Source organism: Lytechinus variegatus, chromosome 2 (assembly GCF_018143015.1).
Source record: "Lytechinus variegatus isolate NC3 chromosome 2, Lvar_3.0, whole genome shotgun sequence".
In the NCBI taxonomy this organism is placed as follows: Eukaryota; Metazoa; Echinodermata; class Echinoidea; order Temnopleuroida; family Toxopneustidae; genus Lytechinus; species Lytechinus variegatus.
The window spans coordinates 26394625-26510735 of NC_054741.1; the positions used below are offsets into that span (position 1 = coordinate 26394625).

Sequence of the window (116111 nt, forward strand, 5' to 3'; positions counted from 1 at the left end):
TGCGGGGATCATAAAACAAAATTAAAATGTTTTATAAAGCCTTTTTTGCCCCAACACTTCGTGTTTAGAGTCCGATTTGCGCGAGATGGGGTCGTACTAAACCAAATAAGGTAAAGCCGACGACAGAAAGACCCGTAAAAATAAAACATTCCTGTACTTGTTTAGGGGTTCATTTCAGGGAATATTTGCCAAGAGTATCGTTTTGTTTCCAATACTTGTTATTGTTAAGGGTAGGGTTTCACACGCCAATACTTGTTAAGGGGTGCATTTTCAGAATATGGAAATTACGTGTTTAGGGTGCTTTTCGAGACCCCGTGGTCGCGCATGGTATCCACTCGTGAATGGAAGTGCCCCCCCCCCTTCCCCGGGGAACAACTCAATCTATTACGACAATCATCATTTATCATCACGAGCATGTTCTCACTGATTTGATTTCTCGTGATAGATTATCGTAAATGATTGAGGTATGATAACATAGCCCAGTCTCCAACTGAAATGTTTGCGGATGCATCGGATTATATTCCTCACCCTCGGCCAGTGATCGGCAGTGATCGACACCAAACAAATGCTCATGCCTTTAAAATTTGGGTATATTGTGAAACCGGGGGGGGGGGGGGGGGGCACTTCCATTCACGAGTGGATACCATGCGCGACCATGGGGTCTCGAAAAGCACCCCTAAACACGTAATTTCCGTATTCTGAAAATGCACCCCTTAACAAGTATTGGCGTGGGAAACAAAACGATACTCTTGGCAAATATTCCCTGAAATGAACCCCTAAACAAGTACAGGAATGCCGCCTTACGGGTCCTTCGGTCGGCTTTACCTTATTTGGTTTAGTACGACCCCACCTTCTACACCTCGCACAAATCGGACTCTAAACACGTAGTGTTGGGGCAAAAAGGACATCCTTTATAAAACATTTTAATTTTGTTTTATCATCCCCGCAAATTCGACCCTAAACACGTAATTTTCCTAGCGAAATAGATACCCTTTTTCATTATTTTTGTGTTTTTGACACCCTTATCACGTTACGTACGTAACGTGCCCTATCGTGAAAAAGACATCCTTTTTACGTGTTTTTTTTATGGTCGCGCATGGTATCCACTCGTCAATGTAAGTGGCCCCCGGGATTGTGAATCACCAGTCATGTTATTAATGAATAGGAGTGTTTAAAGGGGACACAAATTTATCAGAGGAGGAGCTGGGGGGGGGGGGGCGTTGCATGGGGAAAGGCGATTTTACGGGTTTCAGCGGCTCCTACCGGTTGAGGCAATCAAGCACCAATCAAGATAAGACGAAATATTGTTAAATAATCTTAGAGATCGTTAAAATAGTTGCAGCCTACTCATTTAGCCAATTTCATTTCCATTTTTTTTTTCAAATACAGTGTAAATATTTTGATTCAGATTTTTTTCTACAGATTTTGAAGCCTTATTTCTCATATCAATTTAATATTTACCAAATTATACAATCACAAATAATTTATATTCATAGGCGGATCAACGGGGCGCCCCCCCCCCATATTGACGGTGCACAAAAAACAAAAACAAAAGGTATTTCAAAATTACTACAACTAATAATAATAATAACATAACATAGTAGTATAGGATATTTATATTGCGCACATATCCACCTTGTTAGGTGCTCAAGCTAGGCGCTCCTATATTACCAGGCTAAGATATAGGCGTTCATAGCGCACGCAGCTTTTTAAGGAATTTTTCCTACCGGTACCCATCTCACCTGGGTTGAGTGCAGCACATTGTGAATCAGTTTCTTGCTGAAGGAAATTACGCCATGGCTGGGAGTCGAACCCACGACCCTCTATTTCAAAGTCCGAAGACTCTCCACTGGGCCACAACACTCCATTTAGAGATGAGAAAAGGAGATAAGAGGGGAAATAAAAGTGGAATTTTAGTGAATGAAACACGGCGAAGAAAAAAACAGAAAGTGTAAAAACTTTCAGCACATAAAACTTAATAATTTGCTCACGCGATATTTACCTCAAGAGGTTTTCAAGTCAATATCAAAAATGATTCTGCTTGCGATTAGAATTTTTTATGATTTTGTTTGGAGATTACAAAAAAGTGTAAACACCTGATGTGTAAAAAAAAACAACTTCAGCTCGTGCTCCGCACTTATTTTGGTAAAGCAGACTTCCAACCTTTTGGGTGTAATCTTAATTGCACCCTATTGGTGGAAAAAAGGTGCAAAATTGCATTTACAATATAACGAATGATTGTTAGCAACCTAAAAGGTGCCACAATTTGAAGTGAAGAAGATCTGACGTTAAAAAAAGTTTAAATTCGCACCTTTTATTGGATCATCACAGCACCCTCTTGCATATATATAGGCGGATCCAGGGGGCAAGGGGTGCCCCCACTGGAAGAGAAAAAAAGGGGGAAGAATGGGGATAAAAAGAGAAAAAAAGAAGAGGAAAACAAGGTGAGGAAGACGAGTGAATGCAATAAGGTCCCGCGGAACGGTTTTCATATAGGGGGGGGGGGAGGGAACTGACCATGCAAAAAAATCACAATAATTTTAACGTTTCTTGTACAAGGTTTTTGGGGAAAGTGGAGGGACTGAAGCCTCCCAGCTCCCCCCCCCCCCGCTTCCGCGGCCCCTGAAGCTGACAGGAAAACTTGGGGGGGGGGGGGGGACTTATGTGCACTTTCGCTCGCGCTTAATTCACACTCGCACTACCTGTTCGATGAGATACATGACTATTTACAGGCTGATATGAAATATCAAGTATTGAATCCAATATACAAAGCATTATTTCAGCTCGGACATCGAACTTTCATTATTTTGTTCTATTTACAAATTGATTTTAAAGAAGTGCTCTGTAATGTCCGTTTAATCATGAACCTACTAAACAGTGGCGTAGCTACGGGGGGGGGGGGGGGCTGGGGGACACGTGCCCCCCCTCAGGTGCCCCCCTGAAAAAAATATTGGCAGAGCAAAAATAAAATGGAGAAAGAAGAAAAGAAAAAAGGAAAAGAAGAAGAAAGACAGAAGAAACAAAAAGAAGAGGAAAATAAGAGGAGGAAGACGAGTGAATGAAATAATGTGAGGGGAAGACTTGCAAAAAAAAAATTCAAGTTACTAACTTACTATCTAATTTTTTTGCTAGCGCTTCGCGCCAGAATTGCCTGTTCAATGAGACTCATATCTAATTGCTCAATAGGCTGATATGGAACAAGTTTTGAAATCAATACACAAAATATATTTAGCTCGAACATCGAGCTTTCATTAGTTAGTTTTTTTTTTCATTTACTAATATTTAAGTGCTCTGTAAAATGTCCGTTTAATGGTCTACATATCAGCATTTTAGGCTCACGCTGCGTGGTCACATTGTTTGATTTGCCAAGTTCCTATATATATATATATGTTACGTGTATACCTTAAATAAATGTTCCATTAAACAAATGTATTCAGAATGCCCAGATTTTATAGGACTAAATCTAAAACATGCACGATAGTCTGCATGCTCTTTATTTAAAGTGTACTTAAATCATCCAGTTTCACATCAGAATATCATTAATTGTCTGCTCACGCTTCACGATCGCATTATTAATGATACCCTATTAAATTACTACATTCTATTTATGATTTACAAAATATGAATAGAGTGTCCATGCAGCTTTTAGGTCTAAAATCTCAATTTTCTTCCTCTCCCGCTTCGCGCTCCCATGATATACCTATCCCATTTATTAATACAAAAAGTGCTTAGAATGACAATATTTTAGGTCGGAATGTAAAAAAAAATCGCTCGCGCTATAGCGTTCGCATTATTGAAATATACGACCGTCTTCATGGGTAACTGTAAGCTGTCCCTAACAGGTCCCTTTTCGATAATGCTAGAACAGTTAAAAATTTCTGCTCTCGCTTGGCGTTCGCAGTAACCATCTAGTTACATAGGAATCTTGTTCAGGATCACACATAACATTGCCCAGATTATTAAATTTTCAGGACAAAATACATGAAAGTAAAAAAAAAAGTGATAAAACTAAGAAGTGATCTGATCGTGGAAAATATAGGTGAAGATAATTTCAGGTCCCGTCCCCTATTGACGAAAGTCGGATCCGCCCCTGTGACACATACACAATTACACACACACCGCAAAAAATGGTGCCCCCTGAAAAAGCAGGGACCCCCGGTGCCCCCAGGCCAAATCTATACGCCACTACTACTAATTGCTCGCCCTGCGCGCTCACGTTATATGATTTGTCAAGTATAGGCCTACTCATTCTCTTCATCAGGTTTAATTGTGTGATTGTAGCGCTGCGCGCTCGCATTTTTATTTGTGAGATATACCTCCATAAAATCCCCTTGTCATGACAGTTTATAAAAAAAATGTCGGCATTAATTGTAAAATAAGTTAACCTATGCAACCCAGAAGGCTTAAAGCAAATTTTCAACAATTTTTCGCGCTCTCATTATAGGCTTATTAGATTAATAATAAAAAAGATAACATTTTCATGAATTCCTAATAATATAGGAAGGGTCCCGTTTTCAGATCTGAATATCGACAATTTGTTTTCGCTTATCGAAAGGTAATCAAGATGGTTCACTTATGACAAAATGCCTTGTAGTATCTGGTCAAAATAATAATAATAAAAAATCAAATAACGGGGGAAGGGCGGCCCCTGCCCCCTCCCCTCTAGACTACATGAAACAGGAAAATCAGCTCGCTCACAGTGCGTTCAAATTTTGGTTGTTTATTGAGATATACGGCTTGTTCTTTATTCAAAGTCATGTTTAAACTGTCCAGATTGTCAGGTCGCGGAATATTTCAGGTCGCACTGTCAGTGGCGAACCGTGACCCGGATGAGACAAAGCATTGGGGGGGGGGGGGCACAACATTGTTCACAGACAATGCAGTGCCCCCCAATGCTTTGTCTCCTCCGGGTCACGGTCCGCTACTGGGTCGCATCATTCACATCAGAAGGTACCCATAATTTATATGATTATAAAAATTGAATATATCTGTTCCCCGTTAAGGACTATAAATCTCTACTATTTCTGCTCGCACTACATGCTCGCAATATATGTTTCACTAGTTGAGACATTATCTTGTTCTTTATTGTCGCTTAAACTGTCCATTTTTTCATTTCATAGAGTCTGCTATAGCTTCAACTCTCATTTTGTTTTATTTTATTAGATTAAGATGATATAATATTTTAAGTCAGTGGTGGATCCATGATTTTAGGAAAATTTGACAAGCAAAAAAAAAAGGTCTGTATCTGTAGTCACGACATTCCAATTTTTTTTCTAATTAAAAATATTTCCTGTGAATCTCAAAGGGGGGGGGGCACACTTGTGTATATACGGCATATTTACATAAAATATTTTTACTACATGCTCTCAAAAAGGTGGGGGTACGGAGCGGATGTGCCCCCCTGGATCTGCTTTCAGGGATTTCCCATTCCCAAACATTATTTAGATATGCGCATTTAAAAAGATACTTCATTTTTCCACATACCTCATGTTGCTTCAGGGGGAAGGTAATTAACTATGACTGTCAGTTGAAAAACAAAATCCACTTCATTTAAATTATATTGAAATATCTCTGTTATAATTATTGATAACAATGTCCAAGATGATATACTGCATACAGAGATATCTCTGCTTGGGACCCGGGCTTGGGAGCAGAAGTAATGACCACAGCACTGCATTTTAATCATTTGTTATTTAGCACATCATATTTTACCATTTATCATACGCTGAACAGTGTTATCATGTGATCCATGCATCTTCAATCAAACAAGCACGCTGATTGGGTAATTTTCCTCAGGTTCCATGTACTGTAACCAATTAAATTATAGTTGACAGTATTGATGTTTCGGGTCTACTGCTTTTCCCTCGTTATTCGCGTAGATTCTACGCTGTAAAGTTTAAAAGATTGTCATACACTTAATTCAATATATGTATTAGAATAAGCTTGTATTGCTTGCGCTTTTCGAATCTTCAATAGTGCGAAATTGCGTTATAACATGAGTTATTCCTTCAGAGAAAGAGCCAGCGCTAGCTGTGATTTTTGGAGGTGTGTCAAAATGGGCGTGGCTTATGCAAATCAGAAAGATGAAAATGCCGAGGATCTTCACGGCTCGACCTCTTTCGCAGTCTGCCGTCGGTGAGCAAGGACGTCCACGTGCTAATCCTCTTCAAAACTGTACTGCTACATAAATCATCATGTCTAACTCTAAGGCTAAGCCTCCATACAAAGTTGGTACGTATACGAGCATTTTTAACAACTCAATGACAATATGATTCGCAGTGCTGACATAAAACATCAGAAAAGTATGAAACAAGACTGGCTTTTTATTATTTTAAATCTCCCAGGCAATCTTTTGCTCGACGACGTCTATATTTGTGGTATAGCGCCATCTTGTGTTTCCATCTATATGTTTCTATATGTTATTCTACCCAACTTTGACAAAAGGAACAGTGACACAACACATCAATTGTTACTGTTATGTGTTCCAGTTTTCATTTCTTTTCATATCACGATGGAAATGAGTAATTTTGATATTCACATTATTGTATTTTGGATATGTACCATATGTAAATTATCGCTGACTGTCATTGTCAAACCTAGTCACTCAATTTTTAGAGGTCTACACCCCTATAATATATCCTGGTCTTGTACGTTTCCTAATTTTTAAATTTCTGTTAAATTTTGTTCCCCCAAATTGGTAGGCCTAGGATGTACTATCAATATTGGAGCATTTTTTTGTGAGACACTAATTTTTTTTCTAAAAAAAAAAACAATTATAAGTGGAAGTTCACCCCAAGAAAAGATTTATTGTAAAAATTACAAAGAAATATTTATGAAGATATGAGGAAAATCCATCAAAGTTTAAGAAACTATTAGAATTTTTTTCCTGACGTCATCAGCAGCTTCCCATTATGTACTGTGGCATACCTAGGATTTTCCAAGGGGGGGGGGGCAAAACTGTCCGCCCAAAACTTTGACAAGCAAAAAAAGTCTTCAATCACAAATAAAGGATTTCGTACCAGAAAAAGAAAATTGACAAGAAGAAAAAACGAACCAAAAAAAAGGTCTTGAAAGCTTGTCAGGGGGGAAATAAAGGTCTGTTGGGGGGGTCTTTCAAGCTCGTCAAGGGGGGGAGGTCTTTCAAGCTCATCGGGGGGCAGGGATACGTCCTTTGCATGGGTTGTGGCTTGTCAGGGGGGCAGACTGCCCACCCCCCACCCCGTAGGTATGCTAGTGGTTATGTGATATAAAATGCATAATTTTCTGAGAAAATGTCATTTTTTTAATGTACTGTATGATATGTTGGGGGAATCGAATCTGCTCTTATGAACTTACGAAATCAAATAATTCAAATTCTAATAACTTTTAAAAAATTCTTTGATGGATTTTCCTCAAACTTTCACCAATATTTTTCATTGTTTTTTCTGTTATTACAAAAAAACTTTTTAGGGAGAATTTCCCCTTTAAGGAAGAAAATCATCATTTGGCACAAAGGCATACATTAATAAATTGTAGGAACTGATTGTGCCAAAGTTTTCTAGGTCTTAATATCCTCTAGATCAAGAAAAAAAATTAGGCCAAAATTGATAAATCCATTTCATGGTTATTATTCCATTGAACAGTTGATGAGTGATAATTTAGCTGACATTGATATTGCAAGGAGTCTTTGAATGTATACTTTATACATTTATATAGACTATAAGTTGCAATTTATGATATTTGTCTACTTTATATTCCTGTATTGATTTATTAGAATTAATGAGAAGGTATTGAAGAATGTGTACTGTTTTTCCAGGAATTTTTTTGTTCTTTTTAGTAACATTGTATTTCATTGGTGCTTATGAAAAAGTCATCAAAATGAGTCAATATAGAAATAGAGACTAATGTAATGCAATTTGTTTGTAAATGAACTTTTAATAATTAATAAAAAACAGTCTAAAGATGGGTATTTTTGTTTGACAAAAGCAGCAAATCAGATTTAGAAACATTGCCATGATATTATCATGACAATGTTCCTGTTACGTGCAACCCTCCCCTTACACAGCTCAGAATTATTTTGTTGGAAAAAAATGGAAGTTAAATGATCCCATATTGACTGCATTTCTTTTGTACAGCTGACATCAACCTGGCCGAGTTTGGCCGCAAGGAGATGGAGCTTGCAGAGAATGAGATGCCTGGTTTGATGGAGATGAGGAAGAAGCATGGACCCAGTAAGCCACTTAAAGGGGCTCGTATTGCTGGATGTCTTCACATGACCATTCAGACGGCTGTTCTTATTGAAACTCTCACAGAGCTCGGAGCCGAGGTAAATAATTATTTGAAATATATTTGTGTTCTCCTGAAAATGAAGCTTGTTATTTATCCTTGGGAATAAGGAATCATCTCTTAGCTATCCCTCTGAATAGAGTATGATGTCTGCTTGCATAGTTAATGTGTCTTGGAATGGCTGTAGAGGCCAATCCTCGATTTACATTTTCTCAAGCAGGTGGTACAGATGAATTCATCTGTCAGGTCATTAGTGTTAACCTGTTGACGGAGTTTTCTAGCTGCCCGCATATCATCACGTTGTTTCTTTCGGTGTGTTTCAAACCTTTTTGAACCATGACGTACAGCTGATCTCCATTTCAGTCTATCCTTAGCACAGTCTTCCCATGATTCAGGGTTAATCTGGCACTGCTTCAGGCTTCGTTTGAGATTGTCCTTGAACCGTTTTCTTTGACCTCCTAGAGAGCGTTTACCATTCTGAAGCTCTGCAAACATTATCTGCTTGGGTAATCTGTTATTTTCCATGCGGAGAACATGACCGGCCCAGCGAAGTCTACTTTGGATAATGAGAGCTTCAATACTTGTGCATTCACTTTCTTCCAGCACACTGTTATTGGTTCGCTTGTCAGTCCATTTGATGTTTTGTATCCGGCGAAGACATCTCTGATGGTAAGTTTCAAGGCGTTTCAGATGCCGACTGTAGGTTACCCAGGTTTCAGATCCATACAACAACGTAGGTAGGATCACAGCTTTGTAAACCTTCACCTTTGTTCTTGTGAACAGATTCTTATTGTCAAAGACTCTAGTCCTTAGACGCCCAAACGCTGAGCTAGATGCACTCAACCGCTGCTGTATTTCATCATCAATATCTACTTTTGATGAGAGACAACTGCCAAGGTATGTGAATCTCTCAACATTGGTCAGTGGCTGTCCATCAACTTTGATGCAAGGTGGGCATTGTTGTTCATGTGTGATTCCAGGCTTTGGTTGGTACAGGATCTGAGTTTTCCTGGTGTTCAGTTTAAGCCCAAATACAGAGTAGGCATAACTGAAAGCATCCATTGCTGCTTGAAGGTCTTCCTCAGAGGAGGCAACTATAGCATTGTCATCTGCATACTGGAGTTCATTCACTGTGACATCTGTGGTCCGAGATATGGCTTTCAGTCGGCGAAGGTTAAATAGTTGACCATCTATGCGATATCTCAAGTTTATTCCTGGTGGTTGTCGTTGGTTAACGAGCTGCAGCACTGAAGAGACAAAGAGTGAGAAGAGGCTTGGAGCTATAACGCATCCCTGCTTTACTCCTGTCTGTACTGCAAAACTCTCTGATGCTTCACCAGCAACTAACACCGAGGCATTCATGTCTTCGTAGAGTGACCTAATGATTTTGACAAATTTTTCAGGACATCCGACATGAGTAAGTATTTTCCACAGTGTCTGACGATCTACCGAATCAAAAGCCTTGGTGAGATCTATGAAGGCCATGTACAGATCTTGATGATGTTCTCTACATTTCTCCTGTATCTGCCGGATTGAGAATATCATATCAATGGTTCCTCGTCCAGGCCTAAAACCACACTGCGATTCAGGTAGGACTTCCTCGGCGACAATTGATAGACGTTGTGACAGGATTCTAGCTAGTATTTTCCCTGCAACTGAGAGAAGAGAGATTCCACGGTAATTGTCACATGAAGATTTATCTCCCTTCTTGAAGATTGTCACTATTAGAGCATCTCTCAGTTCTGATGGGACGGTTTCCTGCTCCCAGATCAATTTATAGAGATTATGTAGTTTTCTGAGTAGTTCAGATCCAGCTGATTTATAGACTTCAGCTGGGATGCCATCCAGTCCAGCTGCCTTACCATTTTTCATAGCTTTGACAGCACTGGTCACTTCATCAATGGTTGGTGCATCTGACAAATTATCTAGAGTCGTTGACTGGGGAAAATTGTCGATTATTGTTGTTTCCACTGAAGAAGGTTGATTGAGGAGGTCAGAAAAGTGTTCTTTCCATCGTTCTCTAATCTTATCCTTGTCCTTGAGGAGCGATCCATCCTTCCCTAATACAGGTCTTACTCCGTTGACAGTTGGACCGTACACCTTCCTAGTGGCAGTGAAGAAGTCTCTGCTCTTGTTTTCATCAGCGAGTTTTTGAAGTTCTTCAGCTTTCTTCAGCCACCACTGATTTTTTAGTTCTCTCACTCTACATTGGATCAAGGATCTTAGAGAATGATATGCTGCTCTCTTATTGGCATTACGTATGTCATTTTGCCAGGTAGTGAAGGCCGATCGTTTGTCTGATATGAGTTTAGTAATTTCCTTATCATTCTCATCAAACCAATCTTCATGATACCTTTCTGGCTTTCCTAAAGTTTCCTTGCAAGACTTTACAATTGCATCTTTTAGGTCATTCCAGTATTTCTCCACATCATCATTGATACTAGGGTTCCTCTCTTGAATGGATTTCTCCATGCTCACTTTGAAGGCTTCTTGCACACTGGATTGTTCAAGTGACCTTAGATTATATCCTGCTCTGTTTTTCTTCTTTGTCTTCCGATGCTTGGGTTGTAAAGAGATTGCTATTACAGATCTTATCAGTCTGTGATCGGTCCAGCAAGCATCAGATGCAGTTATTGCTCTTGTGATGTTCACATCTTTCTTGTCATCCTGTCTGACGATAATGTAGTCAATCATATGCCAATGGCCTGATCGAGGGTGACGCCAAGAAGTTTTTTGTCTATTCTTCTGCCGAAAGAGTGTATTTGTGATGGTTAGTCTGTGCTCAGCACATTTGGTAAGTAGTCGATGGCCATTGTCATTGACATTACCAATACCTTCTTTACCAATCACACCGTTCCAAATTGTGCTATCCTTTCCCACTCTGGCATTGAAGTCACCAAGTAGCAGGAGTTTGTGACTGCGTGGGATCTGAGTGAGAAGAGTATCAAGGCTTGAGTAGAAAGACTCCTTTTCTTCGGCTTCAGCCATCAGCGTAGGAGCATAAGCAGATATTAGGGTGGCTTTCCTGCCTTTGCTGAGATTCATTTGAAGAGTCATTAGTCTTTCATTTATGCCTAGTGGCACTTGATCCATGGTTCTCATGATCTCATTCTTGATAGCAAACCCAACACCATGGATTCTGGGTTCTCCCATACTCTTTCCTTTCCAAAAGAAAGTGTATCCACCTGCTGTCTCTGTTAATTGTCCATCTCCGGCTAATCTTGTCGGAATTCCTTGGGAATAAGGAATCATAAGAGGTTGAAGAAACATATTACACAGGAATGCATACTAATTAAGTGTGTATTAAACATGCATAATATCTGATTGCTTGGGACTTCTGAGGCATAGGCCTATACAAAAATTCTTTGGGCCGGCAGAAGTTTTCAAAGCAGTGTGTATATTAATAACAGGTTTCTCGTATTCAGTCATCAACAAAACATCACTTGCAACAGGCTAGCAAAATGCTGAAACATTTTCTTTTGGGCAAGCGAAAGTTTTCAAAGCAGTGTGTATTTTAAAAACGGGTATCTGATATTCAATCTTTTACAAAAGATCACGTGCAACAGGCTAGCAAAATGCTGAAACCTTTTTCTTATTTTTTTTTCTAGTTCCAAATGTGTATCAACATTGAATAGAATTAAAACAAAAATGTTCTCTAAGGTTAGGGTGTTTTTTTTAATAATAACTTATTTTTACAGATAGTGCTTCATACAGGGCCTGGTTCAAGAAGATACTTCATACTATTTGTGTTTTATAAACACCAGCAAAAAATGCTGACCTGGCAGTTTTCATCCTTACCAAAGACCTTTGTGCAATGCCCTTCAAGCAAACATTGCATCCACGACTCACCTATAAATACTAGAATGTTTGTTTTAAAGATCACTGCAACCCTAGATTAAAGTTGGAAGGAAGGGACTTTGTACATCACTCGATGCTTGTTTGGATTTGGTCTTCTGTAAACAGCATTACAGAGCATTTTTAAGAGATCGATCAGATTGATTTAGAAAGACAAGAAAATACTTGCCTTTTAAACCTTGGTGTACATGATAAAATCCCATTTAATCAAAAATGTAAATTTTCTTTTGCTAATATAATAGTAGTTACCATGGTAACTGCTCAGCATGCATTAAACAAATAAGTCAACTTTGTTAAAAAAATAAAACAAAAGGGTTGTTGTAAAAGGGGAAGTGCACCCTGCTTTCTTCAGGCCCTGAAGAAAATTTTGATCTAACAACACTAGAAAAAAATGATATGAAATATTGGTGAACGTTTGAAGAAAATCTCTTAAAGATTAAGAAATTTATTAGAATTGTAAGTAGTTAGTATTGTGATGTCATATATGAGCGGAGCTTGCCCCATATAAAATGCATATAAATTTATTTCCTTTTTGGATTTGGTGTGAAATAAGTAGGTTTACTGAAGTTAGAATGAAATTGAAAACCCATTCTAATTTTTAGAAAAAAAAAATTATTGATTTTTTACCACATGATGTATACATTGGAAGTTGCTTGCCGCATATGAGGTGACAGATTAAAAAAGAATTCATTCTAATAACTTATTGATTATTTAATTATCCTCAAACCTTCAATAATTATATAATATTGACTGGCCTTGAGGGGAACATCAAATATATTGCCAGCAAAAGAATCATATTGGCCCGAGTCTTTAGACGAGGGCAATATGGGTCTTTTAAGGGCAATATATTTGATGTTCCCCGAAAGAAGAGCCAGTCAATATTTTTATTATCATCCAAATCAGATATCTAGAGCAAAAATAGTGATATTGGTGATATTTCTTTTTAAAATAGTTATATTGTGTCTTGTTAATATCAGGGTCTAGGCTCTGCACTTTACCATTATGACGTACTTGCAAGCGCTTGGATCCAGTGATGTCTTTATTATGACGTATATTGTTGGCGTGCAGTTCCTTATGAAGCGTATCTCTTTATACGCATCCTCAAATGCTTGGATGTGAGACTAGGGAAAATACAAAGACCTGTATATTTTGCGTCGTCTCTACATGCAAAGTAAATATGCGAATTGAGACCGAGGAAAATACAAATAATATACCTATCCCTTCCCGATATTTATGAAACTAGGGCAATACGGTTTTGTAAATGACCAGCTCAGATGTCTGATACGGGTGATAATTATATAATATTGACTGGCCTTGAGGGGAACATCAAATATATTGCCAGCAAATGAATCATATTGGCCCGAGTCTTTAGACGAGGGCAATATGGGTCATTTAAGGGCAATATATTTGATGTTCCCCGAAAGAAGAGCCAGTCAATATTTTTATTATCATCCAAATCAGATATCTAGAGCAAAAATCATGATAATGGGGATATTTCTTTTAAAAATAGAGTTCTATTGTGTCATGTTAATATCGGTCTAGGCTCTGCACTTTACCATTATGACGTACTTGCAAGCGCTCGGATTCAGCGTTGTCTTTATTATGACGTATATTGTTGGTGGGCGGATCCTTATGAAGCGTATCTCTTTATACGCATCCACAAATTCCCGGATGTGAGACCAGGGAAAATACAAAGGTATATTTTGCTTCGTCTCTGCATGCGAAGTAAATACGCGCACTGAGACCGAGGAAAATACAAACAATATACCTACCCTTCCCGATATTCAGAAAATGTAGGGCAATACGGTTTTGTAAATGACCAGCTCAGATGTCTGATACGGGTGATAATATGTTTTATTACTTTTCTGCTATTTTTACAATAAACTTTTCTTCAGGGTAAACTACCCCTTTCATTGCTTCAGCTCACATGAAGATCTACTGGTAAAGAGGAATAATTTGAACTTCCAGAAGTTGAATATTCCTGCTCTATATTCCATTCCGCCACCAGCCTCATGAAATCTGGTGCCAATAGTTCCCATATTCTGTGAATATGCAGGTTGCAATTAATAATATTCATTTCATTGCCACTAATAGTTTCTTTCCTCCACCCCCTTCCATAATGGATAGGTCACATGGTCCAGCTGCAACATATTCTCCACCCAGGATCATGCAGCCGCCGCCATTGCCAAGACGGGGGTGCCAGTGTATGCCTGGAAGGGTGAGACCGATGAGGAATACATCTGGTGCGTTGAGCAGACCATTGTCTTCCCCGACGGTCAACCACTTAATTTGATTCTTGATGATGGCGGTGATCTGACCAACCTTGTACACACCAAATACCCACAATTCCTTCCAGGTAATTCTATATACTTCTGATTAGACTAATGCTGCTATTAGCCATCTGTTTCTTATCTAGATTATTTTGCTTTCTTTGCTTATCTTTAAGTGCATAGACTAGATTACTAGTCTAGAGAAAACAATCTGTATAATATTCAATTACCCAACAAGGAATCTGCCTAAGTTTAATCGTTCATAGAACATAGAAATTTGTTAGACTTTGTGGCAAAATTTGACCTAGAAGGTGTAAATAGCAGGCGGATATGCTATTCTGAAATAAATGCTTCAACTTGGATGATTATTCGTCCTAAAGAACATTGACACTGAACACAGTCTTATCTAATGTTCTTTGACAAGAGCAAGTCGTTGCTTTTTTTCATCTTATTTTTTGCTCAATTTTGAACAGTATTTTGTCCTTGCCATGCACCTCAGTACATTTCTTGCCTAGCAATAGATATTTTAAATACTTTGTCTTAGCTTTATTCATTTCTTTACATAATCTTTCATTCATTGTTTCTAAGGCACTAACAAACATAAAAAACCCCACAGGATTATTGAAAATAACAAATTATGAAGGTCCTTATTTGCAGTAAGTTAACCATTCCGTGGAAGAGGAAAGAAATAATTGTGTTAAAGCATACTGGTCCTTTTGACAAACCATCTGTCTGATTGAAAAACAAGTGCAACAGCCCAATAAATCATAGAATGGAGGCTTTATGTTCAAATTATATTTAGACATATTACATTAATTTATGTTAAGTTGTTGAGTGTCATATGGAATTTCAAGTTTATTTCCTGTTCAATTCCTAATTTGAATTATTTAGTCACAGACTTACATCCAAATGAGGCGTAGACTACTAAGTAAATAGACATCTGTTTATTATCTTTTATTTCCATGTCATAAACCATGTATATAATTGCAGGTATCAAGGGGCTGTCTGAGGAGACTACCACTGGAGTCCATAATCTATACAAGATGATGGAGAAGGGAGAGCTCAAGATCCCAGCAATCAATGTCAATGATTCTGTAACTAAGGTGAGATGATCAACATCAATAAGAAAATTCTCTTTAAGAGTCTTATTTATTACATTTGTGCTTACTGAAAAATCTAAAAGAAATTGAACAAGAATTTTGAAAGCAAATAGCAAAAAAAGTTCATTTGTAATTATGAATGGGAAATTATTTGGAGCAAACTGCATCTTGTACTAGCCATGTCTCAAAACCCACTTTTTGAAGTGTCATGGGTTTGCCCCTGCAGACTAGCCAACATTTCCCATCATGCACTGCAAGTATTACATCATGTTTTTCATCCTCGGCTTATGCCTTTGCCAATTAGCCTAAGTGCCAATTTCTCATTCTCTTTTGTGAGCTTGTTATTAATGAAATGCTTTATATAGTATTAGCCTCGCAGGGGCACTTTGAAATGTTTTATGAAATCTGTGAATCGGATACAAATAACACCACAATGATAAACATGCATACATCTGATTTATTACAGAGCAAATTTGACAACCTTTACGGCTGCCGTGAGTCACTCGTCGATGGCATAAAGCGGGCGACGGACGTCATGTTGGCTGGAAAGACCTGTGTCGTTGCCGGTTACGGTGATGTGGGCAAGGGAAGCGCACAGTCTTTGAGAGCTTTCGGTGCCCGTGTGATCATCACAGAGGTCGATCCAATCAATGCTCTCCAGGCATCCATGGAAGGTGAGATTCAGTTTGAAGCTTTTATTTTAAGATTGAAGTTTTAAGTTTTTCTAAGCACAAAACACTTAAAAGAAATAAGGATATGTAAATTTTGTTCAGGAGGGGTCTTGAACTTCTATGATTAAACATCAATTCTAGCTTTGGTGAGACCTCAAACAAATTAATACATTTTCTTAGGACTCTTGACTAGTAATTAGCAAGACCAAGGTCAAACAGTAATACTGTGGCATTTACCCCTTCCCCTGATTAAGGTAAATAATAACCTATAATAGGGCAAAAATAGGCCAGGTTTAAAAATTTATTCTAAATGTGTTTTCAAATGAAAGAAAGTTGCTTCAGCATTCTTTGCCCACTTTGAATACGATGAAAAGAAAATCCTTAGCATTTTTTGGTTGAAAGTCAAATTTTTTTTTTTAAAGGACAAGTTGACCCCAGCAAAAAGTTGATGTGAAAAAAAGGAAAAAAAATCCAACAAGCAAAACAATGAAAATTTCATCAAAATCAGATGTAAAATAAGAAAGTTATGACATTTTAAAGTTTCGCTTCATTTCACAAAACAGTTATATGCACATCCTGGTCGGTATGCAAATTGGTAGACTGACGACGTTACCCACTCACTATTTCTTTTGTATTTTATTAAATGAAACAAGTGAAACAAATTTTTATTTCTCCCTGAACATTTGGAATTACCATTATTTTAAAAGTTTATGGTTAAGTTAAGTTGGTCCTTTTTGTCAAATATTGTATTATTCAAACAATAGAAAACATAAGAAATAGTGAGTGATGGACATCATCAACTCTCTCATTTGCATATCGCTGAGTTGTGCATTTAAAATGAAATTTGCAGCGTTATGCTTGTTTGATTTTTCTCTATCGATTCAAATAAACAATTTTCTAGGGTGGACTTGACCTTAAATGAAAATTTGAGATTAAACAGTCCATGGAATTCAAAAATCAACTACCAGTAACCAAATGCAATGCAGGTCACACTCGCAGTCTGAGTTTTCTTCTCATTCAGCCTGGGTGTGTTCACATCTGCGAGATAAAACTCCGCATAGAACAGGAAAGCAAGCAAGAGATACTGCATCATCCATTGCACTTGTCTCAGAGTCACCCTGTTCACATTGCTGGTTATAACCTTAATCTTGCTATTGATAAAAAAAAAAAACAATGTAATTTTCAATCTGTGTAGGGACAGTGATTTTCCGTTTAGAAAAATGGCCTTTTTCCATTTCTGGAAATCTGCTATTCCATTTCAAACATGTTCTGAAATGGTAATTCTGTTTCCTCATAGAAAGTTCACACAACTAAAACATGAATTCAATTTTGCAAATGTATGGCCAAACAGATTTTTCATTTTGATTCATGGGTAAACGGAAATCACTCCCTACTTTTACCAGTGGGCAATTCCATACGTGTCGTACGGGACGTTTTGACCATAATTTCTAGTTTCCTAGCTAAATGCTTGAGCAATAGTATATTCTTTTTTTGTCAATGATAAAGTTATAGTGGGTAGTCAAGTGAAAAACTAATAACCAACACAAAAAATAATAATTATGGGTAAATTATAGGCGAAAATGTAGTGTGTCTTATGGGACACGGAAATGTCCTGTACGACACGCAACATTTTAAGCTCTAATTCACCTATGGACAACTTATTTTTGTTGGTTTTCGGTTTTTTGCATGTCTACCCAGTAGTACTCTAATATTAGCACAAAGTAAATTGAAGTTCTTCGTTCGTTTGGACAGCAAGTTGAAAAATGTTGTGAAAATGGCTGATTTTTCTAGCATGGAATCTCCCCAGTGAATAGAGAGGTGTCATTGTGTTAACAAACCATCATCTCATGTTGCTAGGTAAGAAGAAAACAAGGGAATATAAGAATACTGAGTGAAAAGTAGTGTTGTACTTGTAATATCTGATAATAGCTCAGCCGAGACAGAGAGGCATGTCAATTCCTAGATCAGAACAGAGATAGGACTATTCAAGATGAGACCAAGACCCAATTTAATAGGCATTTCATTGTTTGAAATTCTTTACCAATCCAAAATTAACCATTACCTCTTTTTTTTTTTGGTCAGGTTATGAAGTGACGACCATGGACGAGGCATGCTCAAAGGCTCACATCTTTGTTACCGCCAGTGGCTGCAGTGGAATCATCGAGGAGCGTCACTTCCTGCAGATGAAGAACGACTCTATCGTCTGCAACATCGGTCATTTTGACTGTGAGATCGATCTTGATTGGCTCAACAAGAATGCCAAAAAGGACACCATCAAACCACAGGTTTGTTGCTTTATCTTTAATAGGCACAGCCCTAATACATTAAGCTAATTATCAATGGTAAGAAAAAGGCTATTCTAAACAAACTAGTGGAAATATAGCATTGGATTGGCTCAGAGCAGATTTGCCATTTTAATTCCAGCATTTGAAGTGATAAAAATTTTTGTGAAACTGGACAGAGTGGTTAAAAGTTATTAGGCTTGGGGAGGGGTATGTGGTACAGGTGGATAATACGTGGAAATGTGCTTTGAATTGCAAATCAAAACAAAATTCATTTTGCGCTTGATCGTTAGAGGCATAGGAAAGCAGTGTTTTGGCTTTAATACGAGTGGCTCATCAAATATCCAATCAGGGAACTGGCGATTCTAAGCTTACATGCGAGCATAAACAATAAATTTCTATGACGACCAGTTTGTGCACAGTGTATGATGCAATGAAAAAAAAAATTTTGAAAGGGTTCAAAATTCTGGTGTTTGGTGAGGACCCACTAAAGATGAATTCATTAAACTGTTCTCTTGAAAAAGAAAAGATGTGCCTCAGACATTCATATTGTATATATGAAACTCAAAAGTTGGAATCTACTTCATCAACTTCTGATAGCTTTGACTCGTTGACAAAGCTGTTCATGATCATCATGGCCAAACAGAGGATATCGTGTGTCAGGATTTCATGAAACATGAATTGGTCAATTTTTTTTATGAATTTTTGTGAATTTGTTCTTTTCCCATCCAAGGTTGACCGTTACACCATGCCCAGTGGGAAGCACATCATTGTCTTGGCCGAGGGTCGTCTTGTCAACCTTGGCTGCGCCATGGGTCATCCCAGCTTCGTCATGTCCAACTCTTTCACTAACCAGGTCTTGGCCCAGCTTGAGCTCTGGACAAATTCAGAGAAGTACAAGGTTGGAGTTGTTATGCTGCCCAAGACGGTAAGTTCATTCTTTCGGTTCCATGACATTTCCTCTGGCGACAGTTGCTCCAATAGAAAATCTGCATCTTGTGCCAAACATAAAATATAACCTTCAACGTTGTTGTAGTATCAGATTGACATATACACACAGGGGCTACTATTGTTGCCTCAAAATTTGACATATATGAAGTACTTTCACACACTTTATCTTGTTATACTTTGAGGGTGTATGTTATCATCTCTATTGTCTTTATCTTGTTATACTTTGAGGGTGTATGTTATCATCTCTATTGTCTTTGTCTTTTCCCTTGCAGCTTGATGAGGAGGTTGCCCGTCTTCATCTGGACCACCTTGATGTCAAACTGACCCATCTCACCGACGATCAATCCTCATACCTGGGACTGAAGAAAACTGGACCATTCAAACCCGATCATTACCGATACTAGACCCAGCGTGCATTCACATGCTCCATTTCTTTCATCCGAGGCGCGCGGTGGGTTGCATTTACATTGCACAAAATCCTGCGTTCGGAGAGGGGTTCCTCAGCGGGATGAATGGGAAGATGATTAGATCATGATATCTGCAATTATTCAATCAATCTTCGTCCTCCTTATTAGAATTTTAGTTAATGTCTGTGGCACTGTTGCCGAAATTGAATTTTCTATCGTAGTTGTGATTACAGTATTCATATGAACACGATGTGAGTTTGTCTAACAACTCTCTCTAGTGTGAATTTAAGATAACTTCTGATATCAAAGATGTCATTAGAAAAACATAACTTTTTTGGTTTCTTCATCATCAGATTTGTATTCCTGGAGGAGGTTCTTCTCTCTGTAATTCTTCATCAAAAGGAAAAGGTTCTCTCTGTAATTGTATTTAATACCAGATATCAAGTTATATGACACACAGTTGCATAGATTTATTTTCTGTTTATTTCATTGATGATCTCCATGAAAGTTGCTTCATTTATATGAAATAATAGCATTATACTATCTTTGCTTACATTCCAGAGATGTACCATATGAAATACCATACTTTTATAGGGAAAATTATGTAAGCAATAAAATAAGTACCAAGGTCTATTTGAATAATTACACAAAATTCAATTAAACAGGATTATAACCATAAAAAGTTGACTAACCAGAATTACCTTCTATTCAACTGTTGAATAGGTTTTATATAGTTCTTTTAATATTACTTTCTTTTCATAGATATTTCATCTCTATGAGACTGTTTAATAAAAGACGGTTGACAGCTGATTTATGTGGTATTCACATATGTATGTTTATTATTGACCAGAAATGATGTACTATTTTCTTAGCAGTTCCGCGATGAATCCAATTTATGTGGAATTGGTGGTATCAAGATTTTGAAAATGATTAAAACGTGGAAATAATTTATTATCTGACTTGAGTGTGTCAATTCCTTTCTTTTGAAACCATGGTTTGCTTTAGTGAATACAAAGAAATGTTTGATTTAAGCATGGAGGTACTAGACAGGTGCCAGCCATCTGTTTCAAGGAGTTTTTTAAAAAACATTTTAAAATTCCTACTCCTTGTATACAGATGCTCGCGATCGTGCAGGCGCCATTAGGGGGTTAACAATAAAAAAACAAAACAAAGGGGCTCTTCAATTTTTGTCTCTATTTCATAAAAACTCATAAAAAGAACTGGACCAAAATAAAGATTTATATTCCGTTTTGGCCTTAAATGCACCAAAACAGGAAAATATTAACCAAAAAGAAAAAAAAAAAAACAGTGACTTTGGCTGTCGCACAGCTCCCACTTCTCTGGTTTATCTGAACTTAATACATAAATGTATGGCCATTGAGTCCCTGTATAGATCAAGTTAGAACTTCGGTCTCTGTAATTGGTGGGTGGAGCAACCAATAAAACAGACCAAAATTTTCGGTCTAGGAGGTACTTGAACCATCATCATTTGGGAACGATAGAAGGAACCACATTATGTGGCTTAGCCTGAGAACTTCATGCTGAGCCATGAAAATTAATACATACATACCAAACAGTATGGTCTTAATAATTATTGTACATTCTAACCCATAAACCCTATTTCAGAATAAAACAATGCTCAAATCAGGGCTCAAAATGATAATGCAATATGAATATAAGTAAGGAGAAAGGCAAGCACAACATGCAGATTGTGTGCATGGGTGTGTGTGAAAGAGAGATGGAGGGGGGGGGGATTGGGAACAAGGTTGAATCCCCCGACCTGTTCAGATGTCAGATGATCAGACAGCGTTTCATGAAAGGACTTGGACATTTTATTCGGCGAGTCGTGTTTATCTGACAGTTGCCATAGGAAAAGCACCTCTCGGCCAATCAAAATCAAGGAAAGATGTCCGATCTGACAACTTGTCAAACATGTTGATGAAATGCTCCCCAGGGCCTCTGTCATAAAGCTTGTTATATGAAAAGTCTAAAGCTACTGAAATCATTTATTTTGATTTTCTAGTAGTGAACTTGTATACAGAAATTGTCCATTTGTTATCAAAACAGGTTTTTATAAAACGGAACCCTTTTTCTCAATAATTACTTCAGTCTAATTTAGAGTTATGCTACAGTGAATCAGTGTACTCAAAGTAAAATTAAATATATATAAAATCTGAGACAGGTCTGCTGAACCCACCCCCCCCCCCCCACACCTTTCTGGCAGTCACGGTTCCAAGCTGGTGATAGGCCTAATTCTGGTTAAAGCTATGCTTTTTAATCTGTATCATGCATAAAATGATAGTGTAAAACATTAATTTAGTACTTCAAGACATTGGTTAACATCTTTAAAAAAAATCCTGAACTTTAATATGTGTTGTATTTCATATTAGGCCTATGAATAAAAAAAAAATTAAAAGTTGTGCAGTTTAATTCAAGATATCTGTGACAGAAAAATCATTTGATTAATGTCTTGGGGAGATTCATATAACACATGTCAGCATATGGAGCAAAATTAAGATTCACTTTTGCATTTTTTCAGGTTTTAAGATTTTGAACCGATTTCGTAGACCATGTGAAAATGGGATGGACTTGCTTGCAGCTCAAAGTTTTTAAAGTAAATGAAAATCTGTATGTTTCTGGCAAAATCATTATTATTTGCGACAGTTTATAACACATCAAGAAAATGATTTCATATTTTACCGCTTTCTTTTTTATTTTCTTTGCTTTTCTTCTCTTCTCTTTCCCCCCTCAATTTTAAACATTTTATGGGGAGGCAAGTCCCTCATCTGTACGCTGGATATTTTCAGAGTTAGTGATTTGTATCCAGGCAAATTGGAAAGTTTTCAATGTTGATTATGATAACGAATATTTAAATGAACAAATTATTTTAAAAATGTTAAGATAATTTAATCACGGTCTAGAGCTGTGGTATTACCGGGTTTAATTATCGAGAAATCTTATCGTAGAGGGCTTCCTCAAACAGCGGCTGCGCCAGCTGCCGCGCCAAATGTAATCTACGGTACTGTCCAGCTCGCCGGGTTTGTGCTTCGCCTGGGCGCCGGCACTGCTGGCCAGGACCAATGGCAGCAGAGTCCCGATATAGAGCTTCTGAGTTCTGTACTCGACACTCCCGTACTTTCAGCCGGCGACTCGACGACATGCAAGATGCTGCGCTGACCCCTTTATCGACGAGGATTTGACTGAATTGATTGAGATTATTGTTTGGGACAGCTCTCTGGATCGACACTCTCACCTGGGGTCAGGAAATTCGATTAAACCATGGCTGGAGCACTATCACCTGAAAAACTGACCGAACTGAAGCAGATTATTCATAACCAGCTCAATCAGGTAGGTAACCCAGCCCCAGCCTAGGGAACTCTCGCCCGCTATACGCGGGCGGGAGCCCAGGATCGTATACCCAGTTGTTGTATGTCCGGACAGGTTGTGTGTCCAGACGATCAATTTTAGACAGTCATTTGGTCAAAAAATACAAGCAAAGTTTCATCAATTTTTAGTGCAAAATGTTAACAAATATATAGAGAACAATATAGAAGATGATTGCAACTATTGAATTCATATTTTTATTGTAATCCAAAGACAAAAAAAGAACTTAAGAAGGCTTTAAAAATATAAAGTGTCCGGACACCCGACCCCCCATCCTACGTGCAATTTGGCATACTCACCTGACAAGCGTGAAGTATGGTCAAAATAATTCTCCGAATAATCAAGCACTTACCAGGATTATATGGATGATGGTCTAACGAGTGGCAGTTTTTCTGACGTCTGGGCACAGTCACAGACTGGAACCTCAAAAAAAGAAAAGTTCTCTCCTACCCCCGTCTCGATCGGCCATTTTTGTTATGAGTTCCCTGGGTTATCAGGTAGGATGGGGGTCGGGTGTTTGGTTACAGTTTGGACACTATTTTTTAAGCCTTTTTTTTCCTTGGATTACACTAAAAATATGAATTTAATATTTGTAATTGTATTCTAATTTGTTCTCTATAATATTTCCTAACATTTTGTACTAAGAATTGATGAAACTTTGATTGTATTTTTTTCCAAATGACTTTCTTATATTATATTATAATTTGATATAATATTGATTGTCCGAACACACAACCTGTCCGGACACACAACTCAATTGGCCATACTGAGGTAGATCTAGATGAATAACTTGAATGTTAAACCTATTTCAGGATTCAAAATGTCATGGCTCATGCATTGAATTTTTCTACACCTCCACTAAATTGCTAAAAGTGGAAAAAAAGAATGTTTATCAAATAATCAAGTAATCAAAAAGAGATTTAGGAATGAAAAGTTGGGCCCTTAACCTTAACGTTGTCCAAGTAAATCATGGGGACGAACTTCAGACACACGCACCTCATCACTTATCTCTTAATATCGGCAATCTTTCTATGGAAGTCATGGTTGGAAGGTTTTGAAAAGTAAGCGACACAGTACTAATAGATTAAAAGCTTCTGTCTATATTTTCTATTTGGTTGTTCGATAACCCAGGGAGCTCCTGCCAGCTTCGCAGGCCGGAGCCCAGGACTCGTCAGTGTAACATAGTCAAACATACAATAGATATACGATGGGGGGTCGGATGTCCGGACAGTTTATCTTTTTGAAGCCTTCTTCTTTGTCTTTGGATTACACTAAAAATATGGATTCAATTCTTGTAATCATCTTCTATTTTGTTCTTTATAATATTTCTTAACATTTTCTACTAAAAATTGATGAAACTTTGCTTGTAATTTTTTCCAAACGACTTTCTAAAATTGATCGTCCTGACACACAACCTGTCCGGACACACAACAACTGGGTATACTCTCCAAAATGGGGTAGAATGGTGTCGCAATAGCACTCCAAATAAAAGGGGGAAAATAAATTATGCACTTACCTCGACTATATGGATGAAGGTCTATTGTGACTCACTAATCATGTCATCGAGGCACAAACTGGACCCACTTAAGAGGAAAAGTTCTGTCTCGTTCGTTCTTCTGTCAAAATTAAAAACAAAATGGCAGTGTGATAACAATACGAATGCAACATAGACCAACTTTTCCCTTTTTTGAGGGTCCAGTTTGTGCCTCGATGTCAGTGTCAGGATTAATTTGTCATGAAAACCTTCATCCATATAATCGAGGTAAGTGCATGTAATTTATTTTTTCCCCTTTTATTAGGAGTGGGCTATAAATGGGTGATTTTTTGTTTTACTGTGGGAACAGTTTTTTGTGTTCCTTTTACTTTATCTCAACATGAAATGACAATATTTTTTGTTTCGGGTCCGAGAAAAAAGTGCTGGGCCAAGAAAATCCAATATGGCCGCCAAAACCCCCAAAATCACAGTTTTGTCCACAACTTTTTTATTTGGTGGTCAATTTCTCTAGTTATGGTGTCTATTCATATGTTTTGGGGGGCAGACAATTTTTTTTTCCTATGATTAGTACTTTTAAACCATTATTTGTAGAGTTAAAAGGTAATTTTGTAGCCTCTTTTCAGCCATGAAGTAGGTTTGATCATCCTGGGGTTCTGGGATATTAGATGGTAAGAGGTCAACAATAGCAAGCAGCTTCATAAAGCTATATTGCTTTCATTCCTCTACTTCGGGTTTTACGGATATTTGTGAAATATATCTTATCAAATAAAAGAAAATGTAATTTATCCATAGGGGCTATACGGTATACAATGCACTGTACATACTACAGTAAAGCTTTGGTCTAAGCCTAGGGATGCCACAGTCAGGCAGTAAAGTTAACTTCAAATGTCAGATGTAAACTTTTGTTTCCTTTTCTGTTAAACTGGGCCCGATGCGATTTCAAAATGGGTTTGTATCTAGAATCCAATTCAATCAATGACAACCCTGGCTAAGATACATGTAACAAGTAGGGGAGATCGGGGTTGGTTGGAACGCTGGGTAAGTTGAAACATTGTAATTTTCTTTAACGCCTTTAAATAAATTTATGCAATACTGCCCTCAATTAATTGTTATTCTCAAAAGCCATCCACCGTATAATTATTACATACAAGCCTGGTGAAGTTAGAAAGAAATTTAGTTTTTTTCACCTTCTGAGTAGGGCTGGGACTAAAACCCGGGTACCCGGGTCCCGCCCGGAAGCGTCGGGTACCCGGGTAGAAAAAACAATACCCGATACCCGAAAATTGCTCACCAGTATAACGTACATTTGATTTGTATTGCGTAGTGTAAGACATGATTGTAAACTCATCACAAAAGTACACAAGTCTCATTTTGAATCTCACCAATTACCCTCGAAATATCCTTAAATATACTAGTTTTTAAAGTGGTGATGATGTGACTGAGATCGTTCAATCGTCGCCACGTTTCTTTTGCAGCGCAATGACGTCATCCAGCCACTGCGACGCAAGCCAATTTATGAATGAAAATATAGTAAGCATGCGCATTGCAAGCCTCAGCCCCACGCAGTATTCCGTCAAAACAAGTCTGCAATACTCTGTCACCTCGTACCAAAATCAACCTAGAATTCCACTTTCCGTTATTTCATATGAATTATGAAAGGTATTCTCAGAGGATCTGTTTTCTCACCGATACCACGCAAGTAAGGAAATTTTATTACTTCTTGCTTTTCCGTCAAAATCTTACGAGGTAGCGTCAATGTTGCATCGTGCTTGTGAGTTTGTAGAATCTATCGCTACGTGAACAAAGTCAATTGATTTCCGGGTTTCGGAGCATACGAGGCGCCAGCCAATCACGTTCTTGATACCATTTTCAGTTCATCATAAACCGAAAATGGTAACACGATCGTGATTGGCTGGCGCATTTGACGCTCCGAAACCCGGAAATCAATTGACTTTGTTCACGTAGCGATAGATTCTACAAACTCACGAACACGATGTACATGTAATATCGACGCTACTTCGTAAGATTTTGACGGAAAAGCAAGGAGTAATAAAAATTTGCTTACCAGTGCGGTATCGGTGGGGAAACAGATCCTCTGAGAATACCTTTTATAATTCATTTAAAATATAGAAAAGTGGATTTCTTGGTCGATTTTGGTACGAGGTGACAGAGTATTGCAGACTCGTTTTGACGGAATACTGCGTGGGGCTGAGGCTTGCAATGCGCATGCTTACTATATTTTCATTCATAAATTGGCTTGCATCGCATTGGCTTGATGATGACGTCACCTATGGGGTTTTTCCACCAGTCATATTTCGAGCGACATGATTTTCGGGTACCCGGGTACCCGCCCGAAAATTACCACGGGTACCCGAAAAGAAAAAAACCCGAAAGTCCCAGGCCTACTTCTGAGTAATTTTTTTTCTCTTTCAGAAATTTTTTATTATCTTAGAAGTTTATAGATCAAGTTTGCCTGTTGGGGGGTATAATGGACACTTGTACCAAGCTACAAGGACACGCTATAATGGACACTTGTACCAAACTACAAAATATTGTTATATGCCATTACATGGTGAAGTCCCTTTTTTGTGTTGTAAGCTTATGTCAAGTGAGCCTCTGGGGTTAGTAAGAACAAAATTGAAGGGGCTAGTTAGAACATGTTCCAACTACCCTAAGGTATTTTATGAATAAAAAACATTAGAATATGAGAAAAAAAATGTATACAGTATTTCACACTCTTCTAAACATGTATAGTATACCGTGCTTGTTTTGTTTCTCAGAATAGGTCTGAGTGTGCATTTTAGGCCTATTGTAGGCCCCTAATGCAGTATTAACCCTTATCAAACTGGTTATATTTCGTCGCTACTACTTTTAAGTCTTGCGCATCTTTTGAGACCAAATTTGCCATGCCTGGGTACGCAGTTTCGTAAGTCTTTGAATAAAAACTGTTTTGAATGGCATTTAAAAAAAATTTTGTTGAAAAAACGACAGGCAAGTATGATATTCTCCCTTTTTATTTTTTTAAATCAAATTTTATTTTTTTTACGTGAAATCCTTTGCCCAAGAACATTCTCAGCCATTTTGTACTGCTTTTTTAAGTCAAATGATAAAATTATCATGCAGACCCACTTTGAAAAATCACTTTCGATTTCTTTACCATGCAACAGCTTGTAACCCCGCCTCGGAATTCGGTGGTGACGTAGTGACCCTCGGCTATTTCAGATTTTATTTTCAGAGGGGGATATCATGCCTGCACAGGGAATCGTAGTCAATAAAAATCAAGAATTAATGTGAGACCTGAATGTATATAGTCTTCTGCATCAGACGTAGTGCTGACGTTCTGCATAGCAGCATCGTACAGACTCGTAAAGGCAAAGACAGAAGCTGCAGTCTCAACCTAACTTATTTCCCCAAAATCCGTAATCGTTTTCCTTCAATTGTCCTTTGATATCTATAGATGGATGTCCAGACGCGCATCCGAGACATTCTATCCGAATCCCTACAAGATGATGGAGAAGGGACTGGGTTTGGAGAGACAGAGCTCCTGGATGCGGTCCGCCAACGAGGCTTGGTCGAGGAGATCATGGCAAGTCTGGAAATCGGTGGAGAAGGAAGGAGCAGTATTGGGGCAAAGGTCGTGGGTCAGCCTTCTAGGGGTCAAGTCAAGAAGCCAGCTACTCACTTTCTTGATAAGGAGGGCCCATTGACTTCAGTTCCCCTGAAGAAAGGTTTGTATGCTTCAGTTGTGTCTGAAAATTTGAAGAATGTCTGTAGACACAGACTTATTTTCAAGTTTGGTTCATTATCTTAAAGGGGAATGAAACCTTTGGAACAAGATAGCTTGTGTGAAAACAGAAAAATCAAAGAAACAGATCAATGAAAGTTTGAGAAAAATCGGACAAATAATGAGAAAGTTATGAGCATTTGAATATTGCAATTACTAATGCTCTGGAGATCCTCGAATTGGCAATGCAACAAAGACGTGTGATGTCACTTGTGAACAACTCTCCCCATTACTTTAGTATATATTTTACTTAAATTGCCTTTTTTATCACATCTATCAGTAGATCATGTGTTCTTTCTACAGGAGGGCATTTAATACTGATTTTTAAAGAATACATTATGGATAAAGAGATTGTATCACAATAAGGAAAAGCAAAAGAGACATTTTGAGGGTATTTTATAGTCCATCAAAGGGAAAGTTGTTCACATGTGACATCACACATCCTTGTCGCGTTGCCAAAGGAAGGATCTCCATAGTATTAGTGATTGCAATATTCAAATGCTCACTACTTTCTCATTATTTGTCCGATTTTACTCAAACTTTCTTTGTTCTTATTCTTTGAATTTTCTGTTTCGACACAAGCCTACTTATTCCAAAGGTTTCATTCCCCTTTAAAAAGATGATGAAGAAGAGTTTGTTTTTGAGTGCTTGTAAACTTGAATGAGTTTGAATCGAATAAAATGGCCAATTATGTATTGAAATACAAATAAGTATGTGTCACTTGATTCTGATGTAATAGTGTGGAGAAATTATATTACATAGTCCCACGTGTGATTGTCTGCTGTTGATTTTTCTGTGTGCTCAATGTGCAATACTGTAGAGATATATGATCATTCATGTAGAATGGGGGGTTGGGCGTCTGGACACTTAGGCCCGAATTCACAAAGGTGGTTTTGAAAACCCGCTGTTGAGTCCATGGTTTATGCAGATTTCCTGTATAAATCACGCTTATTTTACTGCGTATAATAAAAAATGTCCAGTGCTGATGCGTGCTTTTGTCTCAGTGCGCCAAATTGACGCCTGTTGCCGTGGTTATCCACGATATTTTATTCATTAGTCCACTGTTTTTATTCATGAGTCCACTCTTCACACAGTGGACTCATGAATAAAATTGCGCATCTTACCATGGTAACAGGCGTCAATTTGGCGCTCTGACAAAAGCGCACATCAGCATTGGACATGTTTTATACACGCGCCCGATACGCGCTAAATTAAGCGTAATTTATACAGGGAATCTGCATAAACCATGGATTCAACCGTGGGTTTTCAAAACCACTTTTGTGAATTCGGGCCATAATGATTATTGAGACCTCCCTTTTTTTATTTTGATTTAACAAAAACTATGAATTGAAAAATGTTATTGTTTTTTAATACATATTATAATGCCTAATAATTTGTACTAAAATTATAGAAAATTTGTATGCAAATTTTTTTTAAATGGCTGTTTAAAATTGACTGTCCGGATACACGACCTGTCTGGACACGCAACTGGGCATATATTCTTCACATTTGCTTGTATAATGGTAACTATCTCACCAGGCGAACATCTATGATCCACTGGTGTAAATCCGTGACGTCACACTATGCAAGTGGGGAATTATATATCATCCCCCTGAAAAATAATTTCACTGCTTGGATTCACATTGGCTCATATGGTAAAGTAACTATCCCACTAGGCCAAGACTTATGATCTGACTTTTCTAGAATCGAGGAAAAAAAAATTATGGATTTGGTGATATATACCCTGCTATTGGCTGAGCCGATGTAGATGCAGCTATATAACAGATTTCTATTCATTTTTAAAAAGTTTGGTGTCAGCAGATTGTAATCTGCTCCCATGAAATCTTATGGCAGACTTTTAATACTCTAAAGTTTGGTAAAAGACTATTCATACTTGATTGCTTTGAAACAAGACCGAGCATACTGAAAGCGAGGTAACTGTTTCAGGCATGTCCAAATTAGATTACTTGGTCACATAGAATGGATGTGTTCAATTACTCAATAATTTTGTATATATGCCTTCATTTCCTACAGCCAACATAGACCCGACTCGACGCCAATTGTACCTCCAGATCCATGGTGGCAAGGCATTCCTGGAGCACTTGCAGGAACCAGAGGCCTTGCCCGGTCAAACCACGTCAAACTTCTCAATCCACATTCACTTCAGGGGTCAGAGGTTCAAATCAAGACCGGTCCCTTGTGCCTGCGAACCAGACTTTCAGGAGGGTTTCGTACTCGAGGTGCACAGGTGGAGTGGAGGTAAGAAAGAGACTCTGATAATCTTCCTCTGGTTGAATTTTCCTGTCATATCTTCAACTCATGACATGTTGCTATTCTGAATGTTTCTTCACCTATATTGTGAAGAAACTTGGTTTGTAGTGTTTACTTCTTTCCTACGTCATTCTCCACTGCTTCAAATGATACTGTTTAGACAATCCTACTGGATGTAGATGTACCTGCAGTACATGTCTGATAATACACAAATTATGTAAAGCTGTGAGATGGGTATAGTGCTGATACAGCTCACCTGTCGTCACTTACAATGTCCGACAATCATGAGGCTTTTGCCATTAACATTTGCGTAACGTTGTGCATTGTGACAAGCTTGCATCACAAATTCAAACCTGGGAATTATTTGTTTTATAAAAATGTGTCGGCAGAAGTAATTTGTAGTGGAAAATTTGTTCAAAACCACTCAGAATCTCCTTGAACCACACAAATGCCCCTCTAAATTCTAATCCAGGTATAATTGATATGAATGTTTCAGCCCAAGGAGTAATACAGTTCAAATGCAATAATCATCTTCACAGGAGATGCTGCAAGAATGGCCGATGCTGGAACCCTCCTTTCACTTGCTGAACCCATCCACATGGTACTCGTCAAGACGGATCCTTCGGGAGAGACGTCTCTCTTGTCATCACACTTTCTTGAGTGGAGAACTGTTCTTAGCACCCCTACTGGCAGTCAGAACATTCCTGTCGAACTTTTAGGTGTAGGTAAGTTGACAGGGGTGATCCGGCATCTTGCTTTCATGATTACTTAAGAACTACAGGCTGGTATTAGTTTCAGGTGAGTTTTGGAGGTCGACATAATAAGGAAATATTTCATGGGAGCAGCTTGTTTCTGGATCATTGGGATTAATGTTCATGAAATTTTCAAGCCAATACTATATGGTTCAGGTCCAGGTTCACCTGATGGCATTCAACAGCAGCCCTCAACACTGACTGCCAGAAATATGCCGCATTCCCAATGCCAATTGAACACCAGCCTCATTTTCAAGTACGGTGTTGGTGTCAGTTCTGCCATCACCAGATTTTAACACTACTTGTCGTTTACATAACCTGTTGTATGTTCTCCATTTTTATCCAGGTTCTGAGTCTAAGGTTCCAGTGGGTATTCTCGAAGTCAAGTTAGAATTGCTGCCTAAAATGGACCAACTCCTGACTGACGAAGTTGTTGCTACTCAGGTAAGATATAAACCATTGCCTAAGGATCAGGATGAGGCTTTGGGTGTATAAGACCTTGGGCCAAGTAACACAAAGGTCAGTGATTAATCTCTAATTTGAAAGAGCAATTTTCATTGGTTCCCAGTCAGTCTATTGAGCAAAATGCACATGCAAAGATGATCTTGATAGGCCATTTCATTTAGCGATTAATTGCTAACCTTTGTGTTACGGGTTCCTGGGAATTGTTTCGTAAAGCTGTTTGTAAGTTTATATATGTCTTTACAACTGGTTTTTACAACTCCTTTTTGTGCTAAATCATATGCCCAAAATTTTCAATCTGATCATAGCACAAGGGGAGTGCATTTCCTGGAAGCTAGTCAAATTTTGAGAAATATGGAGTTGTCCATTCAGATCCTTGTGAACCATGCAACTTTTAATCTAAATAATGATCAATTTCATTTTTTGCTTAGATATTATTAGATTCTGAAATAGCACCTAAGAAAGGGTCACCAGCCACGCGTAAAGGGGAAGTTCACCCTTGTATGAAGTTGGTTTTAATAATAAGCAAAAAAAAGAAAACAATGTTGGGGAAGATTCACTGGCCGTATTCTGAAGTCAGGTTTAACTTAGATCATGGTCTAACTCTGCTAAAATTATGAGAAGACAAAAGTGTCAAAATTTTGATTAAGTTGTATGTTTCTTATGTTTACTGTGCTCTTTCCTGATTCATCGATGGTGAAGAAAATCATCTATTTATACTTCCTAGACAATTATGAATGATTTGAGAGCCAAATGAGCTGAAATATAATATCTGCACTGTTAGTGATATATGTAACAATTGGCTATCCATGCTTAAACCACAACTTTAAACCTGAGTTTAAGTTAAACCCAACTTCAGAATATGGGCCACTGTGTTTATTGTGTTATAGATGTTTATGTTGGGGTTTTGTGATGTCATATGCAAGCAGCTCCCCATTGGTAATGTGAGAAACAAAATCCATAGATAATTGAGAATGTTTTTTCTTACCAATAAATCATATCATCAGACACATTATTTTGTATGTGTATGCTTCTTCAGTATAAGCAATTTATATTTCATTATTGTGAGCTTGTATTGTAAGTATGCATTTTAGATCAAATTAACCACTGCTTGTGAGGATCTATCAAGCTAATCATATCAAGTCATGTAAATAAAAGAATCTCAAATTTCAGATATCGTTGGAGAGAAACCGAATCGCTGAGCGAGAGCGACTGTTCTTGGTATATGCCAAGCAGTGGTGGAGAGAGTTCTTACAAATCAGACCTACTCATCAGAACAGACTAGTCAAAATATTTGCTCAGGTTAGTATCAATTTTTATTTGTTCTATTTTACCAAAGAACAGGATCTTGAATCACCATTGCATAAAGCAAATGATGCACGTCAGCCTTCGTTCATGACAGCTCTATCTGCTCTAGTTGAGGCTCTGTTTAATCCATGGCACTTGCCCCAAGATTTTGTGCAGTAGTTTGAAAAGAGCTCGAGTTTGTATAGATGGTATAATGAACTCAATTGTTAGCATTATTTGTATGATCGTTATAATAATTTTGTTGTGAGTTGATGATGGGGATCATGGTGGTGAAGGCTGCTGTGCAAACACTTCACTTGAATTAGGTGGTCTGACTATGAAGCCTACTGTGACTTTTATACTGAAGGCCCCCTCTCTCTCTCACGGTAATTTGCCAATTCGTCTACTGCCTACTCGTCCACTCACCACATGGTTTAATTTCATTTAGTCTAATGCCATTCCGACCATCAACATTTCGTCTAACAACCATTTGGTCCAATCATCACTTCATCTAATCACCATTTCGTCTGTGACCATTTCATCTCAACCATTCCATTTTCATTCATGCAACAGTTAACACTTTGTCCAATTAGACCAAATTGTATATGGACTAAATGGCTATTGGACCAACTGGTTATTAGAAGAAATGGTGAGTGGACGACTTGGCAATTAGATCTTGTGGATAGTGGACGAACTGATGGTAGACCAAATGATAGAAGACGAGTTGACAGTTGGACAAATTGGCATTAGTAGAATCTGAAATAAACCCCTCTCACAAGTTTTACATGTGCTAGTCTTGTCTTGTGTGAGGACCCACTTGTTCATCAAAATTTCACTCAGGGTCTGTGCCTGCAGACTAGGTGAAGACAATAATGATAATATTGGTTTTGGAGGGTTTACATCCTCATGCAGAGCAATCCAGTATTTGATCAAGCCTAATCCTTTTACTTTATTTCTTTTCTGTAATCAGGATGAGAATGGTGTGAACAGACCGGTGTGTGCCTTCGTGAAGCCAATGCGTGGGGGACGTCTCCTCGACTCAGCCCGTCATGCAGCCCGCTTTGTCAGTATCATAGGCTATGAGAGAGTATCTGCTGTAGGGGGTGGCCAATCTAGAGAGATGTGGAGTAGTGTCCATGCCTTCCTCTCCAAAAACAAAGGGGTATGTTTTACATGATGGTTGTTTTTTTTAGTACACTGTCCAGTATACTATCAATTCTTACATCATCACCTTCATTTTAAAAGGAAATGCCAGTTATAGTAATAATCTCAAAATGTGTTCAAACATGATAATAATGATAATAATAGTCAGTTCTTGTATAGCCCATAACACATGAATAACATCTCTATGCGCTTTCAAAGCACTTGGATATTATTACCCTGGCTGTAGCTTAAGCAGCTTTTACACCCTCAGCATTTCAAGGAATACATTCCTGCCAGGTACCCATTCACCTCACCTGGGTTGAGTGCAGCACAATGTGGACTAATTTCTTTCTGAAGGAAACTATGCCATGGCTGGGATTTGAACCCATGACCCTCTGTTTCAAAGTCCAGAGACTTATCCACTGGGCCACAATGCTCCACTAACACATGATCCTGCAAAATGATCATCCAAGTATTGGTATATAAATAAACAGTATGTGCCAAATGGCTCTGGAAGAAAGTGTGTAATTGCTGAGAAATGTGCAAATAAAAGACACAATTCCATCAAATGTCAGGTATTTTCCTCAAGCAATATTAGTATACTGTACCACATATGATTTTCTGTGTTAGTGTTCATAAGTGTAGTCACTTTTCAGTTAAGATTTCATGATTTCACAACAATAAATTTACGTTTATGCACAAGCTATAGATCTTTGATAAAATAAGGTGACAATTAAAGTTGATTTTAAAGACTTTCTCATGAAATAATTTTTGCTGCAACTGCATTATTTTGTTGCAGGTGTGAAAGCTGCCCAACTGTAACTGAAAGTCATATTGTCTATAGTCACTCAGTGTAGTAAGGAAAATCATGAAAAAGATTGTTGTATAGCTGTTATTCTTTTAGCCGTTGCAGGAATTAACCAGCTTCATAAAATGGTGTTTTGGACGGAATGATTAAAAGCAGTCTTATTCAGAAGCTAGTTAATGTCATTATACATGTATGTACAGTGATTATTTAGTGTTTTTCTGGATGATTTAATTTCTTCCTGTGTAATGTTTGCAGATAATTCATATCATATCATAACATAAAAAAAAAATAGTTTGTTATAGTTACATTATATGAAGTTTGATTATTTTAGTGATTTATATGTAACTGTAATATTTTTCATCAAATTTACAGATGTTTCAAATAGTAATGTTATTTTCCTATTCTTTACTCAGAGAAACAAAATGACATATATATTTTCACTTCATTAATTTTTATTTTATGTGTCAATTTTTTTTTTGTTTTATTTAGGACTGTGAGGATCATGCTGTTTTACTGTGTAACTTCCTTCTGGGATTTGGTCTCAATGCCTTCGTTTGCGTAGGCACAAAGGGCAAAGGTCAGGCACATTCTTGGGTCATGACCTTGGGGTCAGATGGCCTGGTCACTTTTTGGGAAAGCTTGACCTGTCAGAGGTAATATACTCTTGCTTCTTTATGGTGACATTATTAGAAATTTGCATATGTTTATTTTATTCATAGGATTGAGATTTGAAAAGGAGAGGAATTGCTCCGCATCAGAACGATTTCATGTCAGATGCAACATTCATGAAGATGAAATGAAATCGACATTAGTTCAGGGTATTATTATAACATTCCTTAATCAAATACCAGCTGATTCTAAAGTCCATTGAAGCCTTGGTATTTTCAGTCTATGCAACTGAATTTTGCCCCCTTTTTATGCCCTATCTGTCATTGTATTCATCTAAAACAGCTCCATTTAATTGTAAATCTGTGGCATAGTGAGTAGGATGTATTCTATGTAGAATTTATTTCTTGAATGCATTAATTTCTTAGCTAGGTAATTTGATAATATTTGCTAAAGTGCTTACAAAGACATATCTGATGTATCTTTAAGTGCCTTGTAAATAGTAGATCATTATTATTAAGGACACTCCTTCATAGGTCTATCTTAATTAAGTACAGATCTACAGTGTATTTAGTACTTCATAATGTAAAAGTGGAAATATTCGCGGTGTGGAAATTTTCGCGCATTTCGCGGCAAGATCGGCGAGCGCGAATTTATGAGCATCTATTTTAATGCAAGTTTTGAACCGCATTTCAATTGCGTGTATCGTTTTGGCAAAGAGATTGCATGATTTGATCTAAGGAGGGCGGCATTTACGCAAGCAAGCTTGAGCTGCAATATCATGTGCATCGCGAGAATTTGTTTTAAAAACAATGCGATCATTTTTTTAACAGTCGCAGATTGGTATTTAAATTATGATTTTGGTTGAAATATAAATTGCTTTTGCTGTTTGATTGGTGAGTATTTAGATCTGTTTAGTTTTTGAGAAGACGTTGGGTCGATCGCCCTTGTTTGTTGATTGATCCCATACACTTCGAATAGCCGTAGTCCCCCCGATCCTTACCCGGTGCTCGGCCGTCTATCCCAGGCCAGCAGCCTAGCAGCGCCTCCGTTTTGGTTTTGCCTTTCCCGATGTCCGCCCCGCAAAGAAAAGTTGCGCTAAATGTCACAAAGCTCATGATTAGATCAAAACAATGCTGAATTATGCGGCCCTAGAGCTAAAATTATGATCAGAAAATACAATATCGTTGCTGAAATTTTAATTAAAACCATTCACAGTTGGCAAGAAGGAAGTGACTGAGTGTGCAGCACAAATTTAAAAACCCGCGAATATGTTTGAAGCCGCCCGAGCGCGAAAAATTAATCCCACGAAAATAACAGCGTTTACAGTAGATAGTAGATCATTATTAACAATGTTACATCATTAATCTATGTAAATTATCATTGTGCAAGGTTGACTCACTACATGTATTGATGGACAATACCAATTCATGTTAGGACATCATTTATTTCTGTCAAGGTATATTCATCAACGAGTGAATCCTAATGATCCCCCATCAGTAGAACAACCTAGACCACAGTACCCTTACAGGACAGTGGGCTGCATCTTCAATCACAAGAACTTCTTTGCCAATTGCCAGGTAGGTAGAATATATGTGACCAACCACCCCCAAACCACCAATAAGTCGCCAGGGAAGGTTCTTGCTCTTCAAAAAGCCAAAATTAAAAACATAGCTGGTCTGAAGGAGTATTTCTTCATCTTCATATTGTAAAAAAATTTCGAGTTGTAAAGTTGAATAGAAGACAAGATACAAGAGTTTCCTTGACACAAGTCTTTGTGGACTGCTTGGAAGTTTCATTGAAATGGCACAGTATGCACCTCTCATGCTTTAGTGAACACAAACTTCAGATGTTGTTTTTTCCTTATTTTCTGAAGCTCTTGCTATGTTTTCCATGCATTCAATCAAGTATTTTAGTGAGTTATTGTTGATCAAGTTTGATGAACCATACATCATTTTAAAGCTTAGGATGTGCTTGTTCAAACTCAATAAAACTCTCCAAATTCATTTTGGGTGGCTTGTTTGTTTTGAGGTGGCTTGTCACATATTATACAAATAGTCCATGATGCCTGAGGATCTGGCTAAAACTATTCACAACGAAGGAACATAAATAGAATGGTATAATCCATCTTCCTGAGTGTTATATTGGTGTTCTTGAGCTTGGTTTATAAACAACTAGTCAAATTAAAAAATATACCGACACTGCTTTACCTTCTGGTTGCAAGCGTTAAAACCATTTCCAAGTCATCTATTACAGTGTAATAACAACACATTTCTTGCATATCACATTATGTCATAAGGTCCCTATGCGCTTCCAAAGATTCTTGGATGTGGCTTTAGTCTGTAGTTTTAGAGCGCAGTTGCATTTCAAGGAATAAATTCCTGCCAGGTACCCATTCATCTCACCTGGGTTGAGTGCAGCACAATGTGAATGAATTTTTTGCTGAAGGAAATTACGCCATGGCTGGGATTCAAACCCACGACCCTCTGTTTCATAGTCAGAAGACTAATTAATCCACTGGGCCACAACGCTCCAGTGTATCATCTGTGCAAATCTTGACTTTGGCATTATTTTGCTATCTTGTGAAGTATGAAAATAATTCAATTCAATTCAATTGAGAGAAGACTGTATTCTGCAGTGCTTTGTACAGTACAGTGGTATAATAATGGGTTATGTCGGTTAAGTTGTGGATTATAATTGACATTGTGCTTTGATTTTTACATCTTGTTGCAGCCATCTGATAATGTTGACCTATGTTGTTTTGATCTGCAAGATTCATCACTCTGGAAAGCTATGAGTGCTGATGCTCTAGCATCTGTCTGTGGGTCATCAAGCAATGTAAGAAATTCCACTTTTATGTTATAATTACCTCTGTCCAAGAATCTTCTTCACTTTAATCGAACAATCACTGTATTCCTTTCGTAGTCTTTATGCGTTGACCTGTGATACCCTTTTGTGTTGACAGTGACACATACATTGATCTTCAAATGAAGATGTGTGAGAGACATCAGGCCTGTGAAATCTCCGCTATTTAGCGGAAATCCGCTATTTTCATTTTTTAGACCGATTTCAATTTCCGCTTTTTCCTGTGTTCCATTTCCGTTTTTTCTTAGTCAAAATTCCGCTATTTTATCCAAAACGGCTGGAAAACAAGTCTAGGTAAATGGATGCGAGCAGAATGCGTTTGTTGTGAATATACACATTATGGGGCCTTGTACTTTGCCTTCGCGAAGTTTCGAAGTAACTGCTGCGGATCACACCGTGCACCGTTGCCGTTGTTTGCATACAAGCGCAAAGCAGCAGCTCAAATCGCGATATTTTGCGACTGGTAAATACGTCTGTAAGGATGATGACGTCATCCAAGATGGCAACTTACGTTGACCAACGGAAGGATCGAAGATGACGATGTTTCGATCATTATTTCAAAAGAATTAGCGGTAACTGCGGTCTAAGGTACGATATTTCTGAATTTTTAACATTTTTTCGTAAATATAGATGTGATTTCTTTTTCATAATGTGACATTTTATGTACAAAAAACGATCGGAAAATCGGGTTTCCACTGTTAGATCTAACGTTACTGCTAAAATAAGTTGTCTGTACGTACGGGCCTCCAAGCTCTTCAGTCTATGTATTGGTTAGTGAGCCAACGCAGTTCAGCGGAACAACACCGTGAATCGTGATGGGCAAATGCAGCGGCTTGGCGATAGTAAATAGGAAGGTAAATTTCCAGATTTTTCCGCTATTTTTTTGAAACCCCACTCACAGGCCTGATACATATTTCAAATTTCTCACGTACTTTGTTGCCATGGTAATGAAAAATGGAGGTAACTACTCTTCCTTATTGCTTGGGTAAAATTGGTACACATTGGCCTTGAAGTAAATATGTACATACATTGGTTCTAGGACAATTAACCCCCCGGACAACTACCCCTCGGACAATTACCCCCTGGACAACTACCCCCGGACAATTACCTCCCGACAACTACCCCCGAGGACAATTACCCCCTGGACAATTACCGTCTGAGGACAACTACCCTTCGAGGACAATTACTCTCCGAACAATTGCCTCTGAGGACCACCCTCCTCTCCGGCATCGATGTTAGAATTGAGTGGGACCCATTGTAAGTCTTGGCCGGTGGAACAGGTTTTCAAAATATTTTCTACTTCATCTTATCTTAATAACTTTCTCTTTCCTTTTTTCTTTTATATTGCTCTTTCTCCTTTTCTCTCTTTCTCACTAATTTTTTTTTTCTTCAGGGCTTGCACCCCAAACCTCCCATTTGGTTATGCATATATGCATCAGACAATATGTAAAGTGTCCCTCATACTAGTTTTCATATTTTTTATAGAACAATTGAACATTCATGAAAGGACACAATTACACATAATAACCACAAATACTGAATATCACTGATTCAAACTGATCTGATTTTTAAAAATTGATTTTGGGTTTAATTTCAAGAAAAAAAATCAGGAAACATTCATAGGTAGAAATAATGAAAGTCGATAACGCAACCATCAACACTAACACTGCTATTTAAAACAATTCAACAAATAAGAAGCTAAGAATTATGAAACAATTGGTGCACATTTCCAGATTAAAATGTGACTTTATACAGACCTCCCAACATTTCCAAAAGAAAAATCCTAAAATAATTGCAACTGTACGAGGGAGCACAGCATCAGAGCGGTAGGGGCATTTTTTTTCGATTTTGGCCCCCAAATAGTTCAATCTAGTGCATACACTTGCATTAAATATATGCCTTTGTTATACAAGCAGGTTTCTCATGTATATCCTTAACTTGAACTAGTAAACAAAACCAAAATGAAAAGGTGAAAAGAGTAGAGCATGTATTAGAAAAAATTAATGAGAGAATTAATTTGAAAGACACTTTGTAAATCTTAACACTTGCCTTCATACCAATCTTAGTTTGAACTAGAAGTACTTGCACCAGCAACTGTTTGAAGATCCCTATAGGTTGCACTCTTGCACCGCTGTAACAGAGATGATGAGTGAGTTTGCCTATAGCAGACAGTACCTCGAGCAGCAATGAAGTACTTCTGGATTACAATGTCTCCAAGTGTTTCAGTGCTCATACTATCTCGGAATTTCGTCTGCCTTGGTTACAAAACTAAAGACTCTCGCAATCAGCATTGCTATGAAACACTATTAATATTGCCTTCATAAGTCCAGATAGTAAAGGGTACTTTATCTTCATGTTCAGATCTTTGAGCTGTCCTATCAGATGCCACTGTTCATCATCACGAGGGCAGTCAATCACTTCTTTTGGCAAGTCATCCACTTGGAAAGCTAGAAATTCTTCCTCCATTTTGTCCATTTGAACACTAGTGTTCACACCAAGGCAGCTGAATCTTTCAGCAAAGTATCTAACACTCAAAATTCACATTCTCTCGTTTCCTTATATCTGCAAGCTCTGCATTACATATGACAGGATCCTTATATGGGAATTTCTGTCATAGCATCGTACAGACTTGAAGAAAGCTGCTATGTCTATGTTCCCATTTCCTTGCTGCTTTTCCAGTAAACAAATCTCGATCATCTTTTTGGTGAAGTGGGTCATCAAATGGTAGCTGATAAAATTTGTCTTTGTATGCATTCATTGCAACAGGTGTAAGGAACCTTACAAACAGAGTCTTCAGTATTTTTCCAGTAACACATTCTTCATCACATTTATGCATGGGGCATCAGTTTGCAGTGTTGTGTTTACCTTCTCAAAAATTGGTAAAGATGCAGATAAAAGAGACAGCAAAGTTTAGTAATGTCGGTACTTAGTGCTTTACAACTCGTTCTGGTCTTGTCAGAGCAGGTTTATGGTCCACTTTCTTTTCAGTTCCTTTAGGTTTTGCCTTCTCTCTTGTGTCCATCATTTTTTTTCTTTGTACCTTGCACAGATTTATTTAGAGATGCATCCTTGTTAGAACAAGCTCTCACTGATGACCTGGGTTTAACTGGATTACTTTTATTACCTGGAACAATTTTTTTGTACATGTACTTGTGGTAGAAGCAACTCCTGGTGGATTTTTGCAAAGAATGATATGCAAGATTGAGCTGGTTTGCTTTTCATGCCAGTTCCCTTCGTAGTACAGGTGCTAACCTTCACAGAAGTAACAGGTTTAGCTTTTACTGCTTTCATCACGCCTTTCACGGCAGATGTAGTTCTTGATGAACCTGTAGAAGCAGCTCCTGAGTGAGTCTAACTTGTACTTGATGATAAACCTGTAGGAGTAGAAGCAGCTCCTGAGTGAGTCTTACTTGTACTTGATGATAAACCTGTAGGAGTAGAACCAGCTCCTGAGTGAGTCTTACTTGTACTTGATGATAAACCTGTAGGAGTAGAAGCAGCTCCTGAGTGAGTCTTGCTTGTACTTGAGGATAAACCTGTAGGAGTAGAAGCAGCTCCTGAGTGAGTCTTACTTGTTGTGCTTAATGACATATGATATGAATGATATACCAATCCTAAGGCAACATAAACATGATCAATATGTAAATCAATTGAGGTTATGGGCCATGCCCCTAAAGAAATCTAAAATTTCTCTTTGGTCATAGTTTGTCACCAGCCTGACGAGTCTTTTGGTAACATCTTGATAGACCTTCCTACTTGGTGGTGGTGGCATCCCCGCCTGTATTTGGCTGATCTGGACTTCGTTGACTGCCTGTTCTTGTTTGAACGCGGTCAGAAACCTCCAAAATGAAGGGTGGTGGACACCGACACCCATCTGGAAACGTCGGTGCCAGCCCTCGACATGGTTGTTTGTCCTTAAATGTCCATCTTGAGTTGCCTGGTGCATGTTTCACATAAATGTAGGAAACCTCGCTGCCTGTCTTCCTCGTGCTGCATTCCGATGTGGTCTACCAATGTACGTAGGATGGTGTAAGCTGGAATATTCTTTATTCAGCATTTAAAAAACAATAACAACAACAACAAAATCCATTGTATCACTTTATACCTTCTTAATATAGTTGTACATTTTCATTCAAATCTCTTGTTCTTTCCCCCTCCATTTTAGCACGCCTGAACGCACGGGAAGTAGTGGTTATTGAGCTGCGCGACATTTACATTGCTTTTACCCAGCACATGGCGAGCCATGAAAAAATATAATAGACAACAAATTACCACCCATACATGTATTTAGTTCTTCATTTAACAAAAACAAAACTCTTCACAAATATCCCACACGTCAAATCAGATGAATTCCATTTACCACTACCCCGGACCATCTTTGCAAAATCAATTTTTACTTTTGAAGGCCCTAGACTCCGGGCAACGATTAATAATAACATCAAAGAATCACCAAGCCTTAATTCTTTCAAATATAAATTCCAAAAAATTCTCCAAGATTGAATTTAACTCTTCATCACTCAAACTCTTGTATTTTTTTAATCAAACATGATTATCATGTGACATACACTTTTCCATCTCTTTTGTTTTCCTGTTGATCATCGAGGTCTATTTGTGAGTGCTGGGGCTGGATTCTGGAGACCTTTAAACTCTCTCTTTTTCTTATTTCCTTTTCTATTTAATTTCCCCTAATTCTTTTTAATTTAACTGGTTCATGCTCAAGTTGTTATTTTGTTATTTTGATTTTTATATGCTATGTAACTACAAGAATATTTATTAGGAAGCTGCACTCTACAAGCTCCGCTTTTTTAGCAGCCTCCTCCATTTCCATCCTGATATGTAATAATCTTGAATATAATTGCTGTACAGGGGATACTTGAAATATGTTTTGTGATTTATATGTCAAAATGTACAAAACAAACTGTAATTGTTTAAAATGGAAATAAACAAAATGAAATGTTGATGTTGCTGGCTTTCCATAGTTGTGGTTGATTAGATCAATAGCAACTCTTTGTAAGATGGGGCCCTGGATTACAGGCTTGTCTCACACTCCCAGGCCTGACATGATTTTTTCCCCACTGGTGAACAATATAGATAAATGAATTCATTCCACGTAGCTCTTATTTATGTTATACATTGTGAAATGCCAAAATGTTAGCCCAAAGTTTTATTTGGTGACATATTAACACACTACAACTGTAGTGTGACTATTTCAAGCTTACTGAAAAAAAAAATCATTGAAAAATCAAAACATTTATTCATCTGTAAATTCTTTGTTGCACTTTCATTTTTTATTTTGAGGATATTTAACCTTCCATGCTTTGATATAGAAATGTGTTTTTAATTTTCTTTTAAAAAGTCCCTGGAACACTTAAGTTTCAATTTTAGTGAATGCATATCTGAAAACTACAAATGAAGATTATATACTGAAATTTATATCCCTTTCCTTGACCGAGAGATGGTTTTATACCCAAAAGGAAAATATGCAGGATATTTAGAATTATTTGATTTTTGTGTAAAATCATGAAAGACTATTTAAAAGTTGATTAAATCATGTCATATGCTACCACAAGTCACTCTTAGCCCTTTGTGAAAGCACTCACCTGATGTGTTTGATTTCAGACTTACTGGCCTAACAGCCCACCATTGGTACCATCCCATCTGGATTCATCACTGGTTAGCAATGAACTGGAGCTGCAGCTTAGAGCTCTCACCATGGACCACAGGAAGGTGAGGTCATATTCATTTTAACTGTTCAGTTCAATGTTATTTCACTTCGCAATTAACGTAGGCCTACATGACAAAGTATTACGATGCTTAACAATTCACTTGTAAAAGTAAATATATGAGAACATAAATAGCAACACTGTAAAGGAGAACACTTCCAAAGTTGCCAACAGAAAGGCACTGCCCGTATGGTGGGCCCTAATGATATCAACCCATTGGATGCGTGGCTGTGGTCATAATCGGACTTGGAGGTAGGGAAGCTCTCTTTCCCAAAGCTAACATACAGTGCGTCCCCAAAAAAACTATACACTTTTGAAATGGCTGCCAAATAAAAAATGTATCATTTTGGGGAAAAAGGCTTATATGGAAAGCCAATAAAGTCAACTTTCAAATGACACCAAAAAAGTGGAAAATTATTCATGCTTGAGCGAGCACTGCCCACTGAAACAAAGGGTATGAAAATTAGGGTGGGCTGGAATTAGCCTTCCAATTTATGTTAGTTTTTGAGATACAAATCCTTTCGAACTTGCAAAGTTAATGGCGTTGTGATAAACTAATGATCATTCGTGACTAGTTTTGGTTGCTTAAGCAAATTTTTGAATAATTAAATTGAACTTTAATGCATGAGTAAACATAAATTACACTTTTGGGGCAGCATTTCAACTTTATCATTTGGATCTCTTTTGGGGCAGCATTTCAACGTTATCATGTGGATCTCAGCAATGTGTTCATGGGAGTCGGGAGAATAGGGGGTGAGATGCATGTAGTACTTAAGTGAGAGAAGTAGGTTGATGGAATAAGGGTCAACAGAACATTCAGCCCCACCCCCTCCCTCTTTCCCGCCCTCCCCTCCTGTTAATTGAGAGACTAATGGCTATCATGTACGCGCGAAGTCCAGAGCAGAATGTTGATTTAATGATTAATTCTGAACTTTTTCCTATCAACAATTTATCAGTAAAACAACTCATTCATTGTGCAATGTGATCAATCAAACATTCATTTTTTTTCAATAAATTACTTCATTAATTATCATAATCATTAAATTTCTTGGTAATCATTCATAAAAAAACTGACCATCAGCCACCAGTCACTTGGCAGTTAAGTTTTGAACAGGCTACAATCCAGGAAGTGAGAGAGAGAGAGAGAGGGGGGGGGGGGCTGGGAAATGGAGAGGGGAGGGTACATATAAGTTTTAATCTGTAAAAGGACAAAAAGAAGAGGAATGCCCTTTTAACCAAGTCTTAGCATATCTTGCCCTCTCGTTTGTAACAGGTACCATCACATTACTCTGACTCTCACGAAGACACTTCTGAGGTCCACAAGATGAATATGCTACACTGAAATTACAATTCCTGTTCACTCATGCATTACATTTCAATTTAGTAACTCATGAAATTCGCCTAAGAAATCATAACTTTTCTCACTCATAAATAGCATAACACCCTTAGCTTTGTAAGTTCCAAAGGACTAACCTCTCAGAAATCTGTAAGGCTAAATCCTGCCTAGCCTAGGCAAGCTTACATGTAGTCTCTCAGGAGGAGAGAAGTGGGGGGGGGGGAGGTAGAGATGGAGGGAGGGGTTGCTTTATGTTCTGTTGACCTTTATCCCATCAAAGTACTTCACCTACGTCACCTAAGTCATATTACCCCCCCCCCCCTCTTCTCCTGTCATGAAGACATTGTTGAGACCCACATGATAAAGATAAAATGCTGCACTAAAAATTGCAATTCATGATCATTCATGCATTCAATTTTGATTTAATAATGCATTAAATTATCACAAACAACAAACTGATCACATCTGATCTTTAATTCACCAAATAACCCTCAACGTTGCAAGTACCGAAGAAAAAAACCTGAAAGACATTGGAAGGCTAATTCTAGCCCACCCTAATTTTCATACCCTTTGTTTCAGTGGGCAGTGCTCACTCAAGCATGAATAGTTTTCAAAATTTTTGGTGTCATTTGAAAGTTGACCTTATTGGCTTTCCATATCTATAAGTCTTTCCCCCCAAGGTGCTACATTTTTTATTTGGCAGCCATTTCAAAAGTGTATATTTTTTTGTGACGCAGTGAAGAGGGCATCTGTGTTAGCTTTGGGAAAGAGAGCTTTCATGGGAGTCAAGGCCCTCTGTGTTAGCTTTGTGAAAGAAACCTTCCATGTAGAAAAAGTTATGACACTGATGGATTTCCATAGAGTTACAATTGATTGGATCGATCGTAACTCTTTGTAACATGGGACCCTGGGCCCTGTCTTACGGTTACGGTTGATCCAATCAATGTCAACTGTATGGAAATCCATCCATACCATTATTTTTTCTACAAGAAATTTGCATAATGTCCTTTTTAAACAAAGAGAAGCACAGTGAATTTTCAAGAAAACAAAGAATGCATGAATATACATCATATCTGGAAAATATTTCAAACAAATTTGCATTTTAGATGTTGATGTTGCTGGCCATCCATAGCTGTGTAGATGTTGATCAGATCAATCGTTAAGCCGACTAGACGGAGCCCTGCTATTCTGCTTCCTTCGTCAGTAAATTCTTCCTGAGAGGTGAATATTGAAATAAGTAGCTCTGCATCCTCATCTTATTCTTCATGATTCTTCATGTCATCATCGTCCCTGATCATAATCACCATCAATCATAACATTTATCATCTACATCATCAAAATTTATCATGTTCATTGCCCCCATCTCCTTGTCATCGTCTTTGTGGTCGCGTATTGGTCTAATGGTTCTGACTCTCGCATTTTAAGCAGAGGGTCGTGGGTTCGAATCCTAGCCATGGCATGTTTTTCTTCAGCAAGAAATTTATCCACACTGTGCTGCACTCAACCCAGGTGAGGTGAATGGGTAACCAGCAGGATGATTTCCTTGAAAGCACCGAGTGCCGGTGATGGTAGCTCGAGCTAAAGCCGCGGTAATAATAGCAGCGCTTTGTATCCTTAGGCAGGGCTCGACACTAGCGGCGGTCCGACGGTCCCAGACCGGTAAAAATCGCTGTCGGGCCAGTAGATTTTCAGAAATTGGAAGATTTACTGGTCCGACATGACCAGTAAAAAATATCATTGTCGAGCCAGTAATTTTTCCAAAAATAGCAAGATTTAAGGGTCCAACATGACCAATAACTTTTCCAGAAATGGTCAAATTCACAGCAAACCATTTCCCCCCGTTAAATTCTGCATTTCATACACAGAATACACACAGAATATGAATCGCACGTAAGTGGTACTAGAGTACTATACAGCATGCATACAGTGTACATGTAATCTGCCACACAAACCACATGCTAAATTCTCCACTGGCCGCACGAACGAAGCCTGGCTAAACTCTGGCAGAAATCTCTCACATAACTGTCAAAATTCAAGGTTCATACTCATGAAAGGCTCTTATAATGTCCATATTTCCTAAAAATTGGAGCAACTCTGTCATTTGTAAGCAGTAAAAGGAGAAATTTTCACTTCTGTTTTGGTTCAAACAGATCGGGTTTCGGGTGATATCGTCTGAATACATAATAGCCCCACATATGCATTTATGTGTGTGTTGATACACTAATGGTATCTGCGAATTTCTTTCCTAGCTATTTTAAATGAGAAAAGAAACTGATAAATTATTTATAATAATTTTAGCTTTCTTCCTATCTTTCTTTCCTTCTTAATCTTTCTTTGTTTCTTCCCTCAATTTTTTTGTTACTGTCTTTCTCTTTTAATTTCCCTTTTTTTCTTTCTATCCTTTTATAAAATATTTTCTCTATTTCCTTTTTCTCTCTCTTTCTTTCTGATATTTTCTTTCTTTAGTTTTTGAGTCCATCCATCCTATATTCATCTCTTCTCTTCTTCCTTTCTTTCCTTCCTTCTTTTTACCCCTTTCTTCATTCTTTGTTACTTTCTTTGTTTCTTCCATCCATCATTTATTTACCCTTTCTGTTTTTATTTCTTTTCTCAGCCCTTTCTTTCTTACATTCGTTCCTTCCTTTCTTCTATCTGTCTTGTTCTTTCCTTTTTCCCTTTATTAATTATATCATTTTACCTTTCCTTTCTTTTTTTTGACTGCTTGCTTCCTTTCTCTCCTTTATTCTTTCATTCCTTCCTTTCTTTGTCTCTCGGTCTTTCTTTTTTTTTCTTCCTTTCATCTATTCTTTTACCTTTTCTTTTTTTTATAATTGCTTGCTTCTTTCCTTCCCTTCCTTTTATTTATTTCTTTCCTTCTATCTATCATTTTACCTGTCCTTCATTTCTTCCTTAATTCCTTCCTTCCTTCTTTCAATCCTACCTTTCTTTCTTTTGTCCGTCTTTCCATCTCTCCTTTTACCCTTTCTTTTTTATTGCTTGCTTCATTTCCTTCCTTAATTTCTTTTTTCTTTTCTTTTTTTCTTATATTTGTTCCTTCTTTATTCCCTCCTTTCCTTTTTTAGTTCTTTTTTTCTTCCTTCACATCTATCCTTTCTTTACCTTTTTTTCTTCCTTTCTTTTATTCTTTCTTTCTTTCTTTTCCTTCCATCCTTTCTTTCTTTCTTTCTTTCTTTCTTCGTTTCTGTCTTTCTTCGTTGCTGTCTTGCTTTCTTTTTGTCCTTCATTTTCCTTCATTTTTTTTTTGTGGGGGGGGGTAACGAAAGGCTAGAAAAATAAACTTGCGCCTTTTCTTAATGTTTTCTTTATTTTTGGGACCAGATTTTAGGTTCGGACCAGTAAAAATTTGAAAAACTGGGTATCTACTGGTCCGACATGAATAGGTTGGACCAGTAGAAAAAATGGGTTAGTGTGGAGCCCTGCCTTAGGCAAAAAGCGCTTTATAAATCCAGCTATTATTATTGTTATTATTCATCATCAGCAGCAAAAGCAGTAGTGTCTTTCAGCATAACAGCGCCATTACTGTCATAATGAAGCATTTTTAAAGTACAATATCATCATATTATCGTAAATTCGTAATCATCAGATGGAAAATTTATATTTTAAAAGGTTTTTTTCGTTCTTCTTGTTTGAAAATTATTTTGTATTGAAACAATTGCATCCAAAAGGGGTTCAAAATTACCCGGAGCCACTGTGTATTTGTGGAGTTGAACATTCAAACTGAAATAATAGCAATTTGCAAAATAGAGTGCTATAATTTACGAATTATCCTGCTAAATTTCTACAATTTCACGGAAATGGCCCTTTGAATGTTGCTTTTCCAAACGGAAAATCATGGAAACGTATTTTTCCTCAAACTGCACAGAATAGCAACAGAAATTACTCCAAAATCTCAACAAAATACAAATTCAAAATAATAGCCACAAAACACAATCTCACCCTGACTTTGCTATTATAATAGCTAAGTGGGGGTGAGATCGTGACAATCCGAATATTGTGACTGCATTCGATTGATTCGAAAACATCACAAGCGCAAGCTCAATTTTAGCAAACTACCAACTAATGTAGAAGGCAGCTATCACTTATTTTTTTTTCACCCCCTTCCAATAAATTTAAATCTCTTGTTCAATAAAGTCAGCATTTGGAACCTGGCATTGTCAATCTATGAATAGGTCCTGATCTCACCCTCTGGCATTCAATAGGGCTGTCTGCACCATCCCGAGTTTTTAAATAATCACGCTATTTCTCATCCAGAAAATTATACCAATATGAACAATCTCTTGTAATGGAGACTAAGTCAACTTGCAGGTGTAGGCGCACTCGAGATTTCCTCGGGATTATTTATTCACTGTGTCAGATCATAATGCATCAAGCATGAATTGCTTAAGTTGCACTGGTGGAGATGGGGTTTCTTGAATCTCTAGATTAATCGCGTAGTGAGTTGTTCGGGCTTAAATCTCAAGATTAAGCAAACTCGGGCTGGTGCAGCACTGCCTACTGCAGCCATTCTCAATTAAAGCCTTTTAAATGGCCGAGAGGGGTTCTCAATCAACAGAAGATATAAAAATACCAACATACTACACAATTTATTTAAAAAAATGATAAGCGACTTGCTCAAATTAGTGTTAATTATTATGTTTCTGTATTAAGATTTGTTCTTGATGAGGGTCGTGTTTAAAAAGCAAAGCGGGTATGTTGATCAGTGGTAGAGCGTCAGCCTCATGAACGGGAGGCCGTTGGTTCGATCACCAACAGAGTCATACAAAAATATATATAGGAATTGAACCTCGATCTGCCTTCTTGCTTGGTGCGCAGCATGTAGATTGGAGAAGGGTAGTAATACCATACTGGAAATGCTGGGCCAGCTGCAGTTCCCTGACCGAAATGGCTACCCTGAGTAAATAAAACGTAATTATGATTATTGCTATTATTAAAAGCACTGTTCACAAATCTATGTTCACATATTATGTACCTAGTCTTTGAATTGTACCAATCGTAAATAAATACATTAAATAGATCCTCCATAATACTAATAGGGGTTATTGAATGCTAGATTGCACAAAATCAGAGGCAATCAAATAGCATTTGGATTTGAAAAAGAGCTGAGTTTTTATTTTCCCTTTGTAATTAAATGATCAAGCCTCAATCCCAGATTAATAGTTGATCAACCTTTTATTTTTTATTTTTTTTTCTATACCGGCTCCCACGTGCCACTCCGGAAGGCTCGGTGTGCCATAAGTGGCGCGCGCCACTATCCCCCAACCTATTCAATTGACCTCTTAAATCTAGTAATCTATTTCACCTTATCTCAATACCATGTTAATGCATGGTGCAGATTTGCATGCACTACCATTTAATTACATGTAGCTTTAAGGTATTCATTTCCTGTCAGATGAGGATTTTCAGGGGATATTTCTGCATGCATAATGAAAAGGCAGGTAAAATTCTTCATTTGCTTTTCTGTAAAATTTTATTTGAATAATTTGTGTAGGTGGAAGCGTTTCAATTAGAAGCCAACTGAAGGTCTCAGATGTAATCTGTAAGCGCTTCCATAGTAATCCTGCAAACCTTTGAGTTCATTGAAAATAAATCGGTGTTGTAAGTCTACAAACCTATGCTGGATTTTTTTTCGTATCCTTCTGTACACTCGTTCTTTCAACCTTCCGAGCATTGTATATCTTTGAAATATCTTGCTTCAGATCTTTATTTCTAAAAAAAAGAATTCATATCATCTGTTTAAAGGTCAGGTCCACCCCAGGAAAATGTTGATTTGAATCAATAGAGAAAAATCACACAAATATAACGCTGAAAATTTCATCAAAATCAGATGGAAAATAAACAAGTTATGATATACATGTATTAAAGTTTTGCTTATTTTTCATAAAACAGCTTTATGCACGACTCAGTGATATGCAAATGAGAGAGTCGATGATGTGCCTCACTTTTTCTTTTGTTTTTCATTGTTTGAATTATTGTTTGAATTTTTCCAATTTTACACATTCGACAACAATGACCAACTTGACTAAACCACAAAAAGTTAAACGATAGTAATTCCACATTTCAGGGAGGAAAAAGACTGATTCCCTCATTTGCCTACTGACCAGGATGTGCATATAACTGTTTTGCAAAATTAAGTGGAATTTAAGAATATATTTTTGTCTCACCTGCGAAGCAAAGTGAGACTATAGGCGCCGCTTTTCCGACGGCGACGGCGGCGTCAACATCAAATCTTAACCTGAGGTTAAGTTTTTGAAATGACGTCATAACTTAGAAAGTATATGGACCTAGTTAATAAAACTTGGCCATAAGGTTAATCAAGTATTACTGAACATTCTATTAGAGTTTCATGTCACATGACCAAGGTCAAAGGTCATTTAGGGTCAATGAACGTAGACCATGTTGGAGGAATCAACATCGAAATCTTAACCTGAGTTTAAGTTTTTGAAATGTCATCATAACTTAGAAAATATATGGACCTAGTTCATGAAACTTGGACATAAGGTTAATCAAGTATCACTGAACATCCTGCATGAGTTTCACGTCACATGACCAAGGTCAAAGGTCATTTAGGGTCAATGAACTTTGGCCGAATTGGGGATATCTGTTGAATTCCCATCATAACTTTGAAAGTTTATGGATCTGATTCATGAAACTTGGACATAATAGTAATCAAGCATCACTGAAAATTTTGTGCAAGTTTCAGGTCTCATGATTAAGGTCAAAGGTCATTTAGGGTCAATGAACTTTGGCCAAATCGGGGGTATCTGTTGAATTACCATCATAACTTTGAAAGTTTATTGGTCTAGTTCATTAAACTTGGACATTAGAGTAATCAAGTATCACTGAACATCCTGTGCGCGTTTCAGGTCACATGACCAAGGTCAAAGGTCAATGAACTTTGGCCGAATTTGGTGTATCTGTTGAATTGCCATCATAACTTTGAAAGTTTATGGATCTGATTCATGAAACTTGTACATAAGAGTAATCAAGTATCACTGAACATCCTGTTCGAGTTTCAGGTCACATGATCAAGGTCAAAGGTCATGTAAGGTCAATGAACTTGACCATGGCCATGTTGGGGTTTTTTGTTGAATAACCATCATATCTCTGTAAGTTTATTGGTCTAGTTCATTAAAAAGGGAAATAAGAGTAACCATGTATCACTGAACATCTTGTGCGAGTTAGAGTAGTATTCAAAGTGAGCACTGCTGCTATATTGAACCGCGTGATGCAGGTGAGACGGCCAGAGGCATTCCACTTGTTCTTATTTTACATCTGATTTTAATGAAATTTTTACTGTGACGCTGGTTGGGTTTTTCTCTTATTCAAATCAACATTTTGTTTGGGTGGATTTGTCCTGTAAAGGTTATGAAAAATTTGTCAAATTTGTTTTTCCTTTCAATGAGTTATGTCTAAAGGCCCTGTCACATTGATGGTGTGCAGATAATGTCACAGAAGTTAATGTTGTATTTCGTGGAGATGAACTATGCTCTGACATGAAGTCTAGCTTGAAACTCTTGAGTTTGAAGTTCTGATGATCTTGAAGCACTTTCCACTGTACTGGAAGCTTCTAGTATTGTCTTTAACCCTAATTCTCCCGGGGGGGGGGGGGCCATAATGGCCCCCCCTCAACAATTTTCGCGATATACATGTATCTGCTGCGCGAAATTTGTTCACCTCGCAGCTCACTGACTTTTTACATTCAAGTCTCGCGCAAATTTTGAGACCAAAGTTGTGACGCCCGGGTACGCGGTTACGACATTACGCAACATTATGCAAGTGCATGTCAGACCCAAAATTGCTCATAAATGTGATTTCATGTACAAATCCAATGCAAATTGCGTATTTAGCCAAAATTCATAAATGTATCATTATTTCTACTTTTACTGATTAAACTTAATTAATTTTGCCTTGTTCATGATCAGAATTATGTCTGGAACAATTTCCATTGAAAAAACAATAAAAAACAAAAAGTAAAAAAACAAAGAAATACATAAGAAATTCATAAAACAATAAAATACATAAGAAATTTATTTCCAAACCAAAGTTTTTTTGAATTACGATTGTTAAGAATGCTACAAAGAAAATTTTTACCAAAAATTAGCATTCTAGGAGCTTTATTTAGTGAATTAGAGCAAAAAGTATGATTTATGCATAAATTAACATAATTAATTCATATAAAATCTCATTATTTTGGAAAATTTTACCATACAGCCTTGTAGATTACATCGCACACTACCAGCGTGCAAATTTTTGCGTCGCTCGCGCGATCTGCGGCCGAGATCTTAAGGGGGGGCCATAATGGCCCCCCCCGGGAATGACAAGAATCAAAATACCCCGGGAGATTTAGGGTTAAAGGTCAAGTCCACCACCCCAGAATTATGATGATTTGAATAAATAGAGAAAAATCCAACGAGCAAAACGCTAAAAATTTCATCAAAATCGGATGTAAAATAAGAAAGTTATGACATTTTAAAATTTCACTTATTTTTCACAAAACAGTCGATGATGTCTATCACTCACTATTTCTTTTGTTTTTTATTGTTTGAATTATACAATATTTCATTCTTTTACAGATTTGACAATAAGGACCAACTTGAAAAAAATGTGCTATTCCGTGACGTCAATGATGGAATAGTCGACTATTTCATCATTGACGTCACAGATCAAAATGGCGCAAGCACTAATACGCGTTCTGCGCACTGAGCGCGTAGTTAAGCACTGCAGGAAAAGTTGGTCAGTAGCTCAGGTTTGTGGTTTTCATGAGAAAAATGAAATTTGCAAAACAAGTAAAGTTACTGCAAATTTCGTTTTTTTGTCAAATAAAGTTTTTTTTACTAAAAAAAAATACTGATTCAAATTTGATCGAATTTGGAAGTACTTGTAGGATTTTTTGTATTTTTAGACCTATTTTTATACCCCTGCCAATTAAAGTTTGACAGGAGTTCATGTATAGAATCAATGTACGGTCGGTCAGTTGTTCCGTCGGTCCGTTGGAAAATTTGCGCTTCAACAACTTCCTCAATTTTTAACAAATTCTCATGAAATTTGGCCCCCACTTTGGTCGTGATGTATAGATGTGCAAGACATCTTTTTTGTGTGTGTCGGAAATCGTGTTGCCATGGTAACAACATATATATGCAAAATTAGCTGAAAACCTTATGCTTCAAACTACTTTAAAATTTTGGATTTGTGACATGTCATAAACGAGCAGTTGCCCCATATGTTATGTAATATAAAATGCATAGATTTCAATTTTTTAATGGTTCGTGGGACTTAGTGATGAATTATTTTGTTTTCTTTTTAGAAAGGGGTTATGAAATGATTGTCTATTGATATACTGAAGGTACAGTAAAATTCATTGTCAATTTTATGAGAAAATGACATTTCATTGTTCTTTCAACCATATGATATATATAGGAAGCTGCTTGCATAGATGTCACAAATCAAGTACTAGTAACTGAAATTCTTATAAATTTTTATTCTTTGAAGGATTTTTCTCAAATATATTTAATGTTTTTTTTCTGCTCTTTTTACAATAAACTTTTTCCAGGGTGAACTTTCCCTTTAAATTGGTATTCTGAAAATTGCCTTGTCTCTGTAAGGACGTCCCCTGTTTTATCTCTGAAACCCCCAATATTTTGTCATCAACCAATTAAGTTGTTATATGCTATAGGTCTACCAACAGAAGAATCTTTTCTGTAAAAACCATTAGCGGATTATTGACATGAGGCGTAATTTCTCTTGCATCTCTGATGCTTATGGTTGTGGGTACTGTGCTAAAAATACACGTGGCTCTTCTTCCAAGCACGTTTTCTTCGAAAAGGTTCATCATCTCAAATTAGATCTGGATTATCTCCATAATGTCTCCTTTTGTGCAGGATGCAGCTAGAAATTATTAATTTTGGTGGAGAAATATTGCATGCAGCATAAAGTTACAATAGCCCCCTACCTCTTGTAAATATTTCTAAAGGATTTAACATTTTAAAGAAAAGATAAAAGAATTTTCAGAAAACCTTTTATCTCGATGTATTATCTTGTGCTCATAGAAATTTATGCGATGTTTTTAGCTTGATGCATATTTTGCTCTGATATCATGCTCACTCAACGAAAGATAGAAGAAAAGATGCAAGAATTTTCAGAATACTAATTTTATGGAACTCTGAAGATACAAGAATATTTGTCTTAAAGGGGAATTAAATCTTTGGAACAAGTGGGCTTGTGTGGAAACAGAGAAATCAAAGGAAGTTTGAGAAAAATTGGACAAATAATGAAAAAGTTATGAGCATTTCAATATTGTGATCACTAATGCTATAAAGATCCTCCCATTGGCAATCTGACAAGGATGTAATGTAGATCCTCCCATTGGCAATGTGACAAAGATGTGTCATGTCACATGTGAACAACTTTCCCTTTGATGGACTATAAAATACCCCCACAATGTCTTTTTGCTCTTTCTTATAGTGATACAAACTGTTTATCCATAATGTATTCTTTGAAAATATGTATTACTTGCCCTCCTATTTAGTCCTATAAAAAGAATGCATGATCTATGGAAGATAAGGTAAAAGAGGTAGTTTAACGTGAAATATATACAAAAGTAATGGGAAGGCTGTTCACATGTGACATCACTCATCTTTGTCACATTGCCAATGGGAGGATCTACATTACAATAATGATCTAAACTTCAAATGCTCATAACTTATTATTTATTCAATTTTTCCGAAATTTTCGTTGATTGGTTTCTTTGATTTTTGTTGTTGTCTCACCTGCATAGCAGAGTGAGACTATAGGCGCCGCTTTTCCGACGGCGGCGGCGTCAACATCAAATCTTAACCTGAGGTTAAGTTTTTGAAATGACATAACTTAGAAAGTATGTGGACCTAGTTCATGAAACTTGGCCATAAGGTTAATCAAGTATTACTGAACATCCTATCAGAGTTTCATGTCACATGACCAAGGTCAAAGGTCATTTAGGGTCAATGAACTTAGACCATGTTGGAGGAATCAACATCGAAATCTTAACCTGAGGTTAAATTTTTGAAATGTCATCATAACTTAAAAAATATATGGACCTAGTTCATGAAACTTGGACATAAGGTTAATTAATTATCACTGAACATCCTGCGTGAGTTTTACGTCACATGACCAAGGTCAAAGGTCATTTAGGGTCAATGAACTTTGGCCGAATTGGGGGTATCTGTTGAATTCTCATCATAACTTTGAAAGTTTATGGATCTGATTCATGAAACATGGACATAATAGTAATCAAGCATCACTGAACATTTTGTGCAAGTTGCAGGTCTCATGATTAAGGTCAAAGGTCATTTAGGGTCAATGAACTTTGGCCGAATTGGGGGGTATTTGTTGAATTACCATCATAACTTTGAAAGTATGTTGGTCTAGTTCATAAAACTTGGACATTAGAGTAATCAACTATCACTGAACATCCTGTGTGCATTTTAGGTCACATGACCAGGGTCAAAGGTCAATGAACTTTGGCCATAATGGGGGTATCTGTTGAATTACAATCATAACTTTGCAAGTTTATTGATCTGACTTTTGAAACTTGGACATAAGAGTAATCAAGTATCCTGAACATCCTGTGCGAGTTCAAGTCACACGATCAAGGTCGAAGGTCATGTAAGGTCAATGAACTTTGGCCGCATTGGGGGTATTTGTTGAATTACCATCCTATCTCTGTAAGTGTATAGGTCTAATTCATAAAACGTGGAAATAAGAGTAACCATGTATCACTGAACATCTTGTGTGAGTTATAGTAGTTTTCAAAGTCAGCACTGCTGCTATGTTGAATCGTGTGATGCAGGTGAGACGGCCAGAGGCATTCCACTTGTTTGCACAAGCTATCTTGTTCTAAAGGTTTCATTTTATTTTAAGACTATCTTTAGTATACAGTTTCTTGTCATTGTGGGTGATCTTTCAGTTTAAGTGTTTTTTATTTTATCTTATTCAGATTCAGTTTTCTTTGAGATGAAGATTACCTAAAAGCTTTTACAATTACAAGATAAATCCACTGAGATAAATTTGCACTTGAAAAAGAAATGAAAGGTATTCTGATCAGGCAATTTTCCCCTCGTATCTGATAGCAATATCTCTCTTCTTAGTCTTTTAAAACATTCCCCCCAGATTTTTCTTCAATATTCCATTAAATCATGAAAAGACTGTAATGATGACATCATTTTCTCTATGTTCTCTAGTTGTAAAAGAATACTCTTCCTTTTTACACATTGTTCTTCTAAAGTTATAATTATTCAGCTGCGTCGACAGCATTGAATTCTTACCTAAGGTTAAGTTTTAGAAATGCCATCATAACTTTAAAAAAAAAAATAGGACACAAGGGTAATGGTATGCCACCAAACATCATGCCCGAGTTTCAGGTCACATGACCAAGATCAAAGGTCATTTACAGTCACTGAACTTTGGTCATGTTGGGGATATTTGTTGAATTTCCACCATAGCTTTGAAAGTTTTAAAATTTCTCTGGTCAGCATCTAAATATTTTTGTTTCATATTTGAAGTTTAGAAATGAAATGAAGAATGTTCAGTTTTCTTCAGGAAAGATCTATTGAAGGCTAAATAATTGCCCAGATCTGTTTTCTTAGATTGACAATGATTTAATTCCTAAACTAAAGTGTGAATTGTTTACTTTTGACCATGCTGTTAGAAATCCCTGTATTTTAGAGTAAAATAAAAAAAAGTTCACTATTTTTGAACATATATTGATAACTGAATATTTAAGATAATCATCTGAGCAGCTTGCAATATTTGGAAGTGTAATCACTCACTTGACAGGCTTATGAATCAAAATAAATACTTCTACAAGAACTAAAACAAACCAAAAAAAAACTCATAAATTTTTATGATCAGAGAAGCTATGGTACTTGCAAATCCTTGCAATGAAATTTGAAAATGAAAACCCTTTCTTATTAAAAAGGCTTAGAAATCTGGTAGATTTAGTTACAAATTCAATCCAAACAACTAAATATATCATAGTATGACCTGGAAATCAAATTAAATGCAGAAAGAACCAAGACAAAATTAGAGCAGGTAGGATTAATAATGATCATGCCAATTACAAATCTTGTATTGAAAGAAATCCAGAATTTCTGTTTATTCAGAGATTTATATATATATATATATACAGTGCGTATAAAAAAAAACGGGACAGATTTGAAAAGTCTATAAAATTTTAGTTTCAAATTATTATTTCTATATTTTGGTGTTAATAGGTGCTCTAATGTCTGGTCTTTCAAATGCTATTAAAAAAATTTAGTTTCCTTCATGCTTGAGCGAACACGGGACGTTTTTGTTGGGGGTTCAAAAAGAGGCTTGCGCCAGAATTGCAGAATATGAGTAATATGATGATCGGACTTCTTGCTTATTAGCAGACTTCCTCTTAACCTTTTCATTATCTTTGCCATAATTTTCAAATCATGCGGTCAAAATTCATTTTCAGATCTATTTATTTGCTTGAATTATTCTGTTATTTCTTTTTAATATGCTCTCTGTTAGCTTTGAATATTCCTTCTTCAAGCTAAAATTATTTTTTTTTCAACCGAATTATGGGAGAGCATGGATTTTTTTATTCAAATCCTTTCATTATGTGCTACAAAGATTATGGTGCCTTTTGAACAAAGCCACACAGATGGTTGGGCGCTCGGGTTGCTCCCCCCCCAATTAAAAAAATCATGACCAAAAAAAAGTGGACAGGAAATAAAAGGACAGATAGAAAGTAAAATATATTATTTTCTGAATATTATGTCAAAATCTATCACAAAATTTGATATTGTAATTAAAAAAGTGGGAATATTTGCGTGCTCACTTCGCTCGCTCACAACTTTTTAATACATTTTACCCGATCTGCCATATCTAGCTCCTTCAAAATTGACTCAATACACCATTGTCATTGAAAGACATGAATCCCTTCCTGTGTTTCCTGTCAAGCAATTAAACTTGGTCAAGGAATTAATGACCCATTGAAAAATAGATTCATGTCTTTAAAGGTACATAACATTATTTGTTTCACATAATAAAACGATTTTAATAATCACAAGTTTTCCCAATTAATCATTCAAATCTTCTTGCTTGGGTTGACAAAAAAAATCTTCTTTTCTCAGTTACTTATGAAGGAAAATTAAAAGGTAAGAGAAGATTAAATGAAAAAACGAAATAATTCAATTAAATAAATAACTTTGTAAATGAAATTTGAGAGCATAATTTGAAAATTGTGGCACAGATAATGAAAAGGTCAAGAGGAAGTCTCCTGATTAGCAAGAAGTCTGATCATTGTATTACACAAATTCTGCAATTCTGGCGCAAGCCTCTTTTTGAACCCCCCCAAAAAAATGTCCCGTGTTCGCTCAAGCATGAATAAAATTTATTTTTTTAAATTGCATTTCAAAGATAAGACCTTAGAGCATCTATTAACACCAAAATATAGACATCATTATTTGAAACAAAAATTTTATAGACTTTTCAAATCTGTCCCGTTTTTTTTTATACGCACTTTATGTATATATATATATCTATCGACGGCCTGATGATTGCTTCTTAAGCATGCAACTGGCAGTAGCCGTGTTGATTTAACCATAGAGCTATTAACATATATATATATATATATATATGGGGAATGAGATCATATATTTCGAAATTCAATAGAAAAAATATTTGTATATTTGTGTCAACTGGATTTACCTACTTATTTAAAAACAAATCAGACATAAGGAATGGAAATGGACGATGCAGATAATTGCAGGATGATTATCAGAGCCACTTGCAAAATCTTGGGCCTTTTCACACATGAATCTTCAATCATCATTGTAATGATGATTCCCGGGGGGGCCACTTACATTGACGAGTGGATACCATGCGCGACCAAAAAAACACGTAAAAAGGATGTCTTTTTCACGATAGGGCACGTTACGTACGTAACGTGATAAGGGTGTCAAAAACACAAAAATGATATAAAAAGGGTATCTATTTCGCTCGGAAAATTACGTGTTTAGGGTCGAATTTGCGGGGATGATAAAACAAAATTAAAATGTTTTATAAAGGGTGTCTTTTTTGCCCCAACACTACGTGTTTAGAGTCCGATTTGCACGAGGTGTAGAAGGTGGGGTTTACTAAACCAAATAAGGTAAAGCCGACGACCGAAGGACCCGTAACAATAAAACATTCCTGTACTTGTTTAGGGGTTCATTTCAGGGAATATTTGCCAAGACTATCGTTTTGTTTCCAATACTTGTTAAGGGTAGGGTTTCACACGCCAATACTTGTTAAGGGGTGCATTTTCAGAATATGGAAAATACATGTTTAGGGTGCTTTTCGAGACCCCATGGTCGCGCATGGTATCCACTCGTGAATGGAAGTGGCCCCCCCGGGTGATGATCGCAATTCATCTTTAGAGTCATTGGACTTTTCACACAGAAAAATTGTACCATAATTTAATTGACACTTAACTGGAATTCACCTCCGGAGTAGAATTTGAGTTTGTCATATCAAGTCCTTTTATGCCTTTTGGAACCCTTGCGCACGCACAGTCGCACAAGCGCAGCCCGGCCCGGCTAGCGCTAGGGCTATACGCTAGGGCACGGCAGCCGTGGCCCCTGCCTGCTGCACTGCATATTACGCGCCCGGCCCGAATATGACAACTATTGCCACTGGCTTGTGGTCTGACACATGTTTATCTAAAGCTAAAACGCGAACGCAAAGTTTGACCAATGAACATCATTCTTACATCATCGTAAAGCTTAGAAAAAACTGCACAATGACTCATGGGAACTAAGCTGTACGATACCATCAAGCGAAATTGGAACGAGGGGAAATCGTTTGTGGTGACATAAAGTAGGATTTTACGTTGAGTTTCATCCTATTTTTGATATGAAAGGGATGTTTTTGTCCCTAAAACGCGAATGTAATTAACATCTTTGCAAAAATTTCAATTATTTAATGGAAATTATATGATATCATCAGTATTATATCATTGGAACTAGGGATAAAAGTGGGAACTTTTTTCAGGAATGACAAAATTGTTAAAACATGAAATTTCCAATGGTATTTCCATAGAGTGGTAGACACGCGCGGAAAGCACGCGCAGTTAGTGTCCCGTAGGATTCGATATGGATTGTGATTAGCGTTTGTGATTCTAGTTATGTTTCACATGTGCTAAAAATTTGTCATTGGCCTTATTTTTCACTGGAATCATTCAAATAACAATTTTTTTTTTACCGTGTGAAAGGGTGGCTTGTGTGACATTTTATAAGGGTAAAAAAATGCTTTGTTTATGTAAATCCCTTTCTTATCAGGCTTATGAAATGAACGAAAAAAAACAAACTTGTTCTCAAATCAGGACCTTGGATTAACAAGTGTGTGGGATGAAGAGCTAAGCTACCTACTGAATCCTGCTTTAGCGTCTTACGAGACAGAGAGAATGACGGGATTGTCTACAGGAAATGAGGAGTTCCAGCAAGCCATCAGACTGGCTGTTCCAGATGGACATACCTTCAAGGGTTTTCCTATTCAGTTTGTTCATCGAAACGCAAGGAGGGTATTCTCCTTGTGCCTCAGGTAATGCAATACCCATATCAAAAGCCCAAATTAATTTACCCACAGATGCGGTGAATGGGTACTCTGTAGAAAGAAATTTCTTGAACGCTTGACTGCCTAGGCAGCCCAGCTAAAACCTGGAGCCTGTAACAATAAAGGACTTGCACCTGTTGTAACTTTGCCATAATGGCAACTTCCATGGTAACAGGGCTCAGCAGCCAATCATAATTGAGGTTACCATGGTAGTTGCCATAATGGCAAGGTTACAACAATTGCAAGTCCTTTATGAAATGGGCCCTTGGTAATAATAATAATAGCAGGCTTTGTTGTGTTGACAAGTTAAAGTTTCTTAATTGGAGGCGAAAGTAGATACTCAGATTCCTTAATGCTTACATCATCATCATCATACTGGTTATGTTAATAATCGATGGTTGCCAATTAGCAGTTTGAAAAAAAATTAAATGTTTATAACATTCTTGAAAAATGATTTGGCACTGGTGTGGTTTCATGAATTCAGTGACAGTATGATACATCCAATAAACACTTGAGGGTGTGGGGCAGGAAACATTCTTTGTTGCAGTACCACACTTAATCAAGTTCTTTAAATACCTGACTACAGATTTTTGAGTCAATCAAGTTCTTAAAAAAGTCAAGGTCAAAATAATTTCTGTCCAAATTTGCAAAGATAAACTGTTGGGCCCGTATTATAAAGAATACTTAGGCCAATTCTGAAGTCAGGTCTAACTAAGACCATGGTCTAATTCTGTGCTAAAATTATGGGAAACTTAAGTGTCAAAATTTTTTATTGCATTGTATGTTTCTTAAAGTTTACTGTGCTCTTCCTGGTTCCTCGATAGTGAAGACAATCATTTATTTATACTTCTTACACAACTATTAATGATTTGAGAGCCAAATGAGCTTAAATATTATATCTCTACTGTTAGTTATGTATGTAACGTCCATACTCAAACCATGACTTTAAAACTAAGTTTAAGATAAACCAGACTTCAGAATATGGGCCTTGGAATCTCATTATTTATGAAATCAAAGATGTTGTGGTGACATTGTATAGACTTTCATATTGCAGGTTTTTAAAAAGATTTGTAAATGAGAGTTAATCTGTCTGATGGCAGTGAAGCAGACAACTTGTCTCATGTCTTGAAAACTGTACATAAAAGATTGCTTTATACCTTTGTTATGCTATGTCTTAATAACCTTACCATGCAGCTATTGCAATTTGCAAGGCTTATATAGTGATAAAGAACTTAATATGAATAGCGATTGTAAATTGATCTTGTAAGTTGAGCTGCCACTCATTGGATGTATTTTGCATAATTGAATGTTTATTTTTATTTTCTGCATAGAAGAGTGATACCTTTCTTTTACTTCTTTTATTGGAAAGAATAATCAACCTACATCTAGATTACAGAAATTTTCCCTAAATAACATAGTATATCATAGAAAGATGTATTATGATAGATCCAGACCAGATTTTTGGCTATGGACAATTCAATAAAGTGATCATCCTTTTTGTATGTCTGACCCCATTTTTCTCAAGTTTTACTTCACTTTATAGTCCTTAGAGAATATTACAGACTGTCAAAAGAACAAGAAATTGTAAATTGATTTTAAGTTGAGCTGCCACTCATTGGATATATTTTACATATAATTGAATGTTTATTTATATTTTCTGCATAGAAGAGTGAGACAACCTTTTTTTTTCTTCTATTGTAAAGAATAATTAACATCTAGATGATGGAAATTTTCCTCAGATAAGTCCTTGTAAACTCAATAACTTCAGTTTAACATAACATAGGCTCATATAAATTGACGTGTATAATACTAGGATTGATCCCAGGGAGCCTTTTGATTTTGAGGTCAAAGGTCAAGGTCACAGTGACATATTTTCATCTTACCCTTCTACTTTCTACAGTCTTTGTAAACGCGATAACTTCAGTTTATTAAATTGGGCTCATGCAATTTGCAATGCTCATATAGTTATAAAGGAAATAAATGAAATAGCAATTGTAAATTGATCTTCAGTTGAGCTGCCACTCATTGGATATATTCAACATGTAATTGAATGTGTATTTATATTTTCTGCATAGAAGAGTGAGACAATAACCTTTCTTTTTCTTCTATTATTGGAAAGAATATTTAACCTGCATCTAGATTATAGAAATTTTCCCTAAAATAATATAGTTATATCATAGAAAGATGTATTGTGATAGATCCAGACCAGATCTTTATAAGCCAGTCCTAGGACAGGACGTACATGTAGTATCACGCTCGATGTCCATCTGTCCTTCCATTAACTTTTCCTTGTAAACATGATAACTTTAGTTTAACTTAACCTAAATGTAGGCTTATATAATTTGAGGTGTATGATAATAGTATGGATCCCAGGAAGCATTTTGATTTTGAGGTCAGAAGGTCAAAGTCACAGTGACATGTTTTCATCTTGCCCTTCTGCAGTCCTTGTAAACGTGATAACTGGAGTTTAACTTAACCTAGGCTCATATGATTTAGTGTGTGTAGTACTAAAACGGATTCTAGGAAGCTTATTGATTTTGAGGTCAAAGGTCAAGGTCAAAGTGACATGTTTTCATCTTACAATTCTGCATCCCTTGTAAACTTGATAAATTTAGTTTAACTCAACTTAGGCTCATCTAATTTGGTGTTTATGGTAGCATAGATCTCGGGAATTCTATTGATTTTTAGGTCAGATGGTCAAAGATGAAGTCGCCACCTTCCACTTTTCTTGCATGACTCCATTTTCCGCGTTACAGGTGGGCGTGTTTTGTGCTCGCCTTTGTGACACATTTTATATTTTCTGCTTTGAAGAGTGAGATAATAATCCTTCTTTTTCTTCTAGTATTGGAAAGAATATTTAACCTACATCAAGATTATAGAAATTTTCCCTAAAATAATATAGTTATATCATAGAAAGATGTATTATGATAGATCCAGACCAGATTTTGTCTCGCCCACCAGAGGTGAAGACGAGACTTAGGGATCCAAATGTCCGTCCGTCGGTCACAAACCTGTAAAGACACATAACTCCACAACCGTAAGTTGCTTTTCTACCGAACTTGGCTGGTAGATGGACTTGAAGGACCTGCATGTTTTGCTGCAGTCTGAGGTCACATGGTAAGGTCAAAGGTCATTTTCAGGTCAACGTTAAAGTTTACATGCAAGACTCTCTTATGACACCTAACTCCGCAACCGTAAGTCGCTTTTCAACCAAACTTGGATGGTAGATGGACTTGGGGGACCTGTATGTTATGCTGCAGTCTGAGGTCACATGGTATGGTCGAAGGTCATTTTCAGGTCAACGTTAAAGTTTACATGCAAGACTCTCTTTGAACACCTAACTCCGCAACAGTAAGTTGCTTTTCAACCAAACTTGGATGGTAGATGGACTTGGGGGACCTGCATGTTATGCTGCAGTCGGAGGTCACATGGTAAGGTCAAAGGTCATTTTCAGGTCAACGTTAAAGTTTACATGCAAGACTCTTGTGACACCTAACTCCGCAACCGTAAGTTGCTTTTCAACCAAACTTGGATGGTAGATGGACTTGGGGGACCTGCATGTTATACTACAGTCGGAGGTCACATGGTAAGGTCAAAGGTCATTTTCAGGTCAATGTTAAAGTTTACATGCAAGACTCTCTTATGACACCTAACTCCGCAACCGTAAGTCGCTTTTCAACCAAACTTGGATGGTAGATGGACTTGGGGGACCTGCATGTTATGCTGCAGTCGGAGGTCACATTGTAAGGTCAAAGGTCATTTTCAGGTCAACGGTAAAGTTTACATGCAAGACTTTCTTATGAAACCTAACTCCGCAACAGTAAGTTGCTTTTCAACCAAACTTGGATGGTAGATGGACTTGGGGGACCTGCATGTTATGCTGCAGTCGGAGGTCACATGGTAAGGTCAAAGGTCATTTTCAGGTCAATGTTAAAGTTTACATGCAAGACTCTCTTATGACACCTAACTCCGCAACCGTAAGTCGCTTTTCAACCAAACTTGGGTGGTAGATGGACTTGGGGGACCTGCATGTTATGCTGCAGTCGGAGGTCACATTGTAAGGTCAAAGGTCGTTTTCAGGTCAACGTTAAAGTTTACATGCAAGACTCTTATGACACCTAACTCCGCAACTGTAAGTCACTTTTCAACCAAACTTGGATGTTAGATAGACTTGGGGGACCTGCATGTTATGCTGCAGTCGGAGGTCACATGGTAAGGTCAAAGGTCATTTTCAGGTCAACGTTAAAGTTTACATACAAGACTCTCTTATGACACCTAACTCCGCAACCGTAAGTCGCTTTTCAACCAAACTTGGGTGGTAGATAGACTTGGGGGACCTGCATGTTATGCTGCAGTCGGAGGTCACATGGTAAGGTCAAAGGTCATTTTCAGGTCAGCGTTAAAGTTTACATGCAAGACTCTCTTATGACACCTAACTCCGCAACAGTAAGTTGCTTTTCAACCAAACTTGGATGGTAGATGGACTTGGGGGACCTGCATGTTATGCTGCAGTCGGAGGTCACATGGTAAGGTCAAAGGTCATTTTCAGGTCAATGTTAAAGTTTACATGCAAGACTCTCTTATGACACCTAACTCCGCAACCGTAAGTCGCTTTTCAACCAAACTTGGGTGGTAGATGGACTTGGGGGACCTGCATGTTATGCTGCAGTCGGAGGTCACATGGTAAGGTCAAAGGTCGTTTTCAGGTCAACGTTAAAGTTTACATGCAAGACTCTCTTATGACACCTAACTCCGCAACTGTAAGTCACTTTTCAACCAAACTTGGATGTTAGATAGACTTGGGGGACCTGCATGTTATGCTGCAGTCGGAGGTCACATGGTAAGGTCAAAGGTCATTTTCAGGTCAACGTTAAAGTTTACATGCAAGACTCTCTTATGACACCTAACTCCGCAACAGTAAGTCGCTTTTCAACCAAACTTGGATGGTAGATGGACTTGGGGGACCTGCATGTTATGCTGCAGTCGGAGGTCACATGGTAAGGTCAAAGGTCATTTTCAGGTCAACATTAAAGTTTACGTGCAAGGCTCTTACGACAAGTGTTATTCCATCCCAGTCATTTCACAATGAAGTTTCGATATAATTCTCTTGCGTGCCCTCGCAAATCACAATTTCTGGTTATTTTCATAAGTGGGCGAGACACAAAATTGCTTTTGCCTTGTTTGGCTAGATGAATTTACAGTGTTTGAAAGGGGTAGGGGTGGTTTATGTTGCATATAATTTATTTATAATAGATAAGGCTAATTATTTGTCTACCATGTATTGATTCTACAAATTCTACAGATCACCTGTCTGTGAAGAAATCATCTGTTGCCGTGGTGACCATGTAAGGCTGGCTGTGCGGGTTCGAACTTTCACCTATCCAGAGTCCGCTTGTGCAGTCTGGGTGATGTTTGCCTGCAAATACAAGTCAGTTCTCTAGATGACAAGTCATCCATTCAGAGCAAGAAAAGTGTTCCCTCATAGCAGGCAGAGAAATATTTTATTTATTTTTAGATGTATTTATTCATTCATTTTCCAATCCTTTTCCAATTCTCTTGTTTCCCCCAAAGTTTCCAAAACCTAGGGTGAAAGATCATTTGTTTACTCATCCTCTAAGCTATGGAATAGCCTCCCTCATAACATTAAACAGTGCTTGACTTCTGAAACTTTCAAAAATTGCCTCAAAACATTTCTGTTCAACTCTCAATTTCTTTTATAATTTCTGAAAAAAGCGCCTTGAGCACTTTACAGAGTGAATTTGGCGTGATATAAGTCTAATTATTATTATTACAGTGTATTTATTTGTTCATTTATTTTACTTTTTTTTGGGGGAGGGGGCTACTTTTTACAAATTACTGACTAAATCTGCAACATTGGATAAGATTTGTTTAGATTCCAGGACTCTGTTTGATTTTCCCTGTTTCTATTTACCTTTATTTTTGTTTGTAATCTTCTGGAGACAAATATCTGAATGTTTCACTTTCAGGTGTATTTGATAATACCTCATTGATTTTATTCATTTTCATTGTCGGGTGGATTTATCCTGGGAAACGAGACCAGTAGTCTTCCAAACACTATAAGAAAACCTTATTTTGATATGTGCAGTTTTAGATTTCAAAATGAATTCATTACTGCTCAGTATTTTATTTCACCTGTAATAATATTAACCTCGTTGGAATTTTGGGGGCATTGTGGTCTAGTGGTTATGACTCTCATCTTTCAATTTGAGGGACATGGGTTTGAACCCCATCCATGGTGTATTTTCCTTTGGCAAGATATTCACCCACATTTTGCTGCACTCAACCCAGGTGAGGTGAATGGGTAACCGGCAGGATATCATTCCTTGAATGCTCTGAGTTCCTGAAGGCAGCTCGAGCTAAGTCCGGGGTGATAATAATGATAATAATAAGAGTGCGCCCTGGAATAGATTATTTCTAGATAAATGGCACAGTATAAATGCATGTTATAATTATTATGATATTGTTGGGATGGTCATTGTGCATCAATAATTTTGTATACATACATGTATATGATGAAATATTTTTTATATTCTTAAAATTTTGATGTTTGTCACAGTTGATACGTATTGTAATTAAATTTCATTGATTCATGGAATTCTAGTCTTTGTCTGTTGCGAATACTGTTTGTATTTTGGGATTACTTCCATTTGTGTATTTCTTATTGTGCTGTGGTTTGACATGGATGTGCCATGTTCAACACATGTGTTGAGAAGGGAAAATTAGGAAGCTATGAAGAGAGCAGGGGATTTAAAAGTTGATGGAATTGCAATGAAAGATATGGTGAAGGAGGAGAGCACAAAGCAGTAAGGTTGGTCTGACGAGGAGGATGCTTTAACCCTAACTTTCCGGGGGGGGGGGGGGCCTTTTCAGCCCCCTCAACATTTTTTTGGATATATCCACTTAGCGAATTTTTTTGATCGCGCTGCTCACTGACATTTTACCTTAACCCTATCTAGGCCGGGGTATTTTGGGAGTTCATATGGCATTATTTGTTAAATTTCGATAAAGCTTGTAGAAAATTCAATCCAACTTTGTTGAAACACCAGAAAATATTGGGTATCCCATTCACAAGAATGGGCTGGATGCCTCTGATGGCCTCCTTTTCATTTCTCATTTCACTGGCGTACAGGCTGCGGGAGGGATACTTGAAGACAGTTGCCCCAAAGTTCACCTAAAAAGTTCCATGACCGAGGAAAAGAAAAGGTGAAATATACTAGTTAGTTTGTGCCAAAAAATTGTATCACAAATTATCACAGGTCAAGATCTTCTTCCGCTTGCGACTTCATAGAAATTTCACTCCATGCGGCATGTACTTTTATACCAAATCTTTGATTCATTGCGTCACTGCTCATTTTTTTTACCACACACTCTAAATTAGTATTGTTCAGAGATCCCAAATGATTATTCAGATCCAAATCAATCACTGGTGAATACATGACCAAACAATGGCGTAAAATTAGGGGCATTTTCCCCCTCCCCCTCATCCGCCTGCAAAAAAATAGAGAGAATGAAACACAAAAAAAGAGGAGGGAAAAAGAGAGGAAAATGAAGAGACACTTTGTGAAAAGAAAATTAGAAAATACTATGGCAAGTCAATTTGTTTTATTGATTTCGATCCCTACGATATATAAGATCTTTTAAATTTACCACCCCCTCAAAAAAAACCCAAACATAATGTTAACTAAAAATAAAGTACATTTATTTTTATAACTAACCAAAAGAATTTACAACTAAACAAAATGAAACTGTCATAATATGCCGATTAAAAATATAATATTAAAGTACTAAAACCAGTTAATTTAATAACAAGAAAATGTAGGTTGTGGGTATGAAGCTCTATGCCATGGAAATAAAACACGGTCATATTATACAAACATAGAATCGATGAAACGCGAAAAGTGGATTAATAACAGGATAGTTTTTTTTTCAATATTACTATAATTACATACCACTGTTTGACCATAGAAGTGAACCTTGATGAGGAGGGAAGATTTTTGCTTCCGGTTTGCATTTAAAGAGCACGAAAAGAGGAGTCTCATTGGCAAGAAAATAGAAATGACAAAAATGTTGACCCCGAAAAAAATATGACGTGCAAAAAAGTTACTTCTACAATAATAGGCCTAATAGTCTGCCTAATAGAAACACATCAAACATCACGGTTTAGAATAACTCAGTAAGCATGAAACTGAATGCTCTAAACATAATATGCGTATCTCTGGAGGGATCTCTAGAAATAATTCATTTTTACCATGGCCTCTTTCTAATTCTAGTTTTTGATTTCTGGAAATGTAATGTGTAATTCAAAGTTAAATATGCTTGAGATGACGGAATCAGACACTGACGAAATTGACTTAATCTTCATGTTTTTGAAATCTTTCCTTGAAATCTAATGTAAGGGATATTTGCATGTTGATTATGGAGACTGATCATCTCTGATCAGATTTTAAAGTGACTTTTACAGTCGCCCTATTGCTATCAGCATGAATTTAAAGGGGAATGAAACCTTTGAAACACATAGGCTTGTGTAGAAACAGAAAAATCAAAGAATAAGAATAAAGAAAGTTTGAGAAAAATCAGACAAATAGTGAGAAAGTTATGAGCATTTGAATATTGCAATCACTAATGCTATGGAGATCCTCCCATTGGCAATGCGACAATGATGTGTGATGTCACTGATGAACAACTTTCCCTTTGGTGGATTATAAAATACTCTAAAAATTTCTCTTTTTGCTTTTTCTTATGATGATATTTGATTTGATTTATTGTTTTCTTCTGCATCCATAACATTTGTATAATACATTTTTCATAACATAATAAACAATATGTTAGCATTTTTGGCATAAATTGTAAATAAAGATTAGGGGAAGGCGGGGTAAGTTGAGCATAGGGGCAAGTTGAGCCACCAGCCGCAGGCCAATAATGAATGAGTCAGACATTGTGGTGGTGTCATGTATTGATGACCCATAGCATAACCCCTAACCCCACCACATTGTTTCCAACTTTGAAACAAAAAGTAGTTTTTTAGAGGGAAAAATGTGAATTTCAGCCAAAAAAGTAAAAAAGAGTGTGAAATAGATAAGTGCTTTATAAACACACACGTCTTTAAATATAATAAAGACATGATAACAACATTATTAGTCCAGGTATGGATCTTCATTCTTGTCATAGTCTTTTATATGATGGATGCATAATAAATGTGTGGATACAAAATTATCGCACTAAGTTCGGACTGGGGTAAGTTGAGCCAAACAGCATGGGGCAAGTTGAGCCATGGTAATTCCTATGGTAATGTATCTTAAAAAAAAAAAAACCATAAAAATCGATTGAAATACAGGCTGAAAGGAGCAAATTAACATGACTGCTCTTTTCCTTTTACAGGATGTTAGTATTTATAGAGAATTAGCAAGTGAAAAGACTTTAAACAAAACATTGACATGCTGGTTCTCCCCCACCCCATACATTTTGTACATAGTTTTTGTGGCTCAACTTACCCCAGAAGGTGGCTCAAACTTACCCCATATATGGGGCAAGTTGAGCCATTTGACATCGGTTTTTTCAAAGGTCACGATGACTTTCAGTGTTGGGGTAGAAAGTTATATATAGGTGGAAAATATTTCAGAAGAATGAAATTTCAAAGCAAGGTACTTATTTCAACAAGATTATTAATCATATCAATTCTAACATGCAAAAAGCAAAAACTGTCACAACTTACCCCGCCTTCCCCTACTTAAAAGATAATTCCAGACAAAAATGATTGACTATATAATATTAACAATTTGCAGGAGAAGGATTGTCATCATAAGCAGATTGCTTGAAAAAAATGACAATCCCAAATATACAAACTCTCTATCCATGATGTATTCTTAGAAAGTATGTATTACATGCCCTCATGTAGAAAGAACACATGATCTATGGATAGATGTGATAAAAGAGGCAATTCAAGTGAAATATATACTAAAGTAATAGGGAGAGTTGTTCACAAGTGACATCACACATCTTTGTCGCATTGCCAATTTGCTATCTCCATAGCATTAGTGATCGCAATATTCAAATGCTCATAACTTTCTCATTATTTGTCCGATTTTTCTCAAACTTTTGTTGATCTGTTTCTTTGATTTTTCTGTTTTCACACAAGCTATCTTATTCCAATGGTTTCATTCTCCTTTAATATCGGTTAGTTGCTGGCAACCACCCCCATATCTGCCAATCAGTAAGAAATATGCATTGTCAGCCGAAGCTTTGAAAATACAAATCACCCTCTTTAATAGTATACCTCATGCACTTGACTGATAGCCATTAAAATGTCATTATCCGAGCTAAGCTCAACTAAAATGAAACTGGTGTTTGGTGATTATTATTTTAGTCTACATGATCTACGGCCATGTCAAGTTATTCCTTACATTAAAACTGGAACAATAACACAAAGAATTGAATAATAAAAAAATGTAGATGAAGTGCTTTCTCCCTGCCGACCAACTACTGTTGTAATCATATCGGGCAATGAATGAAGGACAAGTCCACCCCCCCCCCAAAAAAAGAAACCGAATGTATAGGAACAGAAATTGGAGGTAAAACAAACGTTTTGAGATTTTTTTAAATTTTACTTATTCCAAAACAGATAATGCACAATACAGTGGTATGCAAATGATAGAGGAGTCGATTATTTCACCCACATTCTTTATTTTCTATCCTAGTTGAATTTAAACAATTTTTTATTTTTATGTAGAATTGACAATCGTGAGATCTTAAATTACAACTGAATTGTAAGTTCAAGGAGGAATCAATCTTTGTTTTACATATATCATAATGAGGAGACATACAAATCAATATTTTCATAATACAGGGGCGTTGGAGCGAATTTGAAAGTGGGGGGGGGGGGGGGGCACAGGGAAAAAGGGCACCAATTTTCTTTTTAAAAGGGCACTATCTTAAAACAAAGGGGAAAAATACTTATATCCCACTCGATCATACGACTCTTGAAACTGGCACGTATTATTATTTATTCCTTCATAATTAACATATAAAAATGAGAATACTGCTTTTTTGTTTCTTCCAATATGATACTGATAATTTATTTATGAGAATTTGCCAAACTATTGCAAACGGATGTACCTGTTTAAAACAGCCTCATATTCCTCCAGATACTTCTGTTTTGAAATTCATCAATTTAAAGTGATCCACAATCATATAATAGGAACACTTAATTGTTTCAAAGGAGACGCCATCAGAACATTAACAGACTGAACATTTTGAACAATAAAAAAGGCATACATCAAAAGTAAATTAGGGCATATTCAAATAGGGCATTTAAATTTAAAAGCCGTGGGGGCGGTTTTGATTTATTATCTTTTTTATAACACAACACATAATAGACAATGGTTATCTTTTTCCCCCTTTTTTTGACATGTTTATTGAAAAAGTGCATGGGGGCTCAAGCCTGCAATGAGGTTTATTTCCAATTCGTCTAATGCCAACTCTATCATTTTGTCTACCATCAGTTCGTCCATTCACCACATGGTCTATTGTGTTTGTACTTTATCTCAACGACACCATAGCTAGGGCCACTTAGCAACATACGGTCGATCGGCTCCAGCGTAATCTCGCCGGGCGCGACGCCCGCCGGGCCGGCTGGCCGGCCGGGTATCATGGGTATGCAAAATCGATCCCGCCGTGCCTAACCTGGACGTGACTACGACGGACATGATGCGACGCGGCATCGCTAACAAAAACAACCAATTCTGTTCGAGATTGACTATAATGGAGCCGATTTCGGGCTAAATTGATCAAACCAACAAAAGGACACATCATCTACGGTACCGGTGCCGTAACCTTAGGCATAGGCTACTGTAGGCCACTTTTTCCTTTTATTTTAAGTTCGAGGACCATGAAGTTGTTGATGTCACGCCAAGGCTGAGCTGAGACGAGGTGGGTAGCTAAGGTATTCGCACGGGAACGTTGTGGGCGTGGGCTTGGGCGCTTGTCCGTAACGGACAGAAATCTCGGGTTGTTGCTAACTAGGCGAGTACGGAGTAGGTACGGTACGCGCGTTTCCGTTTTACACCCTGGCGAAGGCATTTTCCGGAAAAGTAGCCAAAAAGCGACTAGTGAAGAGTCTACACACGTCGCTGGTTGCATGCAGCGTGCGACACAGGCGAGTCCACCACCGCATGCAATTTGCACAGTTACTGATCAGAGCACAGAGTTCCTCGGCACTTCATGTACAGAGAGAGCGGCAGTCAGGAGTGAAATCCGAACATGCTTTTGCAGTCGCGTTGTTTATGATAGTTTTTTTTCTACAAATAAATTATTAACTAAATGAATAGAATGACAGACAAAATCAAAATAAACAGATACTTATAATGGAAAGTCAAATTGAAGTTTGATGGATTGATACACTTAGAAGCTGCCGAAAGATAGATATAGAAGACTGATAAATAGATAGAGACAAGATAGACAGATAGATAGAAATAGAGAGAGAGAGGTGGATAGATAGATAGAAAGAGGGAGAGATGGATGGATAGATAGATAAATAGAGAGAGGGGGAGAGACAGAGAGGTCGATATATAGAGGGAGAGGGGGAGAGACAGAGAGAGAGAAGGATAGATAGATATATAGATAGAGAGAGAGAATAATTAAGAGAAAGACAGACAGATGGATAGATAGATAGAGATATTAAACAGATAGAGAGACAGAGGAGATTATTAACAAATTAACAGATAGACACTCTAGTTAAAAAATAGATAAATAGATAGAGAGAAATAGAGAAAGACAGACAGATGGATAGATAGATGGGTATAGAGAGATAGAGAATTTGAGATAGATAGATGTTAGATAAAGAATGAGAGAGACAGAGAAGATTATTAGATAGATAGATACTGCAGTTACATAGATAGATAGAGATAGAATTTGAGAGATAGATATATAGACAGATAGAGAGAAAGACGGACTTCAGCAAATCGGCAAGGCAAATGATCAAGGCAAACATTTGTATTGAACCTGGAATTTGCAAGTACGGTATGTTCTGCGGATAACTTCGGTGCGGACTTTGGATCACGCGCCCAGCTGATAATGTAAACAAACGTAGACGTAGACTCTTCACTAGTCGCTTTTTGGCTACTTTTCCGGAAAATGCCTTCGCCAGGGTGTAAAACGGAAACTCGCGTACGGTACGGATATTAATAGGCCAAATCGTTGTTTTGGGAACCACTCGTAGATTTGTGTATGTGCACTTGTGTACAAAGTGAATGGAGGTGGAAATAGGGAACCGTGCGTGTGACTGAATAAGGCGTAGACAGCTGGCAGCCATCTGTTTCGAGGAGTTAACATTTTTTTTTTCTCCTCGTACACAGGTGAGTGAAGCCAACAGAGTTCAGCTGAACAACCAACAAAACAGAGACCGAAGCTTTTGGTCTAAATGAAGCGCTGCTGTATGAAGTGAATGGTGGTTCCCAATATCACGATAATGCCTGATTATAATATGACTAGATCTATGAGTAACTTAGTATGGTACAATTTATAGTAAGGAGTTCGGTGAAATGCCACTTTCAGAATTTGTATCTCTCTCCGGGGGGGGGGGGGGGGGGGGGGGGGAGACACTTCCAATTCCATTTACGAGTGGATTATGGATACCATGCATGACCATCGCATCGATTCTTGGAAAGCATCCTAATTCCTAGGCCTACCCTAAATTAGGCCTGACAAAATTTTCCATATTCCGAAAATGCACCCCTTAAGTAGCTGGCAGCCGTCTTTTTCGAGGAGTATTTTAATATTTTTTAAAATCTTTTAAAAATTTCTCCTTGTATTTGGTAAGTAGAGCCAACAGTTCAGTGGAACACATTAACAGAGACTGATAAGCTTTTGGTCTATGGTCTAAATATTTCTCCAAATGAATTATGAAAATAGAAATTATGCACTTACCATGATTATATGGATGAAGGTCTAAAGAGTGGCAGTTTCCTGACATCGGGGCTCAGACTAGAACCCCCCAAAAACGAAAAGTTCTCTCCTATGCCAGTCTCAATCGGCCATTTTGTTATGATTCATAGCTCCCTGGGTTAACGTATTCCGAGATTAGTATACTAATCTCAGAGATGCCAAGTTCAAAGACCAGCTATGCGTGAGATTTTCTGTGAATCTGAGTGAGATCACAGACATTGTATATGAGGATAAGCTGTGATAGTTGCATGAGACAGAGATTTGAGGGGATGAACAAGACTCCAAAATGCTTGAGTCTCACGCAGAATGCATTGGGATTTTTGGCAAGTAGAGTCTATTCCCTGAATCGAAACCCTAAACAAGTAGGATGAGGGGTTGAGTGTCCGGACAGTTTATCTTTTTGAAGCCTTCTTTTTGTCTTTGGATTTCACTAAAAATATGAATTCAATACTTGTAATCATCGTCTATTTTGTTCTTTATAATATTTCTTAGCATTTTGTACTAAAAATTGATGACACTTCGCTTGTAATTTTTTCCAAATGACTTTCTAAAATTGATCGCCGGACACACAACAACTGGGTATACAGCAATATATGTCACGGACGTTGGTTTTACCTTTTCCTGCATCATTGGGTTTAGTACGGCCACACCTCGCGTAAATATCCATGTAGTGTGACTTTTGGGCCTGGGGCAAAAAGTACATCCTTTATAACAAATTTTAGTCCTTTATTTTTTCATACCCTCACAAATTTGACCATAAACACGTACATTTCCCAGCGAAATAGATACCCTTTTTTCATCATTTTAGTGTTTTTGACACCTTTATTATGTTACGTACGTAACGTGCCATATCGTGAAAAAGACATCCTTTTTACATGTTTTTTGGTCGCGCAAGGTATCCACTCGTCAATGTAAGTGCCCCCCTCCCCCCCCCCTGATCTGTCTGTGCACCCATGTATGGTACGAAACAAGTACGAAGCAATTAAAAGAGGAGAAAAAATATCTAGTGGTATAAAAAGCCAAATTCATTCCTCAAGGGGGGGGGGGACACTTGTGTAAAAACGGCACAGGCCTACATGTATCTATTTACATGAAAAATATTGACAAGGCCTAAACTCTATTAATGTGCCATGGCTCTCAAGGGGGGGGGGGGAGTCAAAGGCTGGATGTGCCCCCCTGGATCTGCCACTGATTATTTGCTAATTTATGGCTGCTAATTAAAAAAAATGCCCAAGTTTAATATTGACAAGGTCGTAAGAAAGCTACATGTACTTCAAAACCCATCTAACAAAATAGATACAAAATCAACAAAAGAAGATAGTCAATAATCTACAATACAAATTAACAAAAACTTTGTAGTTTGTACTAACAACTTTTCCACTCATTCAATGAACAAGGTTATGATATAACCTTGTTCTCAGTTACATCTCTATGTGTGGCAAAATAATGTTGACAATGTTTGGATTATTTTCTTTCTTTTGGACAAATGCTTGATTTTTTTACACTGACAGTTTCCATTACAGCTTTTCATTATATAACTTTTCTCTTATGCAAATTTGATTCTTTAGAATATTTTTTCTTCATTAAAAATAGAGCTTGAAAAATAAAAATTTTCTTGCCATATTGCTTTCCACCAATAGAGGGCGTACACAAAAATATGCCCAAAATCCAAGTTTTTGAGCGCTCTGGTCAATACAAAAATTATTCTAAGTTACTAATGAAAATTGAATTGCAACTTTATGGAAATTGATAATTTTGGTCACAAAAGTGATATTTTAATGATTTTTTAAAGTACATATATGTGCTCAAAACAGCATTGGCATACATGTACCATAGTCCTACCTTTAGATTCTCCACAGGCAGGATGGTAGCACTGAACAAGTGAACTTGTCCAGGTATGGAAGACTTCTACTGGACTATAATTGACCCTTCTCTTATCTTCCATAATTTAGACAGCCTGTGAGTGTGAGTCCATGAGAAGAGTTAAGACAACAGTCGCATGAACTGGATGTACTGTTACTGCAGTGACAGACTGAGTTAATTAGCAGCAGTATCCACTCTGATGTACTTTTGATAATCATCATCGAGATCCATTTCATGATTTCCCATTGAGACGATGCCTGGAAAGAGAAAGGGAAAGGGAAAGAAGAAGGGAGGGAAGAAGAAACCCAAGCTTACAAAGGAGGAGAAAATCCAGGTAAGAGTTACAACAAATATTCTAGGTCTCACTCTCAGTTTATGATAGCACTTTTTCTGTATCAGTGGTCACTCTTTCAATATCTTAGGAGTCCTGATGCACTCTGAACTGATCTGGGGCCCATAACACAAAATTAAGCAATGATCGTACAACAACATTTTTCTGTGATTGATTCCATTTACTTCAATATACAATCAATCTTGACACTCAAGTGTACAATCAATCACTAACCCTTGTGTTACGGGACCCACATATGTTTAGTGTTTGTTAGAAGTGGAAGTCCAACCTTACAAACATTAGATTTCACAACAGCAGAATATAAACTTTTGGCCAAATTCCATAAACAATATTAACAGTTATTTTTTTCAAAATTGTATGCAAGTAGCAAGACAGTCAACCTCTTCCCCTCTCTTATTTAAAAAAAAACTTGTGCTGACATATTATGTTTATTAGGAGTTTGCAGCACATGGTTTCTTCCTAGCTATTGAATGGTACAAAGTTCACCCTAACTTACCTTTACATGTAAATCTTAGTTTGGCAAAAAAAATATATCAAGAAATATGAAGTTTTTTATATTGTGACATCACATGCGACTGCGTGCAAATTTCATCTTAACGCATAATGATTTGTTTTGTGAAGAAAAAAATATTTAGTAAAGCTTCAATGTCAAACTGAAATATGATGATGTTTGAACCTCGAAAATAGTCTGTTATTATTATTACTTATTCGGCAAATAATACAAAAATACATTTCATTATAAACAATACAAAAAAAGAAATATCAGCCATTGGAATGCCAGGGACAAAAAAGTTAACTGAATTACTGTGGCATAAAGCCTCCTGTCCCAATTCCAATGGTTGAGTTAGAGTATAGGCCTATATTAATAACTAAACAGTAATAAAGTACTAGTAATGGAAGGGGTGTAGCATGTGGCAAGAGTGATCGAAAACAATATGTGATATAGATAATATAAAACTATATGGACGAATTCTGGGCAAAGATAAGTCATAACCGTACCCCCTCTACAGTCTGTCATGAAACATTGTCATTCAAATTGCTTCACATCCATTTCTGGGACAGGAGCAGAAGGATTGAAGAATATTTTTTCCCTTCAACTCACTGATGGATTCACACTGAAATAGATTATGCATGCCTCCTTTTTTAAAAGTGTATTAAAGCTGAATGTAAAACTTTGATCCAACTTTCACACCGTAAGTTGAGCACCTATGTGTACTCCAGGGGGCCAGTCAAATGTAGGCCTATTGCTGTACATGTATGCGTGACCAAATAGTATCCAAACACCCCCCCCCCAACGAGTTTTTCTCTGTGTGCAATATGCCCCTGTAAACAAGTTTTTTGCAGGCTTTATTTACACACTTTGGCCCAAAACAAGTTGTCGCCAGAATATGACCCGGGGAAAAAGCTTGGGGAAGAAACATTCCTTAAATATGTTTGACCCGGCGATTGACCATTGACCAGTCTTTCAAAACCACCCTTTTATTTGAAAATCTTCGTTTTTGGTACCCTTAACGAGTGCACATGCAGCCCGTATAAAAAAACCTCCCCGGATATGTACCAAATCATGCTATTTGAGATTTATGTCATTATTGAGTTTGCACAAACTTTTGAAATTACAAATTTGTCACGTTGATGCTGCCACATTCATGGGACTTACATCCTCATTTTGTTCTCTGGAAATAACAAAGATGAGGTCAAGCGTGGCTTAGCCTATTGCCCTTATATTCAAGTGAGACAGCATGGGTGAATGGTTTTTAGAAGCGATTCATGAGAAGCCAACAATATAACACATGGTTGATTGATTGGTAAAGAAAACACAGTTAACCCATTGATGACAGAATTGTGCAGCTCCCATAGACTTTGTAGTGGGTCCACTCAGAGGAGACCACAGGTTGATGGATTATCAGGAAACCTTAGTCTTAGAGGCCAAACATCACCACTAGTTACTCATAAACATGTACTGCGTGCATGTAGATCGTACTGAAATTTTGGCCTGCAGTTTTCCTCAGGCTCCTAAATAAGGAATGGATAAAAAACAGGCATCTAGGTTGGAGACAAAAATTGTAAGTTGTTTCTCTTAGATAATATGTTTCTGCTTCGTTCATTCACTTTAACAGCTATTACAAGACATCATACATATTTTAGTCTGTTTTAGTTGTTTCTTGTGTACGTGTATGTATGATGACTGTGCTTACAATTATTTTATTGTTATAGTTTTATTGGTGATGGTTGGATAGATTTTATATTAACTGATCAGGGCAATCCTTGGTTGGAAACACACAAAGTATGATTTTTATCATTTATGGAATGGCGTGATCAATGCTTAATGGTATGTTGAAGTATATATAATCTCAAATTATCATTTACAGCTTAAACTGAACAAAGCATGTGCCTTGATAACAGAACAGAAAGATGTCTACCAGAACTTCCTGGATCGGATGGACCGATGGCTTGCTGCAAACAACCTGAAGGCTAAAGAGCTCTATCAAAGATTTGACAAAAATGGAGACGGTGTCCTTACTTTTGATGAATTCAAAGCAGGTAAGTCATCTGGGGAGTGTTTCACGAAAGGACTTGTCAGACGTTTTATCCGACAAGTACTGTTATATCTGACAGCTACTATGGTAACAGTTCCTGTCAGCCAATCATCAAGGAGAGTTGTCAGACCTGACAACTTCTCGGACGAAATTGTTGATGTAATGCTGCCAAGATGTTCCAAGCTATTTGTTCTCCTACAATTCAAATATAATTACTTCCCCAACTCTGCTTTGTAAGCTGCTTTAATATCTTTTTCCATTCTCTACCCCTAGGTTTAAGTGGAGTCGCATCAGATATCAATATAATAAAGGTACATGTATGCTGTACAGAACAGAATGCACTTACATGTACCATGTACATGGAGATTAGCAATATTTTTTTTCATTGAAACTTATATTAGGGGTATGATTGTACTATTATCTTATATTTCCTGATTAATGTTTTTTCCTATCTTAGGTATGCTTGATTTGGATGCTCCTTGCAATGCCATAGAGCTTGAAGTGTTGGCTAGGAGACTGGACAAAGACTCGAGCAACACCATTGATTATAGGGAATTCTCCAAAGGTCTATTTGCAAGGTCTGTACTTTCAACTACAAGGGATCATATGTATGAAGTGTCAATATAATTGATGCAGAAATACAGCAATGAGAGCAATTTGCAAAAAAAACTTGACCTTTTGACCCATAGATGAGCTTTGACCCCAACACCCTCATTGAAACACATGTGATATTATCCAAGAATCATATGTACCAAGTGTCAACATAATTGATGCAGAAATAAAGAAATGAGAGCAAGTTGAACAAAAACTTTAACATTTTTGGATCAGACTAATCGACTAAGACACTCACAGGAAAAGTGATTACTAGGTCTCTACCTAACTTTTTTCAGGCGAGGCAAAAATTATGTTCTATTTTTTTTGTAATTCTAACTTGAATTTTTACAGTATCAAAATTTCATTACTTCCTCTTTATCCAAATAAAGGGCAACTCTTCTTTGTAACAATAGATTGTCATGGGTACCGTATCGCAAATCAAGTGCCCACATGATATGTATCACATCCCAAATATCCACCTTGGGGGCCGTTTCATAAAGCTGTTCGTAAGTTAAAAGCGACTGTAAAGAGAAATGCCAGTAGTTGCCGTAAACACTGATTTCATGAGAAAGTATGTAAAACCATGCTTAATTGTCAGTATATCATCGAGAATCTAGATCTGGTACAGTTACATAAACTGAACTTTGTGAAATCTTGAAATCTATGCTGAAAAAATGTTCACACTGAAGATCACCAACACAGATAGGCACACGTGGGACAGTGTATTATTACTGCTGGAATAAAGATCCGACGGAAGTGACCGAATCCGTGCTTATTTTGCTGATTTCTCAGCAATTACACAATTTCTTCCAGAATCCTTTGGCACATATTTTTTATTCATACAAACAGACACTTTGGTGGTCATTATATTAGATTCTGTAAAAAGTCATTTTGAGATCGTTACCAAAACTGGAATTTATCTTTAAGAACAACTGGTGATCCTTTCTTATACCACTTACCGCAAGAAGGGATCACCAGTCGTTCTTAAAGTCGCTCTTAATTTACGAACAACTTTATGAAATACCCACCTGTGCATGACCATGTAGTATCCTTACCTTGACATGATTATTAACAGCTGCATCGTGAAGGGAGTATCTCCAGTTGTATCGGGGGGGGGGGGGGGAGGAGAGGCTCTCTAGTTTTTGCCAGTTTCTTGCATGGATCAGTGAACCTGAAAATAAGTGATGAGTTCCAAGAGCAAATATGTTTCTTTGTTTAGATTGCACACATGATTTTCATTGTGTTCCCACCAGCCTGACTTGCTTTTGCTGACACGAAAATTGTATGCTATCTCAAGGGGGGGGGGGGGGTAAAGGTGAATATAGTGCTTTGTGAATATAAGCATTTGCTATTCTGAACTTTTGCTAGGCTTGAGCTTCATTTACAATGTATTTGCTTTGTTTCTACAATAGCAGTTACAGTGATGAGAGAAAAAAGGAAGAAATATAGAGCAATCCTCCCCTCTTCTAGAATCGAATACCCTTCTTAATGCAAATTTTGTTTTTGTGTGAAAAACTGTGTACAAGATTTTATTTTCTGATATGTCAACGTATTCCATGATTTTTGTCTCAACTTAACACATTTATAAAACTTCAGTTTTTTTGATCAGTTCATAAACATTATGCTGTTTTGAAATATCGCCCAAGATGATTTAGGGATCAACTTTAAATTTGGATTTAATATGTATTAGATGCTCAAGGGACTTAAGAGCATTATAGGAAGAGAAAAAGAATGTATCTCTGATCTGGCAGTTGACTGACCAATGCATAGAATTGAATCCATCTAGTTTCATCCTCATTTGATCTCTTTAAAAGAAAACCCTAAATTTTTGATTTAAAAATTTGCACCAAAACTTTACATCTTGTGGAAAACTCACAATTACTGACAAATCTTCATTGTATTTTTTATCTTTGTTTTTCTTGCAGTGAAAGTGAGAACGCAGAGGAACCCCCGACGCTAGTGACCAGACAAGCCTTGTGCCATCCAAGTTGTAGCCTAGGCCATTGGAGAGATCACATAGAGCGACATCCTAGGTAAGGTCATACAAGTAAACACAGTTTATAGTAACCTGGGGTGCATTTCATCAAATTTTTTTTTGACAAGTGTCACAAGTTGTCAGATCTGACAACTTTCCCTGATTCTGATTGGCTGAGAGGCACTGTTACTATGGTATTTGTTGGACAAAACAGGACTTGTACTGTTTTATCCGACAGTAACTATGGTAACACTGCCTGTCAGCCAATTTTTAATCAAAGAATGTTGTCAGACCTGAGAACTTGTCGGTTGTGTGGTGCTCTGCACATACAGGGTAACTCTGCCGGAGTCGAACAGTTCTCTCTGGTCCCAAGAGATTCGTCTTAGGCAGAGTAAACTGTATTTTACCCGATGAACATTGATTAAATTAGCCGCTACTATCAGCTATTATTTCTGCCATTTGGCGGATATGTTAGAAAATAAAGCTAATGAGTGAAAGAACCCTCTTTTAAATGTTTTACATTTCAAGTATACATTTTCTGCTATTTTACAAATATAATGAATTTGACATGTATATCGAATGCCCCCCCAAAAGACCTGATAAATGTTGATTTTCATATAAATCTGCATTTTTCCATTAAAACACATTTTTATTTCATGTGCTTTACAATTACATCATAGCTGTTGTAGGGCATACCAGTACATTTTTCTACATACCTATTAACTATTTTTTTTGTGAAAGACAGCTACTTCAAAATTAAAGGAAACTCTGCAATGTGTTTTAAGCCACGGTCTTCACATTTTTCCCAACTCCTTTGATTTCAGGGTTGACTGTAACAGAGTAGAATAGTGACCCATATCACATTAGGGTGTGATTTGCCAAATGTCAAGTTTTTATGATATCTCAAATGCCACTAAAAATTTCCATGGAAAAATTAAGATAAAAAATTTAAAAGATAAACGAGTCTTATTTCAGAAATGAATTTCAAATGTATTTCTTCATACTACAAAGATTGTCTATACGATTAGAGCCATAAGTACCTGTCCATTTCAAGCATAAATTAGTATGATAAAGTGGATGTATTTTGAAATCTAACTAGTTTTTGTAGATCATTGTGGGCGATGTTCATGTGTTGGGGCAGTATTTCACGCTACTGCGTGGTTGAGAGTGTCGGATCCCAGGCCTCAGGCTTCAGTCATATTGTTTTTCTTACTCTTAGATAGATTTTGAGAGTCATAGATATTAAAGTAAAAGAATATCCACTTGGAATTAATTACAAGTATGTTTATCCAATTCTTCATATTATTTCAAGTCGTTTTTCTTTTCTTTGCCTCCACACTACTGGGAATGAGATCAGTGCCTGTGCTTTATTTTTAAGCACACTATGGAGTTTAGATATCATTAAATTCTATGAAAAATTGCAGTTTTTTTAGTTGGTAAAACAATTATCACGTCGATTTTTTTTTAATCACAACATTTTTTAATGCATTGTCATATTCAGGAAAGTTTTTTAGTATAGCTGAATTAGGATATATTGCACCTTGGTATAACATATAACAATCTAAGTGCTCTGTAATCTTGTAATGGGACATACCAAGGTATGCATACTTCAGTATCAGTAATGTTTATAAAAATAATCCTTTGATAGTACGTAACTCCTGATACACCTAATTGTATCCTCTTATCTCCCAGGTATGTGCGTGTGCTTTTGCGGTCCATCACTTTCGATCACCTGAAGATGTATCCCGGCCACTTCAGCAAGGTCGTCCTGTCCCACTCCACGATCCTGTCACTCTGTGGGATCATCAAGGAGGAACTAGCCCTCACCACCACCACCCTCCTCATCTACCATGACAAGACCAAGGATGCCCTGGCCCTGGATCCGGCCCGGACTCTGGAAGACTACGGCATCAAGGGCAGGACAAGGGAGGATCCGGAGGAGGTTGTCCTCTTCTACAACTACACAGAATTCCATGATTGTTCGCTGCTATCAGCAGATTACTACTTTATCAAATGATTGCCACCTGTTATATGAAAAAGAAAAAAATCAAGTGATTGGAACAGTTGAGTCTGCATTTATAAGTCTATGACCCTGTTCTCAGAACCACCTCGCATAAAGCGGTCTATTTTTTTATGAGAACGCTCTTAGTGGGTCAAATGTTTTGCTTGAAATTTGAAATTGCAGAGCCCAAAATGTTCAAAGATCGCTTCCTGAAGAATGGTTGTGTCCTCACCTAGGCTTAAACTGGTTTAAAGAGGCAAAGCAGTCTTGAAAACCACGTTGCAAGGCTGTTTTCCAAAGATTTTCCAAGATCGCTTGCAAGACCGTTTCATGTTAAACTAGTTTCCACTGAACTGGTTTCCATTAGTAATTTAAGGATTGTAATGAAAAGTTGCAAAGTTGAAACAAATTTGCAGAACAGATGATGGAGAATTTGTGTTACTATTTCTAAGTCTAGAATATTTTTGTGATTCAAAGAGATTGCATCCATGCAGACTCTCCTGATAAGTAAATATTTCATTTGGCAAAGAACTATACAGTATGTGTGTGTGAGAGAGTGTGGGTTCGAAACAATCATGGATGAGAAAAGGACAGAGGCCAAGGCCAAGACAATTATACCCGAGACAGAAACCACATCATACTAGTAATACTATAAGTCGATTTATATAACACTTTTTGCCAAAGGATACAGAGCAGATGTATTATTGCCCCAGCTATAAATCGAGCAACTTCTTTATCATCAGCGCTCAGTGCTTTTAAGGAGTCGGTTCTACCTTGTATCCATTAACTTCACCTTGGTCGAGTGCAGCACATTGTGGATGAATTTCTTGTTACAGGAAAACATGCCATGGCTGGGATTCGAACACATGACCCTGAGTTTTAAAGACTGTAGTCAGAACCACTATATCACAACATGCCCACGCTCGATGTGTATATACTGGGAGTTCATTTTGTCATGATGCTTCCGTCCAATTTTAATGAAAACTATAATTGCATGTAAAGTATATATTTTTCTACGATGCATTATTATTATTATTATTATTAGATTTATTGTGTTAAGTTTCATAAATTACTCTCTTTATATAAGGTCTGACAGAAAAATATGAAGTTTGGATTAAATTCTTTTATAATAATTTTATTATTTAATAATGTAAAATACTTGTAGTTATTATCAAGTGATTGGTATCAGGACCCTGTCTTACAAAGAGTTAATATTGATGTGATCAACCTCAAGTTTATGGAAATCCATCAATGTCATAATTTTTTCTTTGGGAAATTTGCACAATGTCCTTTGTAAACCAAGAGAAGCACACTGAATTTTCAAGATAAATATGAATATACATCATATCTAGAAAATATTCTGAACAAACATGTATTTTAGATGTTGTTGCTGGTTTTCCATAGTTGTGGTTGATTGGATCAATCGTAACTCTTAGTAAGGCGGGGTCCTGGTTTAAAGGGAATATATGTATGCTAGCTACAGTGGATATGATCAGGTTATTTTTTCCTTTTAGATTAATCAACACTTTGTATTAAGTCTAACAAAATGTTTGGAATAATAGTTTAAACCCCCCAAGTATACTTTCTGGTTGTCAAGAACAGAGTTTATTTGAAATGTATGAAAATATGAAGTATTCTACTAGTCATGTAGTGTTACAGTTTATTGAAAGGAAGTAAAGTATTCTACATGAAAATTGAAAGTGATAAAAGTAAGAAAGTGAACAGGTTTGCTTTCAAATATTCCGTCCAGTTTCATGTAAATGCTATTTTATATATTTATTGTATTAAGCATATTTATGTAATATTTCAATCAGGTATTTTGTGATTCTTTTATATTGTATGAAATTCTACGAAATTGGATCCCTAGTGATATCTAACATAACAAATCATGTGACGCAATTTACATGTTACGCTATCAAGGTCAATGATGATATAGGAATCAATAATTCTTGTAAGACTTAATCTTAAGTTTAGTTGACAGAAATTTTACCCTTGTGTCAAAAGTAATATATGAATCTATATTAAACATTTCTAGATGAACTTTTAGACAAGGATCAATGAAATATGTGAAATGTCCTTAAAAATAATAATTATTCTTGCTTGTGTAGCAAAGTATCTTAATGCTCTACAGTAACACTGCATAATAACCCTGACTTTAGCAGAGCAGCTGTTATGCGCACTGCATTTCAAGGAATAAATTCCAACCAGGTACCTAATCACCTCACCTGGGTTGAGTGCAGCAAAATATAAATGGTAAATGGAAGTGATTTTTGACTTGATTGCTAAGAAAGCATGAATGCTTGTAAGCAAGCAACCAAAGGTCTGATGGCTGATGGAAGTAACAACTTCCCCCCCCCATTGAGAGCCTGATTTTCTACAAGCTCTGCCTTTTATTTATGCTCCTCACTTTTTTTTTTACATTTTGTAGTGTACCTTATGCTTAAATACTTATGTTAGATACTTAATTTTATCATCGATACACTATGTTATTGTTTATGAACACATTTGTTTTGTATATTGTGATATTTGTTTTAAAAGCGGAATCAATAAATTAATGAAAGATACTCTTGGAGGGACCCGGTAATGAGGATTATTGCCTTACCATAGGTCACTAGTGCACCAAGGGGGAATTGAACCCGGGTTACCGGAATCCGAAATCCCCTCTCTATAGACTGAGCTATCGCGTGGGTAAATTTCTTGCTGGCTTGGAATCAAAGTCATGCATCTCAGATTGAAAGACAAGAGTCATCCACAAGACTACAACACCCCGACATGTCCATGTCTTAATGGCAACAGTATTGTTAATTGCAAAATGGAGGTGAAACCACCAGTGGTTTTCAGTGTTGTAGAACTTGTTATTAAAGGAACGAACACCAAAGGCCAAGGCTAGGCTATGAAACTAAGGGCATTAAGAAGTATACAATAAATGAGAAGTACTGTACAACAGATGCATGATCTGATGTTTATTCAGAAGTCGAAGAGTATAATCTGTGCATAATTTCATAGTGGATCGCGAACCAACAAAATAGAGTGAAATAGAATAATGAATTGAATGGCAGTTTGTATATATTCCCCAGTGAAACTGAGCAGTACTAACTTACGACATGTCCTCACACAAGGAGACATTTCCATGAAGAGGCAATTGTAGGTGAGGGGGTTCCATGACATTTGTTTTGGCGACAATTGCTCCACACACTTCTAACTTCAACCCTGAATTTAACTCTACCCTATCCTAAACCCAACTCTAAATCTAACATAAAACACTATTGCAACCCTAACCCTATATCTTGGACGAAAATTAAGCCCGGAGCAATTGTTGTATCATTGGTGAAGGACCATAGCAGCTGAGTTAGAAAAAAAAATGCAATTGTTATTAGTAAAGATATAAAGCATGTGCAAAAAAAAGGTTTGTCACAAGGGAGTGAATAAGCAAGCTGGTATGTTTACCATCACCAAAGAAATTTAGCATGCCATAAATATTAATACAATGCACGGTTAGGCAAAGGAATGTAAGTCAAGGTGACTGAGGGAGAACATTTTCAGAAGTCACATTATGGAGCACTCATGCCAGAGCAGTGAGGACACCCTTTTTGCAGTTTTAATTTCCCATTTTTGTAAATCTGTTTTAGTCTGTTTATATTTTTTGTCAAACTAAGGTGCGAAAATTTTATATGAAATGTCAAATGAACAGGAAGCTGTAAAAATGTGGTTTATCAGGAATAAAGAGGCAGTTGCTTGCTTACCATAATAGTTCTCTATAGTATTCCCATTTACACATACATATAGATGCCCTGTATGCTTGGTAAGTGCTAAAGGGCAAGGCCTTTTCAAGTCTATTTTAGACAGGCATTTGATTTGCCTCAACTTTAAGGCTCCTAAATGTCAAGTCCGAGCTTCAGTGTACCACAGCACTGCTTTGTATTTCATAACGGATAATTACCTCTCTGTACAAATCTGATGGTTGTCATGGAAACATGCAATTGTAGTGTAAGTAAACTTTATTAGTAACATTAATTTTTTTTTGTAGTACCAGAGTTTTATAATTGCAATCATTGTTCGATAATCCTTCAATATAAGTTTGATAGCTCATTTTATGGTTGTAAATCCTTGTACCTTAACCTCATTAATATGATAAAAATGGATTATAACCATCTCTGGGATTTATGATTTGCAAATGGTGATATTGCATTAAGATAGAGATTGACACAGACCCCGCCCACTCTCTCACTGCACTTTTACATGAATACTTAAAATTCATCCATTCTTCATCATGGCAAAGGGTGACTTTGATTGCTTCTATTTCGGAGGGTCTTTTAAAAAAAAATCCTGTTCTTGTCAATAAATTTGCATTAATCGGAGATGTCACTTTCCCAACATTGGCCAAGTTCCAAATTTTCTTGGAAAAAAAGGATTCATTTTTTTTGCAGTTGTCCCAGAATGCCACTAATTTGACACTTAGGTTAATCGTGTATAAAGTTGATTTGGTAGTTTTTAATGTTTTTTTTAAACTTTGAAGCAAGGCCCCCTTGAACCCCTTCTAGGGCACTGTCCTAAGACCCCCCCCCCAAAAAAAATATATATTTCATACTATTTAAGAAGACCTAGTGACCACCCAAATCATTACAAGCAGTTTCCCAGTGCTCCGAGATTGGAAATAATTTCCAAGTTTGATATTTTCCCACAGGTGTACTTTACCATGTAGAGTGTGATGCAGATTCTAAATCTTATTCTGAATTGAATAAATTGATAAAACTACACAGTTTTGGATAATAATAAAAAACATTGAAGAAATAGTGCAGTGAAGGGAAGAGTGAGCTTAATAAAAAAAAGTGACATATCTTTGAAAGATATAAGAAAGAAAATCTACATTTCATCAAGTCTCCACATTTCTTGAACTTCCACTTTACATAGTTGCCCATAGTTGTCATGGTTGTAGGAGCACTTGCAGATTCGCTTTTCTTGGCACTTTCATTTGCGGAACTCACAATCCTTGGGATACATTTTTTCGTGTAATTTTGCAAATTAGACGAGCGTGTAAGAGTGTTACCACCCCTTCCCTTCTTGGAACAAGAAAAACAAAAACATTAAAAAAGGGATACGGTCGAGACATTTCTGGTGTGCCTGGCAACTAATGTAATGATAGCTTGACTGTGCAATAATTTTGTAACTGACTTCAATTACTGTTGGTAATCTGTGTTAGAAAATCCTCTGATTTTTGTTAAATCTGTTCTATATCATCTCATCAATATATTAAAATGTGCATTATGACAATTACACGGGCAATTACAATGACTTCAGGATTTTCAAGTGATCTCAATCAAATGTATTTAGCATAATCACGTTTTATTTTCGTATTCTTGTTAGCTTATACAATTTTCTACATGTAATTCACGAAAATTGCTTCACCTTATTATTATCGCCAGTTACGTGAAAGGGAATAACTTTATTGGTATGTTTTGCTGACTACTTTTTATTATGATACCGCTAAGCAAGTTTTTAAATTACTGCATGTGATTCCCATAATGCAACTTTTAACATATTGATTGGGTTGAAATCTGAAAGATTTAACATACACAAATCAGAGGATTTCCTCTTACGGAATGAGGGATTTACAAATAGTGATTATAGAGTGAACAAATTCAGTTGGCAGGCACTCTGAAAGTATTACCACCTTTTCTCTCGTTTCTTTAGAAAAGGTTACGTTGGGCCCCATTGAGAGCTGAACGCTCCAGAACTTTTATTTCCGCCGAGAGCAACTGAAAATGAGATAAAATAAGAAACTGTATTCGGCAAAGGAAAGCTATAAAAATGTTAAGGGGGATGGTATAGTAGAATCCCCATGTGGAAAGGATAAATTGGCTAATCATTTTCAGGGGGCAAAAAGATGGCGTATGGGTATAGTTTTATAGAATTAGAAATAAAATCGCGAGTGAGTGAACAATTTTGGCCTCTTATATATGAATGGTAATATTATTTTGAAATAGATTTTTGCCAGAACAGTGAGAGATGAAATAATATTCACACTTTTCTGTTTCCTTTTCTTTCTTATATTTTTTTTTCGTGGTTATGGAACATTTCCCGGGTCGGAGCCCCCAATGTAAATGCCTTTAAGGAAGACATGTGGAAAGATCATGTAAAAAGAAACTAAAAGCTTATACCTCGTATACTCAAATATGACACTATAGCCAAAAATCTTTTTTTTAAATTAAAAGCTGGGTGTAGCGTTGCTGACTGATATTTCCCCCTCCTTTCTTGAATCTTTAATCGCTGAAAAAGGGCGCAATATTTTGTTTTTGTTTTGTCATCACATGTTATATCAAGATCCTATAAAGTATTCAATTATCAAATGGAATTAAATATTTTACGGACTTTAACCCTATCTAGGCCGGGGTATTTTGGGAGTTCATATGGCCGGGAGGGGGGGGGGGCCTCCCAGGCCCCCCCTAAGATCTCGGCCGTGGACCGCGCGATCGCGCCGAAAATTGGCACGCGAGTTGCCTGGGACATAATCTACAAGACTGTATAGTAATTTATTTCATGCGAATCGCTATTAAGTGATTATGCTAATTTATGCGTAATTAGTATGCGAAATCATACTTTTTTCCTCTAACTCCCTAAATAAAGCTCCAAATGTACTAATTTTTGGCATAGAAACTCTTTGTGGTGTTCTTAGCAAGTGTACATGAAAAAAATCTAGGCCCTCCCGGCCTAGATAGGGTTAAGGAATTAAAAATAATTTATGATGTAATGGTTGAAAGGTGATAGGCTATCAGTAGTAGATATTAATCGTATCCCAAAAATGTTTAACTTCGCGATATAGAATTTAAAAAAAATCAGTTGAAAAAAAATCTAGTAGGCAAATGAATAGTCAATTTCGTGTATTTTATAACTTTAAATCTACTAGGCTTACATAAACTGTCGGTTAATTGGGGGGGGGGGCATAGGCGGCGGAAGCGGGGGGATGGGGGACAGTTCCCCCCATAATTTTAGTTGATAGCCTTTTTTTTGTTTGTTTGCTTGTCAAATTTTTTACCTGTGTCCATCACAAAATTTCAGGTGGACCCCTCCTAATTTTGTTGGCTTCCGCCGCCAATGGGGGGGGGGGGGCGAAACGAATGTATATGATATTGCAATTTACACAAAGTGGGCAGCTGGATTATCCTCAGTTACATGAGTGACAAAGATGATCAAGTCTAATTAATGGAATCAAAATTCAATTCCACAATTTAAATCATGATTCGATGGCAAATCAACGTTTCACATTTAACTGTAGACCTAATATTTTAGTGGTATAGGGATATACATTTTAGACTTGTTCCGCTTCACCCTTAATTGTTATTTACAATCCAAGGTGATATCTGCCCCCTCCAAATTGGTTCCGCAGAGTAATGCAAAAGATTTTGGATGGATTTTAATTTTTGTGCGAGTCGATGATACTAAGATACTGATCAGGTTTGAATTCGGAATCCACTTGTCAATCATCTAATGGTATTGGTAAGTTTTTTTTTTTTTCTTAATGGACGGATCTTGAAAATTTGTAATATGTAATATGGTGACCCTTTCTACAGGTCAAGTTCAAATTCGGAGTCCACACGTCAAAATTTGCAGCGAATTTTGCAATGTATTTATAATTTGTTTCCGCACCGTCTCATGCATTCTATTCGGTTTCCAGATCCCCAGTTTAGAACATGTAACTTTGAAATGCCCACTGGTTGAGTCAGGGGCGGAGCCAGAATTTTCCCGAGGAAAATTCGACAAGCAAAAAAAAATGATTATGCCTCTAAAGGGGGGCACCGGCCGGATGTGCCCCCATTCTTGGATCCGCCAGTGGGTTGAGTAGTACATTAGAGTCTGTCTTATGCAGGAATAAATCTATAGAAATTGAGACATTCCCATTTTAACATTTTAGTAATAACTTCGCACTATTAAATTTAACGAATAAGCCCAACAATCTTTGAAAAAAAATCCATGCTTGAGAACAAAATTGTTTCAATTTCATTGTGTATATATATGTAAAAATAGAGAAAAATTGCATCCCTGTAGATAACACCTTAATCCCTCCCCCAAAATAGATACGTTGTGGAGGAGCTGTAACAAATTTTGAAAATTATGAAAATTTTGTGACTGAATATATCTTTCAGTGAATTCACTCTGAATCAGGATTTAAAAAATAAGAATAAATTGTAGTTAGGCAATTTAGGACTAGTTTCTGCTCTGCTCAGTCAGATGATATATGGTGGCCTTAGGAATGAGAGTGAATGTTATCAGTTCTAAAATTAATGTAGCTTTGGTCGGTCAGTGGATGAGTTTGAGTTATGATACTCATGAGAATTGTCCAACCACGCGGCTCTATTCCAGTAAAGCTAATGTGATTTATGTTTCACGCTTTTTAGTTTCTATAAATGAATCTAAAAGAAGACATCTTATTCATGTGTATGGTTTTTTTGGAATCCCTGTTTCTACGTGACATCAGAGAACTGTCCATGAAGGTGATTTGTTTATTACCGGGCAAACGGGGCAAGTATGTTTTTGGTTTACTTTCTTGCTGTCCTAATGGTTAACATGGTTAAGATAAACAAAAGTTGATTGGATCTAGGCCTACTTAAGAATTCAATTGAGTCTGGGAGGGAATAAATGGGGTACAGAGGGTCGGAGGAGGCGGGGGGGGGGGCATTATTACCCATTATTATAAGTCTATTTTACTCAACGTCTGACTAAAATATGGATTAAACTGAAATAAGATGTTAATTAATTCATTAGAGAAAGGATTAATAGCGGTTTACATGTATGTTAATTTTTTACATTGTCTTTACAACGATTCATACTTGCGGTAAGCTGTGCGGTAGACTAAACTCCGTTTAGATAGTGCTTAAAACGAATTTCAGTAATATTTCTGTTCTATATTTTTTTTACTCTTGATTGTGTACCAATGGAATTGATATTTTCTGGGCAGTGGCGACGCCATGACATTTCGATAAGACCAAGACGATCTTATGATGACGTCATTTAACTTATTATTAGGGGGAAGAGAATAATACTCTTTTCAAGCTTTCCTTCCTTTTTTTCTCAGAACTTTAAAAAAAATCATAGCATCAGCAATAGGAGCATAAGAAGAAAGATGAAAAAAGGATGACAAGGACACGAATAAGAAAGAGAACGAGAGAAAAAAAAGGAAGAAGAAGGAGGAGAAGAAATATAACAAAGTGGGAAGGGAGAAAAAGAGGAAGAAGAGAAAAAGTAGAGCAGTGGTATGAGAACAAAAAGAAGAAGAAATTCAAAGAAAAGTGGAAGGAGGAGAAGAAGAAAAAGGAGAAGAAGAAAAAAAAGAAACACTGAGGTTGAGGAAAGAAAAAAATGGAGAAGAACGGAGAGCAAAACGACGATGAATAGGAGGAAGCGGTATTTTTTTCTTTTAGACTCGGCTCAGCCATCTGGTTAAAAAGGAATACTAAGAAGAAGGCGATGAAAACACGATGAGAAGGAGAAAATGAATGAAATTGAGGCTTCATGGTTGTTAAATGACAAAAATAGGGACACTATGTATTAAGATCGGATATGTAATACTGACGGTATGATAAATAAGCCAGGGTTCAGAATTGAAATTAGTAATTTATTACCCATATCTTCGCCTTTCTTAACTTCAGCAGTCTTTTCATCCTCAATCACATACGTCTATATATCTGTATTAGGATTTTGTTAAATTTCAGATAGTACCGAAACGGGACACATTTCCCGATCGACTTAAGATCATACATATATATATTTTCTGTTGTGGAAAAAAGTATATGAACAAAGGTCATCGAACTAGACCGTCAAATGAAACTTGGTTGTTAGGAGACGCCGCGACCCTAGTAATGTTAGGAGTATTATAATAGTTTTTTTGGTGAAGCGGAGGGATTCGATTGAAATAATACACGTTGATGAGATCGTATTACGGACGAATAATTCAATGATCAGGATGATACAGAAATATTTTGAGTTATTTTAAGATTTTTTTTATGACACAAGATGTTTTCACTCATTAAATGAAATGGGATGTCGATAATCGTTGATTAGCTATTTTGGGAGCATGTGGATCAATACTGGATCATCTCACGGTGATATCAGTAGGTTCTGTGTTTGGAAGTTGATATAGGCAGAAACACTAGTCCAGCAAATTTGTGTGCTTTTTGGCAAGAATCTGAATTACGAAATGTTACAGGTTTTAGGTGATTACATATTTTCTTGATTAAATGGAGTCTAGAATTTGTAAAGTTGTTTAAAGCGTTACGTATTAAAATGTGATCATTTCAAAAAGATCGAAGGATTTGTGTGAGTTTGAAGAAAGTTTATTTCTAATACATATGTGACTATTAGGAATTCGAATCAGCACATGATCCTTCATGATATTGTAGGAAAAGAATTTATTTCAGGATAATTTTATGATTGAATTAGTTACATAAAACTTTGAAGATTATGGTCATCAGTATATTCAGTTGTGAAGATACACATTTTAAGGTGTCGAGGCAAGGTTGAATTATTCAGGGGTAATCAATGCAAGATCTTTATTGGGGTTAAAGGACTAGGTCTATTTGAAGTGTCGGGATTTTATTTTTGTGAAATAATCTGAAACTTACTTTTCTTTGGAATGGAAAGATAGGCCTATTCTAACTGGCATTGGGAATGATTGATGATAAACCCCTCAAAATAAGTTCTGCAACTCAAGTTTGAGTGCTAATAAATTTCTTAGTGTGACATCATCATATGTGAAAGTAGCACCATTGGAAAGTATGATTATTCCTCTTTACGATCATGTGCCATTTGTAATGCTAGTGTTATCATTAAATACACAGACATGATAAATATGCAGCAATGTAAAAATGAAATGTTGCAAAATTCGTTGCCATGTCATGTTTGAGTTCTGCAACTCAAACTGCAAGTTTGAGTGCTAATAAATTTCTTAATGTGCCATCATCATGTGTAAAAGTGATATCTTTAGAAAGCATGATTATTCTTCTTTACAATCATGTGTCATTTGTAATGCTAGTGTTATCATGAAATACACAGACATGATAATACGCAGCAATGTTAGACATGAAATGTTGCAAATTGCGTCGTTTGCAATAGCGAATTTCCAATTGTTTCGAGGATGGACCGAGTGCATTCACTGTCGCCTGCATGATAGATATTATATAGAAATTGAGACTCTTGTTAGAAATCAATGCATTTTGCAACCTTTCACTTCTGACTTTTCTCGATGTTCAGGGTGATTGCATATTCATGATTAGGGGAAGGCGGGGTAAGTTGTGACAGTTTTTGCTCTTTCCATGTTAGAATTGATATGATTAATAATCTTGTCGAAATAAGTACCTTGCCTTGAAATTTAATTCTTCTGAAATATCTTCCACCTATATATAACTTTCTATCCCCACACTGAAAGTCATCGTGACCTTTGAAAAAAACGATGTCAAATGGCTCAACTTGCCCCATATATGGGGTAAGTTTGAGCCACCTTCTGGGGTAAGTTGAGCCACAAAAACTATGTACAAAATGTATGAGGGGAGAACCAGCATGTCAATTTTTTGTTTAAAGTCTTTTCACTTGCTAATTCTCTATAAATACTAACATCCTTTAAAAGGAAAAGAGCAGTCATGTAAATTTGCTCCTTTCAGCCAGCATTTCTTGCCCCATGCTGCTTGGCTCAACTTACCCCAGTCCGAACTTAGTGCGATAATTTTGTATCCACACATTTATTATGCATCCATCATATAAAAGACTATGACAAGAATGAAGATCCATACCTGGACTAATAATGTTGTTATCATGTCTTTATTATATTTAAAGACGTGTGTGTTTATAAAGCACTTATCTATTTCACACTCTTTTTTACTTTTTTGGCTGAAATTCATATTTTTCCCTCTAAAAAACTACTTTTTGTTTCAAAGTTGAAAACAATGTGGTGGGGTTAGGGGTTATGCTATGGGTCATCAATACATGACACCACCACAATGTCTGACTCATTTATTATTGGCCTGGGGCTGGTGGCTCAACTTGCCCCTATGCTCAGCTTACCCGCCTTCCCCTACATAATCACAGCAGCTTTCCAATGATACCAGTTCATCTTTTATACTTCATTAACCAAAGAGACATCATCCCCCAAAACTGAGTTGCAAAACTTTTTTGAGGGGTTTATAATGTTTTATTTACCCAGGGTATAACCACTTCAATCATAAGATTGCTCTTCCAGCGGGCCCTGCATAACATAATATTTTATTACCCTTCACCAGTCTAAATGCTGAGCGCCAAGCAAGAAGGCAGAAGGTCCCATTTTTATAAGTCTTAGGTATGACTCGGCCGTGGATCGAACCAACGACCTCCCGTTTATGAGGCGGTCGCTCTACCACTGAGCCAACATGCCCGATTCATGGTATTCTGAAAAAAGGTTAATAGATTGATATTGAATGGTATTGAAAGATTCGTCGAGTAATTCCGTACGAGTATATCCATATGACATTGAGAGTGTGCGTGTGTGAGGTGTGTGTGTGTGTGTGGGGGGGGGGGGTATAGTGTCAATGTACTTTTTTCATTGTATAAAAAAACTAAATGTTAAATTGATTACTGGTGCAGCGATAACATGTTTTTTTTTCTGCAAAACTTTCAATATTAATCATATGTATTATTAGGTGGCATAGGGTTAATTTTATGTATGTATATATATATATATATATATATATATATATATATATATATATATATATATATATATATTTCTTTTTAAGGTATTTCATTCCATCACTATTTGCTTTTAGAAACATTTTTGTATTTTGTTATTGATATAAAATGAATTCTTGTCAATCTTGCTTGTGTTTACCTCGAGTTTATTTGAATGAAGACCATTATAAAAAACATGTTGAAAAAAAGATCATTCCCCATTTCAATCTTCATCCAGTGACTTCCCAATGATTTTCAAGTTGATTTCACAATTCATCACACCAAGATCTTGAAAGCATACCAAGGATCATCGTCTAATTGCTTAGGCACAAAGATCAGACTCCTAACTGTCTCACCTCAGCAACTCTCTCTACACTTCACCCACTCTTAACGGATATTCCCTTCCCAAGGTAATGGGAATCAATTATTCATTCCATTACATAAATAATACATCATTCCTGCGGTTTCTCGAAAGCCTACTGCAATATTTTACTCGAATTTAAATGCTCTATTGCTTGCATTTATTAGCCATGTAGTTCAATTGGATTTAGTGTTATTTTCATGAATTGTGCTTTTCCATCTTTCAAGTGCGTTATTTTTCTTTCTGTCGCAATTAAAATCGTTATCTCTCAGTTACCAATAAAAAAACGCGATGTCATATAGGCCCACTGATTCATCAGTTCTCTCGTTCAATCAGTAGGTCTGATAGTAGAGTATGAGAAGTGGTAGGGACCACTCTCCAATTAATTTAGTCATGTACTCAATAATGATGATAATCAGAATTTTGTTACAGACGGTTAATATAGAAATCTTAAATAGATAGCGAATATGTATTCATTAAAGTTTAATCATTCCGAGTAAAACTTTTTGAAGTAGATGAAGTTTTAATAGTATACTTTATATTGGAGCAACTTGTAGTCCTCAACAGCTCACATTCAGATTCAGATATTTTTATTGTCCAATTGCAATCAAGTACAAATGGAAATTCAATTTGTCCGCACAAAATAATTTAGAATATTACATGATACACACAGAAGATTACACGATACATATAATAAACATTATACAAATTAACAAGCAAAGATAAGAGAAAGTAAGATAAAGGCAGTGGGGTAACATAATTTCAAGTATGGCTATTAAATGCACGAATTGACACTGGAACAAAAGAATTTACGAAGCGTGAGGTTCTACCGGGAAGGGATCTCAGACGTTTGCCTGACCTCATCAAATTATAATATTTATGAAGGGCATGTTTCTCATCGATCATAATGCAACATTGCATAGGTCCACTTGACTGATAAAACATTATTTCATCACTAAATACATCCATACCACACAAATTAAATTACCACGTAACAAAACTTTTATCTCAAACACATTTTAGTCTATCTGTATGAATAAAATTATTCTCTCTATTATTGATTGTTACCTCAAAATGTATATTTTTAAAGACTTATTGAGAGACCACACAAAGTTTTGGTTTGAGTCCTTAATTTCCTTCACCCACCCAGGTGAGGAAAATCGGAACCAAGTAGGATTTATTCCTTGAACGCTTTTGGGGGCTCAGCTACAGCAGGGGTGATTATGATTAGTCCTGTGCCAATTTCAGAGAATTGTTAAGTGTGAAAATTGGTCTAGAGTTTTTCATGTACAACATATAAATGTATTTATATAATCACTGAACTGCAGGATTTAAATTATAGCGTCTAAGCGTCCCATACGTAATACGAAAAAATAAAATCCATAAGCTCACGCACGCACCAACCCCTGCATGCACGCACCGAAAACACACACACTCTCGCCCACGTTTCCGCGCGTACCCCCCATATACACGCATAAACATGTATCACCACTACCTCACAAGACTCACCAACAAACTCTGCCACCCCCTGACATACGTCACTGTTGTTTTAAGTCGGACTGGTCCATTTTTTTCACCTCAATATGATCACATGAAACCTGCCAGACGATATGAATAATCAATTATGCTTGCTTCCCAGAAAAAAAAGAAAAAGAAAACGAGTCCTGTTTTCAGACAAAGGATATCACAATCATCAAAAATGTTTTTATTGTAAGCCATCACTGATTTGAGCAGGAAGTAAATTAAGTTCATCGATTTGAAACCAAATAAATGGGTATGTCAGAAACGATTTGCGCATTGATATGCGTGTAAATCCGAATCCAAATTCCCTTCGAGATTAGAGAAACTCAATGACAAAGAATATAAAAGAAATGCTATATGTTAGGCAACTTTTCATATGCTATAGTCACACAAGCACAAACAGGCTCGAAACCGACTGAGTGTTCATATATTCTAGTCGCAATCGCCAGAATCTAATAAAGTATTTGAATTAGATCAAAGTTTGTATCAGGTGGTGTTGTGTCTTCTTGTGTTGTGCAATTTACGTGGTCAGGTGTGTATAAATCATTATACACAACAATGACTGTGCATAAAACAACAAAAAAAATAAAGGTGACAAAAATTCTGATGATCATTAATGCAGGATTTCGATTTACTACTGGTACCTGAGTGATACGGATCTTGTAATTAGCATACTATCTTTCTACGATCTCGGACTTTTTACCAGCATTTATGTCAGCCTAGACTCCTGATTAGAATTTTATCGTGCTTTGACTTCAAAAAGACAATAAATTATCTCAGAACTTCAGATATTCACAGAATTTACCGCCATTGTGAACAACGTGAAAAATAAAAAAGATAATAATCCTGACAATAACTTTACAATGCTTATATTAGCAATTAATTTAATGATAATGAAATTACTGATAATAGTATAATAATGATTAATTTGATGATGATGGAAATTACAGTAACGTGTAAGTTCTATATACTGTCTCCAAGCCGTTCATATGTAATATGCGCATTACGTCTGTCCAAAATTTTAGCAGGAAGCCTTGTCTAAAAAGTGTGGGACTTCAGATCACATAGTTAACCACATAATTACCCACGTAGTTGGGTAACAAACACAGTGTGTTCACACAGTTGACTATGGGTGTGTTAATCATGTGGTCACAGTGTTGTCACATTGTGGACTTCAGATCACATAATAAACCACATGATTAACCACATAGTTAGATAACAAACAGTGTTGCCACAGTGTGTTCACATAGTTGACTATGTGTGTGTTAATCATGTGGTCACAGTGTTGTCACATTGTGGACTTCAGATCACATAGTAAACCACATGATTAACCACATAGTTAGATAACAAACAGTGTTGCCACAGTGTGTTCACATAGTTGACTATGTGTGTGTTAATCATGTGGTCACAGTGTTGTCACATTGTGGACTTCAGATCACATAGTAAACCACATGATTAACCACATAGTTAGATAACAAACAGTGTTGCCACAGTGTGTTCACATAGTTGAATATGTGTGTGTTAATCATGTGGTCACACTGTTGTCAAAGTGTGAGACATCAGATCACAAAGCCATAGTTAACCACATAATTGCCCACATAGTTGAGTAACAAACACAGTGTTGCCACAGTGTGTTCACAAAATTGACTATGTGTAAATTGTGTGTAAAAAGTGTGGGACTTCAGATCACATAGTATACCACATGATTAACCACATAGTTAGATAACAAACAGTGTTGCCACAGTGTGTTCACATAGTTGACTATGTGTGTGTTAGTCATGTGGTCACAGTGTTGTCACAGTGTGGGACTTCAGATCACATAGTTAACCACATAATTGCCCACATAGTTGAGTAACAAACGCAGTATTGCCACAGTGTGTTCACACAGTTGACTATGTGTAAATTGTGTGTTAACCATGTGGTCACACTGTTGTCAAAGTGTGAGACATCAGATCACAAAGCCATAGTTAACCACATAATTGCCCACATTGCTGGGTAACAAACATAGTTCTGCCACAGCGTGTTCACATAGATGATTATGTGTAACTTGTGTGTTAACTATGTGGTCACAGTGTGGGACTTCAGATCACATAGTTAACCACATTATTACCCACATAGTTGGGTAACAAACACAGTGTGTTCCCAAACTTGACTATGTGTTAATTATGTGATAGCAATGTGGTCACACTGTTGTCACAGTGTGTGACTTCAGATCACATACTTAACCACATATTTGCCCACATTGCTGGTTAACAAACATAGTTCTGCCACAGCGTGTTCACATAGATGATTATGTGTAACTTGTGTGTTAACCATGTCGTCACACTGTTGTCATAGTGTGGGACTTTAGATCACATAGTTAACCACATAATTAACCACATAGTTGTCATTCCGAACACAGAGTGGCATATGAAACTACAGTGTTGTGTGCATAAAACTATGTGTAAATCCTATGTTCAGTGTTGCCACAGTCTGAAATTTCAGTTTATGTAGTTTTCCACATAAATTCTACATAGTTGGTATATTGAACACAGTAGGGTATATTTTGAACAATTTTTAGACACCGTGTGCTCATAGTGTTGTCACACTGTGTGAGTTCAGATCATTCATTTACCACATATCATCACCACAGACTTGGCACACTGAACACAAGTGATTGGATCTTAGAAGTTCCAGCCCAGTAAATAAAGAAAAAGAAGGGATACAAAAAGGAACATACAAAGACAAAAACACACAAGGGTAAAACAAACATTAACAAAGTGAAAATGAAGAGTTTGCCTTTCAAGAAAAATGATAGAAAAGGGGTAAAGCACAAGCGTGTGTGGAGGGTCACAGAAAATCGACTGGTGGAATCAGTGAAAATATAAGTATAAGGGCAAACACAGAAATTAAAATCGTGTTACAGTTACTTAGTTAGCTGTTTTTGTTGGAATTCATTAATCTACGATATGAAGTAAATTTGCATCGACACTTTGATATGAAGTAATGACATGGAAGAAAAAAAATCTATGTTTTATTTGAATTTGAAGTGACGATTTATTGATTAATCAACGAGTAAATGTTAAATGACCAGGGCGCCGTAACACAAAGGTTAGCGATTAATCGCTAAATGAAATGACCAATCAAGATCCTCGTTGCAAGCGTATTTTGTTAAGTAGACTGACTATGAACCAATCAGAACTATTCTTTGAAATTAGCGATCAATCGCAAACCTTTGTGTTATGGGACCCAGATTATATGATCGAACAACCATATTTCCAGAATGTTTCTCAAACGTATTCTTTATGTATTTTGGGTTACTATTATTATTATCATTGTTATTGTTTTAGCTACATCATTGTCATTATTATAATGTTTTATTCTACTATGTTCACTATCATCAGGTCTACCTTTTTTCAATTTATTTTTTCCTAACAAAACTCCTTTATATCGGAGGCATTCACAAAACATGCTGCATTCATACTGATAAAAAACTATACAATCAATGCAAGTAATAAAAAAAACAATAGAAACATGGATCCCTTTACACCACAAAATTACTGTGTTTAACAAGATAAAGTAATACACACTGGCCTGTATTCTGAAGTCGGGTTTAACTTAAACTCAGGTTTAAAGATGTGGTTTAAGTATGGAGAGCCAATTGTTATATAAATCAATAACAGTAGAGATATCATGCTTCAACTCATTTGGCTATCAAATTATTCATAACTGTCTACGAAGTATAAAAAGATAATTGTCTTCACCATCGATGAATCAGGAAAGAGCACAGTAAACATAAGAAACATACAACTTAATAAAATATTTTGATTATTTTGGCTTGCCACACTTAAACCGCAACTTTAAATCTGAGTTTAAATTAAACCCGATTTCAGAATAGGGGCCATTATTATCATCTTTTAACGTGTATTTGCCAAATCAGCATGCAGATGACTCCAAGAAGGAATCTGCAAGTTCTTAGACTACCTCGGTGTGGGCAGAGCTAATGCCGACATGCCGATGCGTGCGAGCCATGTTCAATTCGTGCATTAAAACCAAAACGGTTAAGACAAAATTGGCGTCGATCCGGAGATTCAGTCAGACTATGCCCCATGAAATATATATATATATATTATATATACATATATGTGAATATAGCGTAATTTCAAATGCTTTGAGCAGCTTGACTGGTGTGGCGTTACTGGTAAAACAATCCCCTGTTGTAAGTTTATTCTGTTCTGATAATATTACTCTATTATACATATACCTATATATAAATCTCGGTTTCGTTTCTGCTGTGATGCACTGTATTATAATATATATATATATATATATATATATATATATATATATATATATATATATATAATACAGTGCGTCCCAGAAGAAACGAAACCGAGATGTATCGATGATTTATCATAACTTAATCACAAATACAATAGACAAATTACCTACCATTGTAAAGCTTAGAATCTCCTCTTTCATCTGATATTACTTAGATTATTTCACTCACGCATGAGTGAGCAAAAACAATTTGAAGAGTGGATACCAAAGAGTCATTTGGCGGGCTGTATCTGGGTTTAAAAAAGAAAGCCACATTTTTAAAAAGTTCAATATCTGCTCTTTAATTTGATACCTAACTTACAGAAAATGGTCAAGAAATAACAAAGTTCTGGTTATTTGAAATAAGGCTTGAATTTCAATAATTTCATAAAATGAAGAGGTTCTACAGGCTAGCGTTCAAACTTACTTGGCTCTCCGTTTTGTTGACAATCAGCCATGCATTTAGTCTTTTGTTAAATATGCGATAGCTTCTGTGGGAAACCGGTGAAAACACGTTTACATAATGAAATTATGGAAATACAAGCATTGTTTCAAAGGAACATAATTTTTTCACTTCTTAACTTCTTGTGATGAACTATTTAGGCATGTGATTTTCCTTTTGAAATTCAGATACCCCCCGCCAAATGAGTTTTTGGTATCCTTTCTTCAAATTGTTTTTGCTCACTCATGCGTGAATGAGGAATAATCTAAGTAATATCAGATGAAAGGGGAGATTCTAAGCTTACGTTGGTGGGTCATAATTTGTCTATTGTATTTGTCATTAAGTTATGATAAATCATCGCTTAATCTCGGTTTAGTTTTTCTGGGACGCACTGTGTGTGTATGTATATATACAGTGCGTATCAAAAAAAAGTTTACACTTTGAAAAAGCCCTGGTAATTTAAAAATATGCAACATGTGGGTAATTTTTGCACATATAATCTTGGGTTTTGGTCTCATCTATCCAATGAAAGTAAAAGTTTTGTCAGAATGTTACTCTTTAGTGAGCACTGTCCATTTCTGTAAAGCTCGCAGAAATCTGTTTGCGCAGAAATGCTCGTTTTCATGCTGTGTCAAGAGGAAAGGGCGAAATCAAACTTACCCTACAAAAGATTTATCATACATTTCCCTTGCACTTTTAGTCAATTGAAATAAAACGGATACATTCCAGCATTTTGTAACAATTTTGCCACCCATAGTGAAATTTCAACTCTTATTAAGCACAACCTTTACCCTATTTGTGCCAGCTGGATCTGAGGACATAACTGAATCTGAAGAAAAGTTTATATCACACATCTCCAGTATTTTTTCACTAAGTTTTTATCATTGAAAGTGGGTTTACATTTCATTTTTCATTTAATACTTGTTTCTCCAAACTTTTCTCAAGTTTAGCAATGATAAACATAATGAAAATCAAGCTTAAGCCATTCCATGTAAATCACACCTCAGTGTAAAGCAAATATCGTCACGATGGGCTCGGTGTGTGGGGAGTGGGGTGGGGCGAAATGCACTCTTCGAAGTGTTTTGGGCAAGGAAACAAGTCTAACAAGGTAGAAGATATCTTCAAATTAATTTTACTAGCTAAATTCCATGTGTTCTTCATGATTACGGTCTACTTTTATTCGCATAACTATTTCAATGATCTGCGCAAATCATTTTTCACTAACTTTTCAAAATTAAGTGGTGCTCACTCAAGCGGAAATATTTTTTGACAGTTATATCGTTATTTGCTTTAATGGACCTGTGCCAATGTTAAAATGTGGAAAAATCTTCAAGATATTACAAATGCATAATTTTACAGGATTTTTTCAAAGTGTAAACTTTTTTTTGATACGCACTGTATATATAGAGTAGATATATATATATATATATATATAGATATATATACAGTGCGTATAAAAAAAAACGGGACAGATTTGAAAAGTCTATAAAATTTTTGTTTCAAATTATGATCTGTATATTTTGGTGTCAATACGTGCTCTGGAGTCTTATCCTTCAAATGCCATTACAATAATTTAGTTTCGTTCATGCTTGAGCGAACATGGAATGTTTTTGTTTGGGGTAAAAATGGAGGCTTGCGCCAAAATGGCATAAAATGATGAATATGATGGTCGGACTTCTTGCTAATCAGCAGACTTCCTCTTAACCTTTTCATAATCTTTGCCATAATTTTCGAATTATGCGGTAAAAATTAGTTTCCAAATCTACTTATTTGCTTGAATAGTTTTGTTGTTTTTCCTTTTTAATATGTTATCTTTTAGCTTTGAATATTAATTCTTTAGGCAAGAACATTTTTTTTAAAAACCAAAGTATGGGAGAGCGTGTTTTGTTTTTCAAGTCCTTTGATTGTGTGCTACAAAGGTTATGGATCCTTTGAACAGTGGCATAATGAGGGTGGGGGCTCGGGGAGCTCCCCCCATAAAAAATTATGACCAAGGAAAAAAAGTGGAAAGGAAAATAGAAAACATAGAAAGTGAAATATGATATCATTTTCTGAATATTACATCAAAATCACAAGATTGGATATTTTAATAAAAAGAGGAAATTTTTGCTTGCTCGCTTCACAACTTTTTAATACATTTTACCCGATCTGCCATATCTTGCTCCTTCAAAATTGACTCAATACACCATTGCCATTGAAAGACATGAATCCTTTCCTGTTTGTCCTGTCAAGCACATAATTAAACTTGGTGAAGGATTCAATAACCCCTTGAAAATAGGATTCATGTCTTTTATAGGTACCATAGCATAATTTGTTTCACCTAATAATTATTAAAGGTACCATAACATAATTTGTTTCACATAAAAGGACGTAAGTACATGTAATTACAAATTCTCCCAATTGATAATGCAAATCTTCTTACTTGGGTTGACAAAAAGTCTCTTCTTTAATTAAGGAACATTCAAAGGTAAAAGAAGTTTAAATGAAAAACAATATAATTCAGGTAAATAGATAAATTTGTAAATGAAATTTGACAGCATAATTCGAAAATTATGACAAAGATTATGAACAGATTAAGAGGAAGTCTGCTGATTAGCCAAAAGTCTAATCATCAAATATCTCATTTCTGCCATTTTGGCACAAGCCTCTTTTTGAACCCCGACAAAACGTCCAGTGTTCGCTCAAGCATGAACAAAATTTATTTTTTTAAATGGCATTTCAAAGATAAGATTTTAGAGCATCTATTAACATCAAAATATAGATATAATAATTTGAAACAAATTTATTATAGACTTTTCAAAACTGTCCCGTTTTTTTTGTTACGCACTGTATAATCATAAATGGTATAGTAAATGCCGAAGAAATAAAATCATAGATTTCAAAAGGAGCATAGCTCTCAAAAATGAAAGGTAAAGTCACACTCCTCGTCAGTGCCCATGATGTGACAAAAAAAAGAGAATTCAAAATCCGTTTCTGAAACAGTCGTGAAAAACAGGTCTGTTCATGGGCATACGGATTGTGAAACTCACCTTTCAAAGAAACGGATTAAGTTTGTGTTTCAGAAACGGATTTTGAATTCTCTTTTTTTGTCACATCATGGGCACTGACGAAGAGTGTGACTTAACCTTTCATTTTTGAGAGCTATGCTTCTTTTAAAATCTATCATTTTATTTCTTCGGCATTTACTATACCATTTATGATTGTTTTATTCCATATGCCGAAGCAGACTACTGTAGGAGCTGTTATTTTCGCGGGGTTTTATTTTCGCGGATTTCGCGAATTGCCGATCGGCCGCGAATTTAACAACACGCGAAAATATTGACACATTTCTTAGTCAGCGCCAATGCCCCCAACAGCAAAGCTTTGCTATTGAAAACATCCTACATATTGAGAAAATGGAGATATGCACCTCTATATGTACAAAAAATAGGCTTAGAAAGTACAGTTAGTGATTCAAAAAGTTAGCTAGAATTTCACTTTTTTTAATTTCTCAAACAAAATCAGGGCCTAAACTATTTTCTAACATTATTTTATCAATATTTATACACTCACTGTAATAATAAAATGAAACAATTTGATTTTATTGTCATCTGATTGACTCTATACACACGTATTGGTAGCTATTTGCATACTCATTAATATTCATAAGTCACATGACCAGAATTTTGAAGGTGAACAGAATGTTCACAAAATTCCACAATTTTGCACTTTTTACCAACTTTTTGAAAAATGAATCGAATCAAACACAAATTCCAAAGATTGCTTAACCCTATAGATCCTGTGGCATGATGAATTTTTAGATCTAAAGGTTAAAAAAAGTGAAATTTAAGCCACTTTTTCCACAATTTGTAACTGTTTTTACAGGGACATATTTATGTACAAAAGACATATCAGCATGGTGACTTTGAGAAGTGTAGATTTGCACATGAATTGCACTAGTTTTGCTTCTTTGAAATGCTGTGGAAATGTATCATACATCTTCCGATCGCGAATTTAACAACCCGCGAAAATGTCGGGACCCCGCGATTCGCGAAAAATTCTGTACGCGAAAATAACAGCTTTTACAGTATTTCTAGATAGATTTTACTCAGGTACCTTTTACTGCTAACTTCGGCTGTTGGCGGTGAGGTCCTTTTCAGATTTTTCTGTTTTGGAGCCGGAGATTCGCCATTGTCATCTTGCAGTCATGGCAACGCGTCTTGAGATGCGTCTTTGACAGTGCGCTTCCTCCATCTTCAGCGCATTTATTTCTTTGAAAGGTGAGTTTCAAAATCCGTATGCCCATGAACAGACGTGTTTTCACGACTGTTTCAGAAACGGATTTTGAATTCTCTTTTTTTTGGTCACATCATGGGCACTGACGAAAAGTGTGACTTTACCTTTCATTTTTGAGAGCTATGCTCCTTTTAAAAAAATATGATTTTATTTCTTCGGTATTTACTATACCATTTACGATTATTTTATTCCATATGCCGAAGCAGACTATTTCTAAATGTATGTATGTATATATATATATATATATATATATATATATATACATATATATATGTATGTATGTAATATATTGCACACTATGTGTCACACTGGTAGACCTGTTACCACACGTCCCCAGAACATACTTTGCACACAATGTGTCACACGCTGCGGTACACACTGTTACCACACGTCCCAACAAAATATATTGCACACATGTGTCACACGCTGCGGTACACACTGTTACCACACGTCCCAACAACAAATATTGCACACATGTGTCACACGTTGCGGTACACACTGTTACCACACGTCTCCAAAACATACTTTGCACACATTGTGTCACACGCTACGGTACACACTGTTACCACACGGCCCCAGAACATACATTGCACATTATGTGTCACACGCTACGGTACACACTGTTACCACACGTCCCCAGAACATACATTGCACATTATGTGTCACACGCTACGGTACACACTGTTACCACACGTCCCCAGAACATACATTGCACATTATATGTCACACGCTACGGTACACACTGTTACCACACGTCCCAACAACAAATATTGCACACATTTGTCACACGCTATGGTACACACTGTTACCACACGCCCCAGAACATACATTGCACATTATGTGTCACACGCTACGGTACACACTGTTACCACACGTCTCCAAAACATATATTGCACACATTGTGTCACACGCTTCGGTACACACTGTTACCACACGTCTCCAAAACATATAATGCACACATTGTGTCACACGCTGCGGTACACACTGTTACCACACGTCTCCAAAACATATAATGCACACATGTGTCACACACTGTGGTACACATTGTGTTGAATAGTGTGGTTCAATGTGATCTTTCCATAAAGAGTTTACACACGGTGACTTCTTCACAATACTAGTAATCCTTTTCCTACTAGAATCTTGATTTGCACAATAATAATTGGCACTGAAACTCAACTTGCAATTTCCATCGTGCCAGATATTTCTACCCCCCGATTACCAAAGTTTCTGAATAGTTGAACGTATTCAAATGAATCACATCAAATACCGACGTAATTATATCCCCTTTGTCGACTGCATGCTAATACGGAAACGGCTAACTAACATTGTACTTCACTTTGTTTCATCAATATATCAAAGTTTTGAGATGGCTCGAGACTCATTTTTTTTATATACATGAGGAAAAGGATTCAAACTTGAAATTTGAAATTCATAGCAAATAGCGGAGATGGTTTGATTAAGGATGTGCTACCTACAAAGGCTTGCTCCTATATACTTTTTTGAGCAATTATTGCAATTTCTTTTTCATTTGGATTCATTAGACTGGCATTTCAACGCCTTAGGAAGACTTCTTTTGATATTACCTTGCCTAATCTCTGAGGCTTGAAACGGATTATTTTGTAACGCATTTAGAACTAAGGCAATGTGCGATTTTTGTTTGTTCGTGTACTGTACTACATGCTTCAAACCTTATCTTAAAGATGGATTTATACCATGTTTATTTTAATAATGGTATTTTGTGATAGAAAATTTATTGAGATCACTCCTCCAGTTTGACCCATCTTCTTCAGGCCATCTGATGAGAGCTAGAGTGCTGCAAAATCTGGTTAACATACAAGGAGATTTTCATCATTATTTTGTGTGCATATAGAGAGCGCAAAAGCTCTAAGCTTTCAGGGCAAGTTTTTATGCCCGATGCAATGAAGATACAGATAACGAATGAGCACACAGACGACACGTTTATTCATAGGATTTGGTTAACAACAATTGCTTGCTATGAAACGATGAAATTAAAAACAAAACTTTCAAATTCCCAGTAGCTCAATAAGAACACATGGAAATAATTATAAAAGAGCACCTATATTGCAAAGTACACTTGATAAACTAGATAGGTCATGGGCACTCGAGACTAAATTTCCTTCAAGTTGCTCAATAATTCCATTATCATCGTCGACACATACACTAGTAATATTTCTGTTAAACATGATTTCGTCAAGCATCACTTCATGAAAGGCCAGGGGCCCTGTTGCAGAAAGAGTTGCAATCAATCGCCACTCTGTAAAATCATGTGCAACTTGATTTTCAACCAATCAACAACGCGCATTTGGGACTTGCGACTGATTTTTAAACTTGCGTTTAAACGCAACTCTTTCTGCAACGGACCCCTGAACTATTCCATTCTTCATTTTTTTTCACCTGCTTTATCATGAGAGCGTGACAATAATACAGATTATTATAAACTTAGTTAATCTATAAGCGGGAGCAGTTTTTTTCTTTGCGGGTCCATGTCCCCCCCGACTAGTAATTGCTTTATAGAATCGTATTAACTTTGAAGAGAACACTGGTATACATCTGTCAAAGTAATCTGGAGAAAAAGTTCCCCTGTTCATTTTCAAGATATTGTAATGTTATTATTTCCTTTTCTAGTTGTACAGATGGGAATGAATGATTGAATTTTTATTTCAGTTTACAACTGTAAACTTTGAAAGAATAGCAGTAAAAAATTCTAGCGTCGTAAATTGTAAATCGAAAGAAATTAATAGTTTTTTAAGGATACAATAAAAATCGAGGTTGAGCCACTTCTCTATTCGTTTGAGTGACCAACATATACAACCTTATCATGAGGTAAAATCACAATTTTGTGAAGGTTGCGGATAACTTTTTTGCACTTTATTCACTTCATTATAAACCTAGAATTCATCACAAATCTTTCCAAATTTCCAAATTTCCAAATTTAGTTTATACAATTCCCTTTTAAAATCATGCGATTAGATGGGATCGTTGAAAGTGCACCCTGATAATTTTAGACAATGACATCGCCCGTCCTACTAGAAAATCTAAAAATGCAGCCTACTTCCAAACTTTTCTGATTGGAATGACGTACATTTCTCTTGGTGTTTTCTATGCTAATCATACACAGACAAGTTTGACGATGAGCGCGTCTTGGTGGATTTCAAGCGCTATACGTCAGCATATATTAAGAAAAACTCCACTTCAGGTTATAGTAAAGATCGAATTGGTCGGTGAGAAAGAGAGCGATATAAAGTAGTATGCTCCAATACCCCGGCCGTAACGCTATATTGCATCGAACGTTCTTCTTCGTTCAATGACTCTTGACACTCCGTTCTCCAATGCGACACGATAGCACCATAACAATTAGCAGATCGTCAAAAGTGATATCCGTCGGCTCTCTTTTAAGGTGAGTTATTGCAGCCTGTATTGATAATGCATGTACGAATCAAACAATAGTTTTGCTCGAATAAGAGGGGGGAAATGTAGCTCTGGTATAAGCTCCTATCACTCACAAAGTCACTTTTTTCATTTACGTTTTGGAGCTTGTCGTTTAATTAAGATTATGTAGCAATTAGCAATTTAATATTGTGAGAAGTTTTAATGGTCATTTTCTGACACTTTTTGACAGTTAAGTTTTTTGAGCTTGTGGTTTAATCAAGATTATATAGCAATTAGCAATGTAGGCCTTATATTGTGAGAAGTAATAATGGCGTTTATATATACATATCAATTGAAGAAATTCATGAAAATAAAGAAAAATATTGCAACGTATAGTGGTATAATTCATAGAATTACACTTTGGTTCAAACTAAACACAAGTCAATCGAAATATTGGTTACTATTTCTGATAAGCCAACTCTATTCTAGTTCTTTCTGGACAAACGAAATTTAGTTTGGGAATTAATTTCTAAATTATAGTAGAAAAAACTTAGTGATCGAGACAGAGATGAAGGTTTCCTTGCAGGCAGCCTTCTGGTGGCCTACTCTAACAAAGTAGATTGAATAATAGCTGTGATGGAAAAAATTGTTTGCCACATTATTTTCTAAAATTAATAAACATGATTACAAAAAAAATCTATACTAATTAAGAACAGTACTTATCGAAAAGAATGAATGAAATTTTGAATGATGATAATCTTTGAAAGTGAAGTATTCGATCCTGTCAAGCATACAGGCCGTTTTGGTTAATAGAACATTGGACTCGTGATTGTAAGGTTGTGAGTTCGAATCCCGCTCGTCCATTATCTCCACTTTGACCAAAAAGACCTGAGAGTAACTTCTGTCGTCTGTAAGGTCAGCCACTATGACTGATTTACTCAGACGTAAAATGTTTACTTTTTAATTGGGTGAACCTGACTGGTGTTAATGCGGCGGAAAACTGCGCGACCGAGATCCTACGGGAGTTACTTCAGCAGAAACATTACTTGAAAATAAGCGCGATACACACATAAAATGTTGGGCAACATACTGTCCACTGTGTTGGGTAATGTTGGTAAAAGATATTCGGGCAATTATTATCCAATTGAGCAAATATATTACCCAATTTTTCGTTTTTGTTACCCCATTCGGACAGATTTTAACAAATAATTGTGTGGATTGTTGGTTATTTTTTGCCCAACTATTTTAAGAACGTAAATGGTACAGTCACTCCAACGAATCACTGACATAAGCTTCTTTATGATGGTACAATACTGCGGTGCAAAAAAGAAGTATGATTAATAAAGGGAGTATAGTATTTGTTTTTAAGAGGGTGCAGATTCGCACCCTGAGTTTTTAGATAAAATAGCATTTTTTCTACCAGGCAAAGAAAAAAAAATCTGTGTGATTTAATATGGCAATCTGCCGAACATAGTTTCGCAAATGACTCTGTGTGTAGATGGGCTTTCCAAAGACTTTCAGGGCTAAAAATATGTACTTTTTTTTTGCATTTTCTACCCTGAAAATGTGCTTTAGCATGTTTAGTCTTCAAAAGGACAGTTGTGAAACGTGATGGGATATGATTGGTGACACACATTTCTTCACTAGTATACCCTTTTCGGAATTATTAACAGGCTTCTAATACATAATATAACAAATGCAATGAATATCTAATAAAAAGGAAATTGAATGTAAAATGGACAGTTAAAATAGAAAGTTTACATTGTTAATTAATCTTAGTGTGTTTTCATATATCTAGTAGCTTGGAATAGATATAACGAATATAATTTAAAAAAAAACAGAGATGGCAGCAAATGGAGTATTGATCATGGTCCACAAATATACAATTAGCGTCCAAAATAATTCGACATTGCATGTAGATTTATTGCAACTTTCCCAGGACCATCGAAAGGAATTGAAAAGTGGTACGGTAAAATTTGAAATTTCCGAACCTGATAACTTTGTTTCTAAATTAATCATGGGAGCGCGAAGCGCCAGCCTAATATATTCTTTACTTTATTAGTCCTTGCATGAGTATTCGTGAGCATGAAATATAAACCGGACATCATTTCAATACATAAATGCCATTTGTATTGCGAGCGCGATTCGAAATTTGTGTTACACTAGGCTGAAAAGGATCGATATTTCAAGCACATTAGCGCGAACATGATATAAAGATATATTAACCTGAAAGAGAATATACATATAAACACACGTTTATAATCGTGAACATAATCTCCGAGAACGTGAAATAGATGATGAGAGCGCGAAGGGCGAGCTGATTTTTTTTTATTATTGACCTGACAAAATATTTTTAAAGACCACTCGCGAAAATTTATGAATATGACACGTATCTCAATAAATGAATAATGCCAGTGGGGAGCGCGAGCTGATTTTTTTTATATTTACCTGAATGATAATTTATTGGAAGATTCTATAATTATAAACGTGAAACAAATCTCCGAAATCGAAAATAAATAATGCGAAAGTGAAGCGCGATCTGGATTTTCGGGGGGTTATAATGACAAACGACTTTTGTAAGGATTATTTGAAGATGAAGTTAAAGTGAATAGATACGTACTTCACTCAATGAATAGGGTATGATGTGTGTGCGAATGAGCGAGCTGAAAAATGGATACATTAGTGTATTTTAGCTTATTTTCTCAATCTTGAACATGAAACATTTTCTCGGGATAAAATAAAGAATCAGGATGTAATGACCTGCAAACGGGTCCTGTTTGTTGAGTATGTTTTGTATTTATGAACATGAAATTTATCCCTTGAACATGACTCTTTAAATCGCGAACTAAAATATTTGATACTTTGACCCATAGACGGGACATTTTAAGGAATATATACTGTATTTGCAGCCTGACACATTTTGGATTTAATTGAAAAAAATGAAAAAGCGCGGCGACCCTCTTTTGTTTGTAGACTTTTCATTTTTAAACCTATGATATGATATAAATATAGCAATGAGAGAGGGTTTAGCTGAAAGTTCACCTACCAAAAATGAATGAAAGATGCGAGGGAACGTAGTGACCGATCAAGATATTTTTCCACTTCAAACTGTGGAACGTTGTTTTTCCAACCTGTAATTGAGTTTTTTTGCGCGAATGAGTTCTGTGCCTTAGTCAGTTAGCACTCTAAAGGGATTATATACGCAGAAGTGTATAGAGAACTAGAAAGGCAATTTTACAAATACTCAGTCTTACCTTATTCTTTGAAGACGTATGGAAATTGCGAGTGTGTGCTATGATGTGGGAGGCCGAGGGGAACTAGATTCGTGGTGAGTTTGCATATTTGTTAAAGAACAACACTGTGTTTAGTGTCATTAACTGTTTGTTATAAATAGCCAGCTTCAGATATATTCTTTGAGATAGATATACTCAACAAAAATGTAAACTCCTTTATCAAATTTTATATATCTTGAACAGAATGAATCAAAGTTTTGTTTAACATCTGGCATTTTTACACA

The 116111-nt window shown here is 36.6% G+C and overlaps 3 protein-coding genes across 4 annotated transcripts; all 3 read left to right on the plus strand.

The window, feature by feature from the left end:
* The first annotated feature begins 6105 nt into the window (after positions 1–6105).
* On the plus strand, positions 6106–20752 carry LOC121407704 (adenosylhomocysteinase A-like). The gene is made up of 8 exons (XM_041598892.1): positions 6106–6231; positions 8115–8305; positions 14248–14476; positions 15381–15493; positions 15957–16164; positions 18244–18446; positions 19177–19371; positions 19667–20752. Exons 1-8 carry the CDS (start codon positions 6195–6197, stop codon positions 19796–19798), a joined length of 1308 nt encoding a protein of 435 aa, XP_041454826.1. The 5' UTR covers positions 6106–6194; the 3' UTR covers positions 19799–20752.
* Positions 20753–22920: 2168 nt separating this feature from the next.
* LOC121407705 (centrosomal protein of 76 kDa-like) lies at positions 22921–67952 on the plus strand. Its single transcript, XM_041598893.1, has 13 exons — positions 22921–23149; positions 28138–28408; positions 30499–30723; positions 31275–31460; positions 31834–31931; positions 33123–33251; positions 34207–34398; positions 35677–35840; positions 37253–37373; positions 38527–38631; positions 44278–44385; positions 62105–62322; positions 67637–67952. Exons 1-13 carry the CDS (start codon positions 23081–23083, stop codon positions 67773–67775), a joined length of 2025 nt encoding a protein of 674 aa, XP_041454827.1. The 5' UTR covers positions 22921–23080; the 3' UTR covers positions 67776–67952.
* A 6068-nt stretch (positions 67953–74020) lies between these two features.
* Positions 74021–88571, plus strand: LOC121407707. 2 transcript variants are annotated; one of them, XM_041598894.1, is made up of 6 exons: positions 74021–74280; positions 78246–78490; positions 80878–81049; positions 81503–81623; positions 83565–83672; positions 85307–88571. In XM_041598894.1, exons 2-6 carry the CDS (start codon positions 78410–78412, stop codon positions 85629–85631), a joined length of 807 nt encoding a protein of 268 aa, XP_041454828.1. In that variant the 5' UTR covers positions 74021–74280; positions 78246–78409; the 3' UTR covers positions 85632–88571. The 2 variants fall into 2 exon arrangements, with proteins under 2 accessions (XP_041454828.1, XP_041454829.1); XM_041598895.1 differs by lacking the exons at positions 74021–74280; positions 78246–78490 and adding an exon at positions 80349–80571.
* The last annotated feature ends 27540 nt before the right edge of the window (positions 88572–116111 follow it).

Bases quoted from the DNA above. Each gene is read 5' to 3' on its own strand.
- LOC121407707 (XM_041598894.1), top strand. From the start codon at position 78,410: ATGCCTGGAAAGAGAAAGGGAAAGGGAAAGAAGAAGGGAGGGAAGAAG. The intron at 81,624-83,564 runs GTCTGTACTTTC...TTTTTCTTGCAG, and splicing joins TCCAAAGGTCTATTTGCAAG to TGAAAGTGAGAACGCAGAGG. The intron at 83,673-85,306 runs GTAAGGTCATAC...CTTATCTCCCAG, and splicing joins CACATAGAGCGACATCCTAG to GTATGTGCGTGTGCTTTTGC.
- LOC121407705 (XM_041598893.1), top strand. From the start codon at position 23,081: ATGGCTGGAGCACTATCACCTGAAAAACTGACCGAACTGAAGCAGATT. The intron at 28,409-30,498 runs GTTTGTATGCTT...CATTTCCTACAG, and splicing joins TTCAGTTCCCCTGAAGAAAG to CCAACATAGACCCGACTCGA. The intron at 38,632-44,277 runs GTAAGAAATTCC...GTTTGATTTCAG, and splicing joins TCTGTGGGTCATCAAGCAAT to ACTTACTGGCCTAACAGCCC.
- LOC121407704 (XM_041598892.1), top strand. From the start codon at position 6,195: ATGTCTAACTCTAAGGCTAAGCCTCCATACAAAGTTG. The intron at 14,477-15,380 runs GTAATTCTATAT...ATATAATTGCAG, and splicing joins ATACCCACAATTCCTTCCAG to GTATCAAGGGGCTGTCTGAG. The intron at 19,372-19,666 runs GTAAGTTCATTC...TTTCCCTTGCAG, and splicing joins TTGTTATGCTGCCCAAGACG to CTTGATGAGGAGGTTGCCCG.